General features: G+C 38.4%; 4 protein-coding genes and 2 long non-coding RNA genes across 8 annotated transcripts; all 6 read right to left on the bottom strand.

The window, feature by feature from the left end:
* Positions 1-1,234: 1,234 nt before the first annotated feature.
* LOC129437138 (uncharacterized) lies at positions 1,235-38,000 on the bottom strand. 2 transcript variants are annotated; one of them, XM_073865910.1, is made up of 2 exons: positions 37,546-38,000; positions 1,235-3,146 (listed from the first exon to the last, which is right to left on the bottom strand). In XM_073865910.1, the coding sequence occupies exons 1-2, from the start codon at positions 37,838-37,840 to the stop codon at positions 2,146-2,148; spliced, it is 1,296 nt and encodes a 431-aa protein (XP_073722011.1). In that variant the 5' UTR covers positions 37,841-38,000; the 3' UTR covers positions 1,235-2,145. The 2 variants fall into 2 exon arrangements, with proteins under 2 accessions (XP_073722011.1, XP_073722010.1); XM_073865909.1 differs by lacking the exon at positions 1,235-3,146 and adding an exon at positions 34,651-35,731 and having other exon boundaries at positions 37,546-37,975.
* Positions 16,265-25,692, bottom strand: LOC141363266 (uncharacterized). Its single transcript, XM_073865912.1, has 2 exons — positions 25,306-25,692; positions 16,265-17,345 (listed from the first exon to the last, which is right to left on the bottom strand). The coding sequence occupies exons 1-2, from the start codon at positions 25,577-25,579 to the stop codon at positions 16,291-16,293; spliced, it is 1,329 nt and encodes a 442-aa protein (XP_073722013.1). The 5' UTR covers positions 25,580-25,692; the 3' UTR covers positions 16,265-16,290.
* LOC129438416 (uncharacterized) lies at positions 20,482-25,063 on the bottom strand. Of its 2 annotated transcripts, none has more exons than XR_012368835.1 (5): positions 24,866-25,063; positions 22,907-22,991; positions 22,693-22,769; positions 21,973-22,412; positions 20,482-20,637 (listed from the first exon to the last, which is right to left on the bottom strand). It is a non-coding gene; the product is annotated as an uncharacterized lncRNA (long non-coding RNA). The 2 variants fall into 2 exon arrangements; XR_012368834.1 differs by lacking the exon at positions 24,866-25,063 and adding an exon at positions 23,551-23,697.
* Positions 29,301-32,733, bottom strand: LOC129437130 (uncharacterized). Its single transcript, XM_055195300.2, is given in 3 exon segments — positions 29,301-29,927; positions 29,929-30,464; positions 32,311-32,733. Coding segments are annotated over 3 exon segments (1,422 nt in total). The 5' UTR covers positions 32,627-32,733; the 3' UTR covers positions 29,301-29,357.
* A 5,474-nt stretch (positions 38,001-43,474) lies between the features above and the next one.
* LOC129437123 (uncharacterized) lies at positions 43,475-98,317 on the bottom strand. The gene is given in 13 exon segments (XM_073865726.1): positions 43,475-44,739; positions 51,048-51,405; positions 51,516-51,588; positions 62,661-62,729; positions 62,777-62,833; positions 64,012-64,068; positions 64,417-64,549; positions 67,523-68,380; positions 75,485-76,037; positions 76,124-76,239; positions 83,441-84,646; positions 97,353-97,863; positions 97,950-98,317. Coding segments are annotated over 13 exon segments (5,220 nt in total). The 5' UTR covers positions 97,962-98,317; the 3' UTR covers positions 43,475-43,522.
* Positions 98,318-101,092: 2,775 nt separating this feature from the next.
* On the bottom strand, positions 101,093-103,317 carry LOC141349190 (uncharacterized). Its single transcript, XR_012368841.1, has 2 exons — positions 101,813-103,317; positions 101,093-101,625 (listed from the first exon to the last, which is right to left on the bottom strand). It is a non-coding gene; the product is annotated as an uncharacterized lncRNA (long non-coding RNA).
* Between the last annotated feature and the right edge of the window lie 18,579 nt (positions 103,318-121,896).

Below are 121,896 nucleotides of genomic sequence, written 5' to 3'. Positions count from 1 at the left end.
TAGGTTGTACCATTAAGATGTATAGAGTTTGACATAAGCTTGGCACCTAACCTGGTTGAAAAATTCTAATTTAAGGCATTGACGTTACGTCTAGTGATGGGTTGTTCGCAAACGAACCGGCTCTAAAAGCCGATTCTTTGTAGCGAACAAGAAGGGCCAACTCCCCTTCAGCGAGAGAGGCCCTGTCCCAAATGGCACACTCCGGACTTGTGGTCCTTCTCTTTAGAGTCCACACTTTGATGACATCATAGAGTGCAGACTTTAGGGACCCTTGATACGAGTCCACGTGGGTGCACCGGAGTCGTATTTTGGGACAGACTTGATCAAGCATCACGCCGAGTCTGGGAGGAGGAGTTGCCCGTCAGTGTGAACTCCTCCCTTCCGTCGTCCGATTGGTCTGATTGCTCTTTCACAAGGACTTCTGGGTTGGTAAAGTGCGTGAAGCCTGCTGCAGTGCAGGCTTCCCCAGAGACTGCATCAAGGGGGCAAAGGGGGCGCTGATGAGCTCCAATCTTTCTTTCGCTGCGTCCGAAAACTCAAGGCAGTGACTCGTTGCCTCGCTGCCTCATGAGGAAATGACTTCGGAGGCATGAAGGTAGCTCAGAGAAAGACTTTCGGACACACTTCAAAGGCAGCGTGTTTGAAATTTAAACAGAGCGCGCCTTTGTGATAACTAATCACATATTTGAAAACTACAATACTAATTTCTTGCTAGAAATGCAATTAAAAGGTGTAAAAAGTAAAAATCTACCTTTATTTACACTAAATTGGTGGTCCAGTCGCGTCCTTGGCCGCCATTTTATTTTTTCGAACTCGACCGGACTCGACCAATCACATTCTTAATGTACGTCCACGCATAGGTATCTCAGGAGGCAGGAAGTAAACCAAACATTGAATTCGGACATGCCTTGATGCCTTCCTGCCCTGGAAAGCTGCCTCAGAAGGCAGCAATTTAGAGTTTTCGGACGCAGCCTACCTCAAAACTTGGGTCAACTTGACCAATTATCTTCTGGAGCTTCAAGATAAAAGTTTTCCAAAATATCAAATTACACTTTTATTTTGCTCATTAATCACAGATTTAAACACATATATAAGATTGAATTAACAATAAAACTATGAAATATGGCTCTTACACATGGTGAGGTAAAAAACTTTTAGTCTCTGTGTCTCTTGGTTTACTAAACTAACATTTACAGTAGTGTACAGAATCTAACATTCAGTGTACTTCCATGGGTAACGTTATTTCAACTGTTTATTTCACTCATAAAACAACAGTCAAAAAACAACACCTTCATAGTAGGAATAAAGAATACTATGGAAGCGAATGGGACTCGCAAGTGGCTTGATTTCAAACTTTCCTCAAAATATCTTCCTTCTGTTTATCAGAACAAAGAAATGTATACAGGTTTGTAACAACATGAGAGTGAGTAAATGATGACAGAAATTTCTTTTATCCCTTAAAGGACATCATAACCTAAAATAAAACTGTAGAAAGTTCTAAATATAAGAGCTTTAATTCATTTTTCGTCCTCCATAATACAGTACTACTGTTACATCAATCTGAAAAACCTGAACAGCACTGTTTCATTTCATTTGTATGTTTGTTCTGTTGTATTTATCTGTAATATTGCTCATAATTTAATTATTTGTTCTTATTTTACCATTTATTTTGTAATTGTTGGTTTATTATTTAATTTATTGTTTTTTTTAACAAAATTTAAAACTTTATACAAGTTTGTGATGTCATAACCTTATTTAGGTCATGGATGCTTTACAAAGTTTGACTGTTGATTAACTTTTCCCACAAACATTACAATACTTTCACACGGTGCGTAAGCGTTAATGCTTCCCATTCATTAATGGGTGATGTCATGCGTTGCCGAACTGACTTGTGGAACCGTCGGCGCCGCTCCAGTGCTGTTGCTCGCGGCAGAAGTTGAACATTTCTCAACATTTCAAGCAGCAACGCATGCGTCAGCCAATCAGATTGCCTTATGCAAATAACCTAGGCAGAGCCAGCCAATTACGTTTATGGAAGACCAGAGCACATGTTGCGCCCACTGTGATTGGCCGTTGGCCACGCTACAGGCAGGCCTCCCGTCAAGCGGAAACGATTTCACCCAGTGTGAATGTACCGCTACAGTGTTAAGGTTTCTTTCCAGTGTGAACTATCTGATGGGCTTTCAAGTGACCTGACTGAACAAACGTCTTGTCACACTGAGAGCATTCGAAAGGTTTTTCACCTGTATGAAGTCTCTTGTGATTATGTAATGAAGCCCATTGACTAAAACTCTTCCCACAGTCTATGCAGTGATGAGGTTTCTCTCCAGTATGAACTCTCTGATGAACTATTAATTGAGATGAAATAGTGAAGCTCTTTCCACATTGAGCGCAAACGAAAGGTTTCTCTCCTGTATGAAGTCTCTGATGGTATTTTAAGGAACTTGACTGAGCAAACATCTTGTCACACTGAGAGCATTTGAAAGGTTTTTCACCTGAATGAATTCTCTTGTGATTTCGTAATGCAGCCCATTGACTAAAACTCTTCCCACAGAGACTACAGTAATAAGGTTTCTCTCCAGTATGAACTCTCTGATGGACTTTTAAGTTAGTTGAAGAAGTAAACGTCTTGTCACACTGAGAGCATTTGAAAGGTTTCTCACCTGTATGAATTCTTTTGTGATTAAGTAACTTATTCCAATGACTAAAACTCTTCCCACAGACACTACATTGAAAAGGTTTCTCTTCAGTGTGAATTTTCTGATGAATTTTAAGATTTTGTTTGGTTTTGAAGTATTTTCCACATTCAGTGCAGTTGAAAGGTTTTTCATCACTGTGTGTCATCATGTGAACATTTAGTTTAGATGAAGAGACACAAATCCTCCCACACTGCTCACATTGAAACTGCTTCTTCTTCTTCTCTCTGTGTTCTTCTGAATTAAGTTTCTTCTCTTGTAAGATAGTAAAGCTGATCTCAGATCTGGTGAAGAGTTTCTGTTCTGTGTGTTTTCTCTCATGTCTCTCTAAATGTCTCTGTGAGCTGAATGTCTTTCCACAGGTGATGCAGGAAAGAGTTTGTGCTGTCAGTCGCTCTTTTGATGTTGAGGACGTTATTTCTATATCCAAACATGAATCACTCTTCACATCTGAAAGAAACATGAAACAAATAAATTGTCTTTTCACTCTTATTTACACAAAGAAGGATGAAGAATTGAGATTCTGTATCTTTTTCTAGATTCACACATATAGACAGAAGACAGGTGTCAGTCCTGTTATTACAGCTGGGTCATTCTTAGTGATGGGATATTTGAAGTGAGGGTTCAGAGCGCATGTCGAGAATAAATGGGGGTGCCAAATAAAGCCTTGATTCAGGGCTTGTGTTGTTCATGTAGAAATCACGTAACCAATGACAAAAGAGGCCTTGAGTATCGAAACTGGATAAAGGACGGTGGTTGTTTGTTTTAGTGTCAGATAGGTGTCAGGAGAAGTAAAAGCATGTGTTGAAGAGTTCATTATTAGTAGTAGTAGATTATATTTAAGCAATATCGCTTGAGAATGACAGATATTATGTGCCAGAGGCAATCACAGCCATGATGATACTGAGCTATATCACACGACTCCGAGAGCAATTTTGCTTTTATGCAACAGTTCGACGGCACACATTTGAAAAAAGAAAACAGCGACAGAATGATTTTAAAAGCCTCTTTGTTGGGGAAGTACTTTCTTCCACCACAGATTTGAAGACCAGAATGACAGGTAACACTTTTGGCTGTTGTGAATGTCATAATAACTCTATAAAAGGTAAAGCCATTTCTTAATATTACCGTTTCTTGGTCACAAAGTGTAGTTTTAAGATTAGTTCAGTCGAGAATATACAAGTATAATATTCAAATCTGCAGTCGAACAGTAAAGATAGCGCCTATTTGAACATTTGCTTAGAAAGATTTGGACAAGTCCCAAATGCACAAGAGGACGTCAGTGTTAACTCACCCCGCTGACCACAGCCTGATCTGGGCTACATCCCTGACAGGGATTCTGTTTTTGAAATCTGTGTTTGATGGTCAAAAATAAGATCAAACCAGTAGTATTTGGTGTCATGAAACTATTCCTTTTTTTATTCATATTTAGTGCATTTTGTGTTATTGTTTTGGCGCGAGGTAAAATTTAAGAAAACTATATTTATATACTAATGCTTTCTATTTTATCTTAAAGGAATATTTTAATATTGAAAATGAGTAGACTATGTTATTACCTTAACTAAGAATTGTTGATACATCCCTCTATCATCTGTGTGCGTGCACGTAGCGCTGGAGCACGCTGCGACGCTTCGATAGCATTTAGCTTAGCCCCATTCATTCAATGGTATCATTTAGAGATAAAGTTAGAAGTGACCAAACACATCAACGTTTTTCCTATTTAAGACGAGTAGTTATACGAGCAAGTTTGGTGGTACAAAATAAAACGTAGCGCTTTTCTAAGCGGATTTAAAAGAGGAACTATATTTTATGGCTTAATAGCACTTATGGGAGTACTTCGACTCGGCGCAGTAACACCCTCCCTCTCCCATTATGAGACGGAGAAGGGGAGCGGACTTTTCATGCGAGTCGAAGTACTCCCAAAAGTGCTATTACGCCATAAAATATAGTTCCTCTTTTAAATCCGCTTAGAAAAGCGCTACGTTTTATTTTGTACCACCAAACTTTTTCGTATAACTACTCGTCTTAAATAGGAAAAACGTTGATGTGTTTGGTCACTTCTAACTTTATCTCTAAATGGTACCACTGTATGAATGGGGCTAAGCTAAATGCTATCGAAGCGTCGCAGCGCGCTCCAGCGCTTACGTGCACGCACACAGATGATAGAGGGATGTATTAACAATTCTTAGTTAAGGTAATAACATATTTTAATATTGAAAATGAGTAGACTATTCGTTTAACGCGGTACGAGCACTCGCTTTATTATTACTGGACTTTGTTCTTGTCAGTAGTACTACATAAAACAGAATAATTAAAGGTATAGCAGAAAATTTTCTTTTTCCGGGTGGATCATCAAAACTATTGGTCATCCCAGTTGTCAATCATTCTGGTGATATGTTGACTTAAAGGCGGAGTCCACGATGTTTGAAAGCCAATGTTGATATTTGAAATCACCTAAACAAACACGCCCCTACCCCAATAGAATCTGGACCTTCTGTTGATAGACCCGCCCCACACATACGCAACCCGGCAAGGATGTCGGTTAGTAGACACGCTCCTTACTGCTGATTGGCTACAAGTGTGTTTTGGTAGTCGGCCCCTCTCCTTTTCAAAAGCGTTTTTTAAACATCGTGGACTCCGCCTTTAAGGCCGTCGTATGTGCTCATCCCTAGGTTCGCTTTCTGCACATGCGCACTTTCAGGTGTATATGTGTGGTGGGCTACGGTTTCAACCATTCATTGAAGCTCGCGTTCTCACCGCGTTTTTTCAAAATGTCTGAGGGTCGGAAGAGAAAAAGTGTCCATGAATTGTCAGACCTGCAAACTCCTCAGAGTAAAAAAGGTGACAGTGTCACGCGAAAGGGGGGGGGGGGGGGGGTATTTGTGGGGGGTTACCCCAGCTCTATTTTTTTGTGATTTTAATATGATTATGAGCGTGACTTAACAAAAATCAGCATACTTTAATCAAAAATCAATGTTAAAACATCCTTGAAGCTTAAGGGGAATGACACATTTAATATTTTACAAATGTTTTTATTTACAACTCACGGAAACGCCTGGAAGTGTTGTGAAGCATGACACTGAAATAAAAAAAAACAAGAGACAGACAGAAATGAAAAAAATATATATTTTGCTGATTTTCCCGAAAGCTTCGCGCAACAGAGCCACTTTGTCCTCAGCCGGCGTCTGCGCAAGGTTGACGATGACGGGCCATTGTGAATGGCAGTGAGTGCTCCACCAAAGTGCCCAGAAGCATTGCCTGAAAGTAAAATAAAATCATTAAAATATAACCTTGCAAACTATCATACATAGGACTAATATGATAAAACAACGTGTCTCCATACTGTACGGTTGATATGCAGTGAATATCAACATACATTTCTGTTTAATAATTATAATAATAATGCATTTTATATGTAGGGCTCCTTACATTGAATAAACAATCTCAAAGTGCTAGTGTTCATAATGTAAATTCAACTAACAACACAATGTAAAGATTTCATTGACAGACTTTGATGCAAAATGTAGCCCTTTATTATACAGATATTTGCTGTTGGTGCCTAGGACAACACGCTCGCCAGATTGTTTTATCTAAACAGCTTTATGTTTTTAAAAATTACTGTTTATCAGGTATACAGCCACCAGGAATGAATGGGGCTAGGCTAAATCCTAACACATTCACAAAGCGATGTACAAAGATTAAGTGCATGCATTGAAAAAAGACACGGATGTATTAATTAGTCTAAGTTGAGGTAAGAACATAGTAAAATATTGAAAAACGGTGGGTTTTCCTTTAACATTACTCTCGCATCAGCTATTGTGTAAACAGTCACATGTACCCACATCACGAATGACTGCCTGTGCAAGCGCGACCACAGCCACCGTAATGAAGTTACTCTGGGTAACGTTAGCTCAGAATTCGAGTATTAGCCGTATATCTCGGAACTCAGGGCAGAGCACCCGGGTAACGATAAGCCTAGCTAATCGTCCTGCTAAGTTAGCTAACATTAGTCATTTTGCTCGAAGTACAGGCAAACTTTATGCAAGGTCTACGTTAGTGCATTACTCGGCGCTGACTCGTTCCTAAAAATACAATATTAGCGGTAGCTAACGCTAATTTAAATCAAGCAAACAAATAGTTGTTGTTTTTGCTCCAAAAAAGTTGACTTACCTTGAATAAGATGGTTCCTTCGCGTTAAAAGTGTCCATCAGACTCGCGTGGTAGCCAGGTGTGTCTCTCCATGTGTCTCTCATCCAAAGGACCGCGCTGTCTTCAAGATTCTGAAGGAAGTGCTAAGATTCCGATTGGCCCAGAGAAAAGCGAATGCTAAGATTCCGATTGGCCCAGAGAAATGTCAATTATAAGAATTATCCAATAATGTTTGGCAATTCTAGCCCGCATAGCATTCAGATAAAGGGCAGCCTCGCAACCACCATCCCCCCACCACCTCAAAAAAAAACTCTCCGGTTCTACGCGATTCACGTGAATGACCCAATTGACCAAGAAAACGGCGATTGTCGCCGAAAAGCGACAAGTTTGCAGGTCTGATTGTATGAAAAGGAGAGAAAGGCCTCTGAAGAAAGAAACAAGACCAGGGTGTTTTTGGGAGAATATTTCACACGCTGGCGTGCGCTAAAAGCACAGTTTGGCCTTCCCATGCAAAGTTTGCACTCGACAGGTGAAGTTTGTCATGCTATTTGGAGATCCATTTAAAATCACTGCTAGTAAAAGTCGATGTAAGTAGGGCTGGGCGGTATGACGGTATATTCCGTTACCGCGGAATAAAATGTCAGACGTAAAAAATTTTCTATTCCGTCTATTTCGTGGAATGCAAATAAGTGGGCGTGGCTAACTCTGCCCTCCCGCATGCTAGACTGAGTGTGACGGAGAAACATGTAAAATAATTCACTCATAAAAAATGAACGAGTTATTTCTGTAATTTTTATAATAAGTGCCAGTGAATCCACAGCGGGTCTGGCAGCAAGACTGCTTGCTCTCTCTCTCTCTCTCTCTCTCTCTCTCTGTGCTCATGCAGCAGCCGGCCAGTCTCTCGCGTGTAGAGGTCTCTCTAGGCGTGCAAGGAGCTGTTGCGCAAAATAAAGAGTTCTTCTCGCACATAATGCTAATATTTGTGAAGTTTTCTGAACTTTAAGCAAGCTAAGACAAAACTCGCGTTTATATCAGTGACACGTGGGCTGCTGGAGTGATGTAGTTTGACGCTTATACAAACATATTTGATCGGAAAGACGAGAAAGAGATGCAAATGTTAAGGTCTAATAGAAAGTAAAGGGCGTCAAGACCTTAAGGGGGGGGGGGGTCAATGGTATTTCAAGCATTCTGACTTATTAACACAGTTATAGAGTTGTTTCCTCATGCTAACCGCAGGCAAAGTGTCAAAACAGCAGTCGGACGTGTTACAGAGTATTTCTGTGCCGAATGCACTTCGCAAGGGTTCGTACAAGTTTCGGCAAATTTTTTTCGATTACGGTTCTAACTGACGTTTCAGGGGTTTTCGATATGTATCACTTCTTTATATGGGCTTTCCCCGGAAAACCCCGCCCACCCGTCAATCAGCGGAAGACGCTAGAGCTTGCTAACAGCTTATCACGCCACTCAGCTTTGTTTAATTTCAAAAGTCAACAATGGCACGAAAGATGAAGTGTGTTTTGGGATGTAAGGAGAAGACATCCAGCCTTATGGACACAATGGATATAGTTTATTATCCGGGGTAGCAGCAGTTTTGCGTGTGTGTTTGATGTGCTGGATTTTCCCAACCGGGTCATGACGAGTTGCACGAGGTAAGTAAGACTTCTGTCTTATGTTGGAAATAGTCGCGTGCATATAATATAAATGACACGAACATGTAGTGAATCATAAGTTAAAACAGTGTTGTGTAGTGTTGCATGACTCATACTCGCTCCTCCGGCGGTATAACTCCTCCTTCTTCATTTTTTCGTACGTTATCGGAAAGATTCGGTAAAGCTAATCTTTCTTTTATAAATCTGATTAAACTAAAGACTCTTCAGAGATATAAAGGATGTCATACTACTCTATAGGTACTCCAGATTAACATCAGAAATGCAGAAATAGCGTGTGTTACGTGAGCTTTAAAACAGACTTCATGATCATCACATCATATCACCTGTCATATTTATAATATCTAGAGCTTCGTCTCTCATATAGCCTACAGGTATTTATCCTGTCTGTAGTAGTGTTGGGCGATATGCCCTATTTTGAGATCGTCCTATCGTCAGCCTGTGAGATCGGCGATACACGATAGTATCGGGGGGCGGGGCAGTAGTTTACTCATTTTTTTATTTGTTAATTTTTTACTCATTATAACAAGTCACTTGATAGGTGGACAAAAAAGAACAAGAGCAACACGTCATGACCGCAACCTTCTTAAAACTGATGCCATTAATGCGAGCGGGTCATTAAAACCCTAACAATGATTACTTAATTAATAACTGTAAAAACATGCATCTGCGCACGCACGCACGCATGCACACACACACACACGCGCGCGTGCGCGCACATACAAACAATTCAATGCATCTGTTTAGTGCTGTTAGAGAGGGCTACGCGTCAAGCAGTGGTGCTCACATCAGGTGCCTTTTTAAACGCATCGGTCCAGCGGAACGCGATCATATTTTAAACACAATCATATATTAAACACGAGGGACGTGTTGCTACAACTCATTGAAAAGCATATCATAAACAGGATTAATACGTAGTGATCTGACTTCGGACAGAGCGCAGCTCTCTGCACGTTCGCGGGAGTGAGAGAGAGATGCGCTAATATGCAGCGGGTCATATTTTAAACAAAAAGTAAGTTTGCCTCAGCTCGCATGAAACGCATTAAACTGAACAAATACATAAGGATTAATACTTTAGTTTATGTTTAGACTTCGGACAGACGCGAGAACGCGTGCATGTGAGACAGAGAGAAGCGCAGCTGGATTTAGTGCTAGAAGGAGTCCAAGACGCGCGCATTAAGTGCAGGTACGTGCAAGAAGGAATTCTCTCTTTACAAGCTCTCCGCGTAAAGTGAAGCCCACAAACTCTCATGCAAGGAAAAGCATGCATTGTGTATGTTAATGTAAAACTATGATGATGATGATAATAATAATAATAATAATAATAATAATATTAATAACCATTCGCCAACTATCGTCATGACTATCGCCATGAAAGCCTGCCATTGGCGATATGTCTGAAGATCGTCGATACACGATACTATCGTCTATCGGCACAACCCTAGTCTGTAGGTTTTTGCATACATTTATACGTGTTCATTTTACATATAGCCTATTTTTAATGTAATGTATGCATACATACAAAATACAATGAAGGCATACTATAGCTTCAACGGTGTATAAAATTAATAACTCAGTTATATCTGTTGAGACAAACAGACCCAGTTCCTGTTGCTGTGAAGGTCATCGCACCACTGATCTACTGGCTGTCCTTCAACGTGATGCCTAGCTGATGCGCGACCAACGACCACCGGCTGAACCAGCTTAATCCGCTTACCCGCTTCCTATCCCTACCGTATCTATATATATATATATACACACATATATTAATCTCTCCCAAGGGTTTTTATCCTTCTAGGAGTTTTTCCCACCGGGGTTTTTTCCTAGGGGGTTTTTAGTCCCAGGGAGAGTCAGCCAACTTTGGCTTAGCTTAGCACTTTACTGTATATGTAAAATTATTAATACGCTTGCTTGTACGGTTTAACCTTAGCCGCTATGTTCTACTGCTTATATTATCTATTGATTTTCTGTGTTCTCCTTTCCATCTACTCATGTAAAGCTGCTTTGCAACAATTAACACTTGTGAAAAGCGCTATATAAATAAAATTGAATTGAATTAAATATACATGATTCTGTCTTATCAAGAAAGACTTAAGGGCTCGTTTTAGTTGTGCTATAGATGTTGCAGTTTGAGTTAAATCACTCCTCAACTTGGCCATTCTTTGTTTTCATCGTCACAAACGGAAATACCTATGACGCAGTTTTTTTACCTGATGGGAGGGGTTCTGGTGGACCAATCACAGTGCTTGAGGTCTGCGTAGAACTGGCGCGCTGTTAAAAAATTTGCGAGGTGCGCGTCAGGCTACGCAGAGCTATGCACAGGCTACGAATAGCTACGGCGTAGAACCTACGCATGACTATAAATCGCCCTTTAAAGGGGACATTCCATGAAAATCAGACTTTTTCCATGTTTAAGTGCTATAATTGGGTCCCCAGTGCTTCTACCAACCCAGAAAACATGAAAAATAGCAACCCTGTAACTTTGTTTTGGTAAGGCTCTCTGCAAGCATGTCAATATATAGGTCATTCGGATTTTGCTCCCCCCATGACGTATTAAGGGGATCTTATTATAATGACACCGCCCCTTCAACTGCGCTATCCAACCATGAACGGCCTCACGAGTGCGATAGACAGAGAGAAAGAATGACTGACAGCACAACGCGTTTGTATTCCCTCAAACACAAACAGGAGCCTACAATCTTATAACTTGTAGTTTTAATAATCTTTCTAAAGATTGAATTAACGTTCTAAAGGATTAACCTTACCTTAGTGCAACAGAGAGAGCGAGTGAACAAACGAGAGAGAGAGAGGGAGAGCAACACGACGGTTCGCTTTCAAGTATGTTGTTTAATATGTTTCTCTGAAGTTTATATGAATGAATACGAGGAATCATTTAATGCACTGCACGAGACAGAGTGAGAGAACAACGCCTATTCATCACTATCATATACAATAAGTAAATATGTTGTTTAATGTTTCTCTGAAGTTTCAAATTAATACGAGGAGTTACAAGATAGAGAGTGAGAGACTGACAGAAACGCAAATGTGTTCAATATGGGTACACAATAAACTTAAACATGTAATTTGATCTGTTTATCTAAAGTGCAAGCATTAAACGTGTTGTTTTATTACAGATGTGCTCGTGTGGTTTGGTCAAAAATTAAACTTCTGAGTGCTTGTGGAAGTGTATTTTATTGTAACATGCTGAAAATCATTGTGCCTGTTTAAAACACTATGAGACCTTAAAGGCGGAGTCCACGATGTTTGAAAGCCAATGTTGATATTTGAAATCACCCAAACAAACACGCCCCTACCCCAATAGAATCTGGACCTTCTGTTGATAGACCCGCCCCACACATACGCAACCCGGCATTTGATTTGATTTGATTGGCTATAAGTGTGTTTTGGTAGTCTGCCCGTCTCCTTTTCCAATACGTTTTTCAAACATCGTGGACTCCGCCTTTAAAGTCTTTATTTTTATTCCACAATGTTCCCCATCTGCTGATAAACATGTTTGCATAAAACAGATAATTGACTTTTTAAACTTCTTTCGTGAGAATCTCCCTCGATGCTCTGTCTTCTCTACAGCGCTAGCGCTTGAGACTCCGCCCACCTGAGCAGCTCATTTGGATTTAAAGGGATACACACAAAAACGATGCATTTTTGCTAAGACCCATAAAGTGCCTATTTTAACATGCCACAATAAATTACCTATATGGCATTTTGAGCTAAAACTTCACATATGTACTCTGGGGACATCAAAGATTTATTTAATATCTTAAAAACGTCTTCTGGAATGTACCCTTTAATCTGTTGTTATCTTTTGGTCATTTTCACTTTAACATTATTAACTTTAAATTGCTCATATTTTAAAACTGCGGCGAGCATTTTGTTAAAAGCTAAAGTGAGTGGCAAATTTCTGTACATTTTTAAATAATATGATAAAATTATAATTTTGGGGTGAACTAACCCTTTAACCCATTTACTCATAAAACCTATGCTATTCTAAGATAAATACCCTTATCTCCTAAGGGTTTTCAGAAAAAATACTAAGAATTGTCAACGTCTACCAAAAACGTAATATCTAAGCCTCTGTAGCACTTAGAAACATGAAATAATAGACCCTTTGCACGTGACGTCACGCTCTACTCGCGCGAATTATGGACGCCATGACGGACGGCGGAAGTGCTATATTGTAGACGGACGGCAAGCCGAACAAGTACGTGTTTGTGTTCGTTAGGGTCATAAAATGGTTATTTCGTGTTGCTATGATGCACCTACCATTACAGAAAAGTGGCATAAATACATTATTTTTACATGAATGTTATTGTTTAATGCTGCAGTGACACCATAAATCATAGCTGCCTGCCAACTCTCACGCATTCACCGTGAGACCCACGCAATTGACCCCATTCTCACGCTCTCACGCCACACATCCATTTTCACGATGTAAGTAGCTAAACCAGTGCTCGCAGTACTGACACACTTATATTTTAGCGTACCTTCACTGTCTTTTGGGTACCACCACTTCTCATGTTGCTGGTACTTTGCTGCAAAGAGTCAAAGAGCATTTCACTTTATGTGGCGCTGCGCAGGAAGTTCGGCAGCGAGGACATCAGAGTACCGCGAGAGCAAGTCGAAATGTTACAAAAGGATCCGCCTTTACCTTTGCTCTCGCGTTACTCTGATGTCATGCGCAGATCAGTCAGCTCCGCACCAGTCGAACACACAAAGCGTCAAGGTCTGGATGAAAAGCATAGACCTGCCAGGTACACAACACCGGATTCCACGCACGCAGATACCCTCAGATAACAGCAATTTTAATCAACCATCACTCGCGTGTGCATGTTTGCAAGCAGTACAAGCCTGCGTGATGTTTGCGGTGACAGGTTTTAATAAAAGAGAAAAAAGTCAATTGATATTTGACATCTATAAACAATAATATATACGAAATATAATTATATGGTCTTGACATACACATTATCTGTTGCTTTAGTTTAATATAAACTACTCATTTGGTTTATTTCATTGTGACAGTCCGTAACCAATCACAAATCATCACTTTACGCTTCTCTTTCTCAGTGGATAAACTGAATCAAAGCTGCTGTTATCTGCAGTTATACATTTTACAGAGACCAGTAGCATTCATTAGATTTTCAGAACTTTTTTGGCACTTTTATCAGAAGAAAAGCATAATAGAAGTGTATAAAATAATAGTAAAGACTCTTATCTCAGGCATTTAAACTCAGTAAAAGCTTTTATTTCAATTTAATTTCTAAAATATGATTCGATTTGTATAGTGAACCATTTTAACGCAGTCTTTTCCAACTATTTAACACAGAAATAGCTAAAATCCACACTATTATCAATTGGCAAATGGTTAGGTAGGACCTCTCTCACTCCAAGCTGAACTCAGAAGTTGGCAGCTCTGCAGACTTTTCAGCACCAGTGTATGTGGGTATCCAGTTTACCACATAGTAGTACAAATCATGCGGGCTGAAGTCGGGCAGACTCGGCGATTTAATGAGGTCCGTGAAAATTGAAGGAGGAAGAAGGTAAGGGTCGGTATCCAGTCCCGCTATCTCTAACTTCTCTAAATAGCGCTTTTTGTGAGGACCTACCAAATGCCCTACCTTTACCGATAACTGCACAACAACTTCCTTAATATAAGAAGTTATGTATTTTATATATTTAAACTGTTTAAAACTAATCAAAAATCCCGCTCGTCTATTACTAATCAACCTAGTGCGTCAGTGATTTTGCCGTCCAGCATGGCGTCGTCACGTGGTCTAGGTCACGTGTTTGCAAAGGGTCTATAGATGTAATTTTTCGTGCAGCATCAGGCGCAAATGCGTGTTGCTCAATAAGTACTAAAGATATCCTAAAAGCTCATTTAAAATTGTAGTACTTATATTTCTTGATCTTTTGATTAGTGAGATTGAGACTGAAAACCCAAAATAGGTGCTCACATGACATAAAATTGTAAAAATACAACAATAATTAAGGAGACATACCTGATGGAATAAAATCATCATCTTCATCGGTGCGATCTTCCTCTTCAGTTTTGATTTCTGTGTGTTCAGTTTTGATTTCTGAGAGATCGGAGTCCTGTGTGTGTCTGGATTTCTCTTTAGAGAGTTTAGAGTCCAGCAGTGTCTGTGGTGTGCGGCTCTGATCTCTGCTCATCCACACTGAATCCAGACTCACATCATCAGTCACATACAATGAAGATTCACAACAATCCACATCCTGACAACACAACACACACAGACAGTAAGATTAGAAATGATCTGATGTTGTCTGATTCAGGTACATGATCTTTAAGCTGTACAAACCTCTCGTTTCATTGCTAAATCTCCTCTTGACCTCAGCGTTGTCTCCAGTAACGCCACCTCTTTCTTCAGCGGAGAGATTTTTGCTTAAATTTCGCTTAAATACACATAGACAAGACTCTGGTTAAACTCCATGAAACACGCATGAGAGAAAAACACTGAGGATATAACGTTACAAACACATCACACGCGCGCTCTTTCTTTCTTTCTTTAGTGAGTTTATTTGCGGACTAAAGAGCTGCAGCGCCTCCTGCTGTACTGGAGACAGAAGACGCTCACTGCTTTACAAGTGAGTATGAGGAGGCTGCAGATCTGGAGGCAGATTTACGGCTCTGTTGTTTCTGGTGTGTCAGTAGGGTGTACAGTGAGTGACAGTGTGCACAATATAAGATAAACAGTGTAATGATCTGCAGCAAATAAAAAGTATACTGAGAGTTGCTTTTGCTATACATTAATTTGATTGCTTTGTATGTTGAAGCCCTTGCAGGTAAAACATTAAATTCTTCTTCTTGAAGCATTCATTCTGTCTTGTCTCAGTCTATCAAATTATTGCTGAATTTCCACCACAGCAGTCCGCAGCGTGAATACACTTATTGCATCAATTCTTGCTCGGCTTGAAACTGCTGTAAAATGTAGCCCAATGATAAAAAAACAGTAAGGTTTCTGTGTTGTTATTCTTTATGTGTTTACCAGCAAGGCGACCCACTTTGCCCTGCGGCACACCAAGGGATTTACTGCAGGGCACTAGACATCTGCTCAGTGTTCTGCATGTGTTTAGTCATTTAAAGGCAGGATATTTGTAGTTATTAACATTTATAGTTATGCTTGTTGAAAGTCTCCTCACATCCTGATACCAATCACTATGCTAAAATGTCTAAATGTATTTGTATAAATATATGTCATCTGTGAAAGACATAAGTACTTGGTTTTGCTCTCAAACATGATGAACATGTATATATACAATAATGTGTGTTTAAATTTAAGTGGTGCAACACAACTCGAATTAAAATTAAACTGAGATCAACAAACCCTACATTAGCTGTAAACTTTAAGCTTAATTTAATCCTTGTTGGTGCAACCCACCCTGAGTGTTCTTCCATGGGTAACGTTATTTCAACAGTAAAAGACATTTCATTTTTGCATGAACTATCCCTTTAAGAACCTCATTCATAAAAATATAGAAATTTTGAAATATAAGTGCTTTAAGTCATTTTTCGTCCTCCATAATAAAGTACTACTATTACATCAATCTGAAAAACCTAAACAGCACTGTTGCATTTCATTTGTATGTTTGTTCTGTTGTATTTATCTGCAATATTGCTCATAATTTCATTATTTGTTCTTAATTTAGTATTATTTTTTTGTAATTGTTAGGTTTATTATTGAATTTGTTTTGTAACAATATTTAAAACTTTAAAAGTTTTTGATGTCATAACTTTATTAAGGTCACTGATGCTTTACAAAGTTTGACTTTTGATTAACTCTTCCCAAAACATTGCAATGATGAGGTTTCTCTCCAGTGTGAACTTTCTGATGACATTTTAAGGAACCTGACTGAGCAAACGTCTCGTCACACTGAGAGCATTTGTAAGGTTTTTCACCTGTATGGAGTCTCTTGTGATTTTGTAAGTGTGACTGTTGACTAAAACTCTTCCCACAGAGACTACAGTAATAAGGTTTCTCTCCAGTATGAACTCTTTGATGGACTTTAAAGGTACTTGAATAAGCAAACATCTTGTCACACTGAGAGCATTTGAAAGGTTTTTCACCTGTATGAATTCTCTTGTGATTTAGTAAGTTCTGCTTTAGACTAAAACTCTTCCCACAGAGACTACAGTGATAAGGTTTCTCTCCAGTATGAACTCTCTCATGGATTATCAGCTGATATTTATAACAGAAGCGTTTATCACAGTGTGAACACCGATAGAGTTTCTCTTTAAAGTGAATATTCTGGTGTTTTTTTAACAAACCTGAATCCCTAAAGGTTTTTCCACATTCATTGCACTGATACGGTCTCTCATTGGTGTGTGAAAGCACATGTGTCTTCAGAACACGTTCACGGCTAAATCTTTTCTCACAGTGAGGACACTCGTAAGGTTTTTCTCCTGTATGAAGTCTCTGATGAACTTTAAGATCGTCTTTGGTTTTGAAGTATTTTCCACATTCAGTGCAGTTGAAAGGCTTTTCATCACTGTGTGTCCTCATGTGAACATTTAGTTTAGATGAAAAGACAAAACTCTTCCCACACTGCTCACAGTGAAACAACTTCTTCTTTTCTCTGTGGTCTTCTGAATGACATTTCTTCTCTTGTAAGGTAGTAAAGCTGATCTCAGATCTGGTGAAGAGTTTCTGTTCTGTGTGTTTTCTCTCATGTCTCTCTAAAAGTCTCTGTGAGCTGAATGTCTTTCCACAGGTGATGCAGGAAAGAGTTTGTGCTGTCAGTCGCTCTTTTGATTGTGAGGACGTTATTTCTATATCCAAACATGAATCACTCTTCACATCTGAAAGAAACATGAAACAATTAAATTGTCTTTTCACTCTTATTTACACAAAGAAGGATAAAGAAGTGAGATTCTGTATCTTTTTCTAGATTCACACATATAGACAGAAGACAGATGTCAGTCCTGTTATTACAGCTGGGTCATTGTTAGTGATGGGATATTTGAAGTGAAAGTACAGAGCACGTGTCGAGAATTAATGGGGGGTAAGACTTGATTCAGGGCTTGTGTTGTTTATGTAGAAATCACGTAACCAATGACAAAAGAGGCCTTGGTTCGGTCTGAGTATCGAATCTGGATAAAGGAGTTTCGAAAATCGCACCATCTTGTGGTTGTTTGTTTTAGTGTCAGATAGGTGTCAGGAGTAGTATGTGTTGCAGAGTTCATTATTAGTAGTAGATTATATTTAAGCAATATCGCTCGAGAAGGAGTGTGATATGTGCAAAGGCAATAACAGCCGTGATTATATAGAGCTATGTCACACGACTCTGAGAGCAATATTGGTTTAATACAACAGTTCGACAGCACACGTTTGAAAAAAGAAAACTAGCCACCTACAGGACGTATCCTGAATTACAACTATCACCACAAACGGAATGATTTTAAAAGTTTTATTCACTTTTGAATGGACTTAGTGAAATAATCAACTATGATATTATAATTATATGACCAGCACCTGTATATATTGTAGTGCTGGGCAATAATTCAATAATAATAATTTTCTAACTCTAATTTTCTATAAATTTATCAGATAAAACAATAATGACATTTCGATTAAGTGATCGATAAAGACAAAGAAACATATAAAGCAATGCATGATTATTTTGGAGTAATCTACAATTTTGTAGGAGTCAAATAGAGCAATTTTTTGTACAGAGACTTTGAATTCTTGTTGCATTATATGGTGACAATTCTAGAATGAGATTAAGTCTTTTTTTAATGGGTTAGTTCACCCCAAAATGTTAATTTGATCATAAATCACAATTGACCCCTGTGTCGTTCTAAACCCCCAAGTGCTCAGATTGTCTTCAGAACACATTTTTACATATTTTTGTTTCTGTCGGTCCCATTGGCTTCAGCTAGTTTCACATTTTTCCCCCAGAAAACAATGAAAGACATTGTCAAAAAGGTTTATCATTCATTCAATAAAAGTGTTATGTAAGGGATAATGTAGAGGCAGCCGGTAGTTATTGGGAAATAAGCCCCGACAGTGTGATCAGGACCCGACGCGAAGCGGAGGGTCTTGTATCACACTGAAGGGGCTTATTTCCCAATAACTACCGGCTGACTCTACATTATCCCGCTTATTACACGGCTACTTGCCACTTAAGAAAAAAACTGGACATGAATATGAATTTGAAACATTATATTGGCATATTTGTTTTAAATTAACATTTTTATCCTTCCGCGAAACTTTGCACAGATGCATAAAATGATCGTAATACCTTATTAAGATCCTCTGTTCATACTTGTCTGTCTCAATTTTTTCTCTTTTAGCCAGTCTTTGAGAAGTTTTAATGCCCATTCTGTTTTTTTTTTTTTTTTGGTGTTGGCTTCGTAGCTGTCATGCTCTATTTTGTCAAGTTCAGTCTCAGTAAGCTCTCTGTGTCTTGTCACTGTTCGTTCTTCTATCCACTGCTTTAATGTTTTGTTTTTTCCGTACATGTTAAAATGAATGTCAAAATGTTCCAGTGTTTGTCACAAGATGGCGCCAAAAGGTAATCTTTATTGATCTTTATATGGCGCGGAGCGATTTTACTCGTACAAGTAGTGCCGGCTATGCGTTATTAATTTGGAGCGGTTATTATTTGAAAAGAACGAACCTGCAAATGTCTCAACTGACCAATCAGAATCAAGCATTCCAGAGAGCCGTGTAATAAAAAGTAATAAGAACACTTCTGTGCTCAAAGAAAACAAAACAAATCATTTTATTCCACAATTTGTTCTCCTCCTTGGTTGTTCAGTGTGCGTTCACAACCAGACAACGGCGCATGCTGATGACATCTCTTACTGACGGAGTTGCCAGTGTACAGACAACAGGCTGTTAAGGTATTGTTTACAATCATAATCACTTAAATAAAAAAGTGGATAAACTACGTCAGCAGGTGACATGTCGTAGTCTGCTTAAGAACAACTAAAGAAGAGAACAAATTATTGAATAAAATAATTCAATTTGGTATCTCTGCGTACAAAAGTGTTCTTGTCACTTCATAATATTAATATTGAAAGACTGATGGACCTTTTTGGTGATGTCCTTCATTATTTTCTGGGAAACTAAAAACAATTTTGAAAATAACTAAAGTCAGTAGGACAAACAGAAGCCTCACAGATTTCATCAAAAATATCTGGAAATTAAGACAATTTGAGCACTTGGGGGTTTATTAGGACACATGAGTAAGTGATTTATGATAATAATTTTGGGGTGAACTAACCCTTTAAGCCTACATGCCTGTTGCTCAATAAGTATTACAGATATCCTAAACTCCATTAAAATTTTAGTACTTACATTTCTTGATGTTTTGATTATGAGTTTGTGACCCAAAACTGTGCTCACATGACAGTTACAAATGTTAAAAACACAACATTAATTAAGGAGACATACCCCAGTCGGCATTTCAACGTTGATTCAACGTTGAATCAACGTCAGGTACCAACGTTGAATCAACGTTGGATTACCTTTTGGTTTTGCAAAAAATTTCAACGTTGATTTCACGACGTTGTTTCAACGTCACACTTTCAACATAGGTGAATTAAGGTTGATATCATGACGCAATTTCAACCTTCTATTTCCTTGTTGTTTTTAACACTAAATATCGATTTTTACTTGACACTGCAATACTCACTAAATGATTTACTGTAAACGTGTTATTTTTAAAGCAATTATCATATGAATACAACTTGCTGCGCATAACTTACAGTACAACCGCATTAATAAAACTAAACACCTAAAGAAGGTAAAGTTTAAATGTGGACAAATAAGATGGCAGGTGGCTACCCTTTACAAATAAACATGAAAGCAGCTGTTAAAAATATTTTTAAAGATAAAAACACATTCTTTCAAACAGTTAGGTTTCCAGTTAGTAGTGCAGAAGTGTAATATTCTAAATATAGAATAAAATCATAAAATATGAAAACAAAATCATGTTTAAAAGTCATTTTATTCATCTGAATAGAAAAACTTTATTCAAGAAAAACTGCAAATATGAATTTTGTTGATTTAGTTGACAGTCTTCTTATGGCCACCACCACCCATCCATTCTGGCTCATGCTGTACTTAATATGACGATGACATCATCTAAAGAGAGAAAAAAAACACAATATATTTAATTTTCAAAAAATGCTGCATTTTAGCCCATGTACAAAAAAATGTGTTTTCTTTGATAGTCTGACTTGAAACATTGCATAGCCATCTGATGAAGGAAGAAAGCTGTTGTGTTTATGAAGATAACAATGAGGTTCAATTAAGATCATCTACAGTGCATTCAGAAATTATCATATACCTTTCACTTTCAAATGTTATGTTGTTGCATGATACTGTAATTGTTTAGATTTTTTCTTCAAAGTAAAAACAGAATTTTAGAAACTTTTGCAAATGTATGAAAAAAGAAAACATCATATTTGCATTATACATATTCAGACCCTTTGCAACAACATCTGCAATTTAGCTCAGTTGCCTCCAATTTCTCTAGAGGTTGCTGAGATGTTTCTACACCTTAAAGGAGCATTTCACCCATAGAAACATTAATCTTTATTGAAAGTGTGTCATATTTGTAGTCGGAATGTAACATACATTTAGAATTTGGTGCCTATTTGACCGAGAAAAGGGGTGTTTGCAGTCTCACCCTCTCAACAAAGATATTGGACTTCCTTCTTTCAATGATGCAAAATGATGATTTTTACATCATTGAAAGAAGGAAGTGCAACACTGAAATCTGTATTTCTCCTGTCTCAGCGGCAACTGAGGAAATGATGCACGACCATTCAAAAACATGACTGGGGTTCTAACTATACAAAGCTTAATGCAAATGGGTGAAGTGTCCCTTTAAAGCGTCCTGATGAACCTGAAGATTTTTTAAGGAATGTCTGCAACCAAACTGACCAGAAGCACCATTGACTTACATAGTAGCATAAAAGAATACTATGATAGTGAATGGTGCTTCTGGTCAATTTGGTTACAAATGAATCCAATACTGAATGCTTAAGTGATATCAACTTTATATTTTCAACACCCCCCAAATTATATGATTAAAGGGACACGCACAGATTTTGGGAATTTAGCTTATTCACCGTATCCCCCAGAGTTAGATAAGTCCATACATACCTTTCTCATCTCCGTGCTTGCTGTAACTCTGTCCGACGCAGCCCCCGCTAGCTTAGCTTCTCACTTATTGGTAGCAGTATGCTAGCTGAAGCTATTTACTTCCAGTCTTTGTGCTAAGCTAAGCTAGCGGGGACTGCGTCAGACAGAGTTACAGCATGCTCGGAGATGAGAAAGGTATGTATGGACTTATCTAACTCTGGGGGATACAGTGAATAAGCTAAATTCCCAAAATCTGGGCGTGTTCCTTTAACAAAGCTTTTTTAGGTTGCTTTACGTGTGGGTCAAACAGCCTTTTGTGTAGTCCCTTACCAATGAAATCGAAGATGGACTTCAGAACCTCTGGACTGTCTGTGTAAGACTTTAAACTTGCCCAGACCAGCAAGGCATCTTGTTAGCAGACATCCCGACCTGATCAAAAACTTTTGATTAGGAGATGTTCTAATCCTATTTTTAATATACGTTTTACAAACTTACCACAGGTGATCTGGCAAAGCGACTTATGAAACAGCATCTTCCCAAATCTCCCCTTCAGGCTCATCTTAGCGATCATTGCATTTGATAAAGTTTGGAAAAAGAAAAACATATTTCATTAGTATAGAAACATAAATGTAATGTTTTAGTTTGAAATACATTTTTTGTCATAACACTATTCATTACCTTTTAACGGGGATGATTTGGGCATCTGGAAAGACACACGACTTCACCTCTCTGTATTTTATCACACGTCTTCAAATTGCATGTTGATCTGCCTACAATTTAAAACACATAATAAAATAAAAAAACAAGTCATAGCCCCTTTTAAAAAGAAAACATAAATTGTGAAATACAAAACACTGTATCTCAATTATTAGGATTAGTAGAATTTGATTTGATTACAAAACAAATATTAAATGCATTGTAAGGTTTTATGGGAGTCGCTTCACAAAAAAGCGTCCTAAATTAGTTTCTTATATTTTTCTAATGACAATGATAAACCAGTCTTGAGAAACAAGTAGCAGGTGTTTTTAAAAAGCCACTCTCACTTCTCACCTGTGAAGTTTCTTGTGTTTGTGTGTGTCGTTCAGTTTCTGACCTGACACCCCTTGCTGTCTGTTTCTTGTTCAATCCTGACAAAATATAAAAAAGTAAAATTAGTGCAATATTGGAAGAGAATTCTATAATGACCTTTATCAGAATGTATGCATACACTTGCATACTGTATTTAAGTAAATATTGTAGAATAGCAGGGTTAATACAACATTACCTGATCCAGACAGATGTAATGGCTGTTGATGCATGAAAATCTCAGCATTGACAAGATCATCATCACTTTTCTAATTTGAAGGGCTCTGATAACGAAGACATTACAAAAGAGTTATAAAAATATACTGAAAATAAGAGCACATTTGTCTAGATAACCAATATTTTCTATTTCCATGAAAACTTGCTAACTATTCAACAAGAGAACTAAGCAAAATTACACCATTACAATTTATTTCAATTCGAATAGAACATGCCAACTTACACGACATGACATTTTCGTACAAAGTAGTTAACTTAAGTGTTTCATGCCGCTTAAAATCATGGATACTGCGCGAATGACCGCAGCATAAACGTAACATGTGATTGACTGATTGACATGGAAACATGAAGGTCACGTCGACTATCTTGTCCCTTTTAATTTTATAACTGCATTTATACACATTAACGTTACCCCTTCGTGAAAACCTCAGCATGATTCGACGCCCATGTTATAACGTCATCAATAAGTTTAGATTAATGTCAATTACACGAACTGCTAAACGTATCCGTTATTGCGAATTCGTGAGCCATAAAACACCAACATCTCATCTATGTTTTAAGACTTAATCAGTATATGAATTTGAGAAATAGAGCAGCTTAACTGACCGCACCACACTCGAGCTGCTGCTGCTCCTTACCAAAGGCTGATAGGTGTCTGTGGCGCCTGAAAGACCTCTCGGATATACACTGACTGAACTACGATATCAACACTTTTTAACCAAAGTTGTCCAAAAAAGCCCTTACATTTATAACTAGTTGTAGCCTGGGTGCCAGCCGATCTTAGCCCCGCCCACCACGATTTGAAATACGGGGAAGATCGGTCTGGGGATTCACCGTTCAGGAGCTACTATGAGAATATCAAAACAGGCCGACGAATCAAATTGTGAGGGCGGGCTTTATACGATGATTGACAGATAAACGACAGTAACGTAATGAACCACGTCACCAAAGAGCGCGTGTGTTGAATGGCTGCCGCTGTAGAGTTCAGATGTGTGGATTCTGACATTGAGTCTGTTCTAAAAGATATCGACAGAGCATTGATTTTAAAAGAGGAACAGAGAAACGCGAGCAGGGCATTTGTTGATGTTTTTGCCGTCCTTCTTATGGGATTCGGCAAAGGTTGGTCGCAACTGAAATGGACAACCTTATCATGGCGAGGCAACTCTGCGTGCACGACGAGATGGATATAATTAGCGGTCGTTGCCAGCTCCTTTTCGGAAGCCCGGAATCGTGGTTGTCTAATAAGTGGAGGGACATGCTAGGCTCCAATATTTTCAAGCCAACGTAGGGTATCGTCGTGGATGAAGTTCACCTAACGTACAAATGGTAAGAGATAGTCATACTCTATGACTTAGTAAATACTTCATGTTGTGATATAAACGAAATGTTGTAAACATAGTAGGTGTTGATGTACATTCGCTAACTCAGACTTAGTATAATCACCATGTTAGTGTCGTAGCGAAATAACTAGCAGTTCGGTCAGGCTGCAAAGACGTAATTTCAACATACACTCCGTTGCTCTGATTGGTCGTAGGTCTATCCAATTGAGTGCAGAGGCATTTTTCGGTTGAGACACGCCTCATAATTATAGCTCAATGGAGAGGTATCAGACTCAAATTCTGACTAGAATTGAGTATGACAACGTCAGGCTAAACTAGTTGCTTTTCTGAAGCAAAAACAACCAAGTGGTTAGTTGATAACAACACATATCATATTAATTTATTAATATTCATAATAACGAAGTCCAATTTCGGCGGGAACATCCCGTGAACTAGCAAATTAACTATGACGGATACATTCGCAACTAACAGAAAAAAAAAACGAATTGGCATCGTGCTTTTTAGTCATACCACCTTGAATATGTGAATAAAATAACGTTATGTGTTTAAAACATTGACTTATTGACTTTATATTTCCTTACCTCTTCTTTCTCCGAAGCATTTTCTCGTGTGATACGCAAGATCTCGCAGACACCCGTTAAAACAGTCCAGTCTCGTGTAATCTCGCGAGATTACATCGCTACCTGTATATTCAATTATTTGTTACATCTTTAAATATTTTCATCAATTTCATAAAATTAGTTTTTATTTTTTTCCTGAATGATTCACAAATGATAAAACATTATTTTATTGTTTCTTTGCAACCGTTTACTTCACTGTTGTTTCAACGTTGTTTCAACGTTGAATCAACGTTTAACAAACAACTGACGCTATTTCAACCAAATTTCAACGTTGATTTTTAAGCATTTTTTTAACCTTTTTCAACCGTTTACCATTCACCGTTGTTTCAACGTTGAACAAACAACTGACCTAATTTCAACCAAATTTAAACGTTGAAGGTCGGTCATATGCCCGCTGGGACCTGATGGAATAAAATCATCATCTTCATCAGTGCAATCTTCCTCTTCTGTGGGTTCAGTTTTTATTTCCATCGGTTCAGTTTTGATTTCTGTGGGTTCAGTTTTAATCTTTATCATGAGGTTCGTGCAGTCGACGAGTTTAACTGAACACATCTTCAGTTTGGTCTGCAGGATCTGCTGCTGTTCTCCAGCGTTACAGACAGAATCCAGAGACTCTGTGGAGGTTTGATCCTCCTGTAAGCTCTGTTTACTGTCACACACTGTAGTGTCCTGCATCGTCTCAACACTTAAATACACAGAGACAAGACTCTGTTTACACTCAATGAAACACGCAAGAGAGAAAAACACTGAGGACACACAAACAAATCACACGCGCGCTCTTTCTTTCTTTCTTTAGTGAGTTTATTTGCGGACTAAAGAGCTGCAGCGCCTCCTGCTGTACTGGAGACAGAAGACGATCACTGCTTTACAAGTGAGTATGAGGAGGCGGCAGATCTGGAGGCAGATTTACGGCTCTGTTGTTTCTGGTGTGTCAGTAGGGTGTAAAGTGTGTGAGAGGCCTCGTTTACACTGTCAGTGAAATGTGACCCAATTCCGATTTTTTGCTTATATGTGACACAGATCGGATGTGTTCTGTGGCAGTGTAAACACGAAAAAAACGCATACATTCGGATATTTTGAGATCCGTTTCAGGCCTCATTCATATGTGGAAATAAATCAGATATAAATCAGATATGTGCCTATGCGACTGCAGTGTAAACGGGCAGATCGGATTTTCTGAGGCATTACGTTCTGTACATCATTAAAACTGCGACAATTTAGTACTTCCCTGCGGTTGGAAAAAAGTATAATGACACCAGCACGGCACATGATTATTATACAGAATTATACTGCACTCGGTGTAAATAATTTCCTGACTTACAACATTCACGTAAATTTGAAAGTCGTAAAGCTTTGAAAATACATAGAATTCAAGTTGCATTTCTTCCCTTAACTTTTTTATTGCTGTAGTTTTATATAGATGAAAAAAGCAAACCAATCATTTATTTTTTAAAAATCTAAGGATCTTATGTAATAAGGCAGGTAAAATGTTTTCCATCTATTCGTTTTTGTTAAACCTTCTCCTTTATATAAGCGAGTCATTTTAGTAATTTATTGTTGTTCTGTTATAATAAAATAATAATAAACAAATACTAAGCATTCGTAGTAATGGAAAATTATGTCTTTCATTTATTTGTTTTATAACGCAGATACCATCCGTCGAATTTGTTTTATTAATAAACAAGCTGTTTAGCGAGTTTATCATTATACTGTTTTATTGGTTTTGAGTTTTTCGTTAAGAATAATAATAAACAAACATTTTAAAAAAATCTTTTTATTCAAGAAATGGAAATAATTGATAATAACTTTAAAAACAAAAGTAATCTAGTAATAAATGTCTTTGCCAAATATTTTCGTTTAAAATATGCGGTGTGTTTAATAAGTTCAGAGAGTGAAAAAATCTCTACCTGCACATCCCTAATAATAAAAATACAACACATCTCTGTAAGAACGTAAGTCTCCGTGTTATTTTTACATTCTTACTTAAAATAACAATTTGGAAAATGATATCAGAGAAGCGCGTGAATGCCGCAATTACACTTGCTTTGAAGGCAGCTTATTTTGCCAGAGAAAGCTATGGTAACATTTCTTCAGAAGAATGGCTGAAACCTATTAATTTACTGATGTTTTTATTAGTACTCCAGCTGTTTTATCGGCCTTTGAGATGGGACGCGCAGTCAAGTTCATGCGAAAAGCGAGGTGAATTCCAAATGGCGTTTTAGCGCCCTTTAAGAGCACTTCAGGAAGGGAATGTCACACAGTCGATCCAAATAGAGAAACTGATGTGTGTATTTCATTGCTCTATGCGCCAAGTGTATTTGAATTGGCCACACTATGAGACAATTGTGCATCTTTCTCTAGAGTTTATACATCAAGTGTTCTGATTTTCGAAGGGAATATGGCATAGGGATTTCTATTGAAATACGCCCTTTATCTTTTTGTGAGCGGTAGCCGCGTAGGCCTTAAGCAATCATTGAACAGATTATTAACAACCAATCATAGAACATTTTACTGACCTTAAAGTGTTTGAAAGATTGCGGGGAAATGTTTTGGAATTGCGTTTAATTCACACATTAAAAATCTCATACATATAATTAAGAAATCAAGAACGCAGGGTTTTGTGATGCGGCTTTAAGCAAATCATAAAAAATACACAGAAGAATTTTCGTTGTGTTTTATTCATCCATCTTGATGTGTGGGGCAAGAACACTATTACACATGTGCAATGTTTCAGATGTATGTCAAGTGTAAACGCATGAATCGGATATGGGTCACAATTGAAAGAACGTGTAAACGCACAGAAAAAAAAAATCGGATATAGGCATCAAATCAGAATTGGGCATCAAGATTTGCAGTGTAAATGCGGCCAGAGTGTACACGATATAAGATAAACATTGTAATGATCTGCACCAAATATTAAAATTTAGATATTTACTGTTGATTCAAACACTGCAGGAGACAATTAAATTGCAATGGAATTTAGTGAATGGAACAATTATTAACACACATTGTGATCCACTGTACCTCCCTTATGAAAATTAACAATGGTTTTAATGTGGTAAAGGTGTTTTTGTGTAGTGATTAGTTTTTTGTAGTAAAAGCTAGAATCATTAAAGGTTTTCATAATAATATTTAAAATTACTGTCACCTCTTTGTATCTGTATACACACAGGGAGAGAGAGCGTGCATGAGAGACAGAGGTGACAGTAATTTTAAATATGAAAACATATGATTCAAGTGTTACTACATCCTTCTAAAGGAATTACTAGTGGGTAACTATGATCGTCACCTTAGAATACTGATCCAAATTATGACTTATTACTAGATTTATGTGTTAACACTTGAGTCATTACTAGTGACTTACCATGATTATCACTTTAGAATACTACAGTCATTTTATTATAAAATTATCATCAAAAAACATGGGGTTTGTGGTGAGCAGGCTCATAAAAAAAACATTAAATTCTTCTTCTTTAAGCATTAATTTTGTCTTGTCTCAGTCTATCAAATTATTGCTGCGTTTCCACCACAGTAGTCCGCAGCGTGAATACACTTATTGCATCAATTCTTGCTCGGCTTGAACCTGCTTTAAAATTTAGCCCAATGATAAAAAAACAGTAAGGTTATTGTGTTATTATACTTTACGTGTTTACCAGTGAGCACACAACCACTTCTCCCAGCAGCACACCGAGGGATTTACTGCAGGGCACTAGACCTCTGCTCAGTGTTCTGCATGTGTTCAGTCATTTAAAGGCAAGATATTTGACTTGATCCAGAATCATTTATAGTTATGCTTGTTGAAAGTCTCCTCACATCCTGATACCAATCACTATGCTAAAATGTCTAAATGTATTTGTATAAATATATGTCATCTGTGAAAAACATAAGTACTTGGATTTGCCCTCAAACATGATGAACATGTATACATACAATCATGTGTGTTTAAATTTAAGTGGTGCAACACAACTCGAATAAAAATTAAACTGAGATCAACAAAGCCTACATTAGCTCTAAACTTTAAGCTTAATTTAATCCTTGTTGGTGCAACCCACCCTGAGTGTACTTCCATGGGTAACATTATTTCAACAGTGAAAGACATTTCATTTTTGCATGAACTATCCCTTTAAGAACCTCATTCATAACCAAAATAAAAATCTAGGAATTTTGAAATATAAGTGCTTTAAGTCATTTTTCGTCCTCCATAATACAGTACTACTATTACATCAATCTGAAAAACCTAAACAGCACTGTTGCATTTCATTTGTATGTTTGTTCTGTTGTATTTATCTGCAATATTGCTCATAATTTCATTATTTGTTCTTATTTTACTATTATTTTTTTAATTGTTAGGTTTATTATTGAATTTGTTTTGTAACAATATTTAAAACTTTAAAAGTTTTTGATGTCATAACTTTATTAAGGTCACTGATGCTTTACAAAGTTTGACTTTTGATTAACTCTTCCCAAAAACATTGCAATGATGAGGTTTCTCTCTAGTGTGAACTTTCTGGTGACATCTTAAGGAAACTGACTGAGCAAACGTCTCGTCACACTGAGAGCATTTGTAAGGTTTTTCACCTGTATGAAGTCTCTTGTGAGTTTGTAAGTGTGACTGTTGACTAAAACTCTTCCCACAGACACTACAGTGATAAGGTTTCTCTCCAGTATGAACTCTTTGATGGACTTTTAAGGTACTTAAACAAGTAAACGTCTTGTCACACTGAGAGCATTTGAAAGGTTTTTCACCTGTATGAATTCTCTTGTGCTTTAGTAAGTTCTGCTTTAGACTAAAACTCTTCCCACAGACACTACAGTGATGAGGTTTCTCTCCAGTATGAACTCTCTGATGAACTCCTAATTGAGATGAATTAATGAAGCTCTTTCCACACTGATCACAGACGTAAGGTTTCTCTCCAGTGTGAATTCTCTGATGGATTATCAGCTGATATTTATAACAGAAGCCTTTATCACAGTGTGAACACCGATAGAGTTTCTCTTTAAAGTGAATATCCTGGTGTTTTTTTTAACAAACCTGAATCCCTAAAGGTTTTTCCACATTCATTGCACTGATACGGTCTCTCATTGGTGTGTGAAAGCACATGTGTCTTCAGAACACGTTCACGGCTAAATCTTTTCTCACAGTGAAGACACTCGTAAGGTTTTTCTCCTGTATGAAGTCTCTGATGAACTTTAAGATTTGGTTTGGTTTTGAAGTATTTTCCACATTCAGTGCAGTTGAAAGGCTTTTCATCACTGTGTGTCCTCATGTGAACATTTAGTTTAGAGGAAGAGGCACAAATCCTCCCACACTGCTCACAGTGAAACTTCTTCTTCTCTCTGTGGTCTTCTGAATAAAGTTTCTTCTCTTGTAAGGTAGTAAAGCTGATCTCAGATCTGGTGAAGAGTTTCTGTTCTGTGTGTTTTCTCTCATGTCTCTCTAAATGTCTATGTGAGCTGAATGTCTTTCCACAGGTGATGCAGGAAAGAGTTTGTGCTGTCAGTCGCTCTTTTGATGTTGAGGACGTTATTTCTATATTCAAACATGAATCACTCTTCACATCTGAAAGAAACATAAAACAATTAAATTGTCTTTTCACTCTTATTTACACAAAGAAGGATGAAGAATTGAGATTCTGTATCTTTTTCTAGATTCACACATATAGACAGAAGACAGATGTCAGTCCTGTTATTACAGCTGGGTCATTGTTAGTGATGGGATATTTGAAGTAAGGGTTCAGAACGCATGTCGAGAATAAATGGGGGTAAGACTTGATTCAGGGCTTGTGTTGTTTATGTAGAAATCACATAACCAATGACAAAAGAGGCCTTGGTTCGGTCTGAGTATAGAATTTGGATAAAGGAGTTTCGAAAATCGCACCATCTTGTGGTTGTTTGTTTTAGGGTCAGATAGGTGTCAGGAGTAGTATGTGTTGCAGAGTTCATTATTAGTAGTAGATTATATTTAAGCAATATCGCTCGAGAAGGAGTGTGATATGTGCAAAGGCAATAACAGCCGTGATTATATAGAGCTATATCACACGACTCAAGAGAGCAATATTGGTTTAATACAACAGTTCGACAGCACACGTTTGAAAAAAGAAAACTAGAAAACAACAACGGAATGATTTTAAAAGTTTTATTCACTTTTGAATGGACTTAGTGAAATAATCAACTATGATATTATAATTATATGACCAGCACCTGTATATATTGTAGTGCTGGGCAATAATTCAATAATAATAATTTTCTAACTCTAATTTTCTATAAATTTATCAGATAAAACAATAATGACATTTCGATTAAGTGATCGATAAAGACAAAGAAACATATAAAGCAATGCATGATTATTTTGGAGTAATCCACAATTTTGTAGGAGTCAAATAGAGCAATTTTTTGTACAGAGACTTTGAATTCTTGTTGCATTATATGGTGACAATTCTAGAATTAGATTAAGTCTTTTTTTAATGGGTTAGTTCACCCCAAAATGTTAATTTGATCATAAATCACAATTGACCCCTGTGTTGTTCTAAACCCCCAAGTGCTCAGATTGTCTTCAGAACACATTTTTACATATTTTTGTTTCTGTCGGTCCCATTGGCTTCAGCTAGTTTCACATTTTTCCCCCAGAAAACAATGAAAGACATTGTCAAAAAGGTTTATCATTCATTCAATAAAAGTGTTATAAAGTAATAGGAACACTTCTGTGCTCAAAGAAAACAAAACAAATCATTTTATTCCACAATTTGTTCTCCTCCTTGGTTGTTCAGTGTGCGTTCACAACCAGACAACGGCGCATGCTGATGACATCTCTTACTGATGGAGTTGCCAGCGTACAGACAACAGGCTGTTAAGGTATTGTTTACAATCATAATCACTTAAATAAAAAAGTGGATAAACTACGTCAGCAGGTGACATGTCGTAGTCTGCTTAAGAACAACTAAAGAAGAGAACAAATTATTGAATAAAATAATTCAATTTGGTATCTCTGCGTACAAAAGTGTTCTTGTCACTTCATAATATTAATATTGAAAGACTGATGGACCTTTTTGGTGATGTCCTTCATTATTTTCTGGGAAACTAAAAACAATTGTGAAAATAACTAAAGTCAGTTGGACAAACAGAAGCCTCACAGATTTCATCAAAAATATCTGGAAATGAAGACAAATTGAGCACTTGGGGGTTTATTAGGACACATGAGTAAGTGATTTATGATAATAATTTTGGGGTGAACTAACCCTTTAAGCCTACATGCCTGTTGCTCAATAAGTATTACAGATATCCTAAACCCCTTTAAAATTTTTAGTACTTACATTTCTTGATGTTTTGATTATGAGTTTGTGACCCAAAACTGTGCTCACATGACAGTTACAAATGTTAAAAACACAACATTAATTAAGGAGACATACCTGATGGAATAAAATCATCATCTTCATCAGTGCAATCTTCCTCTTCTGTGGGTTCAGTTTTGATTTCTGTGGGTTCAGTTTTGATTTCTGTGGGTTCAGTTTTTATTTCTGTCGGTTCAGTTTTGATTTCTGTGGGTTCAGTTTTAATCTTCATCATGAGGTTCGTGCAGTCGACGAGTTTGACTAAACACATCTTCAGTTTGGTCTGCAGGATCTGCTGCTGTTCTCCAACGTTACAGACAGAATCCAGAGACTCTGTGGAGGTTTGATCCTCCTGTAAGCTCTGTTTACTGTCACACACTGTAGTGTCCTGCATCGTCTCAACACTTAAATACACAGAGACAAGACTCTGTTTACACTCAATGAAACACGCAAGAGAGAAAAACACTGAGGACACACAAACAAATCACACGCGCGCTCTTTCTTTCTTTCTTTAGTGAGTTTATTTGCGGACTAAAGAGCTGCAGCGCCTCCTGCTGTACTGGAGACAGAAGACGCTCACTGCTTTACAAGTGAGTATGAGGAGGCTGCAGATCTGGAGGCAGATTTACGGCTCTGTTGTTTCTGGGGTGTCAGTAGGGTGTAAGTGAGTGAGAGTGTACACAATGTAAGATAAACAGTGTAATGATCTGCACCAAATATTAAAATGTAGATATTTACTGTTGATTCAAACACTGCATGAGACAATTAAACTGCAATGGAATTTAGTGAATGGAACAATTATGATCCACTGTACCTCCCTTATGAAAATTAACAATGGTTTTAATGTGGTAAAGGTGTTTTTGTGTAGTGATTAGTTTTTTGTAGTAAAAGCTATAATCATTAAAGGTTTTCATAATAATATTTAAAATGACTGTCACCTCTTTGTATCTGTATACACACAGGGAGAGAGTATGTGCACGAGAGACAGAGGTGACAGTAATTTTAAATATGAAAACATATGATTCAAGTGTTACTAAAGGAATTACTGGTGGCTAACTATGATCGTCACCTTAGAATACTGATCCAAATTATGACTTATTACTAGATTTATGTGTTAACACTTGAGTCATTACTAGTGACTTACCATGATTATCACTTTAGAATACTACAGTCATTTTATTATAAAATTATCATCAAAAAACATGGGGTTTGTGGTGAGCAGGCTCATAAAAAAAACATTAAATTCTTCTTCTTTAAGCATTAATTTTGTCTTGTCTCAGTCTATCAAATTATTGCTGCGTTTCCACCACAGTAGTCCGCAGCGTGAATACACTTATTGCATCAATTCTTGCTCGGCTTGAACCTGCTTTAAAATTTAGCCCAATGATAAAAAACAGTAAGGTTATTGTGTTATTATACTTTACTGGGCGGTTTCGCGGACAGGGATTAGACTAGTCCTAGACTTAAACACTTTTAAGAGCTCTTCAAACTGAAAACAACTTGCACTTACATATCTTCAAATACATCAGGGCCCTTTGTTTTACCTCAAATGCACACAGGTAATATTTTTAGTAAGGCATGTTTGTTAAAACTACTTATATTTCCTAATTAAACTAAGACCTAGTCCTGGATTAAGCTAATCCTGGTCCGGGAAACTGCCCCTACGTGTTTACCAGTGAGCACACAACCACTTCTCCCAGCAGCACATCGAGGGATTTACTGCAGGGCACTAGACCTCTGCTCAGTGTTCTGCATGTGTTCAGTCATTTAAAGGCAAGATATTTGATTTGATCCAGAAACATTTATAGTTATGCTTGTTGAAAGTCTCCTCACATCCTGATACCAATCACTATGCTAAAATGTCTAAATGTATTTGTATAAATATATGTCATCTGTGAAAAACATAAGTACTTGGATTTGCTCTCAAACATGATGAACATTTATATATACAATAATGTGTGTTTAAATTTAAGTGGTGCAACACAACTCGAATAAAAATTAAACTGAGATCAACAAAGCCTACATTAGCTCTAAACTTTAAGCTTAATTTAATCCTTGTTGGTGCAACCCACCCTGAGTGTACTTCCATGGGTAACGTTATTTCAACAGTGAAAGACATTTCATTTTTGCATGAACTATCCCTTTAAGAACCTCATTCATAACCAAAATAAAAATCTAGAAAGTTTGAAAAATAAGAACTTTAAGTCATTTTTCGTCCTCCATAATACAGTAATACTATTACATCAATCTGAAAAACCTAAACAGCACTGTTGCATTTCATTTGTATGTTTGTTCTGTTGTATTTATCTGCAATATTGCTCATAATTTCATTATTTGTTCTTATTTTACTATTATTTTTTTGTAATTGTTAGGTTTATTATTGAATTTGTTTTGTAACTATATTTAAAACTTTAAAAGTTTTTGATGTCATAACTTTATTAAGGTCACTGATGCTTTACAAAGTTTGACTTTTGATTAACTCTTCCCAAAACATTGCAATGATGAGGTTTCTCTCCAGTGTGAACTTTCTGATGACATTTTAAGGAACCTGAGTGAGCAAACGTCTCGTCACACTGAGAGCATTTGTAAGGTTTTTCACCTGTATGGAGTCTCTGGTGCTTTATTAATGTAGACCCTTGACTAAAACTCTTCCCACAGACACTACAGTAATAAGGTTTCTCTCCAGTATGAACTCTTTGATGGACTTTTAAGGTACTTGAACAAGTAAACGTCTTGTCACACTGAGAGCATTTGAAAGGTTTTTCACCTGTATGAATTCTCTTGTGATTTAGTAAGTTCTGCTTTAGACTAAAACTCTTCCCACAGAGACTACAGTGATAAGGTTTCTCTCCAGTATGAACTCTCTCATGGACTATCAGCTGATATTTATAACAGAAGCGTTTATCACAGTGTGAACACCGATAGAGTTTCTCTTTAAAGTGAATATCCTGGTGTTTTTTTAACAAACCTGAATCCCTAAAGGTTTTTCCACATTCATTGCACTGATACGGTTTCTCATTGGTGTGTGAAAGCACATGTGTCTTCAGAACACGTTCACGGCTAAATCTTTTCTCACAGTGAAGACACTCGTAAGGTTTTTCTCCTGTATGAAGTCTCTGATGAACTTTAAGATCGTCTTTGGTTTTGAAGTATTTTCCACATTCAGTGCAGTTGAAAGGCTTTTCATCACTGTGTGTCCTCATGTGAACATTTAGTTTAGATGAAAAGACAAAACTCTTCCCACACTGCTCACAGTGAAACAACTTCTTCTTTTCTCTGTGGTCTTCTGAATGACATTTCGTCTCTTGTAAGGTAGTAAAGCTGATCTCAGATCTGGTGAAGAGTTTCTGTTCTGTGTGTTTTCTCTCATGTCTCTCTAAATGTCTCTGTGAGCTGAATGTCTTTTCACAGGTGATGCAGGAAAGAGTTTGTGCTGTCAGTCGCTCTTTTGATTGTGAGGACGTTATTTCTATATCCAAACATGAATCACTCTTCACATCTGAAAGAAACATGAAACAATTAAATTGTCTTTTCACTCTTATTTACACAAAGAAGGAAGAAGAATTGAGATTCTGTATCTTTTTCTAGATTCACACATATAGACAGAAGACAGATGTCAGTCCTGTAATTACAGCTGGGTCATTGCTAGTGATGGGATATTTGAAGTGAAAGTACAGAGCACGTGTTGAGAATTAATGGGGGGTAAGACTTGATTCAGGGCTTGTGTCGTTTATGTAGAAATCACGTAACCAATGACAAAAGAGGCCTTGGTTCGGTCTGAGTATCGAATCTGGATAAAGGAGTTTCGAAAATCGCACCATCTTGTGGTTGTTTGTTTTAGTGTCAGATAGGTGTCAGGAGTAGTATGTGTTGCAGAGTTCATTATTAGTAGTAGAATATATTTAAGCAATATCGCTTGAGAAGGAGTGTGATATGTGCAAAGGCAATAACAGCCATGATTATATAAAGCTATATCACACGACTCAAGAGAGCAATATTACTTTAATACAACAGTTCGACAGCACACGTTTGAAAAAAGAAAACTAGAAAACAACAACGGAATGATTTTAAAAGTTTTATTCACTTTTGAATGGAATTAGTGAAATAAATCAACTATGAAATTCTAATTATATGACCAGCACCTGTATATATTGTAATGCTGGGCAATATAAATTTATCAGATAAAACAATAATGACATTTCGATTAAGTGATCGATAAAGACAAAGAAACATATAAAGCAATGCATGATTATTTTGGAGTAATCCACAATTTTGTAGGAGTCAAATAGAGCAATTTTTTTGTACAGAGACTTTGAATTCTTGTTGCATTATATGGTGACAATTCTAGAATGAGATTAAGTCTTTTTTTTAATGGGTTAGTTCACCCCAAAATGTTAATTTGATCATAAATCACAATTGACCCCTGTGTTGTTCTAAACCCCCAAGTGCTCAGATTGTCTTCAGAACACATTTTTACATATTTTTGTTTCTGTCGGTCCCATTGGCTTCAGCTAGTTTCACATTTTTCCCCCAGAAAACAATGAAAGACATTGTCAAAAAGGTTTATCATTCATTCAATAAAAGTGTTATAAAGTAATAAGAACACTTCTGTGCTCAAAGAAAACAAAACAAATCATTTTATTCCACAATTTGTTCTCCTCCTTGGTTGTTCAGTGTGCGTTCACAACCAGACAACGGCGCATGCTGATGACATCTCTTACTGACGGAGTTGCCAGCGTACAGACAACAGGCTGTTAAGGTATTGTTTACAATCATAATCACTTAAATAAAAAAGTGGATAAACTACGTCAGCAGGTGACATGTCGTAGTCTGCTTAAGAACAACTAAAGAAGAGAACAAATTATTGAATAAAATAATTCAATTTGGTATCTCTGCGTACAAAAGTGTTCTTGTCACTTCATAATATTAATATTGAAAGACTGATGGACCTTTTTGGTGATGTCCTTCATTATTTTCTGGGAAACTAAAAACAATTGTGAAAATAACTAAAGTCAGTAGGACAAACAGAAGCCTCACAGATTTCATCAAAAATATCTGGAAATGAAGACAAATTGAGCACTTGGGGGTTTATTAGGACACATGAGTAAGTGATTTATGATAATAATTTTGGGGTGAACTAACCCTTTAAGCCTACATGCCTGTTGCTCAATAAGTATTACAGATATCCTAAACCCCTTTAAAATTTTTAGTACTTACATTTCTTGATGTTTTGATTATGAGTTTGTGACCCAAAACTGTGCTCACATGACAGTTACAAATGTTAAAAACACAACAATAATTAAGGAGACATACCTGATGGAATAAAATCATCATCTTCATCAGTGCAATCTTCCTCTTCTGTGGGTTCAGTTTTGATTTCTATGGGTTCAGTTTTTATTTCTGTCGGTTCAGTTTTGATTTCTGTGGGTTCAGTTTTAATCTTCATCATGAGGTTCGTGCAGTCGACGAGTTTGACTAAACACATCTTCAGTTTGGTCTGCAGGATCTGCTGCTGTTCTCCAGCGTTACAGACAGAATCCAGAGACTCTGTGGAGGTTTGATCCTCCTGTAAGCTCTGTTTACTGTCACACACTGTAGTGTCCTGCATCGTCTCAACACTTAAATACACAGAGACAAAACTCTGTTTACACTCAATGAAACACGCAAGAGAGAAAAACACTGAAGATACACAAACAAATCACACGCGCGCTCTTTCTTTCTTTCTTTAGTGAGTTTATTTGCGGACTAAAGAGCTGCAGCGCCTCCTGCTGTACTGGAGACAGAAGACGCTCACTGCTTTACAAGTGAGTATGAGGAGGCTGCAGATCTGGAGGCAGATTTACGGCTCTGTTGTTTCTGGGGTGTTAGTAGGGTGTAAGTGAGTGAGAGTGTACACAATGTAAGATAAACAGTGTAATGATCTGCACCAAATATTAAAATGTAGATATTTACTGTTGATTCAAACACTGCACGAGACAATTAAACGGCAATGGAATTTAGTGAATGGAACAATTATTAACACATTATGATCCACTGTACCTCCCTTATGAAAATTAACAATGGTTTTAATGTGGTAAAGGTGTTTTTGTGTAGTGATTAGTTTTTTGTAGTAAAAGCTATATTCATTAAAGGTTTTCATAATAATATTTAAAATTACTGTCACCTCTTTGTATCTGTATACACACAGGGAGAGAGTATGTGCACGAGAGACAGAGGTGACAGTAATTTTAAATATGAAAACATATGATTCAAGTGTTACTACATCCTTCTAAAGGAATTACTGGTTGGGTAACTATGATCGTCACTTTAGAATATTGATCCAAATTATGACTTATTACTAGAATGATGTGGTAACACTTGAGTCATTACTAGTGACTTACCATGATTATCACTTTAGAACACTACAGTCATTTTATTATAAAATTATCATCAAAAAACATGGGGTTTGAGGTAAGCGGGCTCATAAAAAGCCGAGAAAGAATACAGAGAGTTGCTTTTGCTGTACATTGATTTGATTGCTTTGTTTGTTGAAGGCCTTGCAAGTAAAACGTTAAATTCTTTTTCTTTAAGCGTTCATTCTGTCTTGTCTCTGTATATCGGGTTATTGCTGAATTTCCACCACAGCAGTCTACACAATCTTGCATGTTTTTATTTATTGTAGAGGTACACTGCAAAAAATGATGTGGTAATTTTTTACACATTGTGTGTGTCATGCCATTTAATGCGTTATAAAATAAATGAAAGGGACAACACAAGTTGTGTTAAAAACAGTGATGGGAGTAACGCATTACAATTAATTCTGTTACTGTAATTCCACTACTTTTAGCGGTAATAAACATGTAACAAGTACTTTTTTTAAATCAAGTAATGCAGTTACAATGAAATTTAAATGAGTTGGTTACTCGTGTTACTCTATTTTGTGATAAAGACAATTGAAGACAAGACATTTCTGATCTAACGTCGCAAGACCATGGGGGGGGGGCACAATAAATAATAACACAGAAGGTGTGTTAGTATAGGGACAACACATTTAATGTGCCGCCCCGCATGTGTTCAGTCATTTAAAGGCAAGATATTTGATTTGATCCAGAAACATTTATAGTTATGCTTTTAGAAAGTATCCTTACATCCTGATACTAATCACTATGCTAAAATGTCTAAATATATTTGTATAAATATATGAAGAGTTTCGTTGCAAAACGAGATAAATCCATTTTTTAACATTTTTGTCAAAACATGTTTATTATTATGTTATCATGTTATTATTTTGTTTTATGCTGCTACTTAGCTGTATTTTATTGTAATACATTTTATTGTAATACATTTATTGTAGCTGTATTGTAGTTATGAAGGTTTAAATTAAAACAAACCAACTGCAGTTGAATTGAAATTAATTGGAATGCACAACCAAAAAACTATATTTCTGAACAATTAACAAAACGGTGGTTATCTCGTTTTGCAATGAAACTCTTCATATGTCATCTATGAAAGACATAAGACTATTAAATGTTCAACAAATCATTGAAGTTGGGCCGAACGCAATAATTGGACACATGCAATTTTTGCTCCTCTGCTGTGAATGTGTTTTGCATGCCACTACGCAACCTGTTCACGCAGACATCATACATCATCAGCTCGTTCACTTTGTAAACAGAGGCAAACAAACTTTCCTGCTGAATTGACAAGCTGCACATGAGCAGCTATTGTGTTACTCGTGTAGTTTGTGTACCTTTAAGAATTAGCGTAACAATATTCATGTTTTCAAAAATACAAGCAAACTATTACGTCTACACAACCGAAAACGTGCTGTATTCTGATTTAAAACAGTTGTTTATGTTGTTATTCACTTTGTTCAGCAAAGTTTTCTCAGAATGAGACATGAAATGTGGACGTCTGGTCTGTGTGTGTTCATGTGTTTCAGAGGTGTATCCACCTACATTTTGAAGTCAAGAACTTTATTTATAGGACCTAAATTCATATTCAGGTTGCCTTATTATTCTCTCTTATAAAAAATAAGTACGCAGTAAAGCTGATTGATTTACTACAAATACATGGCTGTATACAAACACAGTAGCACAACAGTTTCTATTCCATCATCCCTGCTAGGCTGTTATTTTCTATTTATATCATATAACTTCTGTTTTAAGATTATGAATTCTACGGTTTCCTTTTCTCCGCTAAGATAAAATAATATTTTTTAAAGGAATTAAAGAAATTATTTTAAATTATTCTTTTTTTAATATGCAAATGAAACGTTGAAGTTTAAAGCCCTTATTTTCATCTGTATAGATACCTGTACAATAACTTCCTTTTTTATTACCACATTACATTCAACTGTGATCGTCATAATAATAAAGTAAAAAGAAACCTGTTATACAATATATGGTGTCTGTGCAGTGAAAGTGTGACAAACTTGTCAAGTATGCAACGTATATTCAAAATATAGTGCTGTTCCTCTCAGCAGTCTTTACTCCTCTCTACAAGCTCTTGCAGTTCATTTCTATTGTGCTACCACATCACACTGTGCATCTGGACAAGATGATATCAATGCAATAACAGGTCCTTTAACTTTCCTAGAAAGAATAAAAAGAATGACAAAATACTGAATAATTATGTAAAATTTCATTTACCAGCCCAGAGAATAGGCAGAAGTCAAAAGACATAATCATAGTAAAAATGAACAAAACATTTACTTAATAATCTAAACAGTTCCTTTCTCAGTGTACAAGCAAAGTTAATAGACAATGAATGACATTATGGTCACGTGACATTAAGACTTTTAAAACCAATTCGGAAGCACACAATATAAAATAAACAAGTTTGACACATAACAAAAGTGTTTATAAAAGAGATAAATGTGATACTTTATTTACACATTTATAATTGTTGTATGAAAAACAACATGAATTAACACTTGTATATAGTTATAAACAGTATGTTTGCTTCAGGACACATACACGCATACACTCTTTAACAGCTTGGCACCTTAGCTAATGAAAAAAACACAAATTTTAAGGCGTTGACGTCATGGCAGGTCATCAGGTGGGTCACACACGCTGCTAGATGCTAAAAGTAGAAGACGTTCGGGCAAACGTTAGATTAGTCGTTCGTCGGTCGATCTGACATTTATTATTTGCACGTTTTATCCGCCATACACGGATAACCCGCCATAGATTAATAGTAAAGCGTAAATCAATCGCATGCGATTTATCATGCAGCCCTCATTTTAAGTTACATTACCCTGCTGAAAAATACTGCGTACCAGCATATGTTGTGTTTTGGTGCTGGTTTGCTAGTGAACATATAGTAGTTTTTGTTGGGTAAATTACTGATCATATGCTGTATTAATATTATATTAGGCCTAAGGCCTGTTGTTTCTACACAAGGCTATATGACACCCAGTTAAACTTTCGTTTTCTCAGTTAACTTTCGTTTCCTAATTAAAAGAGACCAGGTGCTATCCTGCAACTATAGCCCGATTGTTCTTGCCACGATTAGTTTGAGAAACAAGGTCAAACAACCAATAAACAAGAGTACGTCATTTTAGATTAGAGAATTCGTCCGGCTGTACTTTGCTACATTAACAAAAAGTTGGTTATGTCAGGGAAAGCCAAGGCCAATCGAAATAATAAACAGAGAACGTCACTTTAAGATTTAAGAAGTCCAGCTGTCATTTTAGATATGAAGAAGGATTCAGCTGCACATAAAACAAACAGATTAATTGTGGCAGACTGAGACCAATGAGAAGAACATACGTCATCTCAGATAAGAAGTGTTTGATCTTACTGTATAAAAATGGAGTCAGATGTTGGGAGGGCAGATGATCTTTTAGCGCCTCTATGAGGGGTATTGATTGTCTCACTTTGTTGGCTCGAGCGAATAAAGTAATTTTTGTTTGGCACCTGGAACCTTTGTCTCCTGAGTATTTTTTCTTATGAAGATTCAAGCTAAGACTTTTTGCCACAACAAACACCAGCTAATCCAGCTCCAAACCAGAATCAGCATCAGCTAAACCAGCATCAAACCAAGTCAACCATATGTTGCGTTTTGGTGCTTGTGTGCTGTTTTTTTTCAGCAGGGTATGAAGTCAGAGAAAACTAAAATTATATATTGTAAATGGTTATGTGAAGCAAACATGTTGTTTTAATTGTTTCTTATGTTAAAGTCTTTGGTAGTCACAAGTTTTGATAAAATATTTGTTGGAAAAAATGTAGTAATCAGATTATAGTTACTTTTTGAAAAAAGCGGGAATACTTTCAGCATTACAATGGTTATATTTAAAACGAAATAAATCAGCATGTTTGCATAACAACACTATATTAAGCGTTGCTTGATTAACGACTCACGAGTGGCACCCGCTGGTGCATGCGCAAACGACACTGTCCGTGTGGAAAATGCTTTCATTTTTTGGAAATTCCGCTGCTATTTTGTTTTAAAAAAAGAAAATGCCAGCAACATGGTTGTACAACGCAAACAGTGCCTTCCAGCTACAAAAACACGTTCTATATCGAAGTACTCGTCACTCGACATCCAACCTAAATAAGCATTTGCAGGTAAGACTATAAAAGAAATCACGTTAGCTAGTATGTAGTGTTTATTACTGCTTTAAAATTCAGTGGTTTGTATGATCGCAGTTGTAAGTCTTCTAGTGATGCTGGAATCTGTAGAAATTAGGAGAGTACCTTTTTTAGTACCTAAACCTTTCATAATCTCGGTTGTTCACTGCTATGTAACGCAGGGGAACTCCCACTGCCAACGGTCCAAGTTCAGTCAGGCAAATTAAAGAAAGATCACGGCTTTAGTCAACATGTAGGCCTATATTAAACTAATATGTAGATTGTGTAGAATTTTTAAATGTTGTGTTTTTATTATTTCCTTGTAGCCTACATAGTTAAAAATAAAACAAAATAATTTGTAATACCACATTGTAGCCACTAGATGTATGTATAATCCTTTACATACAATTCTGTTAAATTCTTAATAAATAAAAGATGTTGTTTTAAGTAATCCAAAAGTTATCAGTTACATTACTTTTATATTGTGGTTACTAAATACTTTTTTATTAAGTAATTTGTAAATGTAAAGGAATACATTTTTAAAGTAACCCTCCCAAGCCTGGTTACTTGTGATATTGATCATAATTTGATTATTTGTTCTTATTTTACTATTAACTTGTTTTTTAACAATATTTAAAATGTTATACAAGTTTTTGGTGTCATAACCTTATTAAGGTCACTGGTGCTTTACAAAGACTGACTGTTTATTAACTCTTCCAACAAACATTACAGTGTTATGGTTTCTCTCTAGTATGAACTCTCTGATGGGCTTTTAAGTTACTTGAACAAGTAAACGCCTTGTCACACTGAGAGCATTTGAAAGGTTTTTCACCTGTATGAATTCTCTGGTGCTTTAGTAATGAAGACCCTTGACTAAAACTCTTCCCACAGACATTACAGTGATGAGGTTTCTCTCCAGTATGAAGTTTTTGATGGTATTTGAAGTGACTTGAATAAGCAAACGTTTTGTCACACTGAGAGCATTTGAAAGGTTTTTCACCTGTATGAATTCTCTTGTGATTTAGTAAATTCTGCTTTAGACTAAAACTCTTCCCACAGACACTACAGTGATGAGGTTTCTCTCCAGTGTGAACTCTCTGATGGGCTTTTAAGCTACTTGAACAAGTAAACGTCTTGTCACACTGAGAGCATTTGTAAGGTTTTTCACCTGTATGAATTCTCTGGTGCTTTAGTAATGCAGACCCGTGACTAAAACACTTCCCACAGACATTACAGTGATGAGGTTTCTCTCCAGTATGAACTCTCTGGTGGGCTTTTAAGTTACTTGAATAAGTAAACGTCTTGTCACACTGAGAGCATTTGTAAGGTTTTTCACCTGTATGAATTCTCTTGTGATTTAGTAAGGGTGACTGTTGACTAAAACTCTTCCCACAGACACTACAGTGATAAGGTTTCTCTCCAGTATGAAGTCTTTGATGGTATTTTAAGGAACTTGACTGAGCAAACGTCTTGTCACACTGAGAGCATTTAAAAGGTTTTTCACCTGTATGAATTCTCTTGTGAATTATTAAGATTGACTGTTGACCAAAACTCTTCCCACAGAGACTACAGTAATGAGGTTTCTCTCCAGTATGAACTCTCTGATGGGCTTTGAATTGACTTGAATAAGCAAACGTTTTGTCACACTGAGAGCATTTGTAAGGTTTTTCACCTGTATGAATTCTCTGATGAATTTTAAGAGTGTGTTTGGTTGTGAAGTATTTTCCACATTCAGTGCAGTTGAAAGGCTTTTCATCACTGTGTGTCCTCATGTGAACATTTAGTTTAGAGGAAGAGATACAAATCCTCCCACACTGCTCACAGTGAAACTGCTTCTTCTTCTTCTTCTTCTTCTTCTTCTTCTTCTTCTTCTCTCTGTGGTCTTCTGAATGAAGTTTCTTCTCTTGTAAGGTAGTAAAGCTGATCTCAGATCTGGTGAAGAGTTTCTGTTCTGTGTGTTTTGAAAGAAACATGAAACAATTAAATTGTCATCTTTTAATTCTTATTTACACAAAAAAGTAGGGCTGCACGATATATTCGAAAAATTCATTATCATCGCGATGGGTGTGTGTGATATACATATCGCATGGAGCTGCGATAACTTACATTTATTTTACGTGTCTATCATTTGTGTGTTGCATGCTTAGATTGTACAAATTACACCAATCTGAAGGTGTTTCCCACACATTTACTTTACTTGGGCGGCTCTCCCAGGTATATTAACAACTGCCCATGTATATTTGGCATGAAATTTTGTCTTTTTTGCCTGTGATAATGACATTATGCATGCAAGCACGTTGTGTCTTTTCAGATGAGTTTCCTGTGCGTTCGCGTGCTCTCCATTTCTTGATTAATTGGGTGTGACGCAAAGCAAGCTCAGTGTCACATTGTCTCCTTCCATGTTCCTGAACTTGATCATATTTGTATCCAGTAGAGGTCTACACGGTGATTCGAGTCCAAGTCGGCCTCATTTTAATTACTTCAGGTACCGGGACTGATTATACCCGATTCGATCAGAGAACGGCCGTGGACAGAGTCAGACAGCACTAACGCTCTATAGCGCATGTGCAGTCTCAAGCGTGCCCCTGGTTTCTGTGGCAATGAAAACTGACTCTTGTCTATATAAACTCACGGCCACGCGCTGCACTTTCTTTCTCCCATTTTAAAAATATTATTATTAATGAACCGTCTTTTTATATCTAAAATGTTTGCTACAAAGATGGTAGCAATAACCAATGTTAATGCCAAGCCCATTGCACTGAACGAGCCATTATAGCTCAAACGGTCAAACAGTCAAGCTGACCCTCCATACTTTATATAGAGTATACTTTTCAATCTGAAATAATGGCGGATTAAGCTCTTTTAATCTGCAAGAGAGGAATAGAAAGAGAGGCACTTTTACTGCTTCTACACAAACTTATCAACTTTATAATCTTTAGACCTACATTGTCTATCATTAATATACTATACATATTATTGTATAAAGTTAGTCTTTCTACACCTCTCACAATGTTAATAAATCCCTTTAAAGGGGGTCATCTTCACAAGTATTGCAGTAAAGTGCATTCAGCTTTGTTCATGTCAAAGAGAAAGCAAAGAGAGTTTGGAGTGGTTGGATTTATGAAATTGATGTAAATATTCAAGTACTGGGTTATGGTCACACATTACTAGTTGTTTGTCACATGTATAGCAGTTTTTTATGCCTGAATTAGATGTAATTATATCTTTAGAATATGCATTACCTGTTTTTCATTACATATCTAAATGATAAAAATAAAAGCAAATAAAAATTTAATTTCTCTAAGAAATACATATCGACATTGCAACACCCAACGGAACTATCGCATATTTTCTCATTATCGTGCAGCCCTACGAAAAAGGATGAAGAATTGAGATTCTGTATCTTTTTCTAGATTTACACATATAGACAGAAGACAGGTGTCAGTCCTGTTATTACAGCTGGGTCATTGCAAATTAAATAAACCAACATTTGTAAACATATATATCCACTATTTGGATGAGTTGTCAAACGGAGCAATATATTTTATTTGCACAAAGACTTTCACAATTCTTGTTGCATTATATGGTGACACTTCTAGAATGAGATTAAGTCTTTTAACACTAAGGGATAGTTCACACCAAAATGATACTTGATACTTTAATCATACATCACTTCTAGAGCCCGACCGATATATCGGCCGGCATTATCGGCCGATATGAGCTAATTGCGTTTATAACGGCAGATAAAACATGAGAAACAGAAGCCGTTTCTCAATACCAAGTATGCCAAACTTGGACTTGTGTCCTTCGTAGTTCGAACTTGCAAGTTCAGACTCAGAAGAACGAACTCTTGACGCGAAATGCATTATGGGAAACTTCGCTGTCATAAGTCCACACAAGTCTCCTCTGATGCATCCTTGATAAAATGGGCGGATCAAGAACACATCTGGGGATTTTATGTGAACTTGGGCTTGATGCAAACTTTGAATTGGAACAGTACTTGGGTCGCGAGTGATGACGTTTCACAAGTCCACAAGAACGCAAGTACAGATAAGAACGCATATTGAGATGTTATGAGAGTTGCATAGTTTGCCCACCAGAGGGAGGTCTGCAACTCCCCAGTTGACAACAGCGCCAGAAATCCACTACAGAAGAAAGCTATCAGCCAAGCCAGGGGCAGAGCATTACACCCGGCATGAAATGTACCGTTTTGAAGGCGAGTCTGTCGTTCATCATTTGAAATGATTGTTGATTTAGTTCATACACTGTATATAAAAACAGTGTGGTAGTTCTGGCTAAGGGTCCTATCATTATCACTTATAAATATTCTGTAACATCATCACTTACAGCCGCTAATGCATTGCTATATTAGAGACTACAAAGGAGCGCGTGAACGCACAGTTCTATTCTGGTGAATGATCTCAGCTTCAGAGTGGATATTTGACGAGCTCCCTGATTTCTGCTTTGATACAGTTTTCAGACATTTCTCATCGTGATTGTTTATATGCATTTAAAACCCGCATTTTGAGGAGCTGAACGATATTATCTTGTTGGGATGACGCGCGGGTATTTTCGTTTATTATAGCTCAAATGAGCATGTGACGCGATATTCTTTTATGCTGCTGAATGATCTCCGTTTCAACGCAGTAAGTAATAAGCTAACTTACCTGATATCTGCTTCAGTCCAGTTTGCTGCCATTTCTCGTCGTGAATGTTGTAAATCCCTCATTTTAAAGAGATGAACCAACTTCATGTTGCCATGACACGCGCGTCCTCACTACGGCACGTGCGTCATTGTTTATACGTCTCATTTATCATTTCCTGATAACTGCTTCAATCTAGTTTGCAACATTTCTCGTGGTGAATGTTTATATGCATGTTATCTCTCGTTGTAAGGAGCTGAACCATAACTTGTGTTGTGATGATGACGCGCGCGTCCTCACTTCGACACGCCCATTACGGCATTCTTGCGGCTTCTTGTTTACACAGAGGGTTACCCGCGTATCTTACTAGGTCCTCTTTCCGGCAACGATCCCAGAAGATTAATGGAACAAGTTTTTGTTCACACAGACGCTTGTCTGGCAATTTTACGGGTATTTTCTGGGACCAGAGGTCTGTGTGAATGGGGTTTAAATCTACACTAAGCAAATTACAGTATGTCCAAAACAGAATTCTGACAAAAACTAGGCAAGGTGAGCACATTACTCCTATTCTGGAGTCCTTGCACTGGCTCCCAGTTAGGTATCGTGTTGATTTTAAAATCCTCATGCTCACCTACAAGGCCTTGAATGGTTTAGCGCCACAATATTGTCTGAACTTTTAACTGCATATGCCCCAAGACGCAATCTTCGATCCTCTATCTCTGGCTTTTTAATGGTTCCTTCAACGCACTTACGTTCTATGGGTGACCGGGCATTTTCTTCGTTTGCTCCCAGGCTCTGGAATACTCTTCCCATTGAGATTCCACAGGCCGACTCTCTAAGTACTTTTAAATCCACACTTAAAACTTATTTTTTAGGCTAGCTTATAAGTGATTTTACTCCCTTTGTATGCATCTTCTTTTATATGTTCTTAAATTTGATGTATGTGTATTTTATAATGTATTTTTTATGATTCTGTAAAGCGCTTTGAGATGCAAATTTAAAGGCGCAATATAAAATAAAGTTTATTATTATTATTGCCTGTTTTGCATTATCAACTTTTGATACTTATTGTGTTCTATCAGGTGATGAACTTAATAAATGTCTGACCAAGTTTGTTGTGACTAATGCAGGGCTCTCAGGTTTTATTTAAAAGTTTGGAGTGAGACAACATTTGTTAGGGGAAGGACCCCTCTGCCCCACCAAATTCCCAAGTTTTTGCTATTGTTCATAACTGACCAGCAAAAATATAATTATAACAATTGGTAAGTCTGATAAAAGACAGACAAATTTATTCAAATTAAATAAATTGCTCTACATATTAAAAAAAAAAAAAAGTATCAGAATTAAAATAAAATTGATTGCACCACTTGCCATCAGCATGTATTTTAAGCTGTGTTTAAGAGAGAGATAAGGTTACATGTTCAGTACTACATTAATTGTATATAGCAGGAGAAGTTATCAGTCTTTTAGAAATACAAGGTGTGAGTGTGTGAACTGACTGAAATGCGTGTATCTCACAGTCAGTGAGTGCGTGAGATAGTTATGGGCAGTCCGGCTCTTTCGGCTCAAGCTCCGGCTCTACATTTTAGTGATGGCAGTCCGGCTCTTTTCATAGATTCGGCTCTTCTGGCTCGGCTCCCTTAGAAGAGCCGGCTTTTACGGTCTGCGTCTGAAGATTCGTCTCTGCTCGTTCGCTACAAAGAATCAGCTCTTAGAGCCGGCTCGTTCGCGAACGACCCATCACTAGCGTGAGACTTGAAAGCCCTGTGAATGTACTGTTGTTTCTCAGCGATTAACTTGCCCTTTGCGGACATTGGCTTGTAATCTAAACGTCCTGCGCACAGATTTTGAAATACTTTTACACAAAAGACATGTTTGCGAATTATTAAAATGTAGTCCGTGCACACGGGCGGACTTCTGGAAAAATCGTCCGAAAAAAATACAAAAACCGGCAGGTTGCAGATCGCACATTATAATCAAAAACCGTCCGGTTCCGATTTATGGCCGGTCAACCGCATCCCTAAAAGTCATACCTCCGCAATTCTTTGATTGATTGTGTTTTAGAAGTACTGTATGCTCAAACTCTAATGACAGCAATGTGATCGCAGATGTGCTGGTAGGAGCTTTGATGTGCCGAATCTGTCAAAATGTATACAACCATCATGCCTGCTCTTTCAAGATGAACACGCCGCCGCTTTCGGTCCGAAACCATTAGCAATCATCCGACTTGCTCACTATTTTATCCCTTCCCTTCTCACCACAATGATCTTAAATTATATTTCCTTTAGATTCATAGTTTAACGTTCATAACTGTTTGGGCAGAAGGAGTTACGAGCGTTAGTGAATGTTTCCATTGCATTGGTGGATTAAGGAAATTATACTTTCAGTGTCAGTAGTAGTATTTTGTAGAAGACACACCAATAAAAATGTTATGCACCAAAATTCAGAATTTTATTGAAGGAAATAAAATAAATGACTAAGGAAAAACTGGGCAAATATATATTGTTCTCTCATATTTAAGTTACCAAATGAGAGAGAAAAGAAATCTGTAAAATAATGTTTGTTTCTGAGGTAAAATTAAACGACCGTGACGCGAGTTTGCCAGCGCGCGCTGGAGGAGCAGAGTAGAAAAACGCGTGCTGCAGCAGTGTAGCACGCACGACTTGCGCAGTAATAAAGAACACAATGGATTTATTTATGTTTTCATTTAATTTCCTTAAAAATTTGATGGATAGCAGCAGTAGTTAACACACACGGAGCAGTGGGCATTTACAGAGCTGCCCTGCAGCTTTACGAAGTTGTCCGAGTAAAGGCCATCCATTATGCTATTAAAGTTTTTGTATTTCTTAAAAAACCTACAGGAAACGTTCTGGGAAAAAAGAACCAAATGGAAACTAGGGATGCACCGATATGGAATTTTTGGCCGATACCGATAACTCTTTGAATTTAGGGGCCGATAACCGATATCTATAGGCCGATAAATATTCATATTATTTTCACAAGGAAAAACTCGCAGAGCACGGACATCTTGTCTTTGCGCTAGACTAGCATACTCTTCTTAAGCCCGCAACACGTGTCATCTTCGTGCTATGTCACAGAAAGCACCAATCAAAACTCCACATGGCCAGCAATGAGCCATGGTTCAACAATCCAAAATAATCCATAATTTATCGGCTTTCATTTATCGGCCTAATTTTGCTATCATACCGATAACCGATAATATTAAAAATAAGCAGTTATCGGCCGATAACGATATGTCGGCCGATATATCGTGCATCCCTAATGGGAACCATATGGGAACGTTAGGGAAACGGTCTGTGTTTGCTGGGCTATCGGTTTTTATAAAAAAATATCTAAAAATGTGTTCTGAAGACAGTCGGATCACTTGGGGGTTTATTAGGATGACACAGGGGTAATTGATTTAAGATAAAATTATACTTGTGGGGTGAACTAACCCTTTAAGCCTACATGCTGTTTCTCAGTTAGTTTTAAAAATATCCTAAACTCCTTTAAAATTGTAGTACTTACATTTTGGGGGGTCTTTTTGTGACTGAAAACCCAAAACATGTGCTCACATGTTAAAATTGTTAAAAATACAACAATTAAGGAGACATACCTGATGGAATAAAATCATCATCTTCTTCAGTGCGATCTTCCTCTTCTGTGGGTTCAGTTTTAATTTCTTTGTGTTCAGTTTTGATTTCTGTGGGTTCAGTTTTAATCTTCATCATGAGGTTCGTGCAGTTGATGAGTTTAACTGAACACATCTTCAGTTTGGTCTGCAGGATCTGCTGCTGTTCTCCAGCGTTACAGACAGAATCCAGAGACTCTGTGGAGGTTTGATCCTCCTGTAAGCTCTGTTTCCTGTCACACACTGTAGTGTCCTGCATCGTCTCAACACGAAAATACACAGAGACAAGACTGTGTTTAAACTCAATGAAACACGCAAGAGAGAAAAACACTGAGGACACACAAACACATCACACGCGCGCTCTTTCTTTCCTTCTTTCTTTCTTTAGTGAGTTTATTTGCGGACTAAAGAGCTGCAGCGCCTCCTGCTGTACTGGAGAGAGAAGACGCTCACTGCTTTACAAGTGCGTATGAGGATAGTATGAGGAGGCTGCAGATCTGGAGGCAGATTTACGGCTCTGTTGTTTCTGGTGTGTCAGTAGGGTGTACAGTGAGTAAGAGTGTACACAATATAAGATAAACAGTGTAATGATCTGCACCAAATATTAAAATATATGTAGATATTCACTGTTGATTCAAACATTGCCTACAGGAGACAATTAAACTGCAATGGAATTTAGTGAACGGATAATTATTAACACATTGTGATCCACTGTACCTCCCTTATGAAAATTAACAATGGTTTTAATGTGGTAAAGGTGTTTTTTGTGTAGTGATTAGTTTTTTGTAGTAAAAGCTAGAATCATTAAAGGTTTTCATAATAATATTTAAAATTACTGTCACCTCTTTGTATCTGTATACACACAGGGAGAGAGTATGTGCACGAGAGACAGAGGTGACAGTAATTTTAAATATGAAAACATATGATTCAAGTGTTACTACATCCTTCTAAAGGAATTACTGGTGGCTAACCATGATTATCACTTTAGAATACTACAGTGATTTTCTTATAAAATTATTATAAAAAAAAACATGGGGTTTGAGGTAAGCGGGCTCATAAAAAGCCCAGCAAGAATACAGAGAGTTGCTTTTGCTGTACATTGATTTGATTGCTTTGTATGTTGAAGCCCTTGCAAGTAAAACATTAAATTCTTCTTTTTAAGCATTCATTCTGTCTTGTCTCAGTATATCAGATTATTGCTGAATTTCCACCACAGCAGTCTACACAATCTTGCATGTTTTTTATTTTAGAGGTACACTGCAAAAAAATGATGTGTTAATTTTTTACACATTGTGTGTGTGTCATGCCATTTAATGCGTTATAAAATAAATGAAAGGGACAACACAAGTTGTGTTGAAAACAGTGATGGGAGTAAAGCATTACAAGTAATTTTGTTACGGTAATTCCACTACTTTTAGCGGTAATAAACATGTAACAAAGTATTTTTTTTAAATCAAGTAACGCAGTTAAAATGAGTTACATTTAAATGAGTTGGTTACTCGTGTTACTCTATTTTGTGATAAATGAACACTTGAAGACAAGACATTTCTGATCTAACGTCGCAGGACCATGGGGGGGCGGCACAATAAATAACAACACAGAAGGTGTGTTAGTATAGGGACAACACATTTAATGTGCCGTCCCGCATGTTTTCAATCATTTAAAGGCAAGATATTTGATTTGATCCAGAAACATTTATAGTTATGATTGTTGAAAGTCTCCTCACATCCTGATACCAATCACTATGCTAAAACGTCTAAATCAGGAGTGGGGAACCCTGGGTCCTGGAGGGCCACTGTCCTGCAGAGTTTAGTTCCAACCCTAATCAAACACACCTGATTTCATTTCCAAGTAATCCTGAAGACTTTAATTTGATTTTTTCAGGTGTGTTTAATTAGGGTTGGAACTAAACTCTGCAGGACAGTGGCCCTCCAGGACCAGGGTTCCCCACCCCTGGTCTTAATGTATTTGTATAAATATATGTCATCTGTGAAAGACACAAGACTATTAAATGTTCAACAAATCATTGAAGTTGGGCCGAACGCAATAATTGGAAACATGCAATTTTTGCTCCTCTTCTGTGAATGTGTTTTGCATGCCACTACGCAACCTGTTCACGCAGACATCATACATCATCAGCGTGTTCACGTGCACTTTGTAAACAGAGGCAAACAAACTTTCCTGCTGAATTGACAAGCTGCACATGAGCAGCTATTGTGTTACTCGTGTATTTTTAAGAATTAGCTTAACAATATTTATGTTTTCAAAAATACAAGCAAACTATTACCTCTACACAACCGAAAACATGCTGTATTTAAAACAGTTGTTTATGTTGTTATTCACTTTGTTCAGCAAAGTTTTCTCATTGGTGAATGAGACATGAAATGTGGACGTCTGGTCTGTGTGTGTTCATGTGTTTCAGAGGTGTATTCACCTACATTTTGAAGTCAAGAACTTTATTTATAGGACCTAAATTCATATTCAGGTTGCCTTATTATTCTTTCTTATGAAAAATAAACACGCAGTAAAGCTGATTGATTTACTACAAATACATGCCTTAATACAAACACAGTAGCACAACAGTTTCTATTCCATCATCCCTGCTAGGCTGTTATTTTCTATTTATATCATATAACTTCTGTTTTAAGATTATGAATTCTACGGTTTCCTTTTCTCCGCTAAGATAAAATAATATTTTTTAAAGGAATTAAAGAAATTATTTTAAATTATTCTCTTTTTAATATGCAAATTAAACGTTGAAGTTTAAAGCCCTTATTTTCATCTGTATAGTTACCTGTACAATAACTTCCTTTTTTATTACCACATTATTATTATGGCGATCACAGTTGAATGTAAAGTAAAAAGAAACCTGTTATACAATCTATGGTGTCTGTGCAGTGAAAGTGTGACAAGCTTGTCAAGTATGCAACGTATATTCAAAATATAGTGCTGTTCCTCTCAGCAGTCTTTACTCCTCTCTACAAGTTCATTTCTATTGTGCTAACACATCACACTGTGCATCTGGACAAGATGATACCAATGCAATAACAGGTCCTTTAACTTTCCTAGAAAGAATAAAAAGAATGACAAAATACTAAATAATTATGTAAAATTTAATTTACCAGCCCAGAGAATAGGCCTATAGCAGAAGTCAAAAGACATAATCATTGTAAAAATGAACGAAGCATTTACTGAATAATCTGAACAGTTCCTTTCTCAGTGTACAAGCAAAGTTAATGGACAATTAATGACATTATGGTCCCGTGACATTAAGATTTTTAAAACCAATTCGGAAAATCACATAGCACACAATATAAAATAAACAAGTTTGACACATAACAAAAGTGTTTATAAAAGAGATAAATGTGATACTTTATTTACACATTTATAATTTTTGTATATACACTTGTATATAGTTATAAACAGTATGTTTGCTTCCGGACACATACACGCATTAACAGCTTGGCACCTTAGCTAATGAAAAAAACCCACCAATTTTAAGGCGTTGACGTCATGGCAGGTCATCACGTGGGTCACACCCGCTGCTAGGTGCTAAAAGTTGAAGACGTTCGGACAAACGTTAGATTAGCCGTTCGTCGGACATTTATTTTTTGCATGTTTTATCTGCCATACACGGATAACCCGCCATAGATTAATATTAAAGCGTAAATCAATCGCATGCGATTTATCATGCAGCCCTCATTTTAAGTTACATTAACCTGCTGAAAAAAACTGCGTACCAGCAAGACCAGCATATGTTGCATTTTGGTGCTGGTTTGCTTGTGAACACCAGCTAAACCAGCATCAGCACCAGCTAAACCAGCACCAAACCAGCATTAGCACCAGCTAAACCAGCACCAAACCAGCATTAGCACAAGAGCATCCCATGCTGGTCATACCAGCAAGAACAGCATAGGTTGTGTTTCGGTGCTGGTATGCTGGTGACCACCAGCTAAACCAGCACCAAACCAGCATTAGCACCAGCTAAACCAACACCAAACTAGCATTAGCACCAGCTAAACCAGCACCAAACTAGCATTAGCACCAGCATCCCATGCTGGTCATACCAGCAAGAACAGCATACAGGGGCGGAGTGGGACCCAAAAATCTACTGGGAAATTTCATAGAACACCAGCCCTCCGTGGTCAAAAAAAGAAAATGGTTCCCTGTAAATAAGCAAATGCTGAAATCTAAAATTACAATAAAATGACTGCACAACAACATGAAATACCAAGTGTAATAATTATTATAAAAGATCTTAAAGTTAACAACCGTTCCCTAGTTTTAGGTAAGATTAAGCTTACTATGGTTGCAAAGCAGTTGCTTATAAAATTATTAAGCTTGTTTGGAGAGAGATGTTTTATGTGACAAAATGTCAGTCATCGTGTGATAACGAAAATATAACGAGGCTTAGACTAACTTACATGTTCTGAGCAGGTGTTGTCAGTGAACAGTCTGTAAACTGTTGGCTAAGTTACAGACACTCGTGAAAAACTGATGCTGATTATCTGGGAAACATTCTCTAACAGCAGCCAAGTTGTCATTGTTTGAGTCAAAGTTGTGCATTTGTTGTAACATTAAAATAGGAGATCAGACTTACTCTGTGCTGCTCAAAGTGATGCTCGGAGCTCCATTCCCCTGTGGATGTGTGTGCGAGGCTATGCTTTTTATTGGTTGTTGCGTTAAATCTTACCCAGATACAACAGTGCTATTTTCTGATTGGCTATTGTGTAGCCTCTTTCTTTTTTTTATTGGCTGATAGAATTTCAGGGAAGACGGGCTTATAGAGAGAGTGTTGCGGCCAGATACATTTTGAGCGCTGAATCATATTAAATATATGATAAATAGTTTTTAGTGTGGCCGGAGTGCATGACTAAAGACTGAAAGCACGGCTATTATCAGACCCGCCTGATAATAGCCGTGCTTTCAGTCTTTAGTCATGCACTCCGGCCACACTAAAAACTATTTATCATATATTTAATATGCATACCAGCAAGACCAGCATACAAATATTTTGTGTTTTGGTGCTGGTATGCTAGTGACCACCAGCTTAAAGAACAAATCTTGGCTCTGCATTGTTACATCTATAGGGTGCCCATACGTGTCATTCTTCCCGGACGCATTCTGTCCAGGATTTCGGTCATAGATTTCGGTGCGTCTTTCGGAAGTCGTATTTGTTGACCGCATACGCCATTCAGTTAAAAACATAAGATATACAATCGTAGTTTAATTCTTACCTTAAAATGTAACAGTTGCTTTTCTGTAATAATAATAATAATCTTCTCCGAGAGCGATATTGCTTTTATACAACAGTTCGACAGCACACATTTGAAAAACGAAAACGGAGTAATTTTAAAAGCCTCTTTGTTTGAGAACTACTTCTTCCGCCACGGATTTGAAGGTGGCCAGAATGACAGGTAACACTTTCAGCTGCTTTGAATCTCATATTAACTCAATGGACGGATTCGCCGTTTTAAATATTACAATTTCTTGGTCACAAAGTGTAGTTTTAAAATTAGTTCAGTCGAGAATATATATGTATTATATTTAAATCTACAGTCGATTAGTAAAGATAGCGCCTGTTTGAACGTTTGCTTAGTGAGATTCGGTACGTATGAGAACCAAAGCATGAGCGGACGTCAGTGTTCACTCGCCCCGCTGACCAACGCCCTCTCTGGGCTACATCTCTGACAGGGATTCCCTGGCTCTCATGGTGGCCTGATGGTCAAAAATTTGATCAAATCACCAGTATTTGGTGTCATGATGAAACTACTACTTGTTTTCTTATTCATATTTAGTGTCTTTTGTGTTGTTATTGTTTTGGCGCGAGGTAAAAGTTAATAAAACTATACTTCTATAATGTAAGGTGACCAGACATCCCCGTTTTCCGGGGACAGTCCCGTTTTTTGGTGTTCTGTCCCCGACTGAAGCTGTCCCCGGAAATGTCCCCGTTTTACAGCATGTCTAAAACAACCAGCAAATACACTGAAAACCCTGATCAACATAGCGTTTGTAGTACCAGACCGGAGCAATCATGTAATGATTATTTTCACCAGCAGAGGGGGCCGCGAGCTACTTATTACTTGCGCACGCCACTGATTTAGCAATGAAGAATTTACAACGAGACACATGAGAAAGCATCATTATCATCAATCAAGTTATCATAAGATATGAAAACAGTTAAAGTTATGGGGGCTTAAGGTACTAACTACTCATGTTAAATTAAAATAATAAACCAATGAAGTGAACTGATCACAGTACGTTACCGAGCATTTGTTTTCTGTAGGCTAAATATGTTTACATTTTGCCTGATTCCTTCTGTTCTTCACGTTCACAATTTTATGAAATCAGCTGAAGTAGTACCTTAGAATTCATTTTTGATGAGGTATGTCTCTTGTGTAAAAAAACGGGAGAAATAGATTTTTAGGCTATAGAAATTGTTCAATTTATTGAATTAGAAACACTGCAAAAAATGACTCTTATTAGTATTTTTCTCTTGTTTTCAGTACAAATAAAAAACAATTCTTAAGATGCATTTTCTTGATGGGCAAAATGACCTAAGAATATAACTCTAATTTTTAGACCAAAATATCAAACTTGTGCTTAAAACAAGCAAAAAAATCTACCACTACTTAATTCAAGAAAAATATTGTTTGTTTTAAGCACAAATTCACTTATTTATTTTTGTTTTTGTCTTACAGCTAGATTTTTCTTAGGGGATTTTGCTTATCAAGATCAAATGCATCTTGTTTTAAGACTTTTTAGATATTTGTACTGAAAATAAGACAAAAATTCTATTAAGTAAGAAGAAAGTCATTTTTTTTTGCTGTGAACCCACAACAATAAAAAAAGAAAAAATTTTGTCCCCATTTTTTAATTCATAGATAACAACAAATGAGATTTTAATGATATTTTCACCATTTAACTAGGAAATGTCCCTGGTTTTCATTTTAAAAATCTGGTCACCTTACTATAATGTTACTATTGGTTTATCATTTCATCTTAACGCGATACGAGCACTCGGTTATTATTAGACTTCGTTCTTGTCGGTACTATATAAAACAGTTTTTTATAAGTGCCAGAGAGATGTTTTTGCATGCTGCTTATAAATATACCAGTGGCGATATCTCATAACATGTTTTAATAGTCACGTCGCGATTAAATAAATTATCAATGTCCACATTTAAAAGCTGCGGTGCTTACCTGCAGTTCCACAGTGTTTTCGCATTCTGAGAAGAGATATAGCTCCAGAAAAAAACGAGTGTTTATATTCCTCTTTCCAAGTGTTAATCGTCCACACGATGTGACAAGACATAACTCCCATTAAGTTTAACGTAACATCCAAGAGTGCTGATCTTTGATGGAACTTCTGATTGGGGATTCACAGACTGATTTATGAGCTAGTGAACTAATGAGACACACAGAGAGTGATTCAAAACAGCGCGGTTGTGTGTGTCTGCAGTGTTTCCATTCAGAGATGACCCTGTTTGGAGGACCTCCATTTACTAGGTGGCGGAATGATACGAAAGGTGAAGCGATTACTGTGCCGTTACCAGTAGAATATTGCACGCCTCTTAGCCAATCAGATTCGAGAACCAGAAAGAACTGTTGTATAATCTGTAATACCACATTGTAGCCACTAGATGTATGTATAATCCATTACATAAAATTCTGTTAAATTCTAAAAACAACAACTTTTATTTATTAAGTAATCCAAAAGTTATCAGTTACATTACTTTTAAGCCTGGTCACTTGTGATATTGATCATAATTTGGTTATTTGTTCTTATTTTACTATTAACTTGTTTTTTAACAATATTTTAAATGTTAAGTTTTTGGTGTTGTTGGAGCTATTTTTGCACTTTGTTTATTTTTAGGCTTAAGTTATAGTCTACTATATAGTCTATAGTTTGGTCACGTGGTGCTATGTTAATTTGCATAAATGGGTTAAGGTGGGAGGAACCGAAAAGGCTGCGAAGGCATATGGTTTTTTTTACCACAGGGTGAGAGAGGCAGCAGGAAATGTCTGTGAGCTTGCTTATCTGTGTAAATAAACCTCCTTGAACTCATCTTTGGCTATGGACATTAGTTTATTTTTGTACCTCTAACCATGCGTAAAGCCTACCCATGACGCAGCCTTAGAAGCCATTTGGAAAAGTTTTGTTGTTTTTAGTTTTGCTTAAGTAAAAGGACAAATAGCCACTACATAAGTAAAAAACCCGCCCCTAGATGTATATCGTTGGTTTACCTGGAAAATTGGACTCGTTGTTCGCTGAATTACCCCATTGAAAGTGGATTACTTACCTGGATGCTCGAGACAACGCTGGGCCCTAGGAGTGGCGAAGGTGCGGGCTGGATATAGCGCAAACATCAAGCCACGACCCATCCTACAGTGTAAAGCTTCATTGGACACCGTACTGGATAACGGTGACGCTACTGAAGCGCTGGAGCTGCATTTACGGAATGGAGGATTGATGTTTGTTACATTTGGATTCGCAAAAGCTGGTCCAAAGCCTTCACAGGTGACGCGCACCGACGCGCGCAACACTGTAAAAAGTAATACCTAGATCTAACTTATAAAAAGTGAGGCAAGTGACTGCATGGGAAGTTTTAGGTTGAGTCAACTTTCAACCTTTTTTAAGTATATTGAACACACTAACATTACTTAAAATGAATGCAATAAAATTGAGTTGAGATAACTAATTGTGCTAGTATTACTCAGTTAGATAAACCTTCTTTTCTTGGTACAGGTAGCGTATTTATGGTTAGTTGTTGTTTTTTATGCCGTCAGATGAGGGCTAAAAAACGTTTATTCAAACAACACACCCACTCAGTTTCGTTTTGGACAGCTGTAAAGCGCGACATACTTCAGTATGCAGTCTATGCACAAGCACCAGTCTTCTAAACAATGGTAACTACAAAACTCAAAGAAGAAACAGAAACTCTTGCAAATATCGAAGATAAATGAACATTTAACACTAACAAGTCTTTCTTTTTAGTTAAAAACAAAACAAAAAAAGTTTCAATTCAAATTTCACTCTCCAAATGCAGTCCCATGCAAAGCATGCTGGGAACTGCAAGTCCACTGCCTAGTTAGTTGTGTTTACTCAAATAATTCATGTAGTTTTAACACAAAATTAATAAGTTAATTTCTTTCTTACAAATTTAAATCGATTATAGATAATAAAATTAAGTTGAATTTACTCAATAATGTGCTCATTTAGAATTAATCAATTTATTCCAATTTTTATTTTATTTTAACTCATATTTTGATTAAAAAAACAAGAATTAATTTTTTTTAATACAGTTTACTCAATTAATTTTTTTAAAATCTACTAAGGCACAGAAACACTTTTTACAGTGAACAAACAATCACTGCACGCATTCAACTCCGTGCGCAAAGGCAACAACGCTACAAACAAAGTTCCGCAAGGTACGTGTATTATTTAACCTTTGAAAATAACTGTGTGCACCTGCCCAACATCAGTAGAAATTAAAAATGTCTGACGTTGTATCCAAAGCCACAAGTGACACGGCGCTTGCGATAAAGAGGCGTACACGTTTTACTGTTAAAGGAATGATGTTTTTCATGCAAACGTGTCAGGAAAAGAGATAGAAGAAATGCAGACAAGCCAAATTGTTCATGAATCAAATGGATGAATTCATGCATTCTGCAGACAATATCGGTGTAGTCAAGTCTCTTTTGGGTCAAATGATAACATGTGTTAATGAGGCAAAACAACATCATTTGTCATTTGTGTCATTGAACATACCTCAGGATGAAAAGGAAAGACAGAATACATATTTTGAACAAAAGGAAAAACTGTTTTCAAACTTTATTGATGATGTCAAAGGGTGGTTATCAAATACAGGGCATTTATATGAACTTCCATATAAACCGCCTGATAATCAAACTGATATTAGGCCTGAGGACAGTGTATCCAATAAAGGTTCTGCAGCACGCTCAAAAGCTGCCTCTAAACTGTCAAGAACTTCATCTAGTGCATCTGCAAAAATATTAGCGCAAGCAGATAAAGCAGCATTACAGGAGCGTATGGCTGGTCTAAAACAAAAGCACATTTTGGAGGCGCAGGAGGAACAAATAAGACTTGAACAAGAGGAATTAAGAAGGAAACAGGAAAAGGACCAAGAGGAATTACGGAAGAAACAGGAACGTTTAAGGAGAGAAAAGGAACAACTTGCTTTGGAGGCAGAATTGAAGGTAACAAACGCAAAATTTAAGGTTCTAGAAATAAATTCAAAGTGTGGCTCTAAAGTGTCAAAATGTGCATCTACAACATCAGATGGCATGAACTCTTACTTGGAAAGGTCAGAAATTCCAGGAAAATATTAACTAAATCCAACTGCTGACCATTTTGTGCCCACCAATGAAAACTCTGAACCTTCTCCTAGGTGCTTATTAAATTCTGTCCCTGTTGGTGTTAAACCTAAACATGTTGTAATGCAACCACCCATACCTAATGTTATTCCTGCTTCTCAGGGACAAAGTACACAGCCACTGGTTTTGCAAAATGCTCACGACAATAATCAATCCACCAATTCTCCAGACATTTTGAACATCATGCAGCGTCAAAATGAGATTACTGCCCTGTTGGTCCAACAAAACACAGCCTCTGCTCTGCCTATGAGAAATATACCTGTATTTGATGGTGATCCCCTGTATTTTAAATCTTTTCTCAGAGCCTTTGAAAATTGTATAGAGGATTAAACTCAAAATTTCAGTGACTGTCTGTACATCCTAGAACAATACACTAGGGGGCAACCAAGAAACATTATAAGAAGTTGTCAGCATCTGCCCTCTGAACTGGGTTACCAAAGAGCAAAAACAATTTTGATTGAACATTTTGGTAGTGAACACAAAATCTCTTCTGCTTATATGGACAAAATCAATAATTGGCCCTCGATAAAACCCGAGGATGTTAACGCTCTGCAGTCATATGCTTTGTTCCTTCGAGGTTGCGCCAATATAGTACATCATATAAAGTATATGAAGGAGTTGGACATGCCAGCTAACCTCAGGACAATTCTAATGAAACTTCCATACAAACTGAGGGAAAAGTGGAGAAATGTGGCATGTGATATACTGGAACAAACTGGAAGCAGAGCAGTGTTTGTTGATTTTGTACATTTTATTGAAAAACAAGTCAAAATTGTTTCAGACCCGCTGTTTGGAAATATTAATGATGTTCCCCCACCAGCCACACAAAGCTATCCACTCAAGTTAAGCAGAAAAGGAAAAGTGGTACCTTTGCCACCAGCATCAATGTAATAAAGGATGGACATAAAGAAAAGGAAAATTTAACAGCCCATAGTAATCAGCTCAAATGCCTGTTCTGCCATTTCATTAATCACACTCTGGAAAAATGCTTTCAGTTTAAAAGACAGACACAACAGGACAAGATTCACTTTCTAAAGGAGAAAGGTGTGTGTTTTGGGTGCTTGAAATATGGACACACAAGCAAAGACTGTAGGAGTCGTTTGGATTGTGAAGTGTGTCACAGGAAACACCCATCTGTCCTGCATGTGGAGAAGGAGGATACTACAAGGATAACCTGCAAAGAAACTGTGAGCATTGTACCTGAGCAGCAGCAGACGTGTGGTCATATTGGGGCTGGTGAAGAGGATACTGCTGTTTTTTCCATTGTGGCTGTGCGGGTGAAAAGTCAGAAAAGTAATAAGGTTGTGCATACTTACCCTTTCTTGGACCCTGGGAGCTCTGGTACCTTCTGCACTGCAAGTCTGGCTGAAAGGCTGGGAGTATCAGGTAAAAATTGTAACATACTATTAAAGACACTGGGACAGACTAAAACCATAAATACCACTGTGATAACGGGTCTGGAGGTTTCTGGTTTTGATACAGAGGATTTTATTGAGCTGCCATCTGTTCTGGCACAAACAGAAATGCCTGTATCCAAAGTTAATCTGCCATGTCAGGATGATGTTGCCAAGTGGGCGTATTTGAGTAGCATTAAGCTACATGAAGTTGATGCAGATGTGGACTTGCTCATTGGAACTGACTCTCCCAAAGTTTTGGAGCCATGGGAACTAATAAACAGCCAATGTGGTGGACCGTATGCAGTGAGGACCAGAGTTGGTTGGGTCATAAACGGGCCTCTTCGTGTTGGAGATTCTGGAGGTGCTGGTGTCAAATCAGGATGCACTGTTGTAACTGCTAATCATATATCTGTGGAGCACTTGGAAAATATGTTGATGCAGCAGTACAATCATGGCTTTGCTGAAAGAACATACGACGAACAACTTGAAATGTCAAGAGAAGACATTAAATTTATGAAAATTGTGAAGGATACAGCAGTGCTTAACAATGAACATTATTGTATTGACTTACCTTTCAGAGTTGAAGATCCTATTTTGCCAAATAATCGCTGCATTGCATTACAAAGACTCCAAAGCCTGAAGAGGAGATTTAACAGAGATATTTCATTCAAGGCTCAATATACTGATTTTGTCAACAACATGTTGGAGCAAGAATATGCAGAAAAGGTTCCCACAAATGAGCCCGCTCCAAAACAAGGAAAGGTGTGGTACATTCCCCACCATGGTGTACATCACACAACCAAAGGTAAATTGCGTGTTGTGTTTGATTGCGGCTGTACTTATAAAGGTACATCATTAAACAGCCAGCTCTTGCAGGGCCCAGACTTCACTAACACGCTTATTGGTGTCCTCCTCCGGGTTTAGAGAAGAGCCCATCGCTATTATGGCTGATATCAATGCCATGTTCCATCAGGTCCGGGTCCCACACAAGCATGTCAACTTCTTGCGCTTTTTATGGTGGCCCAATGGAGACGTTACAATTGAGCCAGAGGAATACAGGATGTGCGTACATTTGTTTGGAGCTGTATCCTCTCCAAGCTGCTCAAACTATGCACTGAGAAGAACTGCTGAGGATAATGCATTGCGATACTCACCCGACGTCCTCAGCACAGTCAAGACAAATTTCTATGTAGATGACTGTCTCAAGTCCACTGCAACAGAGGAAGATGCAGTGAAGCTCATACATGGATTAACATCTCTCTGTAAAAAAGGTGGCTTCTATCTCCAAAAGTGGGTCACAAATAGCAAAAATGTGTTTGCACTTATTTCCATCAATATCAGAGCAGTGGGTTTGGAGAGCATGGATTTGGATAGGGACCAACTCCCTGTGGAAAGAGCTCTGGGCATGCAATGGTGTGTTCAAGGAGACACGTTCAGCTTCAGAACGGCGGTACAAGAACGTCCACACACCAGGAGGGGCATCCTTTCTGTGGTGAGCTCTCTCAATGATCTACTGGGTTTTTTGTCTCCTTTCATAATCCCTGCTAAGGTACTGTTACAGGAGCTGTGTAGAATGAACTTCAAATGGGATGAGCCAGTCCCTAGTGCCGTCTCCAGACATTGGTCTGAGTGGCTCTCTGAACTTCAGCATATGAGTGGATTTAAAGTGGAACGGTGCATTAAACCCAAGAACTTTGGAACACAAGTGAAAGCAGAATTACATAATTTTTCAGATGCCAGTCAATCAGGACATGGCACTGTTTCATACTTGAGATTGGAGAGTGCTGACAGTGTGCATGTTTCATTCATCACAGGCAAGGCTCGTGTTGCTCCTCTAAAGCAACTAACCATCCCACGCTTTGAGCTTGCGGCAGCTGTGCTTGCAGTTCGAGTAAATACCATGAATTACCAGGAATTACAGTTGCCATCGCAAAGGTCAGTTTTTTGGACTGATAGCACTACTGTTCTCAAGTACATCTTCAACGAAACAAAGCGCTTTCACACATATGTTGCTAACCGTGTCAGCACTATAAGAGAAGCCACGGATAAAGATCAATGGAGGTATGTAAATACCAAGGATAATCCTACAGATGAAGCATCTCGAGGACTAAGAGCTCAGGAATTTGGGAAAGGAAAATGGCTAAGGGGACCAGACTTTTTGCATTTGTCTTCCACCAAATGGCCAAAACTCGACTTGGATTTCTCGTCCATCCCATCTGATGATCCAGAGGTAAAAAGGGAACTTAAAATGAATGCTGTCGCAACGCACAGTGACAACCCCCTCAGTCGGCTCATTCACTATTTCTCATCCTGGAGAAAGCTTAAAACATTAGTGGCCTGGTTGTTGGTGTTGAAAGAAAGACTTTTACTTTTAAGCCGAAAGAGGAAAGATTATGTGGTCAAGCAGAATGAAAATGTGGAAAAGGAGCTTAAAAAATTCAAAGCCGTGCTTGGAACATCCAGCTTGACACCAGAGCGTTTGGAGGAAGCCGAAAGGGCAATAATTCAGTTTGCACAAAACCAAAGATTCAGCACTGAAATTTCCTCACTAAAACACGATCCAAAGACTGTTTCCAAAGACAGCCCTCTGTATCGCCTCGACCCCTTCATTAAAGATGGCATTCTCAGAGTTGGTGGACGCCTGTCTAAATCTGTCCTGCCGTTGGAGGTTAAACATCCTGTGATTCTGTCAAAAGATCTGCATGTTTCCCAGCTCATATACCATCACATCCATTATCAACTTGGACATGCTGGACGCAATCAAATGCTTTACAGATTGAGACAGAAGTATTGGGTTATAAATGCCAACTCTGCGGCCAGGAAGATTCTCTCACAATGTACAGTGTGCAGAAGGTACAGAGGAAAACTTGGAGAACAAAAGATGTCAGATTTACCAAAGGAACGAGTTGTGCCTGATAACGTGCCCTTTACAAATGTAGGAGTAGACTATTTTGGACCACTGGATGTGAGGAGAGGTAGAACTGTGCTGAAGCGATATGGAGTGATATTTACCTGTCTGAGCAGCCGTGCATTACATCTGGAGGTGGCGAACTCCCTCGACACAGACTCCTGCATCAATGCTGTGCAAAGATTCGTCTGCAGAAGAGGACCCGTTACAAGTATGAGGTCAGATAACGGCACAAATTTTGTTGGTGAGCAGAAGGAGCTGAGGCAGGCCCTGGCTGCTTTAAATCATTCTAAAATCTTTAAATCATTCTAAAATTGAAAGGACTTTTGTGCAGGAAGGAGTGACGTGGAGTTTTAACACCCCAGCTGCATCTCACCAAGGTGGGGTTTGGGAGCGTCTGATTCGCTCTGTGCGCAGTGTAGTTACCTCTGTATTTGGACATCAACTGCTGGACGAGGAAGGCCTGCAAACACTGTTTTGTGAGGTCGAAGCAATACTCAATGACCGGCCAATAACTAAGGTCTCAGAGGATCCCAATGACTTGGAAGCGCTCACTCCAAATCACATTCTTCTGCTGAAAGGCAAGCCCATTCTGTCACCAGGTCTGTTTGAAAATTCTGATCTGTATATTAAGAGGAGGTGGAGGCAAGTGCAGTACATTGCGGAGCTTTTCTGGAAAAGGTGGACCTCAGAGTATTTGCTTGTGATGCAAGAAAGACAAAAATGGACAAGGCAAAAAAGAAACTTCATTCCAGGAGATATTGTTGTAATCGCTGATGCTACAGCTCCAAGAGGCTCATGGATGATGGGTAAAGTTCTAAGTACTACAGCTGACTCAAGAGGACTGGTTCGCTCTGTGAAGGTCCAAACGAAGACCAGCATCCTGGACAGACCAATAACCAAGCTCTGTCTTCTCTTGGAGGCTAACAATTGACAATGCATCTCACTCTCTCTCTCTTCTGTTTTCTGTCTATTTGGTTTTTTTTTTGCAGGCATGGAAAATCTGAAGATGCAAGATTTAAGCTTAGTGTTTGGGTTATAATTATAGCTCCTTTGTGCTAACAGCTAAGGTTAATTGTGGGCAACTTACCGTCACAATTAGGGGCTGGGTTGTTGGAGCTATTTTTGCACTTTGTTTATTTTTAGGCTTAAGTTATAGTCTACTATATAGTCTTTAGTTTGGGCATGTGGTGCTATGTTAATTTGCATAAATGGGTTAAGATGGGAGGAACCGAAAAGGCTGCGAGGGCATATGGTTTTTTACCACAGGGTGAGAGAGGCAGCAGGAAATGTCTGTGAGCTTGCTTATCTGTGTAAATAAACCTCCTCGAACTCGTCTTTGGCTATGGACATTAGTTTATTTTTGTACCTCTAACCATGCGTAAAGCCTACCCATGACGCAGCCTTAGTGGCCATTTGGAAAAGTTTTGTTGTTATTAGTTTTGCTTAACCCATTTACTCCTAAAACGCTTAAAACCTATGTTATATCTAGGATAAATACCGTTATCTCCAGAGGGTTTTCAGAAAAAATACTAAGAATTGTCAACGTCTACCAAAAACTTAATATCGAAGCCTTTGTAGCACTTAGAAACATGAAATAAAAGTAACCGGCATTAGATGTAATGTTTCGGCATGCAGCATCAGGCACAAATGGGTTAAGTAAAAGGACAAACAGCCACTACAGGTGTCATAACCTTAAGGTCACTGGTGCTTTACAAAGACTGTTTATTAAATCTTCCAACAAACATTACAGTGTTAAGGTTTTTCTCCAGTATGAACTCTCTGATGGGCTTTGAAGTAACTTGAATAAGCAAACATCTTGTCGCACTGAGAGCATTTGAAAGGTTTTTCACCTGTATGAATTCTCTTATGATTTAGCAATGAAGACCGGCGACTAAAACTCTTTCCACAGAGACTACAGTGATGAGGTTTCTCTCCAGTGTGAACTCTCTGATGGGCTTTGAAGTGACTTGAATAAGCAAATGTCTTGTCACACTGAGAGCATTTGAAAGGTTTTTCACCTGTATGAATTCTCTTATGATTTAGTAATGTAGACCCTTGGCTAAAACTCTTCCCACAGACACTACAGTGATAAGGTTTCTCTCCAGTATGAACTCTTTGATGGGCTTTCAAGTGACCTGAATAAGCAAACGTCATGTCACACTGAGAGCATTTGAAAGGTTTTTCACCTGTATGAATTTTCTTGTGATTTAGTAAATTCTGCTTTAGACTAAAACTCTTCCCACAGACACTACAGTGATAAGGTTTCTCTCCAGTATGAACTCTCTGATGGGATTTTAAGTGACCTAACTGAGAAAAAGTCTTGTCACACTGAGCGCATTTGAAAGGTTTATCACCTGTGTGAAGTCTCTGATGAGTTTTAAGAGTGTGTTTGGTTTTGAAGTATTTTCCACATTCAGTGCAGTTGAAAGGCTTTTCATCACTGTGTGTCCTCATGTGATCATTTAGATCAGAGGAAGAGACACAAATCTTCCCACACTGCTCACAGTGAAACTGCTTCTTCTTCTTCTTCTTCTCTTTGTGGTCTTCTGAATGATGTTTCTTCTCTTGTATGGTAGTAAAGCTGATCTCAGATCTGGTGAAGAGTTTCTGTTCTGTGTGTTTTGAAAGAAACATGAAACAGTTAAATTGTCGTCTTTTCATTCTTATTTACACAAAAAAATAGGGGTGCACAATATATTCAAAAAATTCATTATCATCGCGATGGGTGTGCGCGATATACATATCGTATGGAGCTGCGATAACTTACATTTATTTTACGTGGCTATCATTTGTGTGTTGCATGCTTAGATTGTCCAAATTACACCAACCAAAAGGTGTTTCCCACACATTTACTTTACTTGGGCGGCTCTCCCAGGTATATTAACAACCGGCCATGTATATTTGGCATTAAATTTTGTCGATTTGCCCGTGATAACTACATTATGCGTGCAAGCACGTTGTGTCTTTTCAGATGAGTTTTCTGTGCATTCGAGAACAGGCCATTATAGCTCAAACGGTCAAAGAGTCATTATGTAAGCTGACCCTACATACTTTATAAAGAGTATACTTTTGAATCTGAAATAATGACGGATTAAGCTCTTTTAATCTGCAAGAGAGGAATAGAAAGAGAGGCACTTTTACTGCTTCTACACAAACCTATCAACTTTGTAATCTTTAGACATACATTGTCTATCATTAATACTTTACATATTATTGTATAAAGTTAGTCTTTCTACACCTCTCACAATGTTAATAAATCCCTTTAAAGGGGGTCCTATTCACAAGTATTGCAGTAAAGTGCAAAAGTCTGTGTGCTCTTCCACTTTTCGTAGGACTTCTTGATCGATAAGCATATTCAGCTCACTCTGAAGGTTTTCCTTAATGTGAATGCTGCATTTACGTGGTGGGTCGATGAATGGGTTGGCACCTTCTTTCAGGATCAGCTTTGCTGTGCCGCTAAAACTGCCTATTTTATCAAATATGGTCTGGAAAATTGTCCTTCAGTTCCTTAATGCCTCTTATGTGTTGTGGTTTGCACGTATTAGTTGGTTGTTTCACATGTTTGTTTTCTTTTTCAGACATGTATCTACATTTACAGTCACAAGTCTAAGCAGTTCGCTTGTGGGTAATCCGACAACAGCTGGTCCAGGTACGTCAACAACATAGAATTTTGCATCTATCCATCTGGACTCTTTGTTCTGGCACGGCATATTGAGAATTCCATAACAGGGTATTATGTCACCGGTATACAACGTCAGCTTTATGTTGGATGCTGGTTTCAGGGGTTGCATATTTTGTGGTGCTGTTCCATACATCTGCTGGAATGTACGCAGTGGTAACGTGTTTCCTGATGCACCGGTGTCTATTTTTAACAAAGTGTGTATCCCTGTCCTTGTAAGTTTGGTGATTTAACATTCAGAGTTGTATATGCTTCATCTCTGGGTGGCTTCACATGGATGCTATGTAAGCACATTGCACTGGAGTAAAAGTGCTTTCGGTATGTACTCACATCATCTTCTTTAGTATTGTCTACTACATTGATGCTGGGCTCATCCTTGTGCTTGTAGTCTCTTCTTGGGTAGTTATGTCTTTGGTATCCGGTGCGTGGTCGTGACTTGCTTCTGCGCTGCGCGGAGAACTGTCTTTGTTGTCTCGTCTTTTTACAGCATTTTGCCTAATGGCCTTTATTTCCACACATAGAGCATGTATCATTATATGCAGGGCTTTGCCTTGGTTTGTGGTTCCTGTCACAGTTTTGACAGGTTCGTCCTCTTGTTATTACATGGACTTTATCCTTGTGTGGCACATTGAGCTGTTGAATTTGTTCATTTCCAGCTGCTAAGGCTTCGTGTTTTCGTCCCCCTGCTAGTACTTCAGCAATTGGATGCCCTTGAGGCTTGCTATAAAGATCATTTCTTAAAGCATCAAAGGGAGTACTTGCAATGATAAGCTCAACTTATCTTTCATTAAGCTCTTCATCTTAAATTGGCATTTCAATGCTAGTGTTCTGACTCTGGTCACAAAATCATCAATGCTAGTCATCTGTTCTCTGTCTGTATTGCATGAGATGTAGCCTGTGAATTCTGAAGTTAACATTTCACTTTAGTTGTCCTTCAAAGAAGTTCCACAAGTTGTCAGGATTTATCTTATCTGCATCACTGAGACCACTTGCATTAAGTCATTTTAAACCCTCATCTCCAATGCCTCTACACACTTTCCTAGCTTTTTATCTGCATCTGTTATTTCATCATCTTCCAGATATAGATTCATTTTTTGTTTAAATAAAGACATTGCCTCACTTAGATCAGGATCAGACCAGTTCATCATTGGTAGATCCGCTGCCATTCTTTAACATTTTTTTTGTTGTAAATTTTCCTTGTGTGTTCCATTTTGCTTTCGTTGTGTTTCTTAGACCGATTCACAATTATCCACGGACAAAGTGCCTTCTCCGATCTGCAACACGTGTAACGTTAACAGGTGAAGTCGCATTGTTAACTCCGTTAAAACTTCAGCGCGGTCGTCAATATAGTTTAATCTTGTTGCACGTTTCTGTACTTGCGTTGACAAGATGTGCATGCTATTAATATTAGAGGTTTTAACCGCTGCTACCATGAAGTAATACTCGACCACAAGGTAGATGAACTAGTAACAACTTTACTGTGTGTCTCAGCATCCATGCATCATACACAACATCACTTCCTGCTTACGTACACAACGTATTACGTATCACAACACGCATCGCCATTATTGTATCTAGTCAGAAGAACGGGCTTTCACCGAAGCAGGTAGGGTAAATATGGTTTCTTTATTCACAAATACATGTCAAACTAAACTGAGAAGATATTTATATGGCGACTGAGCAGTGGGTTATGTAGATGTGTTTTTTCGTTTGCTCCGGGCTCTTATTTGGTGTTTTGAGTCTGTTTAAATGATGATAGCCTACTTTGTCAAGTCCTCAAACTTTAAACTTTGCAAGTCCTCAAACTTCGCTTAGATTTGAGGTTAGTGTATAATATTTGGTATAATATAATGTAAGATCAAACAGTAATGAAACGACCGACTTGAAACTAAGGATTTGACTCAGACTGCGCTCCGCATGGGGTTTTAACACCTCGTTTTTCTGTAGGATATTTTTTAAGAAAAATTTAAAATTTTTACAATGTTTTCAGCTTAAAAATACATACATACATACAAACCATACATACATACATACATACATACAGAATATAAGTTTAACTTGTTGAAAAATACAAAACATGCATGTCTTAATTAACAATTTTAATAAACGAATATTCAAATATTCGTTCTTTATGAGCTTAAATATTTGAATAGTAAATTACTGGAAAATGCCCATCCCTAGTATTCACAAAGAATTTTAAGGCTAAAAGTAGTGCCTCCTAACCAGTGTTGGGGAAAGTTACTTTTAAAAGTAATGCATTACAATATTAAGTTACTCCCAAAAAAAGTAACTAATTGCATTACTTAGTTACTTTTCATGGAAAGTAATGCTTACGTTACTTTTAGTTACTTTTGCGTTACTTTTTCTTGGCTAAAGCTTGATCTCTTTCAGGCCTTGCAGGTGTTTTTATGACTGAAAAGTTCTGCCTTCAGAAATTGCATATTTCATCACAAAAATGTTTAGCTCTGGTCTGCCATCTCAGTTTCTGACTCAAACTGTTTCCACACAGGCACAGAGAGTGCATACGTTTAGTTTAATTAAGTACATATTTTTTAATCAAATTAATTAATATAAAAAAGTAACTTGAGTTACTTTTTTGAAAAAGTAACTCAAATATTAATGTGTACATTTAAAAAGTAATGCGTTACTTTACTCGTTACTTCAGAAAAGTAATATTATTACGTAACTCAAGTTACTTGTAATGCGTTACCCCCAACACTGCTCCTAACTGGCGAATTTAGGAGCAACTCCTAAAAATAATGTGCTTGTCACTCCTAACTTTAGGACTCCTAATTTTTTTCACTAAGAGTAACTCACGAAGCATTTTAGCCCTAAAAGTAGCACCTAAGTCTGGAACAGCTTTAAAGAAGTCGGGAGGACTCCTAACTCACTAAGACCTATTCACAAAGGATCATAAAATGGCTTAGGTGCTGATCCTCCTTAACACGTACAGTTTCACCAACTCAAAAGCATTGTTTATGACATTTGTTTCATAATTCATTACATTCATGACAAGCAGGACATTTTTAGAATTACATGAAGCAATAATGATATTATATATTTAATATTATAGGCCATCCTGTTGTCATGCTTGCCCCTTTAAAGGCTGCAATATCAACCATCGACTGTGATTGTAGTGAATACCACCACCTCTCGCAGTCGTCGGGGGTCCGTGACACAAGCAGGAATGCTGCATTGATCTGCAAACAAAGCCTCTCCCATCAGTGATGCGTGGGTTGATCCGAAATGAGCGGGGGCCTGCGGTCACCCGCGGTTACTAGTCATCCAAAAATATTTTTTGTGATTTTCGGGTCGCGGTTGGTCGGGTCGTTTGAAATAAAGATGCCAGTTAACTACTTTGAACAATTACTACACTATTTAATTTTTATTTTTTGCGTTCGGAGTTGAGGGTGGATTAGTTGAAAACGTCGGTCGGGTGCGGGTTGTTTATACCCGCGCATCACTGTCTCCCATGTCTCACCCTTAGGTTTGCCGAATTTCCCTTTTATTGTGTTTATTTTTTCAAGCACCAACTGGGCCAGCCGCAGTAACTGATTCTGCGTCCAGTTGGGCTTTCTTTTCCGTTTTGGCGAGTTCATAATCCACCGTCATTTATTTATTACATTAGGCTACTTCAAAAGAAGCAACATTTCCTTGCTTTAGGTAGTCTATTTAGGCTAATAGGATGTCAATTAGCCAAGCAAGTGTTAATTTACCAAGCATGTATTTTAAGCTGTGTTTAAGAGAGAGAGATAAGGTTACATGTTCAGTACTACATGGCAATAATAATGAAATACATCTCTAGTCCTTTCATTAAAGGCACACCGCAGAACTTTTGGCCACTAGGGGGCGCTAGACATGTATTTTCCACGCCTAGCTCCCCTAGTAGGCGCACTTCTGGAAAAATCGGCCGAATAAATACAAAAACAGGCAGGATGCAGATCGCGCATTATAATCAAAAAACGTCCGGTTCCGATTTATGGCCGGTCAACCGCATCCCTAAAAGTCATACCTCTGCAATTCTTTGATCGATTGTGTTTTAGAAGTACTGTATGGTCAAACTCTAATGACAGCAATGTGATTGCAGATGCACTGGTAGGAGTGCCGAATCTCAAAATGTATACAACCATCATGCATGCTGTTTCAAGATGAACACGACGGCGCTTTCGGTCTGAAAGCATTAGCAATCATCCGACTTGCACACTCTTTATCCTTTCCCACCACAATGATCCTATTTAATGTTTACTTAACCAAAGTTTATCACATTCGTAACATTTTAACGTTCGTAAACTTTTGGAAAGAAACCACAAACTTGCCCACATTTTTCGAAATCCGTGAAATCCTGTCAACTCTTCCTCCCACGCAGAGCATGCGTGACCTAGACAATTTTATATCTGACTCGAGAACCGCCCAGAAATTAGGAGATGGAAATTTAATGTCAGAATAAAATGTTCGAACGTTATGATTTTTGACAGAAACTCTCTGCCCCGGTTTAAACACGATTTATGAACAATTCATAATTTAGCAACGCATATAAAAATTTCACCTACACAATATGTTTTTATCGTTTCTAATGATAGAATTACATGGAAAATTATATCTCTGTTTCCTTTAGATTCATAGTTTAACGTTCATAACTGTTTGGGCAGAAGGAGTTACGAGCGTTAGTGAATGTTTCCATTGTATCATGGTAGATTAAGGAAATTATACAGTCTTTCAGTGTCAGTAGTACTATTTTGTAGAAGAAACACCAATAAAAATGTTATGCACCAAAATTCTGAATTTTATTAAAGGAAATCAAATAAATGACTTAGGAAAAACCCTGATGCACCGACTGCCTCACCCTGACTACCCCAATTTCTGGGGACGGAAATAAAATAAAGTAGGCTATCATTACATGATAATGCCAAGGCTTAGTGGCATAAAATTTACTTTAATATTTCTTACATCTATCTTAAACAAAACAGTGAACTAAAAATAAATAAAAAGGATAACAACTGGTTATTATATGATCTGTATTGTTCATTACACCTCTTGAGGACCGAAACTGTGGAATTGGAAATAATTAAAATATATTTTTGTACACACATATTTAAGTTAACGTTGCTGAATAAAGAAAGAGATAAAAATATTGTAGTCTCGGAGGTAAAAAGAGAGAAATAAAAATGTAATTCACGTTAACGGATCTTACAACCCAGTTTATTTATCCGCATAACGTTAGCGAGCTCCGTTTTTACATCAATCAAAAGCTTCTTTTAACAACATATCCTCTTCATAAAAACGTTAAAATCAATCGAAAACCCCTAAAGTATATATTGTTCTCTCATATTTAAATTAATAAATGACGAAAGAGAGAAAAGAAATCTGTAAAATAATGTTTGTTTCTGAGGTAAAATTAAACGACCGTGACGCGAGTTCGCCAGCGCGCGCTGAAGGAGCAGAGTAGAAAAGCGCGTGCTGCAGCAGTGTAGCACGCAAACGCAGAAATAAAGAATACAATGGACTTATTCATGTTTTCAATTAATTTCCTTAAAAATGTGATGGATAGCAGCAGTAGTTAACACACACGGAGCAGTGGGCATTTACAGAGCTGCCCTGCAGCTTTAAGAAGTTGTCTGAGTAAAAGCCATCCATTATGCTATTAAAGTTTTTGTATTTCTTAAAAAACCTACAGGAAACGTTCTGGAAAAAAAGAACCAAATGGAAACCATATGGGAACGTTAGGGAAATGGTCTGTGTTTGCTGGGCTATCGGTTTTTAATAAAAAAATATCTAAAAATGTGTTCTGAAGACAGTCTGAGCACTTGGGGGTTTATTAGGATGACACAGGGGTAATTGATTTAAGATAAAATTATACTTGTGGGGTGAACTAACCCTTTAAGCCTACATGCTGTTTCTCAATAAGTTTTAAAAGATATCCTAAACTCCTTTAAAATTGTAGTACTTACATTTTTGTGGGGTCTTTTTGTGACTGAAAACCCAAAACATGTGCTCACATGTTAAAATTGTTAAAAATACAACAATTAAGGAGACATACCTGATGGAATAAAATCATCATCTTCCTCAGTGCGATCTTCCTCTTCTGTGTGTTCAGTTTTGATTTCTGTGGGTTCAGTTTTGATTTCTGTGGGTTCAGTTTTGATTTCTGTGGGTTCAGTTTTGATTTCTGTGGGTTCAGTTTTGATTTCTGTGGGTTCAGTTTTGATTTCTGTGGGTTCAGTTTTAATCTTCATCATGAGGTTCGTGCAGTCGATGAGTTTAACTGAACACATCTTCAGTTTGGTCTGCAGGATCTGCTGCTGTTCTCCAGCGTTACAGACAGAATCCAGAGACTCTGTGGAGGTTTGATCCTCCTGTAAGCTCTGTTTACTGTCACACACTGTAGTGTCCTGAGTGTCTGTGAGCTTTGACTCAGTATAACAGAGTAAAGTCAGACTGAGATCGGAGTCCTGTGTGTGTCTGGATTTCTCTTCAGAGAGTTTAGAGTCCAGCAGTGTCTGTGGTGTGCGGCTCTGATCTCTGCTCATCCACACTGAATCCAGACTCCCATCATCAGTCACATACACTGAAGATTCACAACAATCCACATCCTGACAACACAACACACACAAACAGTAAGATTAGAAATGATCTGATGTTGTCTGATTCAGGTAAATGATGTTTAAGCTGTACAAACCTCTCGATTCATTGCTAAATCTCTTCTTGACCTCAGCTTTGTCTCCACTAATGCCACCTCTTTCTTCAGCTGAGAGATTTCTGTGATGACATCATCAATATATCCAGCACGGACAGATCAGTTCCTACTCATTTACAGCACATCTCATCATCATCGTCTCAACACTTAAATACACAGAGACAAGACTCTGTTTACACTCAATGAAACACGCAAGAGAGAAAAACACTGATGATACACAAACACATCACACGCGCTCTTTCTTTCTTTCTTTAGTGAGTTTATTTGCGGACTAAAGAGCTGCAGCGCCTCCTGCTGTACTGGAGACAGAAGACGCTCACTGCTTTACAAGTGAGTATGAGGAGGCTGCAGATCTGGAGGCAGATTTACGGCTCTGTTGTTTCTGGTGTGTCAGTAGTGTGGAAAGTGTGTGAGAGTGTACACAATATAAGATAAATAGTATAATGATCTGCACCAAATATTAAAATATGTGTAGATATTTACTGTTGATTCAAACACTGCAGGAGACAATTAAACTGCAATGGAATTTAGTGAACGGATAATTATTAACACATTGTGATCCACTGTACCTCCCTTATGAAAATTAACAATGGTTTTAATGTGGTAAAGGTGTTTTTTGTGTAGTGATTAGTTTTTTGTAGTAAAAGCTATATTCATTAAAGGTTTCATAATAATATTTAAAATTACTGTCACCTCTTTGTATCTGTATACACACAGGGAGAGAGAGCGTGCACGAGAGACAGAGGTGACAGTCATTTTAAATATGAAAACATATGATTCAAGTGTTACTACATCCTTCTAAAAGAATCACTGGTGGCTAACTATGATCGTCACTTTAGAATATTGATCCACATTATGACTTATTACTAGAATGATGTGGTAACACTTGAGTCATTACTAGTGACTTACCATGATTATCACTTTAGAATACTACAGTAATTTAATTATTAAATTATCATTAAAAAAACATGGGGTTTGAGGTAAGCGGGCTCATAAAAAGGCCAGCAAGAATACTGAGAGTTGCTTTTGCTGTACATTGATTTGATTGCTTTGTATGTTGAAGCCCTTGCAAGTAAAACATTAAATTCTTCTTTTTTAAGCATTCATTCTGTCTTGTCTCAGTATATCAGATTATTGCTGAATTTCCACCACAGCAGTCTACACAATCTTGCATGTTTTTATTTATTTTAGAGGTACACTGCAAAAAATGATGTGTTAATTTTTTACACATTGTGTGTTTCATGCCATTTAATGTGTTATAAAATAAATGAAAGGGACAACACAAGTTGTGTTAAAAACAGTGATGGGAGTAACGCATTACAATTAATTCTGTTACTGTAATTCCACTACTTTTAGCGGTAATAAACATGTAACGAAGTATCTTTTTTAAATCAAGTAACGCAGTTAAAATGAGTGAAATTTAAATGAGTTGGTTACTCGTGTTACTCTATTTTGTGATAAATGAACACTTGAAGACAAGACATTTCTGATCTAACGTCGCAGGACCATGGGGGTGGGGGGCACAATAAATAATAACACAGAAGGTGTGTTAGTATAGGGACAACACATTTAATGTGCCGTCCCGCATGTGTTCAGTCATTTAAAGGCAAGATATTTGATTTGATCCAGAAACATTTATAGTTATGCTTGTTGAAAGTCTCCTCACATCCTGATACCAATCACTATGCTAAAATGTCTAAATGTATTTGTATAAATATATGTCATCTGTGAAAGACATAAGACTATTAAATGTTCAACAAATCATTGAAGTTGGGCCGAACGCAATAATTGGACACATGCAATTTTTGCTCCTCTTCTGTGAATGTGTTTTGCATGCCACTACGCAACCTGTTCACGCAGACATCATACATCATCAGCGTGTTCACGTGCACTTTGTAAACAGAGGCAAACAAACTTTCCTGCTGAATTGACAAGCTGCACATGAGCAGCTATTGTGTTACTCGTGTATTTTTAAGAATTAGCTTAACAATATTTATGTTTTCAAAAATACAAGCAAACTATTACCTCTACACAACCGAAAACATGCTGTATTTAAAACAGTTGTTTATGTTGTTATTCACTTTGTTCAGCAAAGTTTTCTCATTGGTGAATGAGACATGAAATGTGGACGTCTGGTCTGTGTGTGTTCATGTGTTTCAGAGGTGTATCCACCTACATTTTGAAGTCAAGAACTTTATTTATAGGACCTAAATTCATAGTCAGGTTGCCTTATTATTCTCTTATGAAAAATAAACACGCAGTAAAGCTGATTGATTTACTACAAATACATGGCTGTATACCAACACAGTAGCACAACAGTTTCTATTGCATCATCCCTGCTAGGCTGTTATTTTCTATTTATATCATAACTTCCGTTTTAAGATTATGCATTCTACGGTTTCCTTTTCTTCGCTAAGATAAAATAATATTTTTAAATGAATTAAAGAAATTATTTTAAATTATTCTCTTTTTAATATGCAAATGAAACGTTGAAGTTTAAAGCCCTTATTTTCATCTGTATAGATACCTGTACAACAACTTCCTTTTTTATTACCACATTACATTCAACTGTGATCGTCATAATAATAAAGTAAAAAGAAACCTGTTATACAATATATGGTGTCTGTGCAGTGAAAGTGTGACAAGCTTGTCAAGTATGCAACATATACTCAAAATATAGTGCTGTTCCTCTCAGCAGTCTTTACTCCTCTCTACAAGCTCTTGCAGTTCATTTCTATTGTGCTACCACATCACACTGTGCATCTGGACAAGATGATATCAATGCAATAACAGGTCCTTTAACTTTCCTAGAAAGAATAAAAAGAATGACAAAATACTGAATAATTATGTAAAATTTCATTTACCAGCCGAGAAAATAGGCCTATAGCAGAAGTCAAAAGACATAATCATTGTAAAAATGAACAAAGCATTTACTGAATAATCTGAACAGTTCCTTTCTCAGTGTACAAGCAAAGTTAATGGACAATTAATGACATTATGGTCACGTCACGTGACATTAAGACTTTTAAAACCAATTCGGAAAATCACATAGCACACAATATAAAATAAACAAGTTTGACACGTAACAAAAGTGTTTATAAAAGAGATAAATGTGATACTTTATTTACACATTTATAATTGTTGTATGAAAAACAACATGAATTAACACTTGTATATAGTTATGAACAGTATGTTTGCTTCCGAACACATACACGCATATACTCTTTAACAGCTTGGCACCTTAGCTAATGAAAAACCCCACCAAATTTAAGGCGTTGACGTCATGGCAGGTCATCACGTGGGTCACACACGCTGCTAGGTGCTAAAAGTTGAAGACGTTCGGACAAACGTTAGATTAGCCGTTCGTCGGTCGATCGGACATTTATTTTTTGCATGTTTTATCTGCCATACACGGATAACCCGCCATAGATTAATAGTAAAGCGTAAATCAATCGCATGCGATTTATCATGCAGCCCTCATTTTAAGTTACATTACCCTGCTGAAAAAAACTGCGTACCAGCAAGACCAGCATATGTTGTGCTTTGGTGCTGGTATGCTGGTGACCACCAGCTAAACCAGCATAGACCAGAATAATTCCCATGCTGGTCAACAAATACGACTTCCGAAAGACGCACCGAAATCTATGACCGAAATCCTGGACAGGACGCATCCGGGAAGAATGACACGTATGGGCACCCTATACTGCCCTCCAAAGGCTAAGTGCAGTATCTACGCAAACACTGAAACTGAGAAAAATGGCTTTAAAGTTTTTTACACCAGCAAGTCAAACATGTTACTGCAATTTTGGCACACACATTTCTCTGAATTGGGACAAAATTTAACCAGGAGACTTTGTCACAAGACACAACAGATCTCACAAAGCCCATTTTAACCCTTAACTCAATTTTGACCAAATGCGTAGTTACTGCGCTTTCGCTTTGTAGGGCAGTATAGATGTAACAATGAATGCAGAGCCAAGATTTGTTCTTTAAACACCAAATTAATTCAATTTGTAATAAGAGAGGGGAAAATCAAGCACTTATCATAGACGTCTTCACAACAAAACAGCATCATCAATGATGTTGACGCAAGGGTCCTCGTTCTCTCCGTATTTATAGCCAAAAGTGCCAGATTACTGGTCCTAGTGTGTCCACTGCTGTTCCTCAGGTAGTTTCTTGTGTATCCATTTTGGTGTAATTGGCTCAATTTCTAAACACGCTATCAAAAGCAAAATGCCGTGCATTAAGGTCAAAAGTTCACCGGGTGCTGCACCCATTGGCCAAAGAAGATCACATGTTTGGGCGTCATGATATTTTAGCTAAATATATATTTTAAATGATTAGTTAACTCCCTTTTTTAACAGCATGAAAACACTATTCAAACATGACATTAAAATATAAATATAAAAAATTACAGACATTTCTTGGGGGTGCTGGGCGGGTGCTATGGATATTATAGCCGGAGCTACAGCACCACCTAGCTCCTCCCTGGCGCCGCCACTGCTAGTATGTAGTGTTCATTACTGCTTTAAAATTCAGCAGTACCTTTTTTTAGTACTGCTGAGTACCTTTTTTTAGTACCTAAAATTTCCTTTCATAATCTCTTCTCACTTAACGCGTTGTTCGCTGCTATGTAACGCAGGGGAACTCCCACTGCCAACGGTCCAAGTTCAGTCAGGCAAATTAAAGAAAGATCACGGCTTTAGTCAACATGTAGGCTAGCCTAACGTTGTCATACTCAATTCTAGTCAGAATTTATAGCTCCATTGAGCTAATATTATGAGGCGTGTCTCAACCGAAAAATGCCTCTGCACTCAATTGGATAGACCTACGACCAATCAGAGCAACGGAGTGTGTGACGTATGTTGAAATTACGTCTTTGCAGCCTGACCAAACTGCTAGTTATTTCGCTACAATGACACTAACATTGTGATTATACTGAGTTAGCGAATGTACATCAACCCCTATTACGTTTACAACATTTCGTTTATATCACAACATGAAGTATTTACTAAGTCATAGAGTAAGACTATCTCTTTCCATTTGTACGTTAGGTGAACTTCATCCACGACGATACCAATTACCAGGGCCGGAGTGGGGCCACTTTTCAGCCCGGGAGTTTCAGGCCCAAGACCGGCCCACTTTTTCCATAGTGTTATTCCAAATTAGCACTTTTTTCAAATTGGATAAATAAAGCAACAGTTCAGCTCTTACTATAGTTTTTATTAATATCATGGTTCAACAAACAAGGTAAAAGTTACATAATATTTCACTTAAGATGAGAAGTTAACAAAAATATTCCTCTACACTCTAAAAAAAGCTGGGTTATTTTTGACCCATAATGGGTAAATATTGGACAGAACAAATGCTGAGTTAAAAATAACCCAATGTTGGGTTGTTGTTATGCAACCATGGATTATAATAACCCAACAGTTGGGTTAAAACAACCCAGCATTGGGTCAATTTTAACCCAGCAGCGTGTTCTGTCCAATATTTACCCATTATGGGTCAAAAATAACCCAGCTCTTTTTAGAGTCTATTCCACAAGGAAATGTTGATAAATTATTAGCATTGCTAATGCTATGAGGGCTATGATTAATCAGATGCAAATAGAAATATAAAACCCAGTCCTAATTAAAAAAGAAAACAGTTTGAAAAAAAATATTGAATCCAATATTGGGTAAATATATAGCATAAAAAGTGATTTATAATCTTTTTTTAGGCTGGTCATTTTTGACTGGGAACACAAAAGGTGTTATATGGTTCTGAACACAACCTGAGGGTTAAATAACTTTAATTCATATTGTTTACTCATTGCCTCCTCAGTTTCAGCGGCGAACTGGCATATATGCTGCTCAGAAGCTGAAAAGTCTATGAATCGCATGTATACACAAAAGGCTAATATTTAAAAAAAAAAAAATTGACTTGTAAATAGTTTGAAAACGGTATTAGCCGAATAATTACGTTGCTAATGCTAACCATTACTAGGCTTATTTCTCTTTAAGTTACCTGTTGTCACTTTTGTTTATCCTCTTGAAAATAAATCTGTAAGTTTGGCACATTTGGCAGCATCCTCCTCCTCTCAGACGCGTATTGTTACGGCAGGGCCGGCCCTACCGGAGAAAAGTTTTGGAAAAGACCTGCTATGGACCGAACCAACTCTATGGGAGGGGAGGGGAAAACTCCTTCACATGGTACAACCCATGCAGAGGCTGCGCGCTGCAGTGTCAATGCGAAACGTGTGAAGTGTCATTTAAGAGAAGATAGACTCACTAACGTGACAAATGTAAAAAAAAAAAAACTCGACCGGCCCCAAAGTGAAGCGGCCCACCGGGAATTCTCCCGGTTCTCCCGATTACCCACTCCGGGCCTGCCAATTACGTTGGCTTGAAAATATTGGAGCCTAGCATGTCCCTCCACTTATTCAGCAACCACGATTCCGGGCTTCCGAAAAGAAGCTGGCAACGACCGCTAATTATATTCATCTCGTCGTGCACGCTGAGTTGCATCGCCGTGATACCGTTAGCCATTTCAGTTGCGACCAACTTTTGCCGAATAGGAAGGACGGCAAAAACATCAACAAATGCCCTGCTCGCGTTTCTCTGTAACTTCCTCTTTTAAAATCAATGCTCTGTCGATATCTTTTAGAACAGACTCAATGTCAGAATCCACACATCTGAACTCTACAGTGGCAGCCATTTAACACACGCGCTCTTTGGTGACGTGGTTCATTACGTTACTGTTGATTATCTGTCCATCGTCGTATAAAGCCCGCCCTGACAATTTGATTGGTTCGACCAGCTTTTGTCCAAGCATAGTAGCTCCTCAACGCAGAAACCCCAGACCGATATTCCCGTTTTCAAAATCTTGTGGGCGGGGGTAAGATCGGATGGCACCCAGGCTACATGTAGGCCTATATTAAACTAATATGTAGATTGTGTAGAATTTTTACATGTTGTGTTTTTATTATTTCCTTGTAGCCTACATGTTAGTTAAAAATAAAACAAAATAATCTGTAATACCACATTGTAGCCACTAGATGTATGTATAATCCATTACATAAAATTCTGTTAAATTCTTAATAAATAAAAGTTGTTGTTTTAAGTAATCCAAAAGTTATCAGTTACATTACTTTTAAGCCTGGTTACTTGTGATATTGATCATAATTTGGTTATTTGTTCTTATTTTACTATTAACTTGTTTTTAACAATATTTTAAATGTTAAGTTTTTGGTGTCATAACCTTAAGGTCACTGGTGCTTTACGAAGACTGTTTATTAAATCTTCCAACAAACATTACAGTGTTAAGGTTTTTTTCCTGTATGAACTCTCTTATGGGAATGTAAGTTACTTAAACAAGTAAACGTCTTGTCGCACTGAGCGCATTTGAAAGGTTTTTCACCTGTATGAATTCTCTTATGATTTAGTAAATTCTGCTTTAGATTAAAACTCTTTCCACAGACATTACAGTGATGAGGTTTCTCTCCAGTATGAACTCTCTGATGGGCTTTGAAGTAACTTGAATAAGCAAACATCTTGTCGCACTGAGAGCATTTGAAAGGTTTTTCACCTGTATGAATTTTCTTATGATTTAATAAGGCAGTCTGTTGTCTAAAGCTCTTTCCACAGACACTACAGTGATAAGGTTTCTCTCCAGTGTGAATTCTCTGATGGGCTTTGAAGTGACTTGAATAAGCAAACGTCTTGTCGCACTGAGAGCATTTGAAAGGTTTTTCACCTGTATGAATTTTCTGGTGAGTTAGTAATGTAGACCCGTGACTAAAACTCTTTCCACAGACACTACAGTGATAAGGTTTCTCTCCAGTATGAACTCTCTGATGGGATTTGAAGTGACTTGAATAAGCAAACGTTTTGTCACACTGAGAGCATTTGAAAGGTTTTTCACCTGTATGAATTCTCTTGTGATTTAGTAAATTCTGCTTTAGACTAAAACTCTTCCCACAGACACTACAGTGATAAGGTTTCTCTCCAGTATGAACTCTTTGATGGGCTTTGAAGTGACTTGAATAAGCAAACGTTTTGTCACACTCAGAGCATTTGAAAGGTTTTTCACCTGTATGAATTTTCTGGTGAGTTATTAATGAAGACCCGTGACTAAAACTCTTCCCACAGACACTACAGCGATGAGGTTTCTCTCCAGTATGAACTCTCTGATGGGATTTTAATTGTCCTAACTGAGAAAAAGTCTTGTCACACTGAGAGCATTTGTAAGGTTTTTCTCCAGTGTGAAGTCTCTGATGAACTTTAAGATGGTCTTTGGTTTTGAAGTATTTTCCACATTCAGTGCAGTTGAAAGGCTTTTCACCAGTGTGTGTCCTCATGTGAACATTTAGATTAGAGGAAGAGACACAGATCTTCCCACACTGCTCACAGTGAAACTGCTTCTTCTTTTTCTTCTTCTTCTTCTCTCTGTGGTCTTCTGAATGATGTTTCTTCTCTTGTAAGGTAGTAAAGCTGGTCTCAGATCTGGTGAAGAGTTTCTGTTCTGTGTGTTTTGAAAGAAACATGAACCAATTAAATTGTCATCATTTCATTCTTATTTACACAAAAAAGTAGTGCTGCACGATATATTCGAAAAATTCATTATCATCGCGATGGGCGTGTGCAATATACATATCGCATGGAGCTGCGATAACTTACATTTATTTTACGTGTCTATCATTTGTGTGTTGCATGCTTAGATTGTCCAAATTACACCGATCAGAAGGTGTTTCCCACACATTTACTTTACTTGGGCGGCTCTCTCAGGAATATTAACAGCCGGCCATGTATATTTAGCATGAAATTTTGTCTTTTTTGCCCGTGATAATGACATTATGCGTGCAAGCACGTTGTGTCTTTTCAGATGAGTTTGCTGTGCGTTCGCGAACAAGCCATTATAGCTCAAACGGTCAAACAGTCATTATGTAAGCTGACCCTACATACTTTATAAAGAGTATACTTTTGAACAGAGATGTATAGCAACGAAGTAGAACTACTTCACTACTGTCCTTAAGTACTAAATAACAGTAGGCTATCTGTACTCTACTGAAGTATTATTTTTTTCTCCTACTTCCACTTTTACTTCAGTACATATTTTCGATGAGTTTAATACTTTTACTCCAATACATTTTTTATGTGCTGCATAGTTAGTTACTCGTTACATTCAAATGTTACGAATCATTACAAACCCACATTGTCACTGCCGGAGCGGTGATACACATTAGAAACACACACACGGTGGTCTAAACTAAATCGGAGATAGTGAAGGGCGGACCCCTCCCTCCCTCTCACTCACAAATATGAGCCGCGGTTGTGGAAAAATGTGAAGCGAAGAGAGAACCAAAGTGCGCGAGAAAGACAGAGAGAGAGAGAGAGAAAATGCGCAAGAAAGGGCGAGTGTGCGCGAAAGAAGGAAACCTAAATACATTGAAACACCTTGTACCTTTACCTATTACCATTGTATCGACTAATATTTAATTAATTTTGAATTCTCTATCGGCATATCAGTATCAGCATTCAAACTTTTGACCATTTTCTTTAATAACTACATTACACAATACCACACTACCATTATTCAACAAAGTGTTTTTTCATTCTCTGTCCCCTTTAAGGAAATTATACTTTCAGTATACAGAAGACACACCAATAAAAATGTTCAGCACCAAAATTCAGAATTTTATTAAAGGAAATCAAATAAATGACTTAGGAAAAACCCTGATGCACCGAATGCCTCACCCTGACACCCCCAATTTCTGGGGATGGAAATAAAATAAAGTATCATTACATGATAATGCCAAGGCTTAGTGGGATAAAATTAACTTTAATATTTCTTACATCTATCTTAAACAAAACAGTGAACTAAAAATAAATAAAAAGGAGGTTATTATATGATCTATATTGTTCATTACACCTCTTGAGGACTGAAACTGTGGAGTTGGAAATAATTAAAATATATTTTTGTACACACATATTTAAGTTAACGTTGCTGAATAAAGAAAGAGATAAAAATATTGTAGTCTCGGAGGTAAAAAGAGAGAAATAAAACATTTCATTCACGTTAACGGATCTTACAACCCAGTTTATTTATCCGCATAACGTTAGCGATCTCCGTTCTTACATCAATCAAAAGCTTCTTTTAACATCATATCCTCTTCATAAAAACGTTAAAATCAATAGAAAACCACTAAAATATATATTGTTCTCTCATATTTAAGTAACTAAATGACAAAAGAGAGAAAAGAAATCTGTAAAATAATGTTTGTTTCTGAGGTAAAATTAAACAACCGTGACGCAAGTTCGCCAGCGCGCGCTGAAGGAGCAGAGTAGAAAAGCGAGTGCTGCAGCAGTGTAGCACACACGACGTGCGCAGTAATAAAGAACACAATGGACTTATTCATGTTTTCATTTAATTTCCTTAAAAATTTGATGGATAGCAGCAGTAGTTAACACACACGGAGCAGTGGGCATTTACGTAGTTGTCTGAGTAAAGGCCATCCATTATGCTATTAAAGTTTTTATATTTCTTAAAGAACCTACAGGAAACGTTCTGGGGAAAAAGAACCCAATGGAAACCATATGGGAACGTTAGGGAAACGGTCTGTGTTTGCTGGGCTATCGGTTTTTATAAAAAAAAATCTAAAAATTTGTTCTGAAGAGAGCACTTTATTTTTATTAGGATGACACAGGTGTAATTGATTTAAGATAAAATTATACTTGTGGGGTGAACTAACTAGGGATGGGCACGAGTACTCGATTGCTCGAGTACTCGAACGTAGCATCGATGATCGATCATGAAAACGATGATCATGTGGGTTTATTTATTTATGTATTATGGATATGGCGGCATTTGGCTAGCTGGTTAGCATTACAAGCGCATCTGATAGTGAAAACTGGGTCTGGAGATGCGTGTTTGACGTCGTGTCGAGCTACGCAGACCGGCATATGACATCAGTTATGTTACCATGCGTGATTCAAAAACAAACGGCGCGGCGGCAACCCGCTGATCCCGTGAAGCAACCCGCCGATGCGCGCAATGCACGGCAGCCCGCCGATCCCGTGAAGCCGGCCACACCTCACCTCACCTCACCGAGGCATATGGTTGAAAAGGATGCCGTGATTTTCGGAAATACAGTCAGTCAGATGCAAAATGTCAGATGCGCCGTCGAAAGTTCAATGGGTTATCATCAAATATCAACAGATACCAGAGAGCCATACGAGCATCTTGAACAGGTAAGGGACGACGTCATGACACAGTTAATCGCTAAAATGATAGCAAAGACTTAAAGCTGCTTAATGTTATGAAGCTTGTGCTTTGACTGGACGTGTTTAAAAGCGCACTGTTTATGATGCACAGCAACAACGGGAGTTAAACTTTCTGTACATAACTTAGTTGAAAACTTAGATGAAGTCTTGCATTTTATGCAGACAGATGCACGTTGTACATTTATGTTGTATAAAGGCTTAATATTATGTAGAGTGCGTCATGTAGAAAGCGCTTCGGTTTGTGTTTATTAACCCTTTAGTTTCACTTCATCACGCAGCTATTCCTGTAAGAGGTTTCTGTTAAAAAGCATTTAATTGATTAATAATCTAGTATGTGTTCATTGTTCTCTCATAGTTTATTCAAAATTAAGTTTTATTTGAGTGTTTTTAATAAAAATATTTTAATTTTCACCATGACGTGTACGCCCCGCCCCTTTGATTGCCCCGCCCCCAGTTAATCGAGTACTCGTTCTTCAGACCTATGGATTAATCGAAATGAAAAAATGACATAAGTGCACATCCCTAGAACTAACCCTTTAAGTAAGGAATAATTGACGACGCGCCATTGAATTATAAGAAAATAATGCACACCCAAGGTGCAATGCAGTACAACGCGAAGCAGAGTTCGGTTACACCGCGGGTGTGCATTATTTTCAAATAATTCAAAGGATTATTCCTCTTTTACCACGGTTACCCCAAACATTGCTCTGGTGCCTATTTTTAAGACATTTGACAAGTTGGGTGTGCGGTTTCCAGTAGGGATGGGCACGGATATTCGAATATTCGAATATTCGATCAGCAATAATAATTCGAATTTAAAAAATGCTATTCGAATGTTTGTTTGTTTTTAATGTGCCACCAAAGGGTTACGACTTATTTAATGCTTTTTCACTTCATCTATACTCTTTTACAGACTTAAATGTAAGATATACATGAACATTAATTTGTATATATTTCTGATTGTTTGGCAATGCAGATTGCAGACGAATTTAATTTTTTTTTCTTTTATCTCCGGGTTTGCCCGCGCCGCAGCATATTTGGCAACTGGCTCAGTGAGGGCTCACGTGTTATTAAACGTGCTTCTCCGCCGCCCGCATCAACACATCATGAAAGATTTGTAAGCTTTCTGTTATAAAGTCTACTTTATTTTGTTAATAACGAGACAGTCACGGAGAACGAAATGAAACGGAGAACATTTTTAATATGTGGTGCTCTTTCAAAAATGAACCGGATAACTGCACATGGCTGTTTAAAGCAAAGCACCGTCTTTGTGAAATCTTGTTAAATTAAGCTAATGTTAGTAACTTTGCACAGTCAACAATAATCTATCGAGCCATCTTACGTTATATGTAAAATAATGTTAAATACAGATATTCAATCTTGTTCAATCCGTCTGTTGTTTTTATCGGATAACCATCATCACGTGCAACACGAGGAAGAGTTTTCTCCGCAGCACCGGCATTATTGTATCTAGTCAGAAGAACGGGCTTTCACCGAAGCAGGTAGGGTAAAGATGGTTTCTTTATTCACAAATACATGTCAAACTAAACTGAGAAGATATTTATATGTTGACTGAGCAGTCGGTTATGTAGATGCGTTTTTTCGTTTGCTCCGGGCTCTTATTTGGAGTCTGTTTAAGGGTTTAAAATGATTAAGGGTGTCACGATTTCGATTTTAAATCGAAATCGATCGAAATTAAGTCACAGCTTCGAACTTCGAATTAAAAAATGGGATCGTCGATGCTGCCACGCCCCCATTTCACGTCTGGTCGGCTTGCCAAGCGAGGAAAAAAACTCTCAGAGATGCCTTTAAAAACATCTGTCCTGCAGAAAGCGATCATATTTTAAACACGAGGGATGTATTGCTACAACTCCTTGAAATGCATATCATAAACAGGATTAACAGTGATCTGACTTTGGACAGAGCGCAGCTCACTGCACGTGCGCGATAGTGAGGGAGGCGCAAAGATGCAGCGGGTTATATTTTAAACAAAAGGATAGTTTGCCTCAGCTTGCATGAAACTCATAAAACTGAACAAATACATAAGGATTACTACTTTAGTTTATGTTCAGACTTCGGACAGATGCGAGAGCAAGTGAGACAGAGAGAAGCGCAGCTGCTTATGATGCTGGATTTATTTCAGATGCTATGAGTCCAAGACACACGCATTAAGTCCATGTGCATTAAGTCCATGTTAGAGATACGCGGATGGACTATTATTTCATCCGCAACCGCATAACAAAACTCATCATCCGTCCACCATCCATCCGCAACGTTTCTGACCAGTTTTCAAAACCGCACCCGCCCGCCATCCGCTGACTGGACGATGCAAGACGCTGCTGATGACAGCCGCGAGACTAGAAAGCGTCTCGGTTACTATCGTAACCTCGGTTCCCTGAGAGAACGTGAACGAGACATTGCGTCAGTTAGCTGACGCTATGGGATTGATCCTTCAATCACGATTACCCTGAAGCCTTATTGCACAACGCCAGTGCAGTTGAAACTCGCGCTGGCCAATGACGCTCAAGACGGCAAGGGAGGCGTGGCCTTCTTACTATAATAGCAGCCGTCTTGAGCGAATATCTTCAGTAAAAACGACTGAACGAGCGTACAGCCTACGAAGCCGTGAGCACGGCAGCTAACGCAATGTCTCGTTCACGTTCTCTCAGGGAACCGAGGTTACGATAGTAACCGAGACGTTCCCTGTCGAGAACGTTCTCTCGACATTGCGTCAGTTAGCTGACGCTATGGGAGATTGTATAGAACCGCGCCGTGCATACGGCAAGATAGGCCAAGCATAACGAAGCAAACAGCATGCAACAATCTCAAATGACCAGCCGATAGCGGCATATCGTACTAAGCACCAGCCAAAACCCATAACAGAGCCAGTAGCGTGCTAGCGTAACACCGCATTAAGCGGGTAAGAAGTAAACGCTAAAGAATTAAACAACATACCTAGCGAGCGGACGGCGTCCGGCGCACAAGTTGTAGAAGAGTTTAGATCATTGGACTGGCGGCAGTGAACACAGCACTCTTGCAGTCATATGTTGACTTGCCCAACGGGCGGACGAGATCCGGCGTTGAAGTTGTAAAATATAATCCACATGCAGTATTCATATGACTCAGCATCCAGGGAGCGGGTGATTCCCGGCGTCAGAAATGCAAGTGATAATCCACAAAAACCAATACATGGTGGAATTCTCGTAGTAAATAAATCGAATACTCAGCGGGCGAGCAGCGTCCGGCGCTAAGGTATTCTCAAGTCGGCGTCGCCGTAGCGCCGCCCCTCACACACGACCTGATAGAAACCATCAGGTATGTCAGACACTGGAGGTAGAGGGCGTGTTTACCGAGAGCACTCGGGAAGCCAATGAGGAGACATCCAGATTGTAAAACCTAGCAAAGGTGTTCTGAGACGACCAGCCAGCTGCCAAGCATAAATCCTGAATAGATGCGCCTTTATACCAAGCCCATGACGATGCAATAGCCCTCGTAGAATGGGCTTTAATATCCAAAGGGCAACGCACTCCTTGGCTAGAGTATGCCAGTGAAATAGCATCAACCACCCAGTGCGACAGTCTTTGCTTGGAAACTGGGCGTCCTTTGGCGCTGCCTCCAAAACAAACAAACAGCTGTTCCGCTGTCCGGAACGGCGCCGAGCGATCAATATAAGCTTTTAGCGCTCTTACCGGGCAAAGCTCACTCTGTACGATCGCGTTAGTAGTCGCTGCGTCATCCGAGGAGAAGGCGGGGATAGAAATAACCTGCGCTCTAAATGGCGTGGATAGCGATTTAGGCACATAACCCGCTTTGGGTTTTAACGTGACATTACAGTCCCCTGGTCCAAATTGTAAGCATTCAGCGTTCACAGAGAGTGCATGCAGATCTCCTATGCGCTTAGCTGAAGCCAAAGCCAGCAGAAGCACAGTTTTTAGAGAGAGCTCCTTCAAACCTACCGTTAGAATAGGCTCAAACGGAGGAAGAGTTAGTGCTTTCAGGACCAAGGCCAGGTCCCAAGACGGTACGGTGGGTGGGCGAGAAGGTCTGAGGCGCCGTGCACCCCGTAAAAACTTCGCTATGAGCTCGTGTTTGCCCACCGAGCGCCCCCCAATCTCAGCATGAAAAGCTGCGATGGCAGCAACATATACTTTAAGGGTGGAGGGCATGCTTCCCGTATCCATTCTGTGCTGTAAAAAGGATAGAATAGCTGACACGGAGCAGTTCACCGGGTCAAACTCTTTTTCTTTACACCACGCCGTGAATACCGACCACTTAAGGGCATATAACCGTCTTGTAGCGGGGGCACGCGATTGCATCAGCGTATCGAACACACACTCTGCGGCAGAGCCGCGTCTGTTAGCGGTTCCCACACACCTTCCACGCGTGAAGTTTCCACTTCTCGGGGCTGGGGTGCCAGATTGATCCGTTCGCCTGAGAGAGCAGGTCTCGTCTCAACGGGATCGGCCACGGGGGAGCCGTTGACAGTTCCAACAGGTCGGGAAACCACGGCTGGTTCGGCCAGTACGGGGCGATTAGTGTCACTGATGCTCTTTCCTCTCTGATCTTGTGTAAAACTGACGGCAGCAGTTTTATGGGGGGAAAACGCATATTTGCTGGCTCTCGGCCACGGCAACGACAGCGCTTCTCCGCCCAGAGGAGAGCTCGTCAACGAGAAGAACAGCGGGCAGTGTGTGTTTTCCTCGGACGCAAACAGATCCACTTCTGCTTTCCCGAACTGACTCCAGATCAGCTCGATAGATAGGGGGTTCAATCTCCATTCCCCTTGGGGAATGCCGTTCCTCGACAGCATATCCGCTCCGCAGTTCATGCTGCCCGGTACATGCGTCGCTTTTATTGAAAGGAGATGACGATCCGCCCACAACAGTATCGTTTCTGCCTGTCTGAACAGCGGCCTGGAGCGCACTCCTCCCTGGCGATTTATGTATGAAACCACCGTAGTGTTGTCCGTCCGGACGAGAACGTGATGGCCCCCGATCAGCGTCGCAAAGCTCTGCAGTGCTAAAAGGACGGCTTTGAGCTCTAGACGGTTTATATGCCATAACCGCTCCGTCTCCGACCAGGAGCCCGAAGCCGGGACGCCATCGCACAGGGCTCCCCAGCCCGTTAACGACGCGTCCGTCGTGACTACTTTCCGTCTCGTAACCAGCCCGAGTGGAGCACCCCCGCTGAACAGGTTGGGATCGAACCAGGGTCTCAGCGCTCGCATACATCCGTTCGTAACTGTAATGCGCGCTCGTCCCGATATCCACGCCCTGTTGGGCACTCTGGATCGTAACCACAGCTGTAACGGGCGCATATACAGCAGACCGAGCGGGCAAACCGGGGAGGCTGCCGCCATCAAGCCTAAAAGTCTCTGAAACCGTTTCAGTGGCACAGTGCATCCGTGGCTGAATACATTCAGAGCAGACGTCAGATCTCGTTTGCGCTCCTCTGATAAGAAAGCCTTCATTGAGACCGAGTCGAGACGTACGCCTAGAAACGCGATCTCCTGCGTTGGAGATAGAGCGCTCTTCTGCAAATTCACACGTAGACCGAGGCTGTCTAAATGCGAAAGTACTGCGTCTCTGTGGCTGATGAGCACCTCTCTGGATTGTGCTAAGATCAGCCAATCGTCCAGATAATTCAGGATGCGAATGCCGCTCGCTCTCAGCGGGGACAGCGCCGTGTCTATACATTTCGTGAATGTGCGCGGGGCGAGCGCTAGACCGAACGGGAGGACCGTGAACTGGTATGCAGCATCCTTGAATGCAAATCTCAGAAAGCGCCTGTGGTGCGGGGCAATCTGAATGTGAAAATAAGCATCCTTTAAGTCCACTGAAATAAACCAGTCCCCGGGCCGAATGTGGGCGAGGATCTGTTTCAGTGTAGTCATTTTGAAAGCACGTTTGTGTAATGCTTTGTTGATTAGTCTCAAATGCGTGACGGGTAGCTCGGTTCTCGGGGGCTGCGCGTTGCTCGTCGGATCGCTGCTCGGGGGCGAGGGACCCAGCGGGACTAATGGAGACCTCTCCGCTCTGTGCAGCGTTTGTGTTACGGGCACAAGAGAGGATGGCCGGGGGGCGGCTGACACCGCGATAGACAACGGGCTTCTGTGCGGCTCGTTGAGACCGTGCATTAACCCTTCCCGTCCCCGCTTTCTCTGCGACCCCCGCGTCGCGGGGGGGTTCAAAAGCGGGGAGGGTGCGCTGTGCGTGTTTATATGAGGGTGGGAGCTGCCCTGGGGCGAGCGACCCGAAACCGAAACCAGATGAGGAGGAAAACGCTCTTTTTGTGAAAAAGTCACATTTTTTATTGCATTTAACACAAAAACATTTAAAGAAACAGTCTCTGCGTCGCCCGCAACAGCCAGGGGGACGCTCGACGAGACTTTTGTTCTCTTGGCGGCGGGCTCGCCGCTCGGCGTTCTCTCTCTCACACCACTCACGTCAGGAACGCGGCTTTGCCCCGGACTGCGGTCCCCCTGGACCCGGTTTCTTTCGACGCTTCCTGGTGGATTCGTGCCAGGGGCTCTTATGACGCACCACCGGTTCAGGTCTCACCGTCGGGGGCGGTGCCGCGGGGGGTTGCGCTGCCGGCCGGCGTGGCGCAGACTCGGAGCGGTGTCTCGGCGGCGGCGGTCCCGCCGGCGCATGAGACATAGGGCGGCGAGGAAGAAAGTGACTCATGGCTTTAGAGCTCTTCACCGCCTCCGAGAATCGCTCCGTGATGGTGCCCACGGCGTCACCGAACAAGCCAGATGGGGAAACGGGAGCGTTTAGCAGCGTCTTCCTGTCGGCTTCCTTGAGATCCGTGAGATTTAACCACAGCTGGCGCTGCATCACCACCATGAAGCCCATGCTGCGTCCAATGGCTTGCGCCGACTTTTTGGTGGCTTTCAGCGCGAAATCCGTTGCCGCCCTCAGATCCCTGAAGGTATTCAGGTCCGTGCTGCCCTCGTCCAGCGCCTTTAGAGCCCTCGCCTGGAAAATCTGGAGGACTGCCATGGTGTGCAGTGAAGACAGAGCCTCTCCTGACGCGGCGTAGGCTTTATCAGCCAGGTGCGCCGTCGTGCGGCATGCCTTAGAGGGTAGTGAAGCCTCACCACCCAAGGAGGAGGACGACGGGCAGAGATTGGCCGCCACGGCTTCCTCGACGGGGGGGATGTGCAGGTATCCACGGGCTTCCGCCCCGTCCACTTTAGAAAATAGCTCAGACCCGCCGGCGCGAGCGCGGACGCCCTGGGGGGTCGCCCACGCTTTGGTGACCTCATCGTGCAGGTCTGGGAGGAAAGGGGCACTTTTCCTCTGAGCGGCGGCGCGGCGGCCCGAGTCAAAGTACCAAGAATCGAGTTTGCTCCTTTGGGGTTCTTGTGGGGAACTCCACTCGATCTCTAGATCCTGCACGGCCTTAGAGAGAATGCGCACCAGCTCTTCGTGAAAGGATGGGGGGTGGGCGTCAGCCTCTGACGCGGCAGGCGGAGATTGGTCCCAATCTCCGTCAGACGCCGTCAGCGACATCTCATCCTCCTCTGCGGGGACCCCAAAGGAGACAGACTCGGCAGCTCCGGGTTCAGGACGCAGGCTCTCGGCGACGAACTGAACCGGAGAGCGACGGGGAGGGTAAGCGCGGCGCTCTGGCACGCGCTCGGTCTCCGACGGTGGCTGAGCCCCCACCAGCGGCACCTTGGCGGCAGTGGGAGGCTGCAGCGAGGAGCTTTCGAGAGCGATGTTGAGCCGAGTCCTGAGCACCCTCATTGGAAGCTCATCACAATGAGGGCACTCAGACCCAACCAACACCGTCTCTGCGTGGAGAAGCCCCAGACATACAATACACACTTTGTGCGAATCGGGCGGGTCGATAGGACCTCCGCACCGAGAGCACATTCGCGACATCTGGATCGCTAAGAGGGACGTCCGTCTTATCCGCGTACTCAACAGATGTCTTCGTTGCAGGGTAAAACTTGCTCGTGAAGGAGAAAATACTGAAGATATTCGCTCAAGACGGCTGCTATTATAGTAAGAAGGCCACGCCTCCCTTGCCGTCTTGAGCGTCATTGGCCAGCGCGAGTTTCAACTGCACTGGCGTTGTGCAATAAGGCTTCAGGGTAATCGTGATTGAAGGATCAATCCCATAGCGTCAGCTAACTGACGCAATGTCGAGAGAACGTTCTCGACAGGGAACTCTAGAATATCAGCAGTGAACTCCGTCTCCTATCGGCGCACAGGGACAAAAATAAATAAATAAATAGCTAAATTAAACGCACAAATTACATAGCCTGCACTGGTGTCATCCTGATTTACCACTTTGTAAAATTTATTCCAGGCAACCCTTTTCTGACATTCTATTTCCTTTGTTTTTAATTCTCATTTTTTGAGTTTGCCACGTACCTCCTTTGCCAGCGTTGATAAGAGCTGTGTCAAAATGCATCCTCATTTCTCCGCGCTGTTAATGATAGAACGAATGGATCCTTAACAGCCGAGGATATCCCAAACAATTAAAAGCTTTATTAAATAAAAGTGTGTATTTATTAGAAAACTTTTTCTTGTCACTGTTTTAGTATTATAAGTTACGTTTTGTGTTAATATTATTCTGTTTATGTTGCGTATATTTCTAGGTTGATTATTTGATATGCTGTTGAATAGATTAATCTACATCAATGTGTCATATGTTCTAAAATAAATTAATATTTTTTTCTGATTACATATTTATTTTAATAAGTCAGAAATGTCTCCGCTGTTTTCTGCTGACAGGCGCGGTGGGCGCTACTGGGGGCGTGTGCAGCAGGTGACGCAAATTGTGGGTCCTCAGAAGGCTAGACCGTCTCATTTCAGTTCTCTTCTTGAACTTCTGTGGCTGCCACTATGAAAGGCAGAGGGGTCGCATGCTTAGAAGGACACAGCTAATAACAAGCAGTCGACCGAATTTAATAAAAATATTATTTTTCGACACGTCATTCGCACGAACCATGTAACTGCCAACCGCGCATAGTCCATGTGTGTGCAAGAAGGAATCCTCTCTCTACAAGCTCTCGCGTTAAGTGAAGCCCACAAACCCCTATGCGAGTTGTGCAATGTGCATGTTAATGTTAAAGTATTATAACAATAATAATAAATAATGGCATATAATTTTTGTCTAAATTATATGCCATATAAAAATATGTAAAAATCGAGAATCGGATCGAATCGTGACCTTAGAATCGAAAATGTAATCGAATCGAGGATTTGGAGAATCGTGACACCCCTAAAAATGATGATAGCCTACTTTGTCAAGTCCGAAACTTTAAACTTCGCAAGTCCTCAAACTTCGCTTAGATTTGGGGTTAATGTATAATATTTGGTATAATATAATGTTTGTAAGATCCAACAGTAATGAATTCATACTAACGACCGACTTGAAACTAAGGGTTTGACTGACTCAGACTTCGCTCCGCATGGGGTTTTAACGCCTTTTTTTCTGTAGGATATTTTTTAAGAAGAATTTAAAATATATATATATACAATTTACAATGTTTTCAACTTAAAAATACATACATACATATACATACAGAATATAATTTTAGCTTGTTGTGGATATTTCCTAATTATAAGCCTTCTGTGAAATTATGACAAAATAAAAAATACAAAAGACGCATGTCTTAATTAACATAATTTAAATAAACGAATATTCGTTCTTTATGAGCTTAAATATTCGAATAAAAAATTACTGGAAAATGCCCATCCCTAGTTTCCAGAAATTAATGCAGACCCACGGAACATTTCTCAGCCAATCAGAATACAACATTCAACAGACCCGTGGTATAAGCCTACATATTCTGTTTCTCAATAAGTTTTAAAGATATCCTAAACTGTAGTACTTACATTTTTGTGGGGTATTTTTGTGACTGAAAACCCTAAACATGTGCTCACAATGTTAACATTGTTAAAAATACAACAATTAAGGAGACATACCTGATGGAATAAAATCATCATCTTCATCAATGCGCTCTTCCTCTTCTGTGGGTTCCGTTTTGATTTCTGTGGGTTCAGTTTTGATTTCTGTGGGTTCAGTTTTGATTTCTGTGGGTTCAGTTTTGATTTCTGTGGGATCAGTTTTAATCTTCATCATGAGGTTCGTGCAGTCGATTAGTTTAACTGAACACATCTTCAGTTTGGTCTGCAGGATCTGCTGCTGTTCTCCAGCGTTACAGACAGAATCCAGAGACTCTGTGGAGGTTTGATCCTCCTGTAAGCTCTGTTTACTGTCACACACTGTAGTGTCCTGAGTGTCTGTGGGCTTTGACTCAGTATAACAGAGTAAAGTCAGACTGAGATCGGAGTTCTGTGTGTGTCTGGATTTTTCTTCAGAGAGTTTAGAGTCCAGCAGTGTCTGTGGTGTGCGGCTCTGATCTCTGCTCATCCACACTGAATCCAGACTCCCATCATCAGTCACATACACTGAAGATTCACAACAATCCACATCCTGAAAACACAACACACACAGACAGTAAGACTAGAAATTATCTGATGTTGTCAGATTCAGGTAAATGATGTTTAAGCTGTACAAACCTCTCGATTCATTGCTAAATCTCCTCTTGACCTCAGCTTTGTCTACAGTAACGCCACCTCTTTCTTCAGCTGAGAGATTTCTGCGATGAAATCATCAATATATTCAGCACGGACAGATCAGTTCATACTGATTTACAGCACATCTCATCATCATCGTCTCAACACTTAAATACACAGAGACAAGACTCTGTTTACACTCAATGAAACACGCAAGAGAGAAAAACACTGAGGATACACAAACACATCACACGCGCGCTCTTTCTTTCTTTCTTTAGTGAGTTTATTTGCGGACTAAAGAGCTGCAGCGCCTCCTGCTGTACTGGAGACAGAAGACGATCACTGCTTTACAAGTGAGTATGAGGAGGCTGCAGATCTGGAGGCAGATTTACGGCTCTGTTGTTTCTGGTGTGTCAGTAGGGTGTAAAGTGTGTGAGAGTGTACACAATATAAGATAAACAGTGTAATGATCTGCACCAAATATTAAAATATATGTAGATATTTTCTGTTGATTCAAACACTACCTACAGGAGACGATTGAACTGCAACAGAATTTAGTGAACGGATAATTATTAACACACATTATGATGCACTGTACATCCCTTATGAAAATTAACAATGGTTTTAATGTGGTAAAGGTGTTTTTTGTGTAGTGATTATTTTTTTGTAGTAAAAGCTATATTCATTAAAGGTTTTCATAATAATATTTAAAATTACTGTCACCTCTTTGTATCTGTATACACACAGGGAGAGAGTATGTATGTGCACGAGAGACAGAAGTGACAGTAATTTTAAATATGAAAACATATGATTCAAGTGTTACTACATCCTTCTAAAGGAATTACTAGTGGCTAACTATGATCGTCACTTTAGAATATTGATCCAAATTATGACTTATTACTAGAATGATGTAGTAACACTTGGGTAATTACTAGTGACTTACCATGATTATCACTTTAGAATACTACAGTCATTTTATTATAAAATTATTATAAAAAAAACATGGGGTTTGAGGTAAGCAGGCTCATAAAAAGGCCAGCAAGAATACTGAGAGTTGCTTTTGCTGTACATTGATTTGATTGCTTTGTATGTTGAAGCCCTTGCAAGTAAAACATTAAATTCTTCTTCTTTAAGCATTCATTCTGTCTTGTCTCAGTATATCAGGTTATTGCTGAATTTCCACCACAGCAGTCTACACAATCTTGCATGTTTTTATTTATTTTAGAGGTACACTGCAAAAAAATGTGTTAATTACACATTGTGTGTGTCATGCCATTTAATGCGTTATAAAATAAATGAAAGGGACAACACAAGTTGTGTTAAAAACAGTGATGGGAGTAACGCATTACAATTAATTCTGTTACTGTAATTCCACTACTTTTAGCAGTAATAAACATGTAACAAAGTATTTTTTAAAATCAAGTAACGCAGTTACAATTAGTGAAATTTAAATGAGTTGGTTACTCGTGTTACTCTATTTTGTGATAAATGAACACTTGACGACAAGACATTTCTGATCTAATGTCGCAGGACCATGGGGGGCGGCACAATAAATAACAACACAGAAGGTGTGTTAGTATAGGGACAACACATTTAATGTGCCGTCCCGCATGTGTTCAGTCATTTAAAGGCAAGATATTTGTAGATATTTGCTTGTAGAATTATAAGGTTCTATCTAATATTTTTGTCAAAATTGAGTTGTTCACATATTCTTACTCTGTGACAACTTATTTACATTATGTGATGTTTTATTTTAAGTTTTGTACATTTTGGGACGTTTTATTAAAAAAACAAAAAGGTTCTATCTACAAAATCGAACTGTAAGTTGGCTCTATAAGGTTCTATCTGCGTGAGCTAATCAGCACTTCGAATGCACAGAAGGGGACCAATCAGGATCAACTTTATGGGGTGGTTTCTCAGACAGGGATTAGCTTAAGCCAGAACTAGGGCTGTTTCTCAATTCCAAGAACGCAAAGAACGGACTTGCGTCCTCGTGGAGATCGGTCTTGCCAGGCGACCTTGGAAGAACGAACTCGGAAGTTTTGCGGCAATGACTTCTGGGGCGTAAAGCGATTTCAGCAAGTCTGCACTCGATGCATCCTCGATATCAAGAACACATCCGGGTATTTTCATGCGTCCTCTGTCCTTGCGTTCTTGAGAATTGGAATGAACTTCGACTGTTAATGATGACGTAGAGGGAGGACACGAGGACGCAAGATCGCTGAAGAACGCATATTGAGAAACAGCCTAGAACTTAGTTTCATTAGAAAATATTTAACAAACATGCCTTACTAAAAGTATTACTTGTGTGCATTTTGAGGCTAAACAAAGGGCACTGATGTATTTTAAGATATGTCAGTGCAAGTTGTTTTCAGTTTGGACAGCTCTTACATTAATTTTATTCTAGGACTAGTCTAATCCCTGTCTGTGAAACTGTCCCTATATGTGGTGTTGCCGCATGGGCGTCGGAAGCAAATGAAAAGTGGGTGGGTCCCCACGACAAACCCCCCCCCCCAAATTACATTTACTGCAATAGTTGCAATTTTCATGTTTCCTTTTAATTAGCCTGAACATTTGCGTTTACTAAATAAAGGATATAAATACAAAAAATCTGGTATTAGCCCTTTGAATAATTTGCAAATAATGACAGATGTCATATTTAATTTATTTTTCTCTGTGACATTTTTTTTCCTGTACTCTGCTGACAATAGGCTACAATGTTTATTTTTTATTTTGAGGAAATAACAGGTAAGAAAAACGAATGAAGATAAACTGGTACAATTTATACCCAATCTCTCTTTCTCTCTCTTAGAGAAATATAAATGTGAGATTCTGGAAATTAGATAAATTTATTTAATGGTACCTTCGGGAAACAATGCTGTCATAAGAGTTTGAGCATGTGTACTTCTAAAACACAATCGATTAAACAATTGCAGAGGTATGACTTTATGAATCATTTGCAAATGTACCTCGCAAATAATGTTAATACGTGAAGACGTTCATTTCTGTAATAATCGCATGAAAAGTAATTGCAGGTGTCACAAGCCGGGGGTGGCCGCAAATATAACTAGGCCACGCCCCTGTTTAACTTCCACCTCGAGGAGGTCCCCAAAGCCAACCAAATGACCAGACAACACAAGCGCAGGTAAGTATAAAAATAAATATTTTATTTAATTTAGTTAAAATGACTTCAGGAAGGGTAGGGGGAAGGGGAAAGTTTAAAACTAATGCTCTCGCTCTGCTCTCCAGGTGGGTCGTGGTCCAGAGCAATGGAAGAGGGGGAAGAAAGGGATCGGCCCGGGATTCCAACGTGTTACGAAGGGGGGGGGGGGGGGTGTACCTCAGACTTCTCCGCCTGGCTCGTAATCCCGTGGCGCCCTCCTCTTCTTCCTGGAGGCAGAACAGAAATAAAAATGAATGCTGGGCAACAGACGTGTATGTCTGAACGTACCCTTTCCTCGATCCAGGGTTGTCACTCTCCAGTACGTGGTCGGGTGGCTGGCCCACGTTGATGCGCCCTTAATCACGGGTATCTCTCTCTCCACAGATTGCTGGTTAAACACAAGGGTCGGTCAAGTACACAACTGGGGGTTCTCTCTCACCTCTCCAGCGGACACGTCATACAACAAGTATGGTGAGTATAATCTCCTCTTCTCTCTTTCTCCACACAGGCTGCTGGCTGGGACACACAGAACGGTTACGTACACAACTGGGGGTTTCTCTCACCTCTCCAGCGGACACGACATACAGTAAGTATGGTAAATATAATCTCCTCTTCTCTAGTTCTCTTACTTCCACACGTGGCTAATCGACGATCAATACAGGCGTACGTTTCATTTGGGTGAGTGAAAAAAAAGTGGACTTACAGTGACCGTCTGTCCACAACTCGCCGACAGCCTCGAGGCGAGGTGGCAATGATGGCGTCGAGGAACGGATCCTCTCGACGGCTGCTACTGCTGCGGAGGGCACAACTCCACTCTGTCACACCGAGCCGAGCGCTGCCCTTCCCTTTCCACTTCCTCAGCTATCGAACACTGGACAGGGGCACCCCTTAGAAGAGGCTATGGGACAGATGAGATCGACTCCGCCTCGCTCCGCAACAGTACAGGTTAGAAATCACAACATGCAAGCAACCGTGTATCCTTGATGTTACTCACACAGTCCCTTGTGGTCAAACACTTCACCACTTCTTCATCACACAACCCAAATCCACAGAAGGTCCGTCGATATCCCACCACAATAAGCGTTTCCACTCGGGCTCACCTACAGCATATATTAGAAAAGTACAGCGACTGGCGCCAGCAGCCTTTCCGTCTTTCCACAGTCTAGAGGATGGGGGCGGGGGTCTGGCTGACAATACACACACACAGAAAAAGAAAGGACACTGCACCACTTCAAGTGAAAAGTTCCACACAATATAGACTCACCACACCACACTACAAGTGAGCACTGGGAAACCCCGTCTCCTCCTCCTTCCCCGGAATTCGATATGGCGTTGTTTACACGACTCAGTCTACGTTCTTGGGGCTATAGTCACCCGAGCTGGCTTTCTTCCGGCACTCCCACCACACTGCTCCGCGGTAGGGCCGTCCTTCTTCCACTAAACAGCCTGTCACACAACGGGTTAACAACCAGTGTCCAAAAGTATTTATTTGTACTCACAATCACTGTACAGTATGCTCCGTTATCAGCCTCTTCTCCACACACAGGCCCGCATCCACAGCGGCAGATGAGTTGGCGTGTACACACGCAGAACAATATTTACACCAGTAATGCCAGTAGCCTTTGTTTCCTTCGAATCATTTATCACTCACTCTACACCGATCTCTCTCTCTGTTTCGTTTCAGATTCCAGCAGTTATGCTTTCCTTTGTCCCACACAGCCACGCCAGCCCAGCCTGAAGAGTAAACACAACACCACAGCAGTGCCAACACACGTCAACAATGACTCCAGCAATCGAACTCCTAACTGCGTTTTTGGATGATCTCTTTATACTCCCTGATCTGTTGTTTCCTCCAATCACCAACCGCTACGGTTAATCAGCCGCACCTGTAACGAATTCGCTGATTTTTCTCTTACGGAGTTTACCGGAAGTTCCGGTGTTCGTGATCTTCCGTCTAGATAGAAACGCTTCCGGGCGGAACAAAACTCTCCAACTTTTAGTTCCGCCCCTAGAACGATCGTCACCCTGTGACACATGCTTCTGTAAAAAACTTTACAATTATCCAGTGATCGTGGCACTATAATCAAAATAAACTATTTTACTGCAGTAATAATATTTTAACGAGTAGCATACACTTTTAACGTAGGTTTGAAAAGAACCTGTCATTTAAAAGCATAACGTCTCCGTGCCTCCGCGCACAGATGGAATTCATATCTCTCCTCCTCATCTCCGTTTATTCTTGTTTCTTGAACTTGGGGCTCGAGTCTGACCTAAGGTTCGAGCTGCCTTTAAGAACAGCAAGCTAAGTTCGTTTACCGTTAATTATTAAGACTGGGCAGGCAAACTCGTTACGGGTGGAAAAATAAAAAAATACTTATCTTAATTTTTAGGACTTGGATCATGTACATAAAAGAACAAATATTTAATGGACTTGTTTTACTTAAGAAAACATTATATTCATATGAAACGTTTTAAATAAACTGATGAGTTTTGCATCAAATAGTTTTTTTATAACGAATAATTATGACTATTCATAGACCATTCATTATTTCATGTATGACTTAGATTTTTAAAATGACGATTTATCTAATTTTCCTTTAAGTGGCTGTTCGTATCAGGTCGAGCAGACGCGCGGCAAGCGCACTCACATATAACGCATCTGAATCTAAACTCGTGTTCACAGGCGAGCGCTTTGAAAAGCAGAAGAAACCCGTGCGTCTTGCGCTAACATTTTTAAAGCCGGCAAATTACGCGAGTGGGGCTGAATAAGTGCAGCAGCGACCTTCAACCCGGTGGCATGACAACTCCGGCCCTTGTCGTGGCCAAAAAATAGACCGGCCCACAGGGAATCCTCCCGGTCCTCCCTATGGCCAACCCGGGCCTGGTTTAAAACCTTATACATTTTGCAAAGGATGTTTTTCAGCACTTTGTTCGAACAGCAACTCAGCGACCCCTCCCTTCGCGAATTTTTTTTTAAGCTGAAACGGGTCCGCGGTGTAAAGCGTCAATTAATAGGCTTGTTTGAGATGCAGCTTGCCTTGCCTGTAATTCAGACGAGAGCAGACGGCTGCAGTGAGGGGAGGAGTGAAAAAGGAGCTTTTAAGTCAGACACTTCACCAATCTCGCGGTCCATTCGACTACAAACGTCAGCAGAGGCAGAGATCACGTTCGCGTATTTTATCGCGGATTAAATAGATGCAACTTAAATACCAATAAATGCATTTACATAAAGATGTTTATAAGGAGAATCAACGAAGGTGAGCTGTTCGTTACTGGAAAAGGTTACTTAGTAAATGTTGGGATGAATAAATCTAAGTCTATTTGGTTATATAAACTCGTTTCTGTTGTGTGAAATATAAACAGCTCACAGTACAAATAATTCAACACCAATACAAAAGTTTACAGGAATTCATTAAAAATATAAATTACATTGTAAAGAACAATTGAATTAATGTAAAAACTACTACAGGAATTAGAGTTTTTAGAATTAAGAAGTCATCAGCTGACATCCCCAGGCCAATGAGCATTAAACTGTGTCGTCAGCAAGTCTTTTCCCATCGTGCTTTTCGTCAACGCAGTCGGTGGAGAGCAACTGCGCTCAGCTGTAGAATCCGACGTCAGCGTGACGACAGAGCAAGTCGGACGTAAGGCGGACACTTTTCTAACCGACATGCAGGGGCGTCGGACTGGGGGTAAAACAAGTACTGATTACCAGGGCCCCAAGGGGAGAGAGGGCCCTTGAAAGTCTGGAATATATTTTATTTTACCTGGATATTTTCATTTCTTATTTTAATTTTATAATGTCAAATGAAATGTAAAGTTAGTGTATTTGCTGAATAACTGTTTGAATATATTTTGTATAAGTAAAAACTATCTAAAGTCTCACGGTCCCACCCCTTCCTAATGCACCAAATGGTTTAGTCCATCTGCACGCGCATTTTGCTTGTAGTTGTGCGTCTGGTAGAGCGCAAACTTCTGCGTGCGGTTGAAATGTCTTTGTCAAAGAAAGCTAAATTGGGCCACCAAAACAGAAAGAAAAGACAGTAGAAGAAAAAAAACAAACTTCCTACTATACTACTTCGCTACATTTTTTAAATCATATCCGTTACTGAGTAAAGAATATTTTTTAAAATGCAAGGTAATCACGGATGAATGATGATTGATTGACGGGCGGGGAACGCGCTAAACTCACAAAAAGAACCTTGGAGACGGACGAGACAGGCACGCGCCAATGCAGACCCTCAATTAATTTCTTATGAAAGAAACCTCTGGCCATATTTAAGCGACCACTTTCCTCTGACGTGAAGCGAGTGTTTCATTCCTATGTAAGGTAGGATTTATGCTTATGAGAACGGAATTGTGGACCGGGGATTTATCGCTCATTTGCACGACGCGTTTTTAATACCATGCCCATTATCTTTCGATGTCAATCAGCTTTGCATCAAGTCAACCACAACTTAAGAACGTCCTTGAGAATGCGCATGTCATTAGACATTGGAGAGAGAGAGAGAGAAATAAGAATGAAGGTCTTACATCAGGTACCCAAGTCAGGGAAGTTAGATAAAAGACAATAAGGATGAAAGTATATAGCCATGCACTCATCTCATGATATGCTCATTTAAACTATATAACAATGTTACCAGCAATACATTAATTACAACCTTACTATAGTGATTGTATTTACTAGCTGCTGACCTCATATTATTTTTGCTTTAAAAGTGCATACTCACCTGTAAAAATCATTAAACTATTCCATAAATGTTTCTTAGTTATATAAAAGCTTTTACTTTATTAACTTTTTACTATTGCACTTTAATTGTAAAGATATTCCTACAATTAAAAACAACTAGTTTGAAATGTATATTCCCTTGTCGTTTTTGAACTATACTAGAATCATCCACCTCTTCCCGCTGTAAAAAAGTAACTTTTACTCTGAGTAAAGTTAAAGTGACTTACTTTTTACTTTTACTTGAGTAGATTTTAAGACAAGCAACTTTACTTTTACTACTTAAGTAAAATATTATTAAAGTAACTTTACTTTTACTTAAGTAGAATATCTTATTACTCTTTCCACCTCTGGCTAAACTGTTTGAATTTTCCTGGCTGCGATTGTTAGTGCTAAAATGAACTGAGACAACCCATTGAAAAAGCAGAATATACACTTTCAGATGATAATTTGGTCATAGACTACATGCAAATTGAGTTGAAAGGCTAAATAAATAAACTGTATACTAACAGCTGTTTGCATACAAAACAATAGCCTAATTTGAAAAAATGTTTAATTTTAAATGAATATAGTATGCAAGCAATAGCATTTGTTTCTTTTTGCCCTTTTTCCAGATAAAATGACTAGTGATACATGTTTTGTTCGTCTTTTAATATGAATGGAGCTTTTTGTTAATGTACAAAACTTAAATGGCATATTTAAGATTTAATTTATGCCTTAAAGTAATAAAGCATAATAAAAATAAATGTTCTAAAATTTAATGTCTTGTTACTTCAGCAAAATAAAATATGTCTGAATCAAGTCTTGTTTGGTTATCATACAGTTTGTTCATGTAGTGATTAGAAAACTATATGGAAAAATGGGGGGCCCATTAGGACTGCCTATGCATAGGGCCCGGGACCTTGTGCTACGCCCCTGCCGACATGCATCCTGCGCTGATCACCGGTGATCGATTCTGCGCAGAATTTGCTCATCTCAAACAAGCCTAACTTAACGCAGCGTACGCAATCGTCAATTAAGAGAAAACGCTTCCCCGCCAATGACGAGATTTTCCGTCTTTCCGCAATGCCGCTTTTATCCACTAGGTGGCGCACTTCCGCAACTTTTAAACCCGGAAGTATTGCCCTATGGCAAGCTGCTGCATGTCCGTGTCTGTTTTAAAGATCGCTTTGAATGGGATCTCTATGAAAAGTCCGTCACAAAAATGGAATTATTTCTGCTTTTTGCTCAAAATGTGGTGTTTTTGCAGAAACCTACCCATATTCAAAAGCTGATTACAAAAGAACAACTGAAGGTAGGAAGAAACGTTTTTTTTGTTTGAAAGCAGAGGGTCTGTTCTTTCATTTGGTATATTGTATGTATATATATTCAAAGAAGAACATTTTCTGGAAGGCATTAAACTTTGGTGAAAATCATGAAAAACGCTGGGGCTGGCTGGCAACTTTTTTTAAAAACGCTGGCGGTGAAAGAGTTAAGATCGACAGCCCGAATTTTAGGCAAGTTCACCCTAAACTGTTAAACCTTACCAGGCTTTTTAGGAGTAAATTACTGGCAACACTGTTGCCAGCTAGTTACTGTACAGCATCTGTAACGGTGACTTACTGGCAACAGTGTTGCCAGTATAGTACTGTGTCTATGACAATACAGTGAATAACTGGCAACAGTGTTGCCAGTAATTTACTGTCTCTGTACCACTACGGTGTCTTACTGGCAACAATGTTGCCAGATTTATACTGTAGGTTAGTAATTACAGTTAATAACTGTCAGCAGTGATTTCAGTCAATTACTTTACAGTACCACATGCTTCAGGTAGAATACTGTATCTACAGCATATAAAATGCTGTACTCATTGTGGTACTCTAAAACTTTTGAAAGATTCTTTTTTACGTTACTTTATTAAAAAGGGAGAAATAACCCCCAAATATTTAGACAAATACACTTTATTACTGTGGCAATAGATATACGGATCAGAGGACGAATGAACCCAATCGCAGACGAAGTCGGGGAAAACAGAAAACACTTTATTTACTAACATAAAACAAAACCCACTAGGGGGTACACAACATGAAACACCGTAAGCAGACAGATAACACTAAACTTGACAAGATCACTCGGCTAGATAACCACACAAACACGAGAACAAAACAAAATGAATTATATAGAAAAGAACAAACAAGATAATGAGGGGAAACAGGTGATGGGAGAAAACCAATAATTACTAATAAGCAGGAGAACGAGGGGGCGGGGACACCCAATAAACAAGGCCATGAAACTCCACATAGAGCATGGGACTGCAAGAACCCTGCCATCATGACTACATATAAATACAAAACAGTAGACAAATTCTTTTAAGACACTTAATAAAATCATGTCAAATCCCACCCTCAAAAATAAAAAAGATCTCCGTTGTCACCGTTGACCCTCAGGTTATTCCAAACCTGCAGTAATTCAACATAATTTAAATGACCTTCTTATATCCTAACAATTCAAGCATTAACAAAAATGCTCCATAAAACTCGAAGTAGAAACCAGAAATTAAGCTCTGTTTTTTGCACAGGCCTACTAAAGGGTTAATGGTGCAACATGGTGATCAACAGTAAAAATTACAAATTTGACATCTTTGCAAAAGGAAAAACCACCAACAATCAAAAATGTATGATAATAAGGTGTCATGGCTTTGCAATCAAAAAATGTTGCTATAATGGAAGTTAATGGGGCAAAAACAGCCACTAACAATAAATGAGGAAGAAAAAAACAAAATCTGATGCTGCACAAAAACTAAAAATTCATCAAAGCCAATGTTTTTTTTCTAATCTTTGAAATGCCCAAGATTGTGAAAAGGGTTTAAAAATCCAGTCCAAAATCACTTTTTATATTGAAAATAAATAATTTTGTGTTTTTTCCCAAATAACTCACATCATTTATGAACTTTGCAATTAAAGAGTTACAATCATGGAATTTTTAAAAAATATTTGGTAATTTTGATCAGTATTGAGGTTGATTAACAGATTTATTTATTTTTTTGAAAAAATAGTAATCTGATAATTTTTTTTTTATTTTCATAATAGGAGATGCTAAAAACTTGCTAATCAGGAAGCTATTTGGAATCTTACCTTTATGTGTTTTAAAGACACTCATAACAGTTTACTTACTCATAGTTGTGTGATCCATTTTCAGCTTTTAAACATACAAATCCACTATTATATTGTTCAACACAGCATGCTCCAGAGTAACAAACAATCAAACAAACAAATAAGTTTATCAAGACAAATTGGTGACACCTGCACCTGTGGATGAATTGTTTGTATGCATGCATCCAAAAATAGGGGAGCTAAGAAGAAAAGTGGAGCCATCTTTAGATCATTATCAGTTTGCTTATAAGAGTAACCGTGGTACTAATGATGCTATTTCAACACTAATGAACCTTGTTTTGAGGCACCTGGAAAGTCCAGTTGCCTATGCAAGGTTGCTTTTTATAGATTTTAGTTCGGCGTTTAATACAATTCAACCACATATTCTTTTGGAGAAATTACTAAGTTTAAATGTTAATTCTTCTCTAATATATTGGTATCATTCCTTCTTGATAAACAGGACGCAACAAGTAAAAATTAACTCTGTGTTATCTGATGTTGCAGTAAGTAGTACTGGGGCTCCACAAGGTTGTGTAAGTTCTCCTTTTCTATTTACTTTATACACAAATGACTGTGTTAGTCACCAATCAAACCAATTTATATTAAAATTTTCAGATGACACGGTCATTGTGAACCTGCTAACAAGAGATTCCAGCACTGATGAGTATAAAGCAGCTGTGGAGGGGCTTGTAGACTGGCGTGATGCTCATCACCTCCTGATTAATGTTAAAAAAAACTGAAGAGGTGATTATAGATCCCAGATCACTGGGGAACAGGAGCCCTGTCATAATACATGGACAGAATGTTAGACAGGTGGCTTCTTACAAATATTTGGGAGTTCATATTGATAATGAGCTGAAATGGCAAACCAATGTCTCAAGTATTTGTTCAAGAGTTCACCAGCGTTTACATTTTTTACGAAGATTAAGATTATATGGAGTCAGTATCAATATTATGCAAATTTTTTATAAAGCTACGATTGAGTCTGTTTTGCGTTATGGAATTACCAATTGGTTTGGAAGTGTAATGATGAAAATGAGAGCCCAGATAAGCAATTTAGTTAAGGTAGCAGGGAAAATCATGGGAGTACGGACACTAAACACTTTGTTGCAGCAGGCAAATACAATTGTACTGGACCCCTTACATGTTTTGTATTCAGAGTATGTGTTGATGAACTCTGGAAGGCGATACAGGGTCCCATTATGTAAGTATAATCGCTATAAACATTCTTTCGTCCCACAGTCGATAAAACTGCTTAATGAGCAAGGGTGATGATATGTTAGTGAATAGTAGTGGTACTGTATGTTTTTAAGGTAATTCAGGTGTTGTATTAGCAATATTTAAATATAGCCTACTCAATTAGGAATGTACTCTTTTTTTTATAAGAAATGTATTATTATTAGAATGCGCCTTCTTTAAATATTTAGTTTTTAATTATTTATTATTTAAGGCAGTGTTTCTCAACTCTGGTCCTCAAGGACCCCCTTCCAGAAAGTTTTAGATGTCTCCTTAATTAAAACACCTGAACCAACTCATCAGGCTCCTTCCAGAATGTCTCCCTATCAAGCTAATAATTTAAATCAGGTGTGTTAATTAAGGAGACATCTAAAACATTTTGGAAGGGGGTCCTTGAGGACCAGGGTTGAGAAACACTGATTTAAGGTAAAGTGTGTTATGTGTAATAGATGTAGACGGTGGGCCGAGGGGAGATTTCGTGTTATCAGACGATCTCTGGTGATGGATAACCCAGTTTTTTTTATGTAACCGCTACACTTTTCAACAAAGCAAATAAAAATTGTTGCCACTTACATACCTTGCACATTAATATAATATCGGTAACTTTCTTCAGGTTATTTTCCCGGCGAATAGAGCAAGCAGCTACGTTTGGGGTCCGAAGTTCATGACGTATTTGTTGCCTTCATCCAATAGCGTGCGGGGAAAAGTGATGACGCGTGTCAACACACTGGCGAGTTTCGCATGAAAGATTGAACTTGTTAACTAATTTTAGCCACTAATGCAGTTTTAATATTCAGTTTGACACAAAATGTGAATGTAGAGGTAACGTTGCCCATTCTTACTGTTTTTACTTTATGTAACCATCTTTGTCATGTCCTGTAATCTTTAATAAATAAACCGTTCTATTTTTTTTACACCGTTCTGATATCTGTTATCGCTTGGAAACACAACGTCATAAAGCAAGACAGACAATTATTTTCCCTGCTTTATCATGTTACTGGAAAGAAATGTCAAAAAATGAAGTGCTGCATGCATGTATTTGAGGATAGTGGACCCACCATTCCCTTCACAGGCACAAGTTGGCAGAAATTGATTTAATCGGTGTTCCTGTGAAAAGACCTTAAATGCAGAGAAAGCATTATACAAGAATACAGGCATATAAGTTACAAAGCCAGGAACCGAAAAACAAGTTAGTCAAACTAGCTAACACTAGCTACCACAGGCAGTGCTACAGCTATTTTACAAATATCACAAAGATAAAAAGCTAACAAAGGAGAAGAGAGGAAGTTTTTATTGAAGAAACTGCAAAGGAAGGTTGGTAGTATATTGTATAGACATGCAGTGAAGAAAGTAGCATGGTTTACAGTAGTATAAATTTAATATGCAATGTTTAAGCAGTAGCCTTTAAATAGCAGAGCAAAAATGCATCAAAGACAAATGGTTTGAGATTATTATAACAGTTACATAGAAAATCGCTGGGGGGTGGCAACATGTACAGTGTATATACATACACATGTGCAGTGTAGTAAAAGTATAAGAGTAGTACAAATGTAGATGCAGTGTATTAACAGTAATATAATAAAAACAACCTACAAAATTTACCTTTTCAATTATGGCATCGTTATTATCAACAAGACCAGACACCTGGGGTCTCATTTATAAATCCTTACTAAAAGTCTACGTATGCACAAAAGCCAAAAATGGCATACGCCAAAAAATACTAAGACAAAACAAAGCACTGTTCCCTTTATAAATCACAGATCACCTGCAAGTGTTCATACATGAATCATCCTCAAGTCCCACCTTGCAAGCCCATCTCCCATTAAGTTTTTTTTTAATAGATCACAACCTTGGGAACTGGTGTACGCACATTTCCAGCCCCGTTTTGTGCGTACGGCAGTTCCCACACAAAGGTTGTGATCTATAAAAAAAAATATTAATGGGAGATGGGCTTGCAGGGTGGGACCTGAGGATGATTCATGAATGAACACTTGCAGGTGATCTGTGATTTATAAAGGGAACAGTGCTTTGTTTTATAAGTATTAATATTTTTTTGGTGTATGCCATTTTTGGCTTTTGTGTGTACGTAGACTTTTAGTAAGGATCCTACGCCTAGTTTTATAAATAAGACCCCTAAACGATGCGAAATTGGTTTATTACCCATGTTAAGGGAACAGGTGGAACCAATATATGTAGCATGAGTTTTTCCCCGATGAAAGTTAAACCCCATTCACACAGACCTCTGGTCCCAGAAAATACCCGTAAAATTGCCAGACAAGCGTCTGTGTCATCATCACAACACAAGTTATGGTTCAGCTCCTTACAACGAGAGATAACATGCATATACTGTAAACATTCACCACGAGAAATGTTGCAAACTAAGCAGTTATCAGGAAATGATAAATGAGACGCATAAACAATGACGCACGTGCTGTAGTGAGGACGCGTGTGTCATGGCAACATGAAGTTGGTTCAACTCTTTAAAATGAGGGATTTACAACATTCACAACGAGAAATGGCAGCAAACTAGACTGAAGCAGATATCAGTTAAGTTAGCTCGTTACTTACTGCGTTGAAACGGAGATCATTCAGCAGCATAAAAAGAATATCGCGTCACATGCTCATTTGAGCTATAATAAACGAAAATACCCGCACGTCAACCCAACAAGATAATATCATTCAGCTCCTCAAAATGCAGGTTTTAAATGCATATAAACAATCACGATGAGAAATGTCTGAAAACTGTATCAAAGCAGAAATCAGGGAGCTCGTCAAATATCCACTCTGAAGCTGAGATCATTCACCAGAATAGAACTGTGCGTTCACGCGCTCCTTTGTAGTCTTATCATAAACAAAAATGCACGCGAGTTGTTTCTGGAGAGAGAAATAATAAATAATATGCAAACTTCAGACGCTGCGTAGAAGAGAGGGCGGGACTTTCAACAGGTCATGTGTCTTTCCGGGACCATCACATATGCCGGGTTAACTTGGCAGTGTGAATGAATAAAATATCAAGCGGTCCCGTAAAATTCCAGGATGCTTGTGCCGTGTATCTTACGGAATATCTGTGTGAAAAGGGCTTTACAAATCATTTTTCTTCAATCAGTGATGTGCAGAACCTAAACATATTGTTTAGGACTTTTTTAGTGGTAGAGGCAGAGGATGGAGAGGCAGCGCCAGTAAAAACACAGGCTTTAAGGTCTTAAGCCCATGGTCTTTACACATCCAAGCAGGCCCCACACCTTGCATTATCTGCAAACATAAGAAGTATAAGGTTAAGAAAAACAAAGACATTATAAACAGTATAAAAACAAGGTATCACTTCACCTGCCCTTACAAAAATTAACCATTGTTTTTCTACAGTTAAAAAATGGTTACTGTAGTAAAACCATGGTAACCACAAAATAACTATTCTTTTGACAACTATGGTTTTCGTGGTTAGTGTAGTAAAACCATAGTTTTGCTGATAGTTATCAATACAACAAAATACCTTGGTTACTACACTTTTACCACAATAAAACCATGGTTAATTTTCGTAAGGGTGCTATCGAGATTATACCCGGTACCTCACCACACAAAAACACGAAAACATTAACTAAATGGGTATAAGCACTTCTGCAAAACAGTCATTGACGAGAGGCTGTTAACAACGTGAACTTTGACTGTCAAAGCTAAATTTACTTCTCAAAAAAACTGTGTTAGAAACAGAGGGAGTGAACATTGCAGCTTATAAAAACTATAATACTGTGGAAAGCATAAAATATATCGTAATGTACATTTTCGCTGCTCTAGTTGTCTACACCCAAGCAGCTGTCGAAGTGTGGCTTGCCCACCGGTCATTTTCAAGCGCAGTGGGCGCAAACTTTATGAAATATTACTAGAACAACCGGCTGGGGTGTGTCTCTCTTAAACGGAAATGTAAGAGAAATGAAGACGACACATATACATGTTTTATGTATGATCGATCGGCGGTAAAAGTGAATCTGCACGGAACATTGTTGTTGTACTGAACGGTTAACGTTAGTCTACGCCTACGTAAAACGACACTAACGAGACGCATACACACGTTTAAACAAACCAGTGTACACAACAAACATTTTAAATAGATATCAATTAAATCAAATGAATACTTACAATCACACAAAGAATGTCCTTGGCGATGGTCAATTCCGCTGCAGCTCGTTTATGAATCCGTAACAGCTGTTCTACTAACCTAAATCTGATTGGTTAATAATAATCCTATGTCAGTATCTTGCCGCTCTATTGGTTCGACTGATATAGTAGGCAAAAGCGTTTGCCTGCATATTTACGGGGGCATTTTATCATTTCGGAGGAAAATGTGCAATAAATGCGAGTGGCAACACTTTTCATATCGTTGAGAATAAAACAACCGTCCAAACTTTACAAATTCAGGTTCTCCCTCCATGGGGATCATCCATTTCGAAAAGTAAAGCAGATACGGAGCCTCGGCCCACCGTCTAATGTATGTATGAATGTTGTTGTTGGGGAGGACTGATGTGCAGCAGTTCTCTCATCTAAGACAAATTTCTCCTAAGGGAGACAATAAATGGTACCTTGATGCACATGTATGTGTGCGTATGTGTGTGTTAATGCATTAATCCTTGTTTTCTGACTGAAGATGTAAACAGTTTTCAATAAATTGTGAAGTAGTGCATCATGGGGAATGTAGAGGAAAGTAATTTACCAGATAATATTACAGTTATTTCCCTTAATTGGTGCAAAGAGTAATTTACTGTAGTGTATTATTAGTGCAGCATAACTGCACCTCATATCACAGTAAAATACCTTTCACCGATGTTAAAGCTAAATACTGCCAATTTTACAGTTATTTACCCAGAAATCTACAGCAAGGTTTAACAGTGTACTGTAAAATCCAGCTTAAGGTGGTGAGATGGTTTTAGCTGGTCTCCCAGCTTGGTTTTTGCTGGTATTGCAAGCTGGTCTAGCTGTGTTTTGGTGACTTTTTAAGCTGGTCTAGCTGTGTTTTGGTGACTTTTAAAGCTGGTCTAGTTGTGTTTTAGTGACTTTTTAAGTTGGTCTAGCTGGACTTATCTGGTCATGCTGGAAGACCAGCGGACCCACCAGCTTGACCAGCTTTGCCAGGCTGGTTGGACCAGCTTACACCAGCTACTGCCACCTTAAACCAGCTAAAACCAGCTACCAGCTTATGCTGGTCTTTGCTGGATTTTTCAGTAGGGGAAGTCTTTTTTTTTAGGTCTTACTGAGGAGATTGTTTTCATAGTTAGACACCACACTAGCCAGCAGTGCTAGCTTCTTAGTTCCTGATATTAAGAGGCAAGCACTAAGATAAAAAATACAGAAAAAACGAAATAACCTATCCTACCCAAAAAAGTGTGTTTACAGTAAGTTATGATTGCTATGTCAAAATGTAAACATGTAAAAGATAAAGATTAAAGCAGTTACCTCCGGATTTCAGAATGATTGTAGCCTGTAGCTGCTCAATCCAGACCAGCATAAGCTGGTAGCTGGTTTTAGCTGGTTTAAGGTGGCAGTAGCTAAGTCCAGCTAGACCAGCTTAAAAAGTGACCAAAACACAGCTATGCTGGCCTTAGCTGGATTTTTCAGTACGGAATGGTATAACATGCTAAAACAAAATTGTCTATTTTGTAATGAACCCGACTATACAGGAGGATGGTAGAGAAACTGAGGCCGAAGAGGGAAGAAGCAATGTTGTATAGACCATTTCAAAAGATGTAAACAATACTGGTCCAGAAGCACTTCCTGTTTCCGTTTTTTAACACTAGATAAACGTTGCGGTAAAATAAACCAACAGAACATATAAACCTGAATTAAATGAAGTTAAATAAACATCTTAAAGATGATAATGTATGTGAAATAAAAAAATAACTCTCACAAACTGTAACAGGAAGTGTTTCTGGACCAGTGTTGATTACATCATTTGAACTGGTCTATATGAGCAATGTAAAATCAGACTTTTAGAGATAAAAGTGCTAAAAATAAAAATATTAAATGTCATAGAAAGGATTAAAATGTTACTTGTTGAACACATGTTGAAAAATTGATACAACATTAATTTTATATTTAATGTTTAAATAATGTTTTGGCAGATAGAACCTTATAATTCTTAGCAAAAAGTGTTATTTTAGAATTAGAAGGTTCTATCTGCATTTGACCCCTTCCAGAAATCCACATTTAGAAATTTGAGAGGATTTTGATATTGTATATTTAGAATGCATTTAGGGTCCCTGTTATTTTCATGTTTGAAAGAAACTTCTTCCCCATGTAAGTTTTCCTATATGTATGCAAAAACTTTGAAGCTCAATATCTCAAAACTGCTCAGAACGCAGATAGAACCTTATAATTCCAAGGGGACGAAGTCTCCTTACATCCTGATACTAATCACTATGCTAAAATGTCTACATATATTTGTATAAATATATGAAGTTTTGTTGCAAAACGTGATAAATCCATTTTTTAACATTTTTGTCAAAACATGTTTATTATTATGTTATCATGTTATTATTTTGTTTTATGCTGCTACTTAGCTGTATTTTTAAGTTATGAAGGTTTAAATTAAAACAAACCAACTGCAGTTGAATTGAAATTAATTGGAATGCACAACCAAAAAACTAGATTTCTGAACAATTAACAAAACGGTGGTTATCTCGTTTTGCAATGAAACTCTTCATATGTCATCTATAAAAAACATAAGACTATTAAATGTTCTACAAATCATTGAACTTGGACCGAACGCAATAATTGGACACATGCAATTTTTTTCTCCTCTTCTGTGAATGTGTTTTGCATGCCACTACGCAACCTGTTCACGCAGACATCATACATCATCAGCGTGTTCACGTGCACTTTGTAAACAGAGGCAAACCAACTTTCCTGCTGATTTGACAAGCTGCACATGAGCAGCTATTGTGTTACTCGTGTATTTTTAAGAATTAGCTTAACAATATTTATGTTTTCAAAAATACAAGCAAACTATTACGTCTACACAACCGAAAAAATGCTGTATTCTGATTTAAAACAGTTGTTTATGTTGTTATTCACTTTGTACAGCACAGTTTTCTCATTGGTGAATGAGACATGAAATGTGGACGTCTGGTCTGTGTGTGTTCATGTGTTTCAGGCTGTTTACACTTGGCATTAACATGTGTTTTCGTCGATCAGATCACAAGTGGACGACGTTAATGCCAGGTGTAAACGGTGTTCAAAACGTTTTGAGCTCGTCCACTTTTGACCACTTTCAACCACATCCAGAGGTGGTCGAAACCACTTTCGATCGGATCGCTTTGGAGTTGCGGAACGCACATGTGGTTGAATGCGTTCGAACAGCCACACGCGACCGCCTTCTCTCCGCCCATTTATCTAATCTGAGGTATTAAACACAAGTTTTACGTCTTTTTTGACCTAAATTCATAGTGAGGTTGCCTTATTATTCTCTCTGATGAAAAATAAGCATGCAGTAAAGCTGCTTGATTTACTACAAATACATGGCTGTATACAAACCCAGTAGCACAACAGTTTCTATTCCATCATCCCTGCTAGGCTGTTATTTTCTATTTTTATCATATAACTTCCGTTTTAAGATTATGAATTCTACGGTTTCCTTTTCTCCGCTAAGATAAAATAATATTTTTTAAAGGAATTAAATAAATTATTTAAATTATTCTCTTTTTAATATGCACATGAAACGTTGAAGTTTAAAGCCCTTATTTTCATCTGTATAGATACCTGTACAATAACTTCCTTTATTATTACCACATTACATTCAACTGTGATTGTCATAATAATAAAGTAAAAAGAAACCTGTTATACAATATATGGTGTCTGTGCAGTGAAAGTGTGACAAGCTTGTCAAGTATGCAACATATACTCAAAATATAGTGCTGTTCCTCTCAGCAGTCTTTACTCCTCTCTACAAGCTCTTGCAGTTCATTTCTATTGTGCTAACACATCACACTGTGCATCTGGACAAGATGAATATCAATGCAATAACAGGTTCTTTAGCTTTCCTTGAAAGAATAAAAAGAATGACAACATACTGAATAATTATGTAAAATTTCATTTACCAGCCGAGAAAATAGGCCTATAGCAGAAGTCAAAAGACATAATCATAGTAAAAATGAACAAAACATTTACTGAATAATCTGAACAGTTCCTTTCTCAGTGTAAAAGCAAAGTTAATGGACAATTAATGACATTATGGTCCCGTGACATTAAGACTTTTAAAACCAATTCGGAAAATCACATAGCACACAATATAAAATAAACAAGTTTGACACATAACAAAAGTGTTTATAAAAGAGATAAATGTGATACTTTATTTACACATTTATAATTGTTGTATGAAAAACAACATGAATTAACACTTGTATATAGTTATGAACAGTATGTTTGCTTCCGGACACATGCACGCATATACTCTTTAACAGCTTGGCACCTTAGCTAATGAAAAAAAAAACACACATTTTAAGGTGTTGACATCATGGCAGGTCATCACGTGGGTCACACACGCTGCTAGATGCTAAAAGTTGAAGACAGGGCTCAAAATTAACTTTTTTATTTGGTAGCACTGGTGCTCCCAACTTTAAAGAGTTAGGAGCACCAGCAAAAATTTAGGCGCATCCATCCAAAAATTTAAAAGCACCACAACTACAATGTAAATGTTAATAGATTTATTTTATTAAAAATAAAACACCACCACCGGGCTTTACACGTCCTATGGCCACTTTGGCCAGCATTTAAAAGTTGGTCTTCTTTTTTATTTTATTTTTTGCTGCATAAATTCCTAAATTAAAACCCAAATGCTGTTAAATTAGTATAGCAGCAATAATAATTTAACAATTACAGGTAACATGATTAAGATTACATAGAAATCGAGCAAACACGTAAAACACTGATTAATTGTGACATTACAAAAGTGACCCTAATATAGAAGGCTAATATATATTGGTATTGATAACTGCATTACCAGGATGCTTTTACTACTAAATAGGCAATGTTTTAAAAAATACAACAAAAACATACCATCACCATTGTTGTATTCCACAGCAGCAACATGGACCTCAAGGATGTTTGTCGAATGTCCATTCACCAGCGCATGCGCACATACACCATCAAACACACTTTGACAGACAGGTCGGTGTCTCCATCAATAATAAACACATTTGTCATGAGACGTCTTGTGTTTTTGGCACTTTCGCCATGTTTAAGCAAGGTACGTCTGGCGCTTAAAATGTTTTGATTCCGCCATTAACGCCGTTGTACAGGATTTACAGTAAACACAGTAAGTTACATTTTCATAATGGAGACACTCGAAATCTTTAAGCCACTCTCTCTGAAAGGTTTAACATCAACTCGTATTTTCCGGTGGTGGAGTTACATTTGAATCCGGATTGTCGTCAAAAAAATACAGTAATAACCTTGGCTGTAATCGGCTCGCTCTCGTCATGCTCGCGACGCGTTCGTCTTTTCACATTTCCGCGCTTCACGGCAACAAGGAATGACTGACGTTCATATTAGCCAATCTGCGGTCTTCATTAAACGCAAGAACTTAATGGTGAAATTTGATTGGTTATGTATCGTTGGAGAGAACACTGAACCTGGGACAGCAGCACGCAGGATCACAATCAACTCGCGTCACAACAAAATGGGCAGTCGCACAAATGCTCCCAAATATATTTTAAGGTCGCACAGATTAAATTTCGGTCGCATATGCGACCAAAATGGTCGCAATTTCGAGCCCTGGAAGACGTTCGGACAAACGTTCGATAAGCCGTTCGTTGGTCGATCAGACATTTATTATTTGCACGTTTTATCCGCCATACACGGATAACCCGCCATAGATTAATAGTAAAGCGTAAATCAATCGCATGCGATGTGTCATGCAGCCCTCATTTTAAGTTACATTACCCTGCTGAAAAAAACTGCGTACCAGCAAGACCAGCATATGTTGTGTTTTGGTGCTGGTTTGCTAGTGAACACCAGCTAATCCAGCTCCAAACCAGAATCAGCATCAGCTAAACCAGCACCAAACCAAGTCAACCATATGTTGCGTTTTGGTGCTGGTGTGCTGGTTTTTTTTTCAGCAGGGTATGAAGTCAGAGAAAACTAAATTATATATTGTAAATGGTTATGTGAAGCAAACATGTTGTTTTAATTGTTTCTTATGTTAAGGTCTTTGGTAGTCACAAGTTTTGATAAAATATCTGTTGGAAAAAATGTAGTAATCAGATTATAGTTACTTTTTTAAAAAAGCGGGAATACTTTCAGCATTACAATGGTTATATTTAAAATTAAATAAATCAGTATGTTTGCATAACAACACTATATTAAGCGTTGCTTGATTAACAAGTCACGAGTGCACCCGCTGGTGCATGCGCAAACGACACTGTCCGTGTGGAAAATGCTTTCATTTTTTGGAAATTCCGCTGCTATTTTGTTTAAAAAAAAGAAACTGCCAGCAACATGGTTGTACAACGCAAACAGTGCCTTCCAGTTACGAAAACACGTTCTTTATCGAAGTACTCGTCACTCGACATCCAACCTAAATAAGCATTTGCAGGTAAGACTATAAAAGAAATCACGTTAGCTAGTATGTAGTGTTTATTACTGCTTTAAAATTCAGTGGTTTGTATGATCGCAGTTGTAAGTCTTATAGTGATGCTGGAATCTGTAGAAATTAGGAGAGTACCTTTTTTAGTACCTAAAATTTCCTTTCATAATCTCTTCTCACTTAACGCGTTGTTCGCTGCTATGTAACGCAGGCGAACTCCCACTGCCAACGGTCCAAGTTCAGTCAGGCAAATTAAAGAAAGATCACGGCTTTAATCAACATGTAGGCCTATATTAAACTAATATGTAGATTGTGTAGAATTTTTAAATGTTGTGTTTTTATTATTTCCTTGTAGCCTACATGTTAGTTAAAAATAAAACAAAATAATCTGTAATACCACATTGTAGCCACTAGATGCATGTATAATCCTTTATATAAAATTCTATTAAATTCTTGATAAATAAAAGATGTTGTTTTAAGTAATCCAAAAGTTATCAGTTACATTACTTTAATATTGTGGTTACTAAATACTTTTTTATGAAGTAATTTGTAAATGTAACAGAATACATTTTTAAAGTAACCCTCCCAAGCCTGGTTACTTGTGATATTGATCATAATTTGATTATTTGTTCTTATTTTACTATTAACTTGTCTTTTAACAATATTTTAAATGTTATACAAGTTTTTGGTGTCATAACCTTATTAAGGTCACTGGTGCTTTACAAAGACTGACTGTTTATTAACTCTTCCAACAAACATTACAGTGTTATGGTTTCTCTCTAGTATGAACTCTCTGATGGGCTTTTAAGTTACTTGAACAAGTAAACGTCTCGTCACACTGAGAGCATTTGAAAGGCTTTTCACCTGTATGAATTCTCTGGTGCTTTAGTAATGAATACCCTTGACTAAAACTCTTCCCACAGACATTACAGTGATGAGGTTTCTCTCCAGTATGAAGTCTTTGATGGTATTTGAAGTGACTTGAATAAGCAAACGTTTTGTCACACTGAGAGCATTTGAAAGGTTTTTCACCTGTATGAATTATCTTATGATTTAGTAATGAAGACCATTGACTAAAACTCTTCCCACAGAGACTACAGTGATAAGGTTTCTCTCCAGTATGA

This window comes from Misgurnus anguillicaudatus, unplaced genomic scaffold (assembly GCF_027580225.2).
Source record: "Misgurnus anguillicaudatus unplaced genomic scaffold, ASM2758022v2 HiC_scaffold_33, whole genome shotgun sequence".
Classification (NCBI taxonomy): Eukaryota; Metazoa; Chordata; class Actinopteri; order Cypriniformes; family Cobitidae; genus Misgurnus; species Misgurnus anguillicaudatus.
The sequence above is the reverse complement of the archived record's forward strand: the minus strand, read 5'-3'. Positions and strand labels throughout refer to the sequence as shown.

Coding starts and splice junctions, on each gene's coding strand:
- LOC141363266 (XM_073865912.1), bottom strand. CDS start 25,579: ATGCAGGACACTACAGTGTGTGACAGTAAACAGAGCTTACAGGAGGAT. Junction 17,346..25,305: donor TGATGATTTTATTCCATCAG/GTCCCAGCGGGC, acceptor TGTTTCTTTCAG/ATGTGAAGAGTGATTCATGT.
- LOC129437138 (XM_073865909.1), bottom strand. CDS start 37,840: ATGCAGGACACTACAGTGTGTGACAGTAAACAGAGCTTACAGGAGGAT. Junction 35,732..37,545: donor TGATGATTTTATTCCATCAG/GTATGTCTCCTT, acceptor TGTTTCTTTCAG/ATGTGAAGAGTGATTCATGT.